The sequence below is a fragment of the Alosa alosa genome, chromosome 18 (genome assembly GCF_017589495.1).
Source record: "Alosa alosa isolate M-15738 ecotype Scorff River chromosome 18, AALO_Geno_1.1, whole genome shotgun sequence".
In the NCBI taxonomy this organism is placed as follows: Eukaryota; Metazoa; Chordata; class Actinopteri; order Clupeiformes; family Clupeidae; genus Alosa; species Alosa alosa.
In genome coordinates this window covers 28115783-28259961 of record NC_063206.1, presented here as the reverse complement: position 1 = coordinate 28259961, position 144179 = coordinate 28115783, and the positions used below count along the sequence as shown (strand labels likewise).

Genomic DNA, 144179 nt, shown 5'->3' with positions numbered 1-144179 from the left:
GATTGAAAGAGACTTCATAGGCTTACCTGTTTGATATAGTAGACTATTTCAACTGTTTTTTGATTACATATTTAGGGGAAAATGCAGGGACAGGCAACGTCCAGTGGCCATAATAGTTTTGATTGTATGCTTAGGCTATGTGATTTTGTCTGGTCTTACCAGTGTACAACACAAATGAATGCATTGTGTGCATATGTTTTTGCAAACAAGTTGTTAACAAACAATAAAAAAACAACTTGAATTAAGGGACATGAAGTGTTACATTGTAATCTATTAAATTACTGTGACCATTATTATATACATTAACTAACTACAGGTTTCAGCTCTAATTATAGACCCTTTCAACAAGAAAAACAAAAACAATGCTTGAACATTCTATTTTGTTACCAATCTACTTCCTCTTCATTAAGATAACATATGGAATGTTAAAACGGAAGCCTTTTTTTTATTTTTTATTTTTTAGCTAAGTGGTCCGTCCGTTTTTTTTTTTTTTTATTGGTTTAGTGGTCCTTCGTCTGAAAAAGTCTGAGAAACACTGAGCTAAAGGCAAGTTGCAATACTCGCTAACTCACATCCTTGAAATGAAGACTCCTTTCAGAAAGCTTTTCTTGACCACTGAGTTTTTTTTTTTAAGCCAGCATACTGTTGCAAAAGTAACCATAGCAACAGAGAATCATGTAACATCTATACTCATTGTGTTAATCTTTGGTCATCACTTAAATGGTAGACTGCAGCCAAGGCACACAATATCCATGTACAGGGTTCTTGGGGCTTATACAGGATTTTTGAGACTGTCTTGTTTGGTTTCCCAAAAGAGTATGAATGACAGTTTCACACACCTGCTTGGCATAAGCACTTCATCGCAGCCATGTCTGCCAATTAGGCTGGCGTGTCTTGCCTTGTTCTTTTTTTTATCTCTTTTGGGAATTTTTTCAAGAACAGTGGACATTTCCACAGGAGAATTACAGAAACTGAACATATTATCATAAGTTATGACATCACTCTGTGGAGCCTGACAAATGAGAGTGATTTCTCTGATACAGCTGCCTGGGATGCAGCCTACCTACTGAGATGTGACCTTTATCTGTGTGGAGCACAAATTCACAGTATCACCAGCACAGCTTTGTCTAGCATTAGTAGCTTAGCTTATTTTGGCACAAAATATCAATTCAGGTGGTTATTTCCACCATTTCAATTAGAATTGTGGTTGACTTATCACATATAATTGTAAGATACTTTGGACAAAAAAATAAATGAATACGGGTGAATGTAAGCATGACACATTGATGTTTGATTTTTTTTGATGTTTCTATTGTAAAGGGAGACGCCATGGGCTAGGTCAGCTTAAATTTGCTGATGGCACCTGCTATAAGGGACAGTTTGAAAATGGCTTATTCCATGGATGTGGTGTTCTTGTGTTCCCTGATGGATCCAGGTATTACTTACCTTTATTTAGCATTCTCCTGTGATCATTTGGTAGTTTGTATCATTGTTTATGTGAAAATAACCACGTTTTTTTTTTGCCAAAGGTACGAGGGAGATTTTGTACAAGGTAAATTTCAGGGTGTGGGAATCTTCAATCGTTTTGACGGGATGAAATTTGAGGGAGAATATAAAAGTGGACGTGTGGAAGGATACGGTAATTGTTCATTACAGCTGAAAACATCAATTTAGTCCTCCTGCAAAGATTATTTTCCTCTGATTAAATCACATAATCTAATTATCATCTGTCAATCTTGTGTCACTGCCGGTTGGTTGTAGGTCTGCTGACATTCCCCGACGGAACACACGGAGTGCCACGGAATGAGGGCCTGTTCGAGAACAACAAGCTGCTGAAGCGGGAGAAGTGTCAGGCGGTGGTCCAGAGAGCGCAGGGCTCGGCCACCAAGGCCCGCGGCCTCTCAGTATGACCAAAGGAGCCACAGTGCCCGCAGGCCTGGCTGGCCCTCAGGGATGGGTGACAGGGTTCACATCGCCTCCCTCTTACCCACGTGGGTTCTGTTTCACATTTGCCTTTGCCTCATCACTGATGCTGAACCTGAGTGGCCCACTCCACCCACTCTTGCCTTTCGTCGGGCAACACTGTCCCATCTTTGCTGCTCGGTCTTGGCTCGACCCATTGCTGCTGTATTCCATTTTAGGACTGGATCACCAAAATACTTAATTTCCATGTAGTTATTATTACAAAGAGTGATCAGGCTAACAACTAGTTATCAGCCCAATTGGGCATCAGACGTTCAAAGTCATGGCATGGTAATCATTCTCCTTAACTGTATTGGTCTACACCTATGATGGGAGTACATTTCACCCCATAGCTCCGTAATGTAGAGCGTAATTTAAACAATCTATTTGGAACAACAAATGTAGTCCAAAAAATCTATTTGGAGCAACAATTTGAGAAACTTTGCCACTCACCTATGCAGACTGACTGACTGCTTAGAACATCTTACAATGAGCCACCTCTATAACCTCACATGCAAACTGCAAAAATCTTTTATCTGAACTTGACACCTTATCCATCTCCTGTTACAACAACAGACACTTGCAAGTTGCAGTGGGGTGAAGAATGAGAATGTTTTAACCTTTGAACTTATTTCAGGGTGAAAAGGTGTGACCTTGGCTTATACACCCGAGGCTCTGTGGACAAGTTTGTATTTGATCACTTTTGTTATCTATCTTTGCCTTCACTTTGCCTTTCAGAATGGAATCAGTGACTGATGTACGGTATTGTACATTACACTATCACAGTGTTGTAACAGTTGTGTGGGTGAAAATGGATGAAAAGACAAGATTGTTTTTTTCTTCTTCACAACAAAGGCAAGCATTTTTACAGCTGCTCAGTACACACAACTAAATGTACATTTTTTTAATATTCAGTATCATATGGCTTTCTCTTAAATGACTAATTTCATTCTCATGTCATTTTGTTTCACTCATGTCTAAGATCTGTGTGATTATAGCTTACTGTTAAGGGTACCACACAACTAATAGGGGTGGGAGTAGTCACAAGCATTGAAGTATCCTAATCATAAAATGCATTCAGTTCAGAAGCAAGTCATTTTACTATAAATGTGTGTATTGTTATAGAGTAGCATCTCACAAAAAGCTGTTCTTAATATATCATCTTTTTCAAAGCAGTTCACATAATATTGCATATACATTAGATAAACATATACATAATACCCACAGATTCATATGTGTGTGTTTCAGGTGCAAACAGCTGGTCCACTTGCTCTTGAAATTCTGAAATGAGTGGAGTAGTTTGAAATATAGAAAAGGGAAACTATTACATGTTCAGATAGACTAATATTGTTGTCCTGGTGATCGGGGGAATAAAACATTCTATGTCCTCTTGCTTAATTAACTCTGAGAGAGGGACATTTATACAATCTTATCCCTGCGAACAGTATTAAAATAGCTCGATCACCTGTCACTATTATGCCCATCCAATCAAGGAAATACTCTGTGTGTCAATCATGTATCTTCTCCAGAGCGGCTCTGGGAAGACCACAAAGAGGATGGGGTATACTTTCAGATTGGCTAGTCCCTAGGGACAGCAGACTATGGCTTTGATATTTCTTAAAGCAGAGTTTCTGTGTGCAGAATAGTCAATTCAATCGTGAGTTTCATCAGTTTTGGAACAGATTAGGAGCTTTGTAGCTGATTTAAAATCAGTTGGTTTAAATAGTAATATACATATTTTCACTATATCACAATTCAAAATCACCTTACTGATTCTCTGGTGAAATAGTAAGTGATATTTCCAGTGATGAGACTGATGGTTGCAATTTACCTCTTTTACCGAGCAGGGTCACATGTAAGCCTATTTATGATTCAGTTACCAGATACTTAAAACCAAGACCACAACATGCATAAATGAAATCATTTTTTCATTATATGTCTTCATATCCCTGTTCTCTGAGTGTCAATCCATTCACTCAGAAATGAACGCCTGCATGCTGTCACCTGAAAACCATTGACACAGTATGAAATAGGTGACCTCTTACAATTTACGTTGATTTCAAGTGAACCGTGTTTTTGATAGCGTAAGGGAATTTAGAGTATTTGGCTGTGTGTTTCTCTGTGTGTGTGAGTGTATTTGTTTACAATGTCAATCTTTTGTTGTTTGTAATGTGGTTATGCTGGAAGTTGAACATCTTGTGTGCATCTCACATCAGACCATATCAATTCTGTCAATTGCTCGAGCGTGGTGTGTCAACTGAAATTTCATTTTAACAGTGAAATAGATTATGCACTTGAAAGGCAGCCAAAGGTCTTGTGAAGTGCTGGCAATATTAAACCGTGGAGTGTTTCTGAAAGTGCTATTAATCCTCCTTTATTCCAGTATGTTAATGAATACCTATCCACAAATACTTTCAAGAAGTATACACTCAAATGTACTGAACTCTCCATTGTGAGACGGGCTTATTAAATAAACTTTCATTGCATACATTTTGCGTGTTATGGACTTTACTGGAAGAAGTACCAGAAATAAAACCTCAGGTGCAACTGTCAGACATAGCATCCAAGGAGATTTCATCCATTAAACACTTACCCTTTGCCTGTTGTTTACATTTCCCAATAAATCCTGGCACGCAATCAAATCATTTACATAGGTGCCACACTAAACCCCAAGGCCAATTAACAACCATTTCTTGATTGGCATCATCTTTAAGTGGACACAGAGGCAAACCAAGCTAGATTCAGACCAGCAAGGAAATGTGAACGGCTATTCATTCTGCTGAATAAATGACATAGTTCACAACACAGTTGACAATAAAAATCCTTTTAGCTATATTGAATTCCTTTTGTCTTTATAGCAGTGTAGGTGCACATACACAGGTTTGGAAGCCATAAAATAGTGTATGTGTGCTTCACATGTGTACATATAATTTTCTTCCATATCCTTTTTAGTCATATTGTATAAATAGCTTTTGTGGCATATGCCTGGACTTTCACCTTGAAAAAGAGGGAGGCTCGTTACCATGGCAACCACTTTCAGTTCTCTCAGTGAATTTACATGCAGGTTGATTATTCACAGCGAACTCCTATGGTTCTTTTCTGCTGTGGCAAAGGGTTGTCATTCACAAGCCTCATAGCAGTGATAGTGACAGAGTGATGAATAACTGCTTCTCCTTTGTATTTCGTAAGTGGAATGTGTTCAAGTGTTTCATAAAGAAGCTCTATTTTGTCGAACTAATTCTTATTTCATTCACTGTTCTACATCTGTTTGTGCTGACATAGATGGTACCCTATACTGTCTCCGTCATAAATTAATTTGAATTGAAGTAGCTGTGTAGTTGTGAATTGTGTAATTCCTTTTTGAAAAAGCTGTTTTCTATACAGCACACAATTTATTCAGATTTTATCTAGGGCTAAACAGCCTTTTAAACAGATTCAAATAAACATGTAATGAAATCATGTAGGCTACCGCACTGACAAAAGTTAAGAGACGCAGAAGGTATGATCAGCTACTATTTTTCAGATGTGGAAATAGCAGTGCCATTGTGTGGTCTGAATGTAGTACTGCAAGCACTGTTCTTCTGGCACTTTAAACATTCCTCCAGTACTTCATTATCAGATTCAGTGCATATGGCCTCAGCACAAGTCATCATGTTGTTGGTGCCTGATTGGTGTTGGTGGTAACTACTAGTAAATATCAGTATTCAGTTCAGCCCGAGGCACAATTATCTCTTTAAAAATAGATATATTTAGTTCAACATAGACTAATAAACACACATTAAAAAATACAGAAATATACATAAAAAACATTACATACAACTGACCACATGACACTGGAATATTCTTCCATCCATAAAAGAATGCATGCATCTGTGCATCTGCTTACTCTACTGGAATGCATGTAATGAGTTCTTTGACGGTCCTTTCAGAGTATCTAATATTTTCATGGTTGAAAAAATAAACGGCATGTTTGATCCAGTGTATAAATGTTGGGGATTTGCCGTCTTTTCCATTTTATCACAATAAGCCATCCAGTGATGAGACTAACAAAGGCAATACTATCAGATTGTGCTTATTACATGTCTTGAGTATGATGTAATGGCAAATCACCCAGTTATAGAGCATCTTCTTCTTCTAATCTTATTAAACTCTGAATAAGGGGAGTGGGCCAATGATAGGCAGGGATGCATCAACACCAACTTGACAACACTTAACAGCTCGAAGTGATAATACTCATGACAACAGCAGACCCTTGCCCTTATCTCGCAATGTTATAGAAAGCAAGACGAACAATTCTAGCATCCAAATCCAGGTGATCAAGCAGAATGACAGAGCCTCTACCTTGTTTGCATATTTGAAATCAATCAGACCTATGACACGTTTTGTGTGGGATATAGAGAAACTCCTAGTGCTGCATTGGTGTTTGTAGGCTTTTCAATTGTATAGGTTGTTCATTATTGGTCAATAGATTGGTCATTAGATAGCCAAAAATATGAATTACTTTTTAACCCACAAGACGCTCCAGGGACTGTTTTCTTATCTTCACAAACTCAAAAACAGTAAGTGTCACTGATGAACCAGGTCACTGATGAACCAGGTACATTAATTGTGGGTCATTTTCAGCTCTTAAATTACAAACAGTTTATGAGGGAGAATGGGAAATGAGACACAAATATATACTGTACATTTTCCAGGTAACAGCATACAATACGTAATGTAGAAAAAACACCTTTCATTACCTCTTATGGTACAAAACATCAGCAAATCCCTAAGATATATATAGGTACATATCTGACGCCACCTATCAGGCCCTATCAGACATCAACTTTTGGCGAGATGAGACGTTCAATCTTATCAGCCTTCTGGTTCAAGTTACACTTGCGGAGTGTTTGACAGAGGGTCTCACTGGCTTGGTCCAGACCTTGCAGTTCTATCCAGGCAATAAGAAGGCTTCTGGTCTGCTCCTCTGCAGTAGGATTGTCGTGCTTGTGTCGAACCACCTGGACATTATCCATCCCAGTCCTGTCGGCAACCTTCACCATGTCACTCCAAGACAGAAGGTCAACAATATCGCCTATGAATTGCTTCAAGTCGATGCCTGTAAACGGATACGATACATAACATATAAAACAAAAAATAAATCCCAAACCATTAGTTATGTTTCATCCACAAGAACCTGGGTATTGTAGCTAGAGTATGTTTTTTGGGCATTTTTGGCCTTTTGTCTACACACAAACTGAAAACTAATGAGAAACTCCTCCAAGTTTTTCAAACTTTGTCGAAGTATTTCTTTCTTCTATTTAGGAGGACTGCGTAACAACAATAGAACTGAATGACTTTTGGGAAAGCCCTCAGAGACCCGATTCAAATCTGACCCGTTGTCATTTCCCGATTCTATCTAATCCCATCTCTGTTTCTCCCACTCGATTCATGTCACTCTTCACTGTCCCATACATTTACTGTAAAAAAAAAACTGAATGACTTTTACACATTACAGTCTTGCAATCATAAACAGTACAGAAAGTAAGGGGAAACAGTGAGGGAATTAATTCACCTACCTTTTAGCGGTATTTTCTGCTAAAAATAAAAAGATTTTGGGTAGAAGTTAGTAATGGCCATATCACACTCAGCAAACAAATATGCATGTAACATAAGAATATATTTTACACATATGAAAGAATTTCCCTTATCTTACACTACAGAATGTGTATACATTTTCACCAAAAAGTAGTTGTACTAGTGTGCACATCCCCACCGGTGAGGTGCAGGGCAAATGGAACTAGAACTCAAAAAGGATGAAATGCCCACACTCTGCTAAAAACTCCCATACATTTATTGTGTGCTGCAACGTTTCGACCCGTCTGGGTCTTCCTCAGGCAAAAATCTTCTTTTTTTTTGCCTGAGGAATACATTTTCACCAAATACATTATAAGACATACATCGATGCACACCTTTTCAGCAGTAATATGTGGACACTATTTTTTCATGCATGCTTCACTTCCACCACAAAACCACAAGATGGCCATGAAAGGCCAACTTCTCATGGACTCACCTCTGGATGATCTGCAGCTGCCAGCCTCTGGGCTATAAAATGGGAAATTACATGAGTTGATTAATGTGAGTTGATTAACAGAGATTGTTGGCAAAATGTACCATTTACAATTGGGTCTATTCCACTACACTGGTCAAATCCATCCACTGTTCCCAGACAGGCCATCAAGAAAATTCAGATTTTTGCAGAAACACAAACTGTTAACTAGTCAAATAACTGTCTAGATATTCAAGGCTATAAGATGTATATCTAGAATTACATGAAAAAACCCATGTTGTGTAAGCCAAAGATTTTAGTGCTCTAGTATCTTTAGTGTAAACCTGACTCCCTGATTTTGACAACTGATGTTGTCATAGCAACACAGACTTAAATTCTCACTTCCTCCCATAGGAAACAACAAATCTTTTGGCTTAATAGCTTTGCCCCACCACTTTACATTTGTACAAATTACAAATGTGGTTCTTATGCGTGTCTGCAATGCTGTGGTTGTTATTCAAATGGTAATATGGACATAAATTACTTGACAAGGGATATTCCAGACATTGCAGGCAATCTAAATTTCTTTCTGTGGCTACTATGAGATCTACTGTATGTTTTTATCCCAAAATGTTAACTGTCTGCAATATGGTACTCACCAAAACAAAACTTCTTTTTCCACCAAAGGGCACCACAAATCAGAGCAACAACAACAACAACAGCAACAGCAGCACCAATAGCAATACCAGCTGTGTCTGAAAAATACACAGTACACCTTATCAATATAGTCACTAGTAATATGAATATGAATTCTACTTAGTGTGGATATCTTGTTGTGAGCTTTAGTTTATAAACGACCCTTAGCACCAGAATGTTTCTTGCAGACAGTGTTGTTCCTGGGTGTGCATGGTTCCTCCTCTCCCAACTCACATCTGCAATGAGAAACAGAATCAGTTACTGCATCTCGTAACAATGAGAAACAGAATCAGTTCCTGCATCACAATGAGAAACAGAATCAGTTACTGCATCTCGTAACAATGAGAAACAGAATCAGTTACTGCATCACAATGAGAAACAGAATCCGTTACTGCATCACAATGAGAAACAGAATCAGTTACTGCATCTCGTAACAATGAGAAACAGAATCAGTTACTGCATCTCGTAACAAGGGAATAGTGCTCTACCATCCTATTCCAAATCACTGGGTTTGCACAATAGGGTTGGGCGATTTGGACTTAAAATCATACCGAGATATTTTATGGTAATGCTATAATGACATGAAAATAGTATTCCCATTCAACACATCTTTTTGCCACAAGTCACATCAACATACACAGTCCTGACTGCCAGGCAAACACAAACAATAACCATCATGAAAGGCTAAACTATAGCAAACTAGATGTACTGCATAGTGGTACAAAATATGACCGCCACTCAGTCCTGCACATTTCCTCCGCTTGTCAATTTGTCTCCATCTCCTACTCCATCCCCTACTCTTGCAACCTTTGTGTATACACTACTCAGAAAAAGTAAGGGATATTTGGCTTTCGGGTGAATTTCAGGATGAACCTAAAATCCACTATAATTTTTACAGGGGAACTTAATGTGACCTTCTCTAAACTTTTGAACGTGCATGTCCAACAGTTCAATGTATCAGTACCTTCTGTATTGAAACATTCAATTTCACCCAAAAGCCAGATATCCCTATGGGGTAATGGGGTGTGTCGTGTGTGTCTGTGTTTATGTTTGTGTGTGTGTTTATGTGTGTGTAAGTTTATGTGTGTGTGTGTGTGCGTCCATGCGTGCATGTGTATATGTGAGTGTGTGTGTGCATGTGCCTCAGGTCTCGCAGCACCCGCCAAGCACCAATGGCAAGTAGATTTTTGCATTGCCGGCTGAATTATAGCAGGTACTGTGCCACAGGATTTATTTTCCGATAATGGGGGACAATACATTTTATTAGGCTATACGGCTACTTGCCAATATGAGAAAAGTAAACTTCACAAGTCTTACAGTTATTTGGTTACCCTTTCATGCATGAGAAAACAAATAGATCACCACACAAATAGACTAGAACTTGAAAGCTAAGCTAAGCGAACGGAATGATATGAAAGACGTGGTTCACAGCTCAAAACCTGTTGCCACTGTCATTATATTTTTGCTGCAGTCATTATAGCAAAGATCCTTGATTACTGACCAAGATAGAGTAAAGTAATTCATTCGCTCCGCTTCAACACTGTCTGATTATAGGCTACAAAATTATTGGACCTCTGAACATTGGGAAGGCCATTTGAATGGAACTTGTAGCGGAACTTGCAAACTTCGGCAGCGTTCTAAAAAGCTGTAAAATAGGCTAATGATAGGCAACTTTCAAAATAATTCTAAAAATCATTGTTTAGCTTTGGCCTGGTCATTTTTTTTCATCTACCAGCCACTTTGGCTAGTAGGCCAAAAAGTTAATTTCGACCCCTGGTGTGCCTGTTTGCCTGCATGCACCTTTTTGTGTGAGTATGTGTGGATGTGTTTGTGTGTGTGTGTGTTTGTGTGTGTGTGTGTGTGTGTGTGTCTGTGCATGCGTGCATGCCTGCTGGTGTGTTTATGTGTGCGTGTGTGCATTCGTTCATGTGTTTATGTGTGTGTGTCTGCGTGCGTGTGTGCACGTGCCTGTGTGTGCATAAGCGTGCATGTACTGATATGATATATAATGATACGACACAGAAACGCCCTATTGTGCTAATCTTATATTTATGATTACCAGTATTTAGTACCAATGTCAATATTTTCATTCAATGTTTCCAAATTCTCAGAAATGATTTTTGAGTTTAGTTTATGTGGAAATGACCAATTAAGCATAATACTCACTCTTCACACTGATGACATGCTTTACAATGCTCCCCTTCGCAGAAGTAACCCTTCTTGCATGTACATATAACGTCAGATGTGGTTGTACAATGTCTTTCCTCCTCTAGATTGGCTAACAAAGACAACAACCAATATCATTAGAGTTTGAAGCAAACACAACACAGCTCACAAATTCATCAACACAAATATTCAGCAGTGGATATTAACTGAAGATGGATTTTATTTTATTTTACTTTGTGGAGTAATAATAATAAAAAAAAAACATCCACACCATCTTGACGGCCGAAACTTTCTCTGCAACAATAGAAAAAAAACAGTCCCAACAACATACTTGGTGCTTCTTACGGTTCAAGCCATAAAAAAAAAAAATAGTGGTCCATTCCTGAACAACATGGAAGAAACTGTTGATACTATTTCTAATGTATTCACTGTGGTGCATTCAGAGTAGACTAAAGAGAGAGGGAGAGAGATGGAGAGAGAAAAAGAGCACATGATGATGCCAGTTGGGCAGGAATGGAAGGTAGCATATGAGTGAGGAAAGAAACATTGAGGAAATAAGGACTTATCCAGTTAAAAACACAGACACGTGCAGAGAAGGGGGGCTACAGGGGCTCTAGCACCTGCCCTTTTGCCCCTTTGATGTCCATGTGCCCTTTTGACAACACCCGTTTTTTACTTTTTAAAATTTGTAAAAAGTTCCAAGGTGCACGCAGGCACAGTGCTGCAGGCATGGAGGTATTATATATATATAAACTTTATTATAAACTTTATTACAGGCTCAAGGCCCACAGAAGACAATACTGTACACAGATCAATAAAACATCACACATTCATATATACACATTCTATACAGCAACAACAGAAGAATAGAGCTAATGAAGGCACAGATACCAGTGTTCCCATATTTTTTGACATGTACCTCACAGAGCTCTGACTTGGATCTACTATCTGAACAATAAGCTCATTCATGGATCGGTCCAGCCTGTTCATAAACTTGAAAGTGAGATTTCTCACCAAAGCCATGAAAGTAGTTAAACCCAGCCTACAGAACAGCTGGCTTGCCCTGGTACTTCTTGGTTTCTTCAAGAGAATCCTGAGACAGTCATTATAGGCTACTTTTAGCTTAAGCAGGCTCTCCTTCTTATATCTAACCCAGAGAGGAGCTGTGTAAAGAGGGGAGCAGTAAGTTCGAAACAGGTTGATTTTAACATCTGTAGTGCAGTGATGGAATTTTCTAGCCAGCATGTTGGCTTGGACATATAGCACTCTCCTTTGTCTGCTCATGTCAGCATCATCCTCCAGTGTATCTGTTAGGATGTGCCCCAGATATTTTGTGGTATTAGCTACTCCCAGCTCTTCTCCAGATAGATAGAAAGAAGGGAATTTAATGTTTAAATCATCTTTTGTTCTACATATCATAACCACACTTTTCTTTGCATTATATTTAATATCAAATTCTACCCCATAATCAGAACAGATATTAAGTAGCTGTTAGAACCCACTGCTGCTTGGTGATAGAATGGTTAGGTCGTCTGCATATAAAAAATGATTAATCAACATTTCTCCAACCATACAGCCGGTTTGGCATGTCCCCAACTGCCTGGACAGGTCATCCATGTAGGCATTAAATAAGGCTGGTGTTAAAATCCCCCCCTGCCTTACCCCATTACTAACATAAAAAGATGTAGATAGAGTGTTCCCCCATTTAACCCGCACACTTTGGTTAGAGTACCAAAAAAGGCTAAGATTAGGTACCAGGCTGCTGGGGACATCCCTGTGCATGAGTTTATTAAACAATTTAAAATGATTAATGCGGTCAAACGCCTTGGACGCATCAATAAAACCTAAAAGCGTAGTAGAGCCCTGACTTCTATATGCCTCAACAACCTCTTTCAGTGCATAGATACATTGGTCAGTGCTATGTTTGGGCTTAAAGCCAAACTGATTATCAGTGGTGGATATACAGTCACTTATTTTGTCAAGAATTAGACTTTCAAGAACTTTTGAGATAATGCTGGCAAGGGCTATCGGTCTATAATTATCAATACTACCAACCTTACCAGCTTTGTCCTTGATTACTGGAACCAGAATGACTGACATCATGGAATCAGGCAATATTCCATGGCACACCAGCCCAGAGAAACAAATAGACAGTAGCACTGCTAACCTGGGGCCAGCTAGCTTTAGGTGCTCAGATGTAATGTTATCCATGCCACAAGCTTTTCTGTCGGCAAGTTGCCCTATGGCCTTAACAACTTCATTTGGATGAAAATAGATATATTTGTCCTCTATCACACCAACATCATAAGGCTCACTCTTTATACAGTTGAATAACGCTGAATAATGCTGCCTCCAGAGGTCAACAATGTCCTCTGGTGCAGTCACCCCCTCAATGTTACATGGGAGAGCGGTCTTGGTTCTATTAAGGGTTTTCACCTCATTCCAGAAATTAATTATGTTATTTTTAAGCAAGTAGTCAGCCATTGAGGAAGCACTTAGCGCCTGCTCATGCTTAGTTATATACCGCAATGCATATTTATATTTGGCATTCATTTTCTTTTTATGCTCAAGCTCAGGTCCCTGTCTGGGCCGCCCAGCTAAAACCCAGGCTTTATAAGCCATATTGGCTTCAGTATGATGGTTTGCAACAAAATTATTCCACCCAGGCTTTATATTCCTGGTTTTCCTGGTCTGCGTGAATAAGGACCCACTAGCCTCAATTAAGGCTTTCGATATGTCATTATACATATCACATAAACCATTCCTGTGAGAAGTGTCCCCACAATTCATATCGGTGCACCAAATGGCAGTCATAGGTAGCTGCAATTTACTCATAACAGCATCAGAATTAAAACAGTATTTAAGAACATCACCCTCAGCTAGTTTTCCCCAATTTATTTTGGCCTCATAAGCCTCTTCATTTTTAACTACCTTGGGGACATTTTGCACATTCAACACCATAGCTATAGGAATGTGGTCAGTGGTAGCTAATCCATAACAAATCTCAATGCTTTGTAAGGAGGCATGAGCATCAGCAGTAGATAAAACATGGTCTAGCCATGAAGTGGTATTCCAAGCTTCACTAATGTATGTATAACTAGTGTCAGGCAGGAAGGTTTTACTGGAGATGACAAGGTTACTATCTTTGGAAAATCTCAACATATATTTATAAAACAAAGACTTGCTATCTGCCAAGTCAGCATTAAAATCACCTAAGACATAAATACATGTTGAGCTGTTGTCTTCGATGAAAGACTGAATACAAGCAAGCCTGCTAACATACTCATCCACATGATCATATGATTGATAGGGTGTATATACATTAAGAATAATAAAAATCTTTCCATTGAAATTAAATTCTAAGCCAATGGCCCAGTCCCCGTTGAAACGCACAACTTTCACCATAGAGTCATATTTTACATTCCACAAGATCGCCACACCTCCAGCAATCCTACCTTTTACGATCTTGGTGCTGAGGTCAGTAGTTGATTCACCAGCACCATGGAAGTCGGGGTGCAAGTCATTTAGTTTGTCCAAGTCTTGTTTGGCCAGCCAGCTCTCCTGAATGCACAGCACATCACTGTCACCCAGCAAAGCATCAACAACAAGGCGCCTGGCCTTGTCAGCTGCCGTGTGACCAACTCGGAGACCACGAGAATTGTAGGACACCACACGCATTTATGCACTTTTGTCAATCCCAGCGGAGCCGCTGGTTCGCGCAATCGGTGAAGGGACCGACGGACCCGTGTGTGCTCCATGGGAGAGCACCTGCTCTCCGGTTGACTTGGGTAGATTCGCCCCGCCTACCCCTTTGGCACGTCGGGGCTCGAAGTAACGTCGGATGACTGACCCAGCAGACCAAAACACAGGGTTGTACATTTCCTTCCACTCGTTCCATTCTGCTGTAACACAGAAGGAGCTGAATCTGCTGTTAGGGATGTCTATTTTCCTACACTTCACCTCACGCTTCATCTGCTCTTGAAGAAAAAGACGCAGAGTATCAGCTTCAAGGTTCGCGTTCAATTTAGTGGCAAAGACACTGACCATCTTCGTGCCCACAGTTGACAGATCATCGTTGTTAATCACCGCGGTCCCAGTGATGCCAGTCATCTTTCGTGTATACCGTTTCCCTTCATAAGTTTTTACAGACCGTTTGCGGCCCTTTTTCACCATTTCACCAGAGTACTCCAACTATTTTTCTTAGCCGTTTCCTGGGCAGTTTCCCCCTCGCATGCAGAGGCCAACAAGGCTGATGCTCCTCTAGTTGGTCCCTCCCGCTGTGGGGTTTTGTCCATAGGAAAAATATCCTCTGGCATATCCGTCTCCGTCTGAGCCACAGGCCTACTTGGTCGTGGATCTTTATTACGCCGTGGATCCTCGTCGTCAGGCCAACGAGGAGTAGACACTGCCGGCTGACCTGCAGTGGGGAAGTCAGCACTCCCACTGCTCACCACCCCACTGATTTTAGGGTTTTCCACCGCCGCCAGTCGTTGGGTGAGGGAGTCTGGTATCCCCAGCAGTTTTTCACAAGCAGTCGCCTGCGAGGTGATTGACATCCGCAAAAGTTCAATGTCGCCGTTTAGTTGCATAATCCGCCCCAGTAGCGCAGAAACATCCACATGCTTGAATGAGACGGGAGGCAGTTCGTCAATGTAGTGCGAGACAAATCTTGGCAACTCCACGTTCTCTTTGAAGACAGCCAGGCACATTTTGATGTACAGTTCATCTTTCTTCTCTCCCCTGTGGGAGGACCAGCGTTTGTTGTCAGGAAACAACTCTGCCATCACAGCCTTCGAGTCTTCAATGCGTTGTTGACTGAAGCTAGATTTAACCAACTTAATGATGTTATCTTGGTCAAGAGTTCTCGACTTAATCAGGAGAAAGTTTAACAGTTCATCTTCCACGATTGTTAGACCATCGGAAGTTTGATAAATCACAGGTTTAGTGCGCACAAACGCACCTGGATCTGCCCGACGCTGCCGACCGTCGGTCGGCTGCAGGAGACGTTTGGGAGCACGGTAAGGTCACTTGGCAGTTAGCCTATCTGAACATGCAATAGTATTCAGCTTAGAGATAGAGAATAAAATGTTTAAAGTTGTTTAATGTTTAATGAAGTAGGCTATCAAACCCGTTTTAACCATGTCATGGTCCATCCATTTCAATAACCTGGCAGCTTCGAAAATCTAAGGCTGAACGTTCATAACATATTCTGTTTAGGTTACTATGTTATAGTAGCTTAGGTTAGTAGACCTAGGGCCTGTACTACGAAGGGAGCTTAACCTACCCAGATGTAACCCAGGGTTACTTTGTTAAACCAGGGTTGACAAAACCTGGTTATCTTAAGTGGTGTTAATCGGTACTACGACGCTGATTATGAAGTTGATTTGTTGAGCCGGGGTTAACCTGTGCGCATTCACATAAAAGGGGCGGGTTGCAGCGCAAGTCACCACTTTCAATGATGACGCGATCACCTTATTTTACGGATGAGGAATGCACAATTATTATGACAAGTTATGAGGAATTAAAACCCACTCTACGACAAAAATCAAATACGTCGGCAGTGAGCAAAGCAAGGCTGTTGGCAACGTATTACAGATCGGGTAGGCTAAATGCCTAAAAGTAAAGTTTTATTCCCACATGTTCTTCAAATATGTGTTACGGAGGATTAGTAGCTTGCGGAATGTCTGAAATGAGTTGAAATAATTAAATAGCCTAATTTGAGTTCATAGAAAGGCCTACAGATGCAACCCAATTCAGAAGTGGGCATATAGATTACAGTAATAAGGATAATTGAATGTTTAAGTAGCCCCCATTGACTGATTTGGTGTATGCCTAATCCTGTGAACATTTCAGATGCAACACCATTGCCAAACGCACATGGCAGCAGGTGAAAATGAAACACAAAAACATTATTCAGAATAGTAGGTTTATATAGTTATAGCTTGCATTAATATTTCTTAATTATGAAATCATGTAGGCCTAGCTTATAGCCTTCACTTGGCCTCTGTTTTACAGCTAACAAGAAACAGGTGTCTTGAACACTACTGTAGGAGGAAAGGCACCAGAGTGTTTTACAGTAGCAGAGGAGTTGGCCATACATCGCAAATAATAGTGGAAGGCCGATTATGGAGGGTTGAGGGAGGCATTCGGTTGGATTCTGGTGCTGTGTAAATGTGTAGCCTTTATGTGCAGGGTACAGTAATATGACATTCAATTCAACAAGTTTGTTAAAATGGTGATTTTTATTTATTAGGCCTACTGTAGGCTATGTCCTATTTATTTTAGGCTATTCTTGCTCAGATGTTCAGCATACTGTAGGCCTATGTCCGATTTATTTTAGGACATACAGTATTCTTGCATCACCGATTGAATACATGAATGTCCACGTCACGGGCATTGCTATGAGGCGTCTTCCTAGATCATCTGACAAAGATAACGAATTCCCTCGGCTGACAATCTATATCTTCATAGAGAATATCGTCGGGTAGGCTATATATATTTTCTGGCGGTCTCTAAAACCCTAAGCCCTGCGAAGAGAGTCCCTCACGATTTGCGGCTCCAATGTCGTATGGATCATCCAGATGCGCCCGACATGTCTCGGGAGAAATTGTTAGTGGAGGGGTGGTACTTATAAAGGGTGTGGTCAACGGAAACCTTGGGTTAACCAAGAACATAACCTGGTCGGAGCAGGTTTGAGATGCAGCGTAAATTGCCATGGCAGTAGCCTAGAAATCTAGACGCGCCCCTAGCGGCAGCGAATTACATTTGCTGCCAGGGCTAGTCTAGCAACTCTCCGTTGGCTTGTGAGCTCCAGAAATCGAAACTTAATCAGGCCAATGAAATCGTGTATAGAGTCGTTAGGTGGGTTTAACATAATGATTGATGGCAGAGTTGCATCGGTTTGGCTTGAATTCCCTGCTACTTGAAAACAAATAAGATGGATGTTGCTGCTGGCGAACAGTGTGACACGAGTTAAGCTTTTATTAAGTTGGCAAACGTTTGAACTAGCCAACTAGCTCCGCTGGTGGGAAACGCATGGGACTCATAGCGCTGCCGCTGTCCTATTGCGTGCAGAGGGAATTTGAAAGACAACTGATTATCCCGCCCCTCGGACTGAGCGCTGCGAACGGTGAGTGTCCAGACCCTACATTTTAATAAGCCAGATAAGCCAGAAACCCCGCTTCGTAGTACAGGCCCCTAGTTCATAAAACAGAGTAGGCAAACCTTTTCTAAATCGTCATAAGCCGACAACATAGGCTAATGTAGTTGTTTAACTAACCCAACTCCACACGTCGTTCTCTGTTTACAGTGGGATACATTACGCGTCATTTCACTCAGTGGCCACACGCACAGCACGTGAATCTGCAAGACACCAGGGGCCTGTACTACGAAGCGGGGTTACTGGCTTATCTGGGTAACTTCGAGAGCAACTTGATCACGTGTGGCGTAACTTCCCGATTAACCCATACTACAAAAGGTGGATAGGTTTTAACCGAGGTATGCTGCCATGGCAATTTACGCTGCATCTCAAACCTGCTCCGAGCAGGTTATGTTCTTGGTTAACCCGAGGTTTCCATTAACCACACCCTTTATAAGTTCCACCCCTCCACTAACAATTCAAGACAATGTCGGCATACCTGGATGATCCATAGCCTACGACATTGGAGCGCAAATCGTGAGGGGCTCTCTTCGCAGGGCGAGGGGTTTTAGAGACCGCAATATATTCTCTATGAAGATATAGATTGTCAGCCGAGGGAATTCGTTATCTTTGTCAGATGATCTAGGCAGAAGTCTGTAATGTCACCAGTCATAGCAATGCCCTTACGTGGACATTCATGTATTCCATCTAATCGGTGATGCTGAACATCTGAGCAAGAATACTGTATGTCCGAAAATAAATCGGACATAGGCCTAGCCTACAGTATGCTGGACATCTGAGCAAGAATAGCCTAAAATAAATCGGACATAGGCCTAGCCTAGGCTACAGTAGGCCTAATAAATTAAAATCACCATTTTAACAAACTTGTTGAATTGAATGTCATATTACTGTACCCTGCACATAAAGGCTACACATTTCCACAGCACCAGAATCCGACCGAATGCCTCCCTCAACCCCGTCCATAATCAGCCTTCCACTATTATTTGCGATGGCCAACTCCTCTGCTACTGTAAAACACTCTGGTGCTTTACAGTAGTGTTCAAAGACACCTTTTTCTTGTTAGCTGTAAAACAGAGGCCAAGTGAAGGCTATAAGCATAGGCCTACATGATTTCATAATTAAGAAATATTAATGCAAGCTATAACTATAAACCTACTATTCTGAATAATGTGTTTGTGTTTCACTTTCACCTGCTGCCATGTGCGTTTAGCAATGGTGTTGCATCTGAAATGTTCACAGGATTAGGCATACACTAAATCAGTCAATGGGGGCTACTTAAACATTCAATTATCCTATTACTGTAATCTATATGCCCACTTCTGAATTGTGTTGGCATCTGTAGGCATTTCTCTGTACTCAAAATAGGCAATTTAATTATTTCAACTCATTTCAGACATTCCGCAAGCTATTAATCCTCCGTTACACATATTTGAAGAACATGTGGAAATAAAACTTTACTTAGGCATTTAGGCTACCCGATCTGCAATACGTTGCCAACAGCCTTGCCTTGCTTTGTTCACTGCCGACGTATTTGATTTTTGTCGTAGAGTGGGTTTTAATTCCTCATAACTTGTCATAATAATTGTGCATTCCTCATCCGTAAAATAAGGTGAACGCTGTCATCACTGAAAGTGGTGACCTGCTTCAACCAACCCTTTTATGTGAACGCAGACAAACTCCAATTAGGTTAACCCCGGCTCAACAAATCAACTTCATAATCAGCGTCGTATTACCGATTAACACCACTTAAGATAACCAGGTTTTGTCAACCCTGGTTTAACAAAGTAACCCTGGGTTACATCTGGGTAGGTTAAGCTCCCTTCGTAGTACAGGCCCCAGCTTGCTAATGGTGGTAGTTCACTCATGTAGCCTATGTTAGGCATTAATTTTGATAGAGAATACATAATCAAAATTGTAATCAAAATTAAGTTTTAAAATAAAGTTAACACGTTTTCTGAAAATTTTCTTCTATGTGCCCTTTTCAAAAATTTGAGCCCCTGTCCCTTCAAAGGTCTCTGCAACCATGGTAATCTGGCCACACAACCCAAAAGGGACTGTGCAGCATCTTTCTCTGCTAGATTGGCTAACAAAGACAACAACCAATATCATAGAGTTTGAAACAAACACAAAACAAGCCACATGTTCATTTCATACAAATGTTCAGCAGTGGATATGGATTGTTATTGTATTTTATTTCAGTTTGTGGGATAAAGGTTTGTAAAAGCTTATACAATCTAATTGATCTACTGGACTAAAATGGAAATTAAACATTTCAGTCTTGATGTATATTGTCTCTCCTACAATGCTGGTTAAACTTTACTATACCACCCGTGACGGACTGGACGTTCTGGCATTTGGGCAGATGCCAGAAGGGCCGCGGCTCCTCGTGGGCCGGCATATCACGGAGCGGCATGCTTGTCGGGTTTGCGCGGCCCATTTATCGTAAAGACGGTTTTACAATATCTCTCGGCCCACTATCAAGCATCAATAGTGTTGCATGACTTCGAATAAGCCATTTATCTCCAACTCCCTTTTCCTCCTACATCGTGGGAAACTGATCAGTATTTATACCAGACATGAGTCTCTACAGTACAGTCATGGTGACCCTCAATATTTACATCAGTCTACATTCTTTTGTTACCTTATTCAATCAAATGATTTAAAGGTGCATTGTTTGAAATTGGAATACAATAAATATGCTGCCTGTATCTTTTATTTTATTATTGGTTTACAAAAGTTAGGCTACATGAAGCAATGACTTCTGGGAATTTCAAAACCGAATGCGTCTACTTCCTTTAGCACGGGGAATTGCCGATCTAGCATGCCTTGATCCTCGGAATTTTCCCCTTATAAAAGCTAATAAACTGCCCCCAAATGCACTTCGAAACATAAGAGAATGTCTGCTTAAATTCAGTGAAGGTGCTACGGTTGAAAATCTACAGTCGGAATTTACACATCTCGCCACACACTGGGACAGCCTGAAAAAGTCTCCTCTAAACGAGTATACAGTCAAAGCGTCGGACTTTGATGATGCCGCGGAGATACAGAAATAAACCTGGTGAGCAAGAAATGTGCTACCTGCAAGAATTGTGCAATCTGTTGCTATTTCCTTCTCCAGCATTTAAACCTCTTTACCTGTGCCTACAACTATATATGGTTAGCAAATGAATTCCTACTAACACTGTCATGTACTCAAGTGGCATGCACTCCTAAATTCACCAAAAATCGCCTAAGGACACGATTGTCACAGGATAATTTGGAGGCCTTTATGCTGATGGCGACAGAGAAAGAGGTCCTATAATGAACTTGGATGCTGATGACGTGATAGACAGGGTTGCGGAGAAGAGCAAGCTCCTTCGCACCTTGTTAACTGCATGACGTTAATTAAGACACGTTTGTGGAGCGGCTGCTCTGATGGGTTTCCCGTTTACCAACAAAACTAGGCCTACATTCGCGCGCAGCCGTGGGGCAGAAGACGCTTGGTGCCACAACGTTATAAACTTGACTTAAATAGTCGGCTGCTGTAAGCTACAATCGGAATGTTTTATATACCCTTGGTCCCCTGTTGTCTCACTGATAATAACATCTCATTTCAGGCTATATTTCAGAGTTTGCTGTTCATTTGCATTAACATCGTATTTTGTCATTTTTGGCAAAGACATGCATTCCTTTAGGGATATTGAACATATTGAACATTCTCTAGCCATCGTTATTTCGAATTGGTGCAGTTTTCAGCACAAAAACTAATTTTGTTCTTTTCATGGAGAGCACTGCTCTATGCTGTTCTATGGTGCTTTCTGCCTCTTGCGCACGCATGTTTTTGTGACGTTGCATAGAAATCGATGTAGCCTATTCTAGGCTATTCTTCTTTCATTTTCATATTTCATATTGCATTCATTTTTTTGGAGTTGTGCATTGATATATCCATGTTCCTGGTTCAGTCTTTATGCATATTAAAGTTAGAGTTCATCACCAATGGTGCTACAAATGTGTGATGTCCGTGCATGTGAAGTTATATCTGTGTGTTGCGGGCACATGCGCGTGCATGTGCGTCCCCATGTGGGCCGCTGGTTGGTGAAAATACCAGGGCCGTTTTTTAATCCCAGTCCGTCACTGTATATCACACTACACTATACGATTTCTATACCCAGATTATCTAGCATCAACCATCTGAAGGCCAACTATTGTTACCTAGCGTCACATATACCGGTATTTGCTTTATCTGTATGGATTTAATGAAATGAATGTTGGCAGAAATAACTACAGAAATAACTATGTAGGCTCTAAAACATCCATTATCACTGTAAAACCACATGTGCTCTTCACCACTGTTCACAAAACATAACATATAACAAAACATATAACTGATGTGAGGAGGAGTGTCATTAGCATTTGCATTTACATCTATTCATTTAGAAGACGCTTTTATCCAAAGCGAGTGAAAATGAGGATTAACCCTTTAGCCGCCAGGGTTTAAAAAAAATAAATTGGATTTTTTCATCAAAATTTCAAAAGGCCATGGCTTGCAAGTGGTCAGAGATAAAGTCCTACTGTAAATGTGAAAATCATTGAGTATGAACAGAAGTTTATGAAGGGGGTAAATTTACTCATCTAATTAGCATATTATGACGTCACTGGATGGGAACCACCATGAATTATGCACATTTCAGTAAATACTGGATGTTGAACATATTTGAGCACTTTTACTTTCTTTTTTTTCATTTCACCCACATAACAAATGAACAGGAAAACAGTCACATGTAAACCAACAATAGTAAACTATTACTATAATCACAAACCCTATGCTACTATACAATAAAGTAGCCTGGTCAAAACAGTTCCTATCGCGGGTGACTAGTTTTTCAGAGCCCTATTTTTACAATGCTGTCTGCTGTCTATACCACGCCCATTACGGACACTATCATCACTATTGCCACTGGCACCTCCAGCTATGTTGGGCAGAGGGTCGAAATAAGCATGGTATGCTTAGTGGACACTGTCGCAAAGATGCACCTCCATTCACAGACGCTCCGTGACTATCAGTCAATAGACGATCGATCATATTCTCCAAAAGGCAGATATTCTCCTTCAGAATCAGAATAGGTGAATAACAGATCCAAGACTTCATCACACGTGATTTTTTTTTCAACATTTGGTGTATTTCTGCTTCAATTTGTGCAAAACTATGGCCCGACCGCTTCCGCGTTATGGAGGAAATGCACGTCTGGTGGTAACATTTGTGCTGGTTGATTGAAAAGCAGACTTGTTTTTGACCATGTGTCATGGTTTCACCGCACTAGCCGGGAGGTCCGTTAGGAGAGTGATGCAAACCATGATGCAACCCAGTTTTTTGTGACCTTAAGTAGCAAGAGATAAGGAGTCAAATTTGATGTTGATGATGTGATGTATACTTTGTTTGGCTGGGAAACCTGGTAGCTCGGTCTTTGAGAGGTTTAGCTGGAGGTGATGGGCCTTCATCCATTTGGCTATGTCAGAGAGACAATCTGAGGTCCGTGTCAAGACCGTTGGGTCGCCAGGTGGGAATGACATAAAGAGTTGGGTATCATTTGCGTAGCAGTGATGTGAGAAGCCATGAGAAGTGATGAGAAGCCATGAAAAGCGGGGATAATCTGACTGAGAGGTGGTGTAAGAGAAGGGGCCCCAGCACCGAGCCTATAGGCACCCCGTCAAGATGGTAACATGCAGACGTCTGTCCTAGCCATGATACACTGAACGATGGCCCAGTGAGGTAGGAGGTAGGATTCAAACCAAGAGTGTGCTTTGGCTGTGATGCCCATGTTTGAGTTTATGGATAGTGGGATGCATTGGTTGACCATGCCTAAAGCAGCTGCAAATCGAGCAAGATGAGTATCAAGCTGTTTCAGTGGAGTGGCCAATTTTAGGGTTGGATTGATTATCCTAAATACCTTTAGAGTTGCATACAGTGCACTGCTCACACTTTTCCTGTGAATTTGCCTCTGCAGTATATGATGATCCTGTTTGGCAATGGTCACATTTAGGCTGGGGGTTGGCTGTGTCGCAGTGGCTGTAAACAAAATAACCTGACATGCACACAAACACAAATTAGAAAAATTTCAACAGTTTCATTGACAAGATAGATTCGAGGGTGGTCTTGATTTATTTTACCCTTGGGACATAGGCAGCATGTCTTCCCGTCGTGACTGTAATTCCCAGATAGACAGCTGAGTGATTGTCCCAATGGCAGACCGAAGACCACCTGCACATACAGTAGTGAAATGCACATTCAAGTTGCGCCTCACATTGCTCTAAGTGCCGGGCGAAAGTAGCGGAGAAGCGGACGAAAGTGCAGACCATGTCATATATGTTCGATTTCTATCAAATGTAATGCATATTATACTACATGTGACTACTAAGAAAAACCTCATCGACCAACCACTTTTACTAACACAAAAGCACAGTTCAACGTAGGTACTTCCTGGGAATGAAATCGAAAGTATTTTTGACAGACCATTGCAAACGAGTTTTGTTTTATCTATGTCTTAATGTCATTTGTTGTAATAAAATGTTGCTGAAGTTGGTTTAAAAACACATTAAATACAGACAAGTCTGCGAAGCCTGTTCACAAAAGTAGGCTAAGTTAAATGACAGAAAGTGCCATGGTAAAACTTCCCCAAATCACATAAACATTAGCCTACGCTAACGTTAGCCCAGGCTTTCAGACATGGCATGGCTGTAAGAAACAATCTGTTGAGATTGACTCACCAGTACGCAGACTATCACACTTTTAAACATGGTTACAAAGCCACAATTTAGTGGTCAGAATTCCTCAGCCGTCGAAGAAGGTAAAGTGTTTCTCAATTCTAACTCAAGACACCGCCTCGCTCGGCGCCTCCTTCCGAAATGACAGCCAAGCAGAGATGTGATGTATTAGGCTAGTCGATGGCCCCACATTTTTGAGATACCCCTACCGGAGGTAGAACTAAACCCAACAATGTTTTTCCTCATCTCTAAGGTCTCCCATATATGAAATGGATTCTTGGCTAAAAATATTTTACTGCTAAGATTGTTAAATTAACAGATATTGTTATACACCCCAAAACCAAAAAGACTTAAGGCATATAAACTAGTGCAGATCAATGAGAACAATGAGTCAGAGGTTCTGATCTCTGAGAACTTTGAAACGTGGCATGTGTAGGCTATAGTCAGGAAGTTGCTTTACCTATTAGAAAAGACTGGATGTAAATATCTTGATGTATGGAATAAATAGAGACATGTAAACATACACCTAAAATAAGCGGACATGCAAAAAAATGAATATCTACGCAGAATGTTTTCATTTACTTTAGCTGCTTTACCAGGGATTATCATAGAAACACATATGATGGCTTGTTGTAAAGGTGGGGTTGTACTGAATCCAATAATACCAAATATGTACATATAGTAGCCTATGACAAGTTAGGGTGTTCTGTCACTTAATGTATGAGGTGTCCAAAATGAAACACTGGCAAAATACAGTCTCAAGTCCAAATCACATTATCAGTGGTGAGAACAATGTTGACAAATTCATTATTACTGCAAGTAAGTGCTGCTCTATATTTACATTTAATAATGATACATTTAATATGAAACACAGATCCAACTGAATCAGGTTAAAATTGGAATGGAACACCTTTATTAAAATATTTACATTCACACTTGAATTTTGTTTTGGTCAAGTCATTACTGAATAATGGAAAATAATATTGTTAGCTTTTGTCTGTCCAGACCAGCAGTGGACATTAGAGCCTACACTGCTTACTTCACCCCTAAGTAGCTCTGAAATGTTTCCTCAAAATTCTGAAATGTTTCCTTTTCACTAGTCTCTTGAATTGTAGAGAATGTCTTACAGACATTGGATTCAAAGCTTGTGGGAAACATTTTGAAAAGGGCAAGAAAAAAGATCCCTATGTATGTCCAAAACCCCACAGTAGAAGGCCTCCAACGCATACTTACCCTTGCTCAGCAGAGAGAGAGATGGTGATGTCCATAAAACTGGCTCCATATACAGATGATATTTCCTCCAAAATCAAAGTTTCATATCATGTACCATGTAGAGCGAACTACTGCAGTAAGACAAAAATCAGTGAGCAGCAGCAAGTTTCAAAATGTTGAGAGTGAGAGCACATCTGCACCAAGAAGGCTGAGTAGGGCTGATACAACATCATTTCCAATACATAGAGATTGTTTCATTTGTGGGAAGACCAGCTCTAAACCAGAACCTCGGACAGCAATTTCAACTGGAACTGGTCGCAAGTACCAGAGACAAGGTCCTTCGGGCAGCTTCTGAAAGGCTTGATGAAGATGTACATCTTCAAATTCTTTCATGCCCAGATCTCTTTGCATGATACCAAATACCATAAAATGCCTTGCACACTACATCTCTAAATGAAATACAGCAGAAGCCATAGAAAATAATAAAGAAGCAGACCAATGTCTATAACAAAGCCTTTTTTTAAGCTCACTGAAGACATTGATAAAACAGTATTGTTCAAAGGTAGGAAAGTGAGGACTCTCAACTCTTTGACTGATATGAGAACATACTAAAGACCATTGCTGAGCATGAAGGTGTGTCAACACAAGAAATATCGATCAAGGACAGTGGTGTCTACATCCCAACTGTTCTCACTTAAGTTGCTGAACATGGAATTGTTGATGCAGCCATCGACAACTTTTACTAAAATGAAGACACCCTGGATGGGAAGTGTACAACTCATGCTATGATGTCTGTTGTGTTCTGAAGAGGCCAAGTCTCCACAGCAGATAAATGCCTAGCACAGGTTCCCACAGGTTCAGAGGTCCCTCACCACCTTAAACATGATTGATATGAATAGATGGAGATAAACTTGTATACAGGTACATTTTGTCCATTCTTTTACGCTTCACATCCAGGGTGTCTTCATTTTGGTCAAAGTTGCTGATGGCTGCATCACAAATTCCATGTTCAGCAACTCCAGTGGGGCCAGTTGGGATGTAGACACCACTCTCTGTCCTTGATATCTGGTCTGCTGCAAAAGATGTGAGAAGTGCCTATAACATCTGTATAGGAAACACAGTGTCCCATTGCACTGAGCTCATTGATGACTGTCTTACTACCAAACTTATGATGTATCAAAATGGGAAGTCCCAGTGTGATTGGCGTATGGATGTGACAGCTCTGTTCAATGAGATCATGACAAATTCTATAACACACAGATTCTCCTTTGAAGCTGGGTCATCATCACATGTTTGGTAATTTCTGTGGGCATGTTAATCAACACAACAGTTCACAAAGTCATACAGGATGTTGGGTACATACTTGCTGCATTGGAAACATAATAGACAGTCACTGCTGTGCTGGCATATTACTCACTGTCATGCTCTACCTGATCCATGCTTTTCCTCAATATGTCTGCAGCCCTGTGTAATATTTTGATTTCAGAAAGACTCTGACTTGTCTGTGGAAGTGTAGTCTCAGTCTACTGTTATTTATGTGAGTTTAGCAGCTTCCCTCAGTGCACAACATGGTCATACTATCTGAGCAGATCAGATCTGACTGTCTTGGACGTGGAACAAATGCAAGCCTGTCTTTGTAATGCTGTATCAGCTTTTCCTTTAGTTTCCAGGATCTATATCTCTTGTGTTGAACTATAGACACACCTTCTTGCTCAGCAATGGTCTTTAGTATGTTGTCATATCAGTCAAAGAATTGAGTCCTCACTTTTATATCTTTGGACAATACTGTTTCAATGTCTTCAGTGAGCTTAATAAAGGCTTTGTTATAGATATTGGTCTGCTTTTTTGATTCTTTTCTATGGCTGCTGTTTAGAGATATAGTGCACAAGGCACATTTTATGGTATTTGCCATCATATGCAAAGAGATCTGGGCATGAAAGAATTTGAATGTACATTCAGAAGCTGCCCGAAGGACCTTGTCTCTGGTACTGGGGACAGCCGTGGCCCACTGGTTAGAGGTTCGGGCTAACCGAAGAGTTACCTGTTCGATCCCCGACCCAGAAAGGAAAAAAGGCGGGGTAAGTGGTTGAGCACTGCTCTCCCATGGCCATATCCACGGTGCCCTTGAGCAAGACACCCAACCCCTCACTGCTGCCCGAGCGCCGCTGTAATAAGGCAGCTCACTGCTCCAGGTTAGTGTGTGCTTCACCTCATTGTGTTCACTGTGTGCTCTGTGTGTTCACTAATTCACGGATGGGATAAATGCAGAGACCAAATTCCTTGTATACGCAAGTATACTTGGCCTATAATTTACATTGCCCCTGTACCAGTCGAATTGGCTGTCAGAGGTTCTGATCTAGAGCTGGCCTTCCCATAAATGAAACCATCTCTCAGTATTTGAAATTTTGTTGTTTCAACCCTACTCAGCCTTCTTGGTGCAGATGTGCTCTCACTCTCAACATTTGCAACTTGCTGCTGCTCACTGATTTTTGTCTTACTGCAGTAGTTCACTCTACATGATATGAAACTTTGATTTTGGAGGAAATATCATCTGTATTTGGAGCCAGAGTTTTATGGACATCACCATCTCTCTCTCTGCTGAGCAAGGGTAAGTATGCGTTGGAGGCCTTCTACTGTAGGGTTTTGGACATACATAGGGATCTTTTTTCTTGCCCTTTTCAAAATGTTTCCCACAAATGATACAAAGCTTTGGATCCAATGCCTGTAAGACATTCTCCATAATTCAAAAGACTAGTGAAAAGGAAAAATGATATACATTTCAGAATTTTCACTGAAATGCAAATCAAGTTGAATTACACGTGCAACATTGGTCAGAGGGCTAATTACTTTCTTAGCTAGGGAAAGTAGTTTCTACAACTATCTGTTTAGCTACTTAGGGGTGAAGTAAGCAGTGTAGGCTGTACTGTCCACTGCTGGTCTGGACAGACAAAAGCTAACAATATTATTTTCCATTATTCAGTAATGACCTGACCAAAACAAAATTCAAGTATGAATATAAATATTTTAATAAAGGTGTTCCATTCCAATGTTAACCTCATTCATTAAATGTAAATATAGAGCAGCACTTACCTTGCAGTAACAATGAATTTGTCAACATTCTTCTCACCACTGTTAATGTTATTTGGACTTGAGACTGTATTTTGCTAGTGTTCCATTTTCTTTCATTTTGGACACCTCATACATCGTCATACTATATTTACATATTTGGTATTGTTGGATGCAGAACCCCACCTTTCCAACAAGCCATCATATGTGTTTCTATGATAATTCCTGGTAAAGCAGCTACAAAGTAAATGAAAACATTCTGCATAGATATTCATTTTTTGCATGTCCGCTTATTTTAGGTGTATGTTTACATGTCTCTATTCATTCCATACATCAAGATATTCACATCCAGTCTAGTAGGTAAAGCAACTTCCTGACTATAAACATGCCAAGTTTCAAAGCTCTCAGAGCTTGTGTGATTGATCTGCACTAATTTATATGCCTTAACTCCAATATGGAAAGGCTATATTTTAGTCAAAATCAACAATGTATTTCATATCCTGCATTATAATCAGATTAAATTGTTGCAATTACTTATAGTGATATAGACAACATCAATATTACTGTTGTCTTTAACACCAGGATTTATTTTCTCAGACTAGGCTACTATTGATATTTAGAATGTCAAATATGTAACTTTTGCATCCAAGGCTGTAGTGTGAGTGAGTGTGTGTGGGGGTGATTTCTGTTTGATGTGATTCACCATACAGTACAGTACATCTTAAATGATAAATGTTAAAAAATATTAATTATGTAAAAATATACAGTACACTTAACTATTAGTTAAACTGTATGAAAAAAACATTATTTATGTGGGAAAATGCAGTTTATATCATAGGCTACTATCAGTTGCAGTTTATGTAGGCTCACACCATATCGATTTTTGGGACAAAATCTTTTTGTTCAGGGCTGGTTCAAAATATTATGCCTGGACTTTTAAAACAGCAGACTTACAAGTAGACATCTGTGGTGTTATGTACATAAATAAGGGGAAATATGTTCATTGTATTGGTTTTATTAAAAAAAAACTTGAAATAGGCTTGGGACGGTCACACCATATGAGCTTTTCCTGGTTTGGCTGAAAATTGTGAAAAACAGGAATATGACTAGCAAGAATGGTCTATATGTTAATATAAAACAACTTTTTCTGAACAATATAACCACATTTATTTGCAGATTAGACATTTCTTTACTTATGTTTGACACTCAGGACCACAAAAAGGCCATGCCACGTCAACCACCCATCAACGGATGTTCAGTCTTTGATAGTTTAGGGCTACCTAAAGGGGACCTACCTTAGGGGAGCATGAGCTTAAGCTATGTTAAAACATAGCTCCATTATTATTTTCTTTTTATTCACCACATGTGACGTTTCGGGACACGTGGTGAATAAAAAGAAAAAAATAATGGAGCTCTAGTGTGCGGACTTCTTTGTAATTTTTATTGTCACTTTTTGAGTCCAGCACCTACTTTTTTAACATTTAGATGTGCGCACCTTTTTCTACATTATTAAATGCTGTTTAAAAACAACAACAAAAAAAGTTCTGAGAGGATAAAATGGGTATTTCATCAGCCTTGTCGTGTAGCCTATACTATTTGTTCGCACAAAAATAAGTGGCATTTTCTCAATGCATGTTAATAATCTCTTTGGGATACACATAGTATTGTTTTTAATGATCCAGGGAAGGGAGTAGGATGTTGATTGCAGTACTAGACATGACCAACAGATGTCTATGTAGCCTATATCTGTTCCAGGCCATAGCCGCACATAAGACTTAACCTACAGTAGGCCAGCCTGAGCCAGCTACATTCGCCTTAATGTCTAGAAAAAAATCACACACACCGAAGTCAAAACTGCTATACTTTACAGCATTAATGTGTAACAATTGTGTGTTGTCATCGAGCATCTGTGATTAACTGGGTCTCTGTGAGCAAATCACATAATTATGCCAATTATCCCAGATAAAGCTGAGCCTGAGTAGGTTAGGCCTACATTTTTATACACTCTCTGATTAGCTGCTAATGCTATTCAGCTTCATCATAGGGCATACGATAACATTTGTCAAGCCTAAAAGTATCCGTAAATTGTTCTTAAAATATTAGTTGAGTAAGGCATTTGCCAGGGTCACAGGGTGAAAGGTAATACCACATGTAACACACATGTGGGTCTGTATCTTTTCCACATGAGTGCAGACTTGGGCTGAAGACTTCGGTTTGTTCGATCTTGCCAAGTGGACTCAATGAGCACTGTAACTCTGACCTTGTTAGGTCTCCCCCTTTTTTTCCAAGTAGTCCTACAACATTCTTGGCCAGAGAATCCAAACTTCCTTGAGGGACGGTCCATTGGGATCCATATTAAATTTCCAGCTCTTTGTACTCTGTGGGATTCCTGGAAGAGTGAAGTCCGCTGTGTGTTTGTTGTCTTGGTTCATCGCAAGAGGACATCATAGGTCATAGAGAGGGAACTGTCCTGAGTTGCAAATGTGACATAATAGCTGAGCGGTATCATCACCAACACAGTTGGGTGTAATATGGGTCAAAGGTCACTGAGGAATTTCGTCAGAAGAGTGTTTTTATTCGGACTGATACGTGGGTGGCACACATGCAGGCCCTGTGTTCTCAATGACATGTCACTTTCAGTTTATTTCTGTTCAAGTCCTCATTTCTTAGCAAGATTTCTCACAAATCTTATATACCTTGCATTCCTCACAAGAGAACAAGATTGATCAAATGAATGGCAATTTCCATTACAAATCAGATTATTTGATATTTGGTGCTATTTGGACATAATGTCAAACTGGTATTATGCTTTTGTGTTTTGTGCATTGTGTATCCACTGACTAGAGTCTGGCCAATGAACCTCAGAAAAGGTTTCATTGTCCTTTTCTCTGTCATGATGCTCATGGGAGACTGAGCCACTTGCATGAGGCAAGGGAGTTCAGTTTCCTTGACTGAAGTCAGAGTTCATGGAGTTGAGGACTGTGGACTTCAGCACACACAGATTCAGTTTTCACATGCTTACATCCTATGACTGATGTGAAGATTAAGCCAGCATGGATCTCTTCATTGGACAGTTCTTGGGTATAGTAAAAGACATACTGCACAGTTAATACATGCTAGATAAGCAGGATTCAAGGCCTGTCCTTAAAGGGGTAAACTGTTGTGCATTACAGTTAGTCACAAAATCTCTGTTATATTAGGCCTACTGTTCGTGACTACCAATCATGAAACACTGGAACATGTCGGCCTTACAGCATGCTTAGGTAAGCTACACTGAATTTAGAGCTAAATAATGGATTAGTCGTGTTATAATCTGCCTGTTTCTCTACTTGCCTTCAGAATTCACAGAAATTGATTATATTTTGATGGCCATGGGGAACACTAATGCATATGGGGCTGCATTGTTATTATGAACATATCGAAACAGAAGCATGTTAACAATCCATGCAAAATCAATGGAACTGTGGCAACAAAGAGCATACAAGAGCATTTTCACAGTCTGTATCTCTGGTGTTTTATCCACAAAATGTAAGTCTAAATTGAAAAATTGACAAGTTAGTGTTGTCTCTATGCCCTCTGCCTCCTTGCTGATGTGGGGATCTTGTCCCAAACCCTTCATACAACTGTAGAATGAGATTTGAATACTTTATCAAATGGCTAACAATGTTATGATAATGTGATAGCTCACTGAAGTTAGCTGGCATATCTTGCAAAGCTAAATGTGCAGATGCGTCAACTGAAAACTAGATATTGGAAAACTCCATCTAACCCAGGGGTGTCAAACTCATATTAGGCAATGGGCCAGATTTGTTGGAATGATTCCTCATGGGGGCTGTCATTGTCATGGTCATTATCATTTCTCTGCATTGGTATCAGAGTGTTGTTTGATGATATACTCCTTAACTATACCCACTCATGAGCAAACAAGTACAAATCATTTACTAATCATATCCTGCTTTCTCTCTTGAAACACCCTACTTCCATGTCAGTTTTTTGACCTCTTCCTTCCTGAGCATGGTTTGTAGTGCTAGGTTTAATCAATTTATCACAGATATTTCTTATTTGAAATTGTTGACGACAGCTGGATGTGAATATCTTTCTTTCTAATTTTCCCTTCCTACCCAAAACATCTTGGGGCCTGCATGAAACCTGCTGGTGGGCCTGATCTGGCCCCCGGGCCTTATGTTTGACACCCCTGACCTAACCCAACTCCACTCATAAACTTAAGCTAAGCAAGGCTAATGGTGGGGGTGTCAGACTGGGTTATTAGATGCTCAGAGGAGAGAAGGGTATCCTATCTTATTCTGGGGTAGATGGCAAATTTGCTTATTTCCCAAAAAGTGTGTGTGCTCTATTAATATTGTGTGACAGGGCAAGGAAGGTCTTAAGTATAAGTATATATACTTTTTTGATCCCATTTAACCCAATCGGTGAATTAGTGAAACACAAACAGCACACAGTGAGGTGAAGTACACACTAATCCCGGCGCAGTGAGCTGCCTGCTACAACGGCGGCGCTCGGGGAGCAGTGAGGGGTTAGGTGCCTTGCTCAAGGGCACTTCAGCCGAGGCCCACTGGTCGGGGCTCGAACCGGCAACCCTCCGGTTACAAGTCCAGAGTGCTAACCAGTGGGCCACAGCTGCCCCCCGTGGGCCACAGCTGCCCAGGTCTTGTTCCTCCAAGCAGTGCCTACCTAGGCTACTCTCCCTTCACTACATCAAGGCTATAGTGGTGCCCTCCACCTGATCCTTATCCAGCGAACAATATATCAGATGTTTTTCAGAACTCTGTGCACATTTTATCCGTCCAAGTCATATAAGGAGGGGAGTTTTGAATTTGATCAATGAAACAATTCCATGTCAATAAAATTGGCACTATTGTTAAGGATCTGCATCAGTAGTTCAGTAATAGCAGACACCACAGCATTGGTGGTAGAGTAGCCTCATTAGATTTGCTGCTAACTAGATGGCACAATTTTATTTCATTCATGATGGCGAGTAACTTGCAAAGCCAAAACTGACTAAGCCAAGTCAAAGTGGCACACCGATGGGGTCACTGGCCCTTGTGAAGCGTGCCCTAGAGGGGGCAACTGGAGCAGCAATTGCCCCTGCATCGATTCAGCACCACAGCAGGGGAGGCTCTTTTGCCCCTTATGTTTATAACTTGTCTGAGTAGCTTGCTACCAGCTATCCCACGCATGTACAAGTATAGTACGCCTCTACACAGATACAGGCCTATTGCACAGTATTCCCTGAGATTTACATAGTAGGTAATGTAAATGAAGTGCTAAAATGCAATATAGATTATTTGAAGGGTATTTGATCATTTAAATTCATTCCCAAGTGTTTCCAATAACTGGAAAACTAGTCTAAAAAATGTCAGCATGGGAACCCTGCACACTTACCTAGGCAAGCCCTCATTGACTTGTACTTTTTATTTCACCAATCAACTCATTACTCAACCAAAAAACTTTGGTATGACTATTCTCTCTCTCTCTCTCTCTCTCTCTCTGTCACACACACACACACACATATATATATATATATATATATATGATGTTCATAATACATAATGCACAATCTGTCCAACATGACTCACTTGCTAACCATTAACTACTAATAAAATTATGTAGTTCTTTTGATGTATGTAATCATATATTATTCACAAGATGTGGTTATATTCAGGCTTTATCAATAATGTATGTGAAGACACTAACCCACTTGCCGTTGAACCAATAATCCAGTCTGATGCACATGCACCAATGCACACACAGTCTAATATATCGGTGTTTGGGGGGTGTTTGTGTCTGCTTGGGTGCACGCTAACTTGCTGTTTTTTGGTTTCCTTTCCACCCTTTTTTTTTTTTCTATATGTGAGTGTGTGTATGTGGTTGCAGTATTACCACTCAGTTACATCAGCTAGGATTCTAGGCTTTGATGCACATGTGTGCCTGCGCATGCGTGTAAGCACACACACACACACACACACACACACACACATATACACATACACACACAAAGCTGATGTGTATTCAACTCGCAACTCGGTACCTGACCGAATTGATTGAGATGGACTCGTGGAAAATCAAGCCAGTGTCACTTTCCTCCTACATCTTTAAAACAAGCAATATTTTAACAATTTATGTCCTATTACAGACACGACACAGTTCAACAGTGATTGTTGTATGTTTGATTCAAAATCAGATTTAGTTTGTTAAATATCTCATGGCAATTGGATATACTAATTTAACCTAGGACTTTTTGCAATTGTCTCAAATGATCACAAACACACACACACACACACACGTGCGCACGCACACACGGCCACACACACACAAAGACTAACTCAGCTGTGGTGTTGGCATCACACAAAGAGACTATATCAACGCACAGCATATGCACACACGCACTGCCACACACACACGCTTGTGCGCGCACACACACACACTTACACAGCTGCTCGGTTGTCTGACCTAGTTTCTATGGTTGTGCTGATTGGGTGAGCTGCTGCTGTGCATTGTGAGGCTTCTGATTTGCATGTCTGCACAGTCACTGCCAGATGGCACCAGAGGTTGGGCAGATAACAGTGTGCCCAAAACAATGTGTGTGTGTGTGTGTGTGTGTATGTGCAAAAAGGCTGAATACATTTTTTAAACGGCCACTTAAACAAACATTTCACAAGTGAAGGTCTTGATATGAAGACTCAAACCTCTTTACTGGTTCTTTCTTTCTTCCTAACCATCTCTGATGGGACTAATGTAGAGAGAATGCCCCCCCCCCTGATCTGATCACACAGGGCAGCACTGTGAGCTACTGTAGGTTCCTCTGTGGTCACACTATTCGTGCTGGGCAGGAAGGAAGTGACGCCTGTGACGGTTAGTCCAGTTCTGCCTGTAAATGAATCCCCACAACCTCTTTGTTGCACACGGGAATCAGAGCTTCGGACCCATTCAAAAACATATGGGGAAATAGATAACCACAATTATTATGAAATAACATTGAAATGGTTTGTGTTCAAATGAATGAATATATTTTGAGAAGCGAGCTCCACCAAGACTGCCACTGTGTGGGTCCCACACACACACACACAGACAAACACACCTCACCCTCAGACGCTTCTCCAGGAAGAGAGAGGATGTCAGGTCAACCTGTCTGGTATTGACATTTGTCAAGTTAACCTGCTTTTCAATGATCCCTGTTGTTGTATATTCTGTGTATGTGTGTGTGTGTGTGTGTGTGTGTGTGTGTGCATTATGTGATCCTTATGCTCTTGTACACATGCTTAATGTGTACACAAGAATATTACAGATTAGAAACCATCACCAATCTCTTTCTACATCCACACATCCACTCTCTAGGCTCTGCCTGTCTTTGACCTTTTATCATCCATTCCTAAGCCATAAAATCTGAACATCCTTGCCCTAGTCTCTCCCAAGGATCATTTAGTCATTATTTTGCGAACCTCAATGCACCACTCTCTTAACGTCACCCTCTTGATCTCTGGGTGAAGATTTTCTCTGAACTGCCAATCTGATGAGCACTTGTAAGACCCAATCTGACAGTGGCCATTGATGCTATATCAAGTGTACCTTGCTGTTGATGCTATATCAAGTGTACCTTCTGTTGTTCGGTAATCACTTCCTGTTTTCAGTTTTGCCTGCAAATCTACTTTTCAATGCCTATTTTAAAGTAAACAGTGGTTGAACTTGAACCTCTATTTAGTCTTTTCCCCTACATTGACATTTCAGCCATATGTGCCTTAGATGTCTCTAGACTCACAAACCTAAATGGTGCTCGTATTTATGTTTATCAGGGTCAGATAATGTGTGTGTGTGTGTGTGTAGGATAATGATAGATGAGCTAAATCTCTGTGTGCATTTGTTTGTGTATGTGTGTTTGTGTCAGCTGGAGTTAATGTGGGTCAAATAAGCGCTGAGATTGAGAGCGGTTTGAGAGGAGCAGTAATCTGGGGGTCGGCTTTGTGCCTCTGATTGAAATGATTTTAAACCTTTCCTCGGCACATCCCTATGTCTGTCTGTGTGGGTGTGTGTGTGTGAGAGAGAGAGAAACAGACAGAAAGACACCATGAGTGAATTTGTGTGAGTGAGAGACAGACAGAGAGAGCGAGCGTGTGTGTGTGTGTGTGTGTGTGTGTGTGTGTGTGTGTGTGCGTGTGCGTGCGTGCGCACACTTGCAAGCTGGGTTCAGGAAGAGGACACCTTCCACAGTATTGATATGGGGAGCACAGAGTGTGTTATCAGAGACAGCTCCTCTATTCATTTGCTGGTGACAGATCATAGCTCGCCGTAGCGGATCTGGCTCCAGGGGAAACGCTCGGTAATCCTAATCCTTTTTACCCCACAGGATTCCTTCCAATCAGCAGTCTGTCGCGAATGAAAGGATACACATGTTTGAATGAACACACACACACACACACACTTCATCAGCATCGTCATTGCTTCTCCACTGATACAGATGGAAGTGTGAGACTGCCTCTCCTACATGCACAGAGAAAAAAAAATCCAAGATTTGACTTGTGAACACAGATGACACTTTCTTGGTGGATGTATATAGGGTTGAGCCTGTGATAATGTGTGCTTATCAAAAAAAAGAGGTTGCAAAGTTTTTGTGATGAAAGTACACCATACTCTTCCCCAGCTTTCACTCCCCGTGTTCAGGTTTCAAACCTCAAGGGTGGAAGTCAAACAGCATCCATGTTCACAAATAAACAGTACCTATGTATTAGTGGACTCGAACCTTCACGTTACTGTTTATTTCAACTCACTACTTCTGTCACATAGAACTATTAACAATGCCATCATCTCAAGGCACTTAACACAACGCTAGGCCTATTCTATGTGATATGACTGACTCATAAATGTGAAAAACATGGCCTGCTCAGAAGATGACATGGAAACTAACTCTGGATGTACCGTCATGGTTGAAAAGAAACATCTCCCCTAACTACAAAACCTTTGCAGTTGAGAGTAACATTAGTTTAACACAGTGGTTCTTAAACTTTTTGTCAGGCGACCCCGCCAAAAACATGGGCCAAGTCTCACGACCCCCCTTCTCTCTAACCAGTGGAATTTGGTTTAGAAAAGTTGTGAGATGGGCATTGGAAGCAGACGCAGAAAATGTCTTCTCTCATAGGTAGGCTATGTCAACATCAAAGGCATTATGTCAATGGCAGCCTTTGACTAAAAACCTTTACAAAAATGTCTTTAATCCAGACTGCAAATCATTTCGCGACCCCTCCAATATTTTTGCCAACCCCCAGTTTCAGAACCACTGGTTTAACAGAAGTGAACAGAACACGCTAAGTTGGTCAGCAGTACTTTACAGAGTTGCATGCAGAAATACGTCCAGACTGCAATCCTCTGCTACAATATAGCCTACAGTACAGTAATCAGAAATCTTTTGCAATGAAAGAATGTAGGCTCCACAAAAGACATTTGCACGAATGTGCATGGTCTTGCGTTGCTGGATTTCTTCAGGAATGTGTGAGGTCTGAATACATAAGAAACAACCAATTTATTTCAAAGAATAGTCCGATTATTCACCCTAGATGGTCATAGCTTATTGAATGTGGAAGTATTTTTTTCAAATAGGCAGCCTCGGACCTATTCAGAATTTGCGATTGGCCATATAGTTACAATACCGCCCCTGCAATGGGAACGCACACAGAATCTGAAGCAGAATGCCTGAGTTAAGAAATAAAGTTAGCTGCTAACAAAACATGGTAATAACCTCTGATGAGCCAAGTTATTTCTAGGCTCATTAGAGGTTATTACCATGTTAACCTAGTTATTTCTAACTTGCTTCGTAGGATATTCCACTTGAGTTTCAGCCTGGCAGTATTGTATGTTTGTAGCCTCATCAGAATCAGTGTAAAATCCTGTCTGACTGAGCGTGCGCAAGTAGACAAGCTTGCATGCTGGCGTAGGCCGTGTACGAGTTGATGGCTTTTAGTCAGTGCGTCTGTGTACAAAACCTTTGATAGCTCTTGGTGAGTGTTTCCCTTTAGCTTGTGTTTAATTTCCACTTCCTGTTTCATACTGGGCCTAATCCAAACACAGCTGTGCTCTCCCAAAGAGGGGATTGGGGTGGGAGATGGTGGTTGCCAGGTTGAGATTGTGGACAAACTTTGAAAAGCACAGTTGCCATATTGGACAGACTCAATGTTTCTGCTCAACCAACATTTTCACTACTGCATTTTTCCCCGAGGTTATGGGGGTTACCTAGGCCGTTCTCTAGGAAACAGCATCTGAAAATGCAGATTACACTGTTCTGATTGGTTTTAAAAATCAGATTGAATGTATATTGTGGTGCAATATATTTCATTCCTTCCATCATGATATGCGATAGCAGATTATATATCGCCGTCTTCCTTTCATTATGATGCGATTATTATACGCCTCCTCTCCCTGCGACATGCTCGCTAATCCCATTATGGAGTACGGCCGGCAGACAACACACAAGAACCCAGCCAACCACACAGACAGACTCACACGCGCACTCACACTGAACTAAACGCACAACCAACTGCAAACACACACACACACAAGGTCCGGTCTGGTAAATGACAAAGCAAGTTTGTGAGCTTGTGTTAGTGTTTGTTAAGATGTCCTATTATATATGTATCCATGTAATGTACTGGGTCAGCATTTCAGTGGGATGTACCTGAGCTAGATGGTTTAATACTCATCATCTCTAGTTTATCCCCTAACCCGATTTGGGCTTGGTTGGGGTGGGATGCTTCAACCTTTTGTGTCAATCTAAAAACCTCAGGACAGTTCTGTTACTCTCAACTGCAATGGTTTTGTAGTTAGGGGAGATGTTTCTTTTCAACCATGACACATTTTTCACATTTGAGTCAGTCACATAGAATGGCCTAGCGTTGTGTAAGTGCCTAGAGATGGTCATTGTTTATAGTTCTATGTGACAGAAGTAGTGAGTTGAACTGTTAACACACACATGGTCCAACACCCTGCAAACACCAAACAAGTGTCCAAACTTAGTGCATCTTCTTTACAAAACGGCTCAACCAAAACCTGCCGTACAGTTTGTTTTGTCCACAGCCAATGTAATAATAAGATTTGATTTCTTAAAATGCATGCATCATGTTTTAGTTAATCTCAGATTCCCCATACATGGCTTCATCTTAGTCCTAGACTAAATGAGACTTTCTTTGGAATAGTCTAGGACTTTAATCAATCCATGTACAGAAAACCGTCCCAGAGAGCATCAAGACCATTTTCAACATGCCTTCCATATATTCCATCAGGGCTAAGTTTTGGTTGACAAGCATTTTGCACCAGAAGAAAAACACTGTACCCAAGCCAATAATTACAACTAGTGAGATACGATTCTGTGCATTCAGAGGCAGGTTAATGATGCCTAAAAGCAGCCAATAGCACACTAAAACCTGATGACATTGACATTAGATCACCTACCAACTCCTTAAACTGCAACTCAACTGCTTTTCCATCTAAACCTCATCATATACCAAGCATATTTTACCAGAACTAAGTGTGAAACTGTTTATTACATTATTTGGTCAGAGGTTTAATCTTACGAATTGTATTCATCTAACTTCATGTAGATCAATAACCACTGCCATTTTTTAGTGTCAGAGTGATGGCCATAACAAAAAACCCTTAGGTGTTTTATAATATTTTCCATTTTCTCTTTTCTAACCGCTCATGAAAACATCTGTATATTTATTAAAACATGGACACTAAATGCAAATAGCATGCACATCAGTTTGTCCTTTAAATGATGTGTTAATATTATTGCAAACACTGTTTACCTGCTGTTTCGTGTATTAGATTTTTTATTATCTTAGGATAAAAAAACATTGACAATTACATGGGATGCCTTTTTTTCTTTTCTTTTTTTTCTGCATAATTTAACGTTATACACAGTGGGGGAGGGGGGTGGGGGTGGGGAGGATGGCGTTGCCAACACACCTTAGCCTCCTTAACGCAGGCTGACCTAAGCTGAATCAATTTGCACTTGGTTCAGAGGGGGCAGCCTGCAGACAGCACAAGAAGCATTCACAGTAAAGAGGGAGGGAACGAGAGAGGAGGAGGAGGAGGAAGAGGAGGAGATAAGGAGAGGAAAAGGGAGGAGGGAGAGAGAGAGAGAAAGAAAAAAGTGATTGCAGCACTGGCCTTGGTGTGGACAGGAGAAAGAGAGGGTCCTGTGTCCATCCCTCCTCTCCTTCCCTCTCCTGATTGCCTTGATTTTTCAACGCATTTTGTTGTCTTCGACACAAAAAGGGATTTTCTTTTGTTTTTTATGTACACAGAATAGCTACAGGACCTTCTCCCCTTCCCCAGCAGGCAACTGTGTCAATATCCGCACATAAAATAATAATAATAATTATAGTAATAATAAAATAAAACAATATATTGGTCAGGATATTTGTTTTTTTTTTTTCTATAACTGATGGCGTGTTTTCTTTTGAAGCGACACAAATGTTCTATTGCCGTTTGGGAGAGGGCTGAAAGGTACTTTCTTCAGTTCAGTTTTCAAGTTTTCTCCTTTTTTTCTCTGGTTGTGGGTATTTTGTCTTCTTGTTGTGTTTTCTTGTTTTTTTTTTTTTTTGTTTGTTTCGTTATGAGTTCACACTTTTGTGATCTGTGTGTGCTGCTCCTCGTCGAATGGCTCGTTCTCGGGGTCCGAGTCAGTGGTGTCGGAATACCGGTAGTGATCCGGCTCGTTGTCGCTCACGTCCGGGGTGACAGAGGTGGACGTGCTGGCCTCGGAGTTTGAGGGCTCCTCCGCTGTCCTTGTGAAATACAACTTCACCTAGACGAGAGAGAACCCGTGGCTTGAAAAACAGGCAAAACTTGAGGTCCTACACAATACTAAATATAAGAATTTCTGATGTATATACACAACACAGAATGATAAATATATAACAAATAGAGATGCACCGATATGGAATTTTAGGGCCGATAACGATAACCGATATTTATTGGTTTGTTGTGGCCGATACCGATACGATAACCGATAATATTACTCTTGAAAAAAAAAGGTGAAAAGTGATTTGGGGAAAACATTTAATAAGCATAATTTTATTACAGTAATTTTACCTACCACCAAATGATGGACAGAACTCATAATAGTCCTAAATAGTACAGCAGTCAACATAACCGTAGCCTAGCCCTACAGTATGTGTGGCTCCTTTAAGTGAACCTGACATCAGTGAATTGCGAGTGAGTGGCTAGAGAGTTTGAATCGTTTTCATTTAGGACTAAACGCTCATAAACGGCTCAGCTTGGAATAAGCTACAGTATAGTGACCAAATCAGAGTTTGTGAGGGAAACTTTCAAGGTTTAGTTTCAACTGCGGGTCACTGAATAAAGCTGCAACTCCTCAGACTGTATCTTATGTCTGTCTACTCTGTTGCGCACAACCTGCTGCAGCAGAAATGAAAGGCGTTAGCCCCGAAGGTTTTAATAACTTATTATGATGACCTGTCGGGAACTGAAGCACGAATGGTTAGCATATTTGTAGGTAATAATACAAAACCCAAGCTAAAGTAATGCAAATATAAAACTAAAACACAACTTAGAACTAGGCCTACTTATGTACTCGTCCCACTAACGAGTTTGTTTATTAGTTTCCCCGACCAGCACGGTAAAGTGCAAACACACCAGCACAAGACGGCTCTAGATAGGGCTGAGCTCCGCTCTGGTAAAGTTAAATGGCGGATCATTCACGAGAGGATTTTGAGATGCACAGATTCCCAAATGAACGCATATCCACAGATTTTGTTAGAGTGGTGAAATACATTCACACCGCTGACATTAAATTGAGGAAAAAGTATAGCCAACCAAGCTCAAGTAGCTCAGTGTAGCCAGACGGACCTTAAGTAGGCCTAAATTAGGACTTTAAAAAATATCGGCGCAAATTATCGGCCAGAATTCTGTTATCGGACCGATAATAATATTTTCATTTTTTCACTTATCGGCTAATAATATATAGGCCGCCGATATATCGTGCATCCCTAATAACAAACCTTTCTCTGTACTTAATGGCACAACAATTACATTTCCATAATATGATCGGGACCATATCTTTATATAACATTCCTACAGATTTGACATAAAAACCATTTTTTGAAAAAGTCACCTTAAAGTTTGGTGAGAAATATCTGTTGGCTTTATCTTTATTGGCTTTGTCCAAGTCATTCTTGGAGAGGGACAAGATCAGGTAGTCCCGGTCTCCATCGGCCGCACCCCCTCCGCCTCCGGCTCGGTCCACTGGGGCACTCGGGGTTTGTGCCGGAAGCTCCCCGATATCGTTCACCACTGACCCGTTCTCCACACGCTCCTCGCTCTCCTCCGGTCCCGGAATGAAGAAGGTGTTTACCCAAAAGTGAAACATTTTGTCCTGAAATGAAGGAGGGAAGAAACGATTTAAAGGACCAGTATGTAAGAAATGGAAAATAAATTGCAACCATTCCAAAAATGATCACCATATGTCGTCAGAGAGTAAGGAAACACGATGAACTGAAGTAATGGCTTATTTTACAACATTACTATTACCTGTAAAACCCCGTAAAAAAAAATTAGTTACGGGCCGGAATCTCTTGGAATTTCCGTTTATGTTTTGAACGATTTAATTCTAGAATAGCGTAATAATGGGCTGGCGCTTTCTCCTATTTGGGTTGCCAGATTAGCAAAGGCCAACTGTCAATAGTTGTAGAATGAGTACCTTACGAGAGGCAGGCAAATTTCCAAAGCCTTCCTGAGATGGCGACGTCTTCGTCAAACAGAGAATATCAAGTCTGACGCAGAGGTGGCCATAACTCCACGACAGGTAGCCTAGGCTAAACTTTAATTGCATTGCTAACTTCAGCTAAATATGTTACGTTGATTAGAGAGGTACTGTATATTTTGTTTTCACTGTTTCCTTAATGTGTAGCTGGGTCATGGTTGGAGAAACGTTAAAGCAGCTGAGTTAGCTAAGTCTTCATTACATCTTGCAACCCAGAAGAGGCTTGCGTCTAGGTAGTCTTGAGAACGTTCACCAGTGTTTTGATTTTGGCCTACAGAACGTTCGGTAACAATCCTACAAACCGCTCCTTTAATACTGGAGCAGATGAGAGCGTATCAGTATATATTGTTTTACAGTGCAGTGATGTCGGGATTTACAAGAACGCATTCATACTCAATGAGGACTAGGGCTGGGATAAACGATTATTTTTTAAACGATTAATCTAGCGATTATTTTTTCGATGCATCGATTAATCTAACGATTCATTTTTTCAATTCGATTATCGATTATCTCCACATTAATTCACTAATAGCAACTTATACATGTTTATTTACATATCTGAATGAAAAAACATGAATTCTTTAACATCGCAATATACGTTTATTGCTTTTAAGATTCCAAAATAAAAGACTATACAAGTGCAAATGGAGTGCCTGTCATTTTAAGACGTTTGTGTGGGAATCCTTGCAATTAACATTAAACATTAACACAGTTAAAAGGCTGCTGATGTATGGATGCAATTCATAAGTAGTTAGTTCAAATAACGGTTCGTACTTCTCTTTTGAACAAGCACTTTTGAGTCTTGGAAAACACTTTTCCATTTACATCGGGATTTTGCAAACATTCAGAGTCAATAAAATGAGCCCTGCATGAGTAACGAATACAAGCTGCTGAAAGTAAGCATGCTAAACTTGACATACAAACAGTATTCTAACGTTAGCTTTGAGATACTGCTTGATTGCATACTGTAACTTAACTTAGTCGTCTCCTCAATGTACTATGTTGCGATAAGACCTTAGCAGAGTTTACTTTAACTTCAATGCAGTAGACTGACCTTTTTCATCATTTTGTTTTGCTTGTGGAAGAATTCCACCTTGATGTCGCCACACACAGGCAGAGGCTGTGGGAACTCGAAGAACATGTGCTTCTCCTCCCGTCGGGTGTGGGCCGGGTTGGAAGTGTGTATTTTAACCTTTAACTGGTACACGACAAACTGAGGGTCTGGTTGGAGGATGGGAGGAGAACGAGGAGGGAGAGGGGAGAATGGGAGAGAGATGTTTGAGGAGAGATGAAAGATGTTTGAGGAGAAATGAGAGAGAAAAAGAGAGAGAGAGAAAGAGAGAGAGAGAGAGAGAGAAACAGAGAGAGAGAGAGAGAGAGAGAAACAGAGAGAGAGAGAAAGAGAGAGAGAGAGAGAGAGAGAGAGAGAGAGAGAGAGAGAGAGAGAGAGAGAGAGAGAGAGAGAGAGTAGGCCAGATATAAATATGAAAGAGCAGTGAAAGAGGACGTGAGGAAAGAGGAATTGAGCAAAGACAACCACACAAAAAAGGTGTTAAAAATCACCTAATCTCTCCATCACGTCCATAGCTTTGCACAGAATAGCATTATCAAACCCTTTCTCCCATCCCCCCACCCACCATCAAATATTTTAAATAGGAAAAAACAAGCAGAAAAAACAAGAACAAAAAACAGATATAAAAATAGTTAGACAAGAGTCAGGATAGAGACACAGAGGAAAGGACTGACCCAAGCACCAGATCACACAAAAAGCCCTATTCTGAGGACAGCCAGTGAGGTGCCACATATGAAATAAAACCTACACAGAGGTCTAGGGGTGGGCGTGAATTTGTGTTCAGCCAATTTTGTATGAATCTAACATCACCTAAAGCCAGAGATGACGGCATGCGTTTCGCAAGAGGGAGCCATGTGGGAAATGAACTCGTGACCTAGTGCCAGCGAGCACCACCTTCTAGCAGTGACCTCTGCCTCACTTCAGCTCGCGTGTCGGCAGAGCATTGAGGCGCGCCTCTCAGCAGACAGGAAGTGATGACTGCATTAGTGCACTGTGCATCTGCTGCACGACGGTTAGTGCCAGGCGACAAAGTGCAAAAAAAAAAAGCCATGTGCATCAATTCAGCTAGCTGGTTACCATAGCAGCACGGCAAAGACGCTAAGTCTACCACTGTGGCGCCATAACATTCAGGCTTTACCGGTTAGAGCATACTGGATCTACCCACACATTCCACTTTGCAAAGCAGGTTTTGCTAGTGATGTGCAAAATAAAAATTTGCCTGAACTGAGCTCTGTCTGTGAGATGTAGGATTGGGTACTGAACTCAGCACTTTTAATGGTACCGTTTGAAGATCAGTACTACCAAATACTTTTTTTTGGCTCAACTGTGCTCACTTCCGGTGCCGGAGAAGAACGCATCTGGGTGAGACCAGTGCAAAACCACTACAGCACCATTTTGATTTTCTTTTTGGATTTTCTTTTTTTGGATTCAGTGTCTGAAAGGGGCAAATAAATAAGAGATTTACAGACAAAAGTGAAATGTTTCCATAAACTTGCTATACTTTTTACTGTTCCCTGTTCTTTGTAAATGAGAACTGATTGGCTTTTCTCTAAGGCCCGTTTGGTAATTATGTGTTAAAGAATGATACTTGTGAGCTTCTCATGTTGTTACATGATACTATCTTGGCAATGCAGAGTGGGCTGATGCTACCCTGTTTAAAAAAAAAAAAAAAAAAAAAACAGTAAGCCTGCTTAGTCAAAAATAAAAATGGTGGATTGTGGTGAAATGGTGCATAACTAATGAATAAATATGTTGTTTTTTTTCAGTATATACTCATATGTAGGCTATAGTTTAGGCAACAGGTCCTGACATTAAACATCTTGACAGTTCCTTGTGTGTGCGCACTGAGTTTTTGAAGAAAGAAGTATGTGCAGACTGTAGTTGGCTTCCTTCACATAAGCATAATTGTAGGCCAGTTGTCCAATTCAGCTCTCTGTCGGAGTTCACCATATTAATAAATGGCAGTTTGCTTCAGCAGTGGAGTTCTAGTTTGGATGTCCTGGGTGATATTTGACATGACTTAATGGTGACCCCGCATTGACAATAAGCCAGAACTCAACATTCTGTTGAACAGCACTTTTGCATATGTGCAGCAAGTAGGCCTATTGCAAAATATAACATTTTATTGGACTAAACTTAGTAGTGCCACCAATTTCTATAGTCACCAGCCACCCCACTACTGTTACAGGTTCAGACAGAGTAAATACCGCTGGGTACTGGTACTGAACACCAAGTATCGATATTGGTATCAAGATGGGTTAAAATTTTAAAGGTACCCAACCCTAAGTGCTTTCAATTCTTTTATCTTATTTCATTTTTTTCCCCGCTGATTGCTAGAGGACTAGTGCCTTGTGTTGCCATGGCTGGTGAGGTGGGTGCTCAGTGAAGTTGCTCAGTCTCAGTTAATGATGTAGTAAATTAAGGCTGAATTACCCCAGTGCCAGCTCCCTTTCTTGAAGCCCTGGGAGTTGGGTTCGCTCCTGTTTTTTACTGTACTGTCCCCTTAGAGAGAGAGAAGGAAGTTAACACACACACCCTGCTGATCCACCGGAGAAGGGGGGGTGGGGGTGGGGACGGCCTAGCTGTCTCAACATACAAACGGCTCCGTTAGGGGTGCAACAGTCTCGCGCTCGCACTCGCAGCAACACAGTTCAAGTGCAAAGCTTTGAGTCACAGGTCCCACGGGAGTGGTAGTTTGAGTATTTCCTGGAGCTGCTCTTCAGGTAGCTGCTTGTGTGATTTGTTATGCAGGCCAGATTGTATGAACTCCACTCCCTACTGTATTCAATGTAAATGACTGTTTCTCAGAGTGAGCTTAAGAATGATCTAAATTCACAGAAGATTTAGATTTGATTTCTATCCGATTAGATAAACCAAATATATAACGGTCAACTTTTCTGTGGCTGAAGGTATTGCAATACTTGACTTTAGTCCTGTGCCAATCTTTTTTTTTTTTAGTCAACTTGGTCTGCAATCCCTCTTCATCTAGGCCCTCCTCATCACAGTAGACCAGTTGTATTCCTGTTTGTGTAATACATTGCCATTAGCAAAGTGTTAAATGTTATATTACACATGGCCGCTATCACACAAATACAAGAGTATTACTGACTAGACACAGATGAAGCTAGAAAATGTTTGCTTTGAAGTAGATAGCTAAACCAAAGGGTAATTTCAAAGCATTTGAAAGGAACATTCACTAGATTTGCAAAATTTGTAATTCAGCATACTCCATCAACTAGTACTTTCCTGCGTGTCTGTTTTCCATGCAAAGCATCTCCCAATGTTCTATCAATACATGTTCAGTCTGAAAATGCTGAATAAAGCACACCACAATACAATGGTGTAGTCTTCTGACTGAATCATGTCTATCTCCATGTTAATTTTTGCATGACTAGGGACATTATGAAATATGCACAGTGCAAACCTACTGTAACATCAATTCCTTCTAGAGCCTGCTTGACATAGCAAAACTCTTCATTTCACTCAATTCAATTTGTTCACTGCTATTGGATAATTTAATTTCCAGGGTCCAATTAGACACAACAAACTCAACTTTGACCTGAAAACTGCTGTCAAACCTCACCCATGTGTATGTCTGTGTATATGTATTTATGCTTGTATCCATGTATGTGTGTTGAACCATTGCACCCCTAACATTTGCAAATAAACTTAACAGATATTCAGATATCATATACCTAGATACACACACACACACACACAAACTTACAGTGATAAACTGTATTCTTCTACAGTTGCTCCTTTCTTGCAATGTCACTTCCTGTTTCTCACAAACTAATTGATGGTCTTATTTTTCCTACGTCATTCATGCTACCTTACTTTCAATGTATTGATAAGTGTCCAAATCAGAATAGAGCCCTCATATTAGGGTGAAGAGAAGAGAGAAATTTAGAGAATGAGTGAAGGAGAGATGTGGGAGAAACAAAGGGGTTTGTGACGCCTCCCAGGTAGAGCAGACAACAGACGCTAGCTGCACCCCAAATTTCACTATCTGTAGGTCCCAACAACCAGGGAAACAGTGCAAGGAGGAACACAGGTGTACATTAGAAGTCATAAGGAGCATGCATGTTAATTGAGAAACTCATTCACAAATGTCAATTTTCACCACAGCTAGTTCATTTGCAGGAGTCTGTTGCATTTGGCAGTCAGAACTACATACTGTATATGAAGGGTTCAGATGCAAAAGCCTCTAAATGCCACCTATGTCAAAAATGATATAAAGATGGTGAGGGGATGCTCTTCACACATAGTATACGCTAATCAAATAATTTAACTTCTAAACCTCCTAAATACCACTATCTTCCTGGTCTGAAATATCAATTTATAGGCAAAAACCTATAGGAGCCTGAATTTAAATGCTCATTTAAAAGAAAAGTGGTCAGACGGATTTAGAGGGTTTTGCATCTGAACTCTTCATATGTTCATAAAAGTGTGTGTGTGTATATGACCGTCAACTCATTCAAATGTCATTCAGCAACCGTAGGATGACATCAGACAAATGTGCAGTGGTCTCTTAATTTTTTACTAGAGCTGTATACAGTGAGGCTCATAAGTATTTGAACCCATGTGGGGCTGGGACAACGCGTCGACGTAATCGATGACGACGCAAAAAATACGTCGACGCAAAATATGAGCGCCGATTCGTCAAGCATAACGTATTTTTAATTTTAAACCTTCAGTGTTTTCCATACATTGACTAATCTGTGGCTAGGCACCACGAAATCAAAACCGGCCACCAGACATTGATGTTCTATGTTGTACTATTTAAATTAAAGATAAGATAAAATAATTTCATTGAGCTGCACTTTTTACTCACACAGCCTTTCCTCGCCCCGCCCGCTCTCTCTCTCTCGTAACGAGCCCGCTGGTCCTCCTCTGCATGTGCATTTAACAAAATATTCATGATTGTTGAAGGATTGTTTTTTGCCACATAGAAGCACTGCATAGAACACAGTAGGCTAAATTGCTATTAAATCCGCTTAGCATCGTGACCATGCTGCGCAAATGTGTTCAAAACTGCTGCATTAAAGTTAAAGTAAACTCTGCTGAGGTCTTATCACAACATAGTACATTGAGGAGACTAAACTAAGTTAAGTTACAGTATGCAATCAAGCAGTATCTCAAAGCTAACGTTAGAATACTGTTTGGATGTCAAGTTTAGCATGCTTACTTGCAGCTGCTTGTATTCGTTACTCATGCAGGGCTCATTTTATTGACTCTAAATGTTTGCCAAATCCCGATGTAAATGGAAAAGTGTTTTCCAAGACTCAAAAGTGCTTGTCCCAAGGAGAAGTACGAACCGTTATTTGAACTAACTATGTTGTGAATTGCATCCACACATCAGCAGCCTTTTAACTGCGTTAATGTTAATTGCAAGGATTTCCTCACACAACGTCTTAAAGTGACAGGCACTCAATTAGACATACACTACTGAACTTTATTGAATGCTACCTCTGACTAAGAATGAATTACTTTGCACTTGTATAGTCTTTTATTTTGGAATCATGTATAAGTTGCTATTAGTCAATTAATGGGGAGATAATCGATAATCGAATCAAAATCGAATCGGACTGAAAAAATGAATTGTTAGATTTATCGATGCATCGAAAAAATAATCGCTAGATTAATCGTTTAAAAAATAATCGTTTATCCCAGCCCTAAACCCATGCTAAAGTTGACTTAGCATGGGTTTAGGGCTGGGATAAACGATGTGATGATGTGGGGCTATTTTAATTCCAAAGGCTAAGGGAACTTTATCAGAATGCAAAGTATCCTGGATCCATGATATAACTAGCCTTTAAAAATAAAAATCTGCCTGCCTCTATTGGAATTTAACAGGGGTTTAAATACTTATGGCCCCTGTATGTTAAGGAAGAACATTTATTTATGTATGATACATTATTCATTCACAAAGAAAATTGGTGACCTTAAAAAGGTTGGATATGTCCTATTTTTTTTTACTTAAGGCATTAAGATCAATTTCCAAAAGATGATTTTATATTCCACTTTTTAGTCAACTTTAGCATGGGTTCAAATACTTGAGCCTCACTGTATGTATGTATGTATGTATGTATGTATGTATGTATGTATGTATGTATGTATGTATGTATGTATGTATGTATGTATGTATGTATGTATGTATGTATGTATGTATGTATGTATGTATGTATGTATGTATGTATGTATGTATGTATGTATATATATATATATATATATATATATATATATATATATATATATACACATATATATACAAACACACACACGTATATGTGTGTGTATATATATATATATATGTAAAAGACATCTTCAGTCTGGAGAAGTAAACAACCTATACATGTTTTCTAAGAGTCCGCAAATGAGTCATGGGCAAAATTGACTTCAGAGAATTTCTTTTGGTCTTAAAGAGTGGTTAAACAAACAAAATACATGCACACACAAACCGCAGTGTAAGCAGTGTGTGTGTGTTCTATGAAACTTACTGCTGGTTCCTCCACCAAACATGGGCACAGTTTCGAACACCATCTTGTGAAAGAGTAAGGCGACGGGCCGGTACTCCAGCTGTTTCTTGAGCAGGTAGCTGTAATAGTATACGTAGCGCCGCTGGCTAGGGATGGTGACCCCCTGTGAGGCAAACAAGGACACAAGGACACATTCACCGCAGGGAGAAGTGATGCAACTTCAATAGATGCAGCAGAGGTAGTGTGGAGACAGTAGCAACACAGTCTTTGTTTGAGTGTGCATTACTTAAATGCCTTTTGAACAGCGTTTTTGTTTTGTTGTGATGATGAGCCCAACACTAGTTGAATACTTGCTTGCTATTCATACAGCAGTGGCCCAAGTGTTAAATTGTTCACTGATTTTAACCATGGAGGATCAGAGCAGAGATTGCCTGGATGCTGTGCAATGGAATGTAGGAATTTCCGAGCGAGTCACCCACCTTTTTGTCCCTGGTCCTGACTTCTCCGTAGAAGTCCAGGGCTTCCTGGGCCTCCTGGAACTTCCTGCGATGCAGCAGATAGGCACAGATCATGACCCCCGTGCGACCTTTGCCTGCCTTGCAGTGGATGGCGGCCACATGATTGTCATCCTCACTCAACCACTGGTCAAGGTCCTCACAGAACGGCTTGATCAACTCCAGCTGAGGGGGGTTGTGGTCTTCGAAGGGGTATTGTGCAACTGGAGGGAAAAAAGCAAGACTTTAACACTCCTGTACTCAGCAACTCCTGTAAATAGGGCGGGAAACATGGGCAACTGAGCCAGACACCACAGTCTACCCTGTATGTTAAATTAATATTGCCGCATCTCTACCCCCTTTGTTAGGATGGCACTACGTCAATGCATTAGGTGAAATAGTCTAAAGATGGGTTTTAGAAGCAATGAGATTGTGGCTCGAAAACACAACATAGCTAGGCATTAGATCATCATCATCATCTCACCTCTGCAGTTGAATTTGGCAGTATCATAGTGTCGTTCTGCACATCTGAAAGACAGATATACACTCCATTTCAGATTTCATATATTTTTCTCTTCTCAAACAAATGAAAATTAGAGATGCACCGATATGGAATTTTAGGGCCGATAACGATAACCGATATTTATTGGTTTGTTGTGGCCGATACCGATACGATAACCGATAATATTACTCTTGAAAAAAAATTGTGAAAAGTGATTTGGGGAAAGCATTTAATAAGCATAATATTATTGCAGTAATTTTACCTACCACCAAATGATGGACAGAACTCATAGTAGTCCTCAATAGTACAGCAGTCAACATAACAGTAGCCTAGCCCTACAGTATGTGTGGCTCCTTTAAGTGAACCTGACGTCAGTGAATTGCGAGTGAGTGGCTAGAGAGTATGAATAGTTTTCATTTAGGACTAAACACTCATAAACGGCTTAGCTGGGAATAAGCTACAGTATAGCGACCAAATCAGAGTTTGTGAGGGTTTAGTTTCAACTGCGGGTAACTGAATAAAGCTGCAACTCCTCAGACTGTATCTTATGTCCGTCTACTCTGTTGCTTATGTAACCTGCTGCAGCAGAAATGAAAGGGGTTAGCCCCGAAGGTTTTAATAACTTATTATGATGACCTGTCTGGAACTGAAGCAGGAATGGTTAGCATATTTCTAGGTAATACAAAACCCAAGCTAAAGTAATGCAAATATAATACTAAAACACAACTTAGAACTAGGCCTACTTATGTACTCGTCCCACTAACAAGTTTGTTTATTCGTTTCCCCGACCAGCGCGGTAAAGTGCAAACACATCAGCACAAGACGACTCTAGATAGGGCTGAGCTCCGCTCTGGTAAGGTTAAATGGAGGATCATTCACGAGAGGATTTTGAGATGCACAGATTCCCAAATGAACACATATCCACAGATTTTGTTAGAGTGGTGAAATACATTCACACCGCTGACATTATATTGAGGAAAAGTATAGCCAACCAAGCTCAAGTAGCTCAGTGTAGCGAGACGGACCTTACGTAGGCCTAAATTAGGACTTTAAAAAATATCGGCGCAAATTTTCGGCCAGAATTCTGTTATCGGACCGATAATAATATTTTCATTTTTTCACTTATCGGCCAATAATGTATCGGCCGCCGATATATCGTGCATCCCTAATGAAAATACGTAGCACAGATTGCATTCAAGTTGACAAGACATAGGTTCAAAAGTTTACTTACAGATTATATATTTTGTAATGGTTTTTGTGTTTTGAATCCAAAACCTAAAAAAAAAAGTGAGAGGAAAAAAAGTTAAACATCTGAGAGGATTGATGAAACCGCTGTGGTCAGCAGTGTTCCACTTCTGCTATAAATATACATTACACATCCACATTCCAACATGTCCTCAGACTCCGAACAGACATTCAAATGTTTTTTTCGTTGTTCTAGGTCTGAACACTTCTGTAAAGCACAGATGCAGCTGTATGCATTTCCATATGTCATTCAAGACCATTCGTTTCTATGCACCACAGCTCCACTTGCCATCCAATACCTCCCAGCATTGGGAATATACATGCTGAATTAGTCATATGACTACATGAGTATGATTAAGCCATGACGACATGTTCTGTGCATCGTATGCATGTGTCTGCATGCTTACCTGACTACATCATCTATATTATTTCTGTAGACTCCCTCCAACCTTTCTGCTGGAAAACCCATGGCGATGATATTCGGATATATGTCTGAGACCTTGAGTTAAGGAAAGGTAAACACGTAATAGGCCAGTGCTGTGCAGAGTACTGCATGGCAAAGTCAAACAAAATATTTACATTGATGAAATATTTGAAGCTATGCACATGCGCAGTGAGCACTTAGCCTACAAAAGAAATCACAACAAAACAGGAAGAAAAGGCAGTTCCTTGTCTATTCATTTCATGACATAAAACCTAGAATAGACTTTATCATCTTGATTTCGCCCACTCAACAAGTCATAGTCTAGAAAGCAGTGTAGACAAACCACACTTTCACACAAGGTCTTTTCAGTCAGCAGGGCCCGTTTCAACCACACTGGCAAATGTTATTAAGAGCCATTTACTGGTGTGTGGGGAAATGTTTGGTGCTCCTACCCAACACCAGCCATGTCATCCTATAGTGCTCCTACCCAACACCACCAGCCATGTCATCCTATAGTGCTCCTACCCAACACCACCAGCCATGTCATCCTATAGTGCTCCTACCCAACACCACCAGCCATGTCATCCTATAGTGCCATTTCAACTATGCGTTGAAGCCACAAGTGGATCTGCTATGACATCACACAAACTCACAAATAAAACCAAGGAAAGTGTGCACTCACACAGACAGACACTTGATTTTAATCCTTTCACCATGCCTCTCTGTCCCCCTTTTCTCCTCTCTCCATCCATCCCTCTCTCTCAGCTCTGCACAAGCTCTAGGAGTGCAATGCTTCACTCATTTGCAGAAGTGCCCCTTTCTGAGAATATCCTTTCAAAATGGAAACCCTGAATGTTTTTAATTGGATGAGTCAGGTCATATTTTTAGCAGCAGTACATTTCAAGTGCTGGAGTGCAATTTCTTTTGTTTCTCAAAGGCAAATAAAAAGGTGGACAGTGGAATGGGTTAGTGGCACTTTCCGCATCCAGGTCCTCAGAGATGAGAGAAACAAAGAGGTGACACTCAAGCTAGTAGCTACCAGATTACAAGGGTTTTGGGTTGGTTTTGCTCCCTGACTGATTTGCAGTGATTTTCTGTAACATCATGCATACTTTTAACATATTAAACAACAAACTCCTCTTTTTCTGGGATAATGTGTCATCCTCTGCTTGGAGCTAGCAGGTCTTAACTACAGAGTAAAGCAAAACGGCAGACCAACGCAGTAAGGGACAACGAAGGAAAAGTGCTTATGTCCCATCACTATAACTTTGAAATTCCCCCTTTTTGCTCTGCACTCAGCTGTCATTCGCTTTTGATGCCAAAATATAAAGAACTAAAATAAACCTCATTCAACCACTCTTTGCTACTCCACTAATGCTATGAAGAATAACGTAAGGAACTATGGAGAAAAGTCTATAAATCCACGGGTTAGGTAAAATATTAACTGCAACATTTAAATCTGATCACACATGAAACTCTCTAAGGGACAGACTGACCTTACAGATGGTGCAAGTGATAAATATTTGTAATACGCAAGATAAACTGTCTCTAAAGTTCAGCAGCCGTCTCCTAAAGTGACATAAGTTTCAACACTGTCCTGCTGCATTAGCAAACTAGGAAATATCCGTAGAGACGGGCATCCCATCCTACATAATATTTTGCATTAGCACGGTACACTGGCAGCAGGGAGACTGTTCCTCTGTTAGAGTAGTGTAGAAGTTCTCAAGACATCATTCACAGGACTTGTAATTAGAAAGCTTTGCATGAAAAAAAAAAAAAAGCACGGCCACTGTACACATTAATCACTAATCCATGTCCACCCTGCGTCCGTACTAGTTTGGTACAGGATGTGTCCAGCATGAGTAAAGACAAACTAAACAGAATGTAAATTTCACTAGATGTGTGTGTTTGTGTGTGTTGGGAGTGGGTGTGCATTTAATGTATTATGTGTAAATGAGTGTGTGTATATTGGACAGGCAGACTGTGTGTAGATGTGTATGAGTGTGTTAGGCCTAGGCGTCCCTTCTGTGGGCTCTCCCCTCCTCCCCCTCACCCGATAGCAGCTCAGCAGTGCTCTATTTTAAGGTCCATTCCCAGAACTCAGATACTGTGTTACATAAGGGCACAGGGCCATATTGTTTTAGATACCATGGCAGAGAGAGAGAGAGAGAATGTTGGTGTATACTAAGCCACCACACCATTTAACCACATACATGAGTGCTGGGTGTGAGTGGGGTGGGGCAGGGCGGGGGGTGTACTGGGGTGCTCTACCACATGTCAGCCACACTTTGCTCGTGTGCTAGAAATGCAGCTTGTGTCAACACCTTTATGTGGCCTCTCGTCACACACGCACCAAGTTAACAAATTATCAATCTGATGTGACACCCTCAGTTCCCACCCAAACACACACACACGCGTGCTGAGACACTGAAAAGCTGACACTGATTCTACCAATTCATTGAGCCACCCCATTTCATTCATCCACAACTTTCCAAAACTGTGTCCCGCAGCTTGCCTCTGCCAAGATCCACATCATCACAACATGCATTTCAGCAGCCAGATTAATGTTGCTGTGCACAATTAAGCTATACAACTCAATCTTCAGTCATGACAGCTTGCATGACCTCCAACCTTTTCTTGAGCAAGGTTGACAGGCTTGCTGGATCACCTTACAGATGTGGGAGTGGGCCGTTGCCAATGGATACAAGCTAGGGCTGCACAATTTTTGGGGGGATAAAATCTAATTGTGATTTTCCCCACAAATATTACAATTGGATTTAATATTCAATTTTCCAGATATTGCTTCAAGTTGGGCCACTTATGCTTGGTGAGCATGCCTTGAACATGAGAAGCACAGCACTCTGTCGGGTGAGCTTCACACAAGGAGGACTACATGAATATAAAAAGATTAACCATTGGGACGGATTTGTGAGCTGCACGATTACTTGCAGCCTTTGCAATTACCTAACTGCATTAATTCAATTTATCAAAATTGATCAATTGTGCAGCCACAATACAAGCTATTTTATGTTTCTGCAGCAGAAGAAACAAAGGTTAGCATCTCCATTCAGTGGCGCCAATACGCACCATTGCCAAGACATACCAAAACACACCATTAAATGCAAATAGTAAAAAAAACTTAATCTAAACAGATCTAATGCTGAGCAATTTACTGCTAATAGCAATAGATGAGAGCATGACCTAATCTAACTGACCATTGCACTACTGGAATGCATGTCTGTTCCTTATTTTGTTTTAACTTTAGAGAAACTATACTTGAGGTAGTACATGGATGCACACTTATATGACCTGAAGGCTTGTCATTTCTAACAGACAGTATACCTGAATACATCCCCACCACCAAACCCTCTTTCAATTATAGTATAGATCTGGCATTATATCTAACTAGTTTGTGTACTCGTTACTTTCCAATGCAGGTTGCAAATGTAGTTATGCAAAGCAGTATCAGCAACAAATTCAAGAGCAGAACACCATGTCTTATTTATCAGCCAAACTGAACACTAGATCGTCCCAAAACCAAGTGCACACCCTTGCATCCGAGGGGCTCATCACACTACCTCTGTACATCTTCCATATGATTTCAAGAGAGACATGACTTAGCAAGGAGTGCAATGCAGTCATTTTTCCAAAGTGCAACTTCCACCTAAACGTACAATATCTGGTGATAGGAAGCCAACATATTTTCAAAATAAAACTATTTGCCTATTGTTTTATTCTGACAACAGCTGTGGTAGTATGTATTTCAACGCAATATTTTAGTCGGAATCTGACGAAAAAAGCAGCTGTACTGGATGACCCAAGGCATGATCCCTTCCAACCTGGATGAGTACCTAGCGATGAGAACGACATTCAGGGAGCTAACAGCATGCCACCTTATATGAAAAGTAAAATATATGAATATATCACATCAAACTAGTAAAATTGTCCATCCATTACATTAGGCTTGCATTGTCTTAAGCAACGAGTAATCACAATCAGTAATCATAAGTCATGGTGACCCTTTTGAGAGCACGTATGATATAATCTATCTATTAAGAGATGATGGGACGCTTACTGAGTTGAGTGTGTGGAAACGAACCCTAATTAACAAGCTATGGGGCTAGCCAACTAGGTAGGGACGTTACACGTTATAATGCTAGCCAGCATGCTGTGTGTATCGGTCAATTGACGCCTACATAACTTGCCTCATTTTTCAGAAATAACGGCAAATATAACATGGCCACACACATTACTAACAAGTCCTACAGTATTCGCTTAGTTCCGTTGTTTCGTAGGCTTGCCATAAATCGTTGTGAGATCTCCAATATCCCCGTCCACACTGATTTTTAAATTAGCAAGCTAACGTTAGCCAACATCTCAGTAACTAGCAAGGCAAATGGCTACGGAAAAAAGACTTTCAGGACAAGCTAGCATTAGCTAGCTCAAGATATTTCTGCTGACAATCAATATAACGTTACTGTTCGGACAAACCAACTACGGTTTAAGGATGCAATAGGTAAAATGTATTCTACTGTCAATGCACTTGGGGGAAAGGGACCACTTTCTAAATAACGTTAATGTTAACTGTTAGACAAGGATACATGTCAAGTCCAAATCGAATCCATCCTCTTGATACCTTCGTTTGTTTCGACTTACAATTTCCTTGATTATTGCAGCCATTGCAAAGTCCTTAAGCTTCTATCAGTTATGTCAATGTATATTTGCTTCCTCTGCAATGGCTTTGTCCCACGATCACCCTTGCTTCTCCTGGTTTTGCAGCTCCTTCCTTTGCGGTGACAGGGCTAGCAGGCTAGCACAGTGGTTGTCGTTGTGAATAGGATTAGAATGGCCTCTGGATCATAAAGACGGGCCTTGCTCGGTTCCACCACAGCAGGCCCGACTTTCCCAATCCTGGAATTTGTCGTGCGACCCACCAAGTGAGAAGATATCCAAAAATCGAGAACCCGGATCGGAACGCATTAGACACGGCCAAAGTCTTTGAGTCCGCTACAGCCGCCGTGATTAGGTCCACCGAGAGGAGAGAACCCTCTCCATTGCTGCTAACGTATAAATTCAGACAACCCTTTCCCAGGCAACTCACGACGTAGCTAGCTAGCTGGCTAGCATTTCTAGCTAGCAACAATGGCTAGCTAGCAGCCCCTTTCTTCCCCAAAATCCTCCTAGCGACGGATCATCGTAGTCCTTAGATTGAACAAATAAACAGAGGAAGTGACAGGCTCCACCGTAAATTTAAATAAAGTGTATACCGGTGATTATTCAGAGGGATGGTATTTAATGGTTTCGTCCGAGGGAATCATTTTCTTTTCGCGATTCTCTCCCAGCTGAACTCTCAAACTTCCATCATGGCTTCCAACAGAGGAAAAAAGAAGGTAGACCAGGCAGTTTCACAAAATATCCTACCGCTGTGAATAAATAGATCTAGAATGTCCCACTGATGCTAAAGCCCACTATACATTCAGCTAACACACATATAAATGCATTGGAATAAATTGAGATGTGAAAATCAAGTAAACGCAATACGTTGATAAAAGCAATAACGGCGATCTCCTTTGTTAGACGCGGAAGGACACACGACTCCAGTACGGGCAGCAATCCTCCCTGTCAAAGTGGTCACGTGTTTTGATAATTGGGGAAGTTTCCAATACACCGCGCAAACTGATGATGTATTGTTTCGTCGTGATCGAAACTGTGTTTTACCACCGAATGCATCAAGATGCGTACGACCAAGTACAGTCATGTATAGCTTCTTTGAAAAAGGTCAGGTAGTAGCTTGACGATAGGCATGCTTCACAAAAAGAGTGTTGTCCAGCGCAACATTTAATACATTAGATAGTTTACATTACATAGTTCACACACGTTAACCTACTTGGTTAAAAACTTGGTTAATGCAAAGCAGTGAACTGTGGACGTGAGAACAATCTTTTGCATCCACCAAGGTAACATTACTAACATTACAGAAACTTCGGGTCAATAAATCAGTGCTCTCTGGACGACGCACTTTGCGCCCTCTGGCTGAAAGAAACGGTAGTGACAGCTTTTTCTTAATTTTGTAAATGTCTATCAATGGTAGACAATTCATGAATGTTAAGGGCTTATTGAGGCCTATCGATTTATTACTACGCCTAATCCTAAAAAATAATAGATATGTTTAATAGGTATAGGTACGTTTAATATACTATTTAAAATCAATTTTAAGTGACTTACAAATAATGCAAAAAAAAAAAATATATTGTCTAAAATGTCTATAGCCTATAAGTCTGTTTTGCTTTGTGTGCAGGGCCCATGGTGGATTTGGCATCATTTATGCAATATCGTTATCCACATTTGTTGTATCTATATGGCACAGGCCCCATAGTGGGCTCTCAACTGTGGGCCAGACAGTAATCATTTAATTGTGGTAATGGGTAAACTCTCAGAATCCTTAGGCTATTACTCATGTGTGGACAAGACCTGGAGTTAAAGCTGACATGAGCTTTGTACTTACCATGGCATTAACGAAAAACTTATTAGACTTGTGGCGTAACATGAACACCAAGATAACAATACCATCAATACTTGTACAAAAGTCCTACAGGTTTGTCAATCGAAAAACAAACTCATGGTTAGTTCATACCAGAATGGACCATGGCGACCAACCACACACACACATCTGTCACTTTTGTATCAAACAGTTCTAGGGGCCATCTACTGGGGAGCTCCTCTATGCAATACAAATCTTTTTTTTGCATACACCATAGGGTTGCTGAAGAATGCAGAGTGAACACATACAGAAAAGGAGGTACTTACTCCAACAGTTCTAAGAACAATGTCTCTCCGGTGCAAAAACCCCTATTATCAGCCTACAGCAATGTCCATGATTGTGCAGGCAGTAGATAGGCAAAGGTCTTCAAGCACACCCCTTTCTTATAAGATAAGTATATCAGTTATCTTCAGTGAGCTTAACCCTTTAGTACTCTCCACATATACCACTAGTAAAGACGAGTAAAAAAAAAATCTTATCATTTTATCTTTTATAGAGAAAATAGAACCGCAAGCGGTAATTATCGGGGTCCAAGTAGATGTAAGTTGTGCACTTAAAGGGACACCAGGCAATGATTTCGTGTTAATTAATCATCTACGTAAGTTGGGATATGGTTAAATGACTCATTACAGGGCGAATGAAGACTCTCTCGCCCGCCCCATACTGCATGTAGGAAGAATATCCCGCTTGCAAGAACTTGCAAGCGGTCATCGCGAGAAGCAGGATAAGTTTACATCCTGCATCCACAGCACAGAGGCAGGCTAACGAAACGCTAGCGATTGTTGCAAACGTGTGTATAATGGCAAAGCCGGCGAAGAAGCAGCGAAAACCCTTGAAGGAAGATGCAAAGAAAAGGAAAAGAGCTTCAGACCGAGCGAGGGCTTGCACACGTATCGAAATGTACAGACGCTAGGGTAGTTTCGTAGAGAAAAAGCATCAGGCTTGCCTGGTGTCACTTTAAAGGAGAATTCCAGCAAATTTAAACATAGATTTCCATTTCTTGAGGTCACCGAGTACTGTCAGTACGAAGAAAAATGAAAACAATTGGTTTTACCTAGCTCTAGTTGCTGAAGTCAACAGTTAAAGGCCCTGTGTTCATGGCCCCAGAATGTAGTGCTGTAGCTGCCTGCTGTAGCAACTCGAGTTAGGTAGAACCGATTTTTTTCCCATACCAACATAAATCGGTGACTTTGCGAAACAGAGATCTATGTGAAAATCGCTGGAATTCTCCATTAAACATGAAAAGGTTGAAGGTCACTGAGTAAACGGGACAAGTGTAAGCACATCAAATTTCCCATTTCTATGTTGCAGGATTGATTATCTGCTCCCCTGTGTTTTGGTTTCCCCTGCACCTCTACCTATTGGTTTAGTCCAATTAACCTGCCCTTAGTGCAGAGGTGCAAATCTTCACCGGACGATTTTCAAAATGTAATGTGGCCCTTGAGCCAAAAAGTTTGCCCACCCCTGTTTTAGTGGCTACAAAAAGGGTAGATCAAAGTCAAAGTCAAAGTCAGCTTTATTGTCAATTTCTTCACATGTTCCAGACATACAAAGAGATCGAAATTACGTTTCTCACTATCCCACGGTGAAGACAAGACATATTTTACCAATTTAGGTCCACAGACAAACATAACATTCAAGTAAACAAAAAAAGTAAGTAAATAAGTAAATAAGAGGGCACATATAATAATGAAAAAATAAGAGCAGCAAAATTTGGTTGAAATTGTGCATAGACAGTCAATAAAATACTAGTGCAAAGTCAGGCCAATAAAAGGCTTGGGTAGTTCTGTTTGACCTAAGTAAGAAAGAAAGTGGCATAGTGGTGCAAGTTATGTAAGAGCAGCAGAAGTGTTGTGTTTTCAGGACAACAACACCAAGTTGTAAAGTGTACAAGTGTGCAAGTGTGCAAGTGTGCAAGTGGAGTAGTGCAGGCGGCCATTGTGGGTCCAATGTCCAGGATGTTATGTAGCTGAGGGTGGAGGGGGAGAGGGAGGGAGAGTTCAGCATCCTTACAGCTTGGTGTATGAAGCTGTTGGTGAGTCTGGTAGTCTTGGGAGCACAGGCTTCTGTACCTCTTCCCAGAGGGCAGTAGATCAAACAGATTGTGGCGGGGGTGACTTCCATCACTCACAATTTTGGTCATAACTTGGGTGAGGTGGGTGGTGTAAATGTCCTTCAGGGAGGGGAGTGAAGCACCATAGATTGATGCTACCTGGCAGAGGGTCCTTGACTGCTTCCCCACCTGGCCTCCCTTCCTCCTGAGCTCCAAGGTCGAAAGTTGTTTGTTTGGCTGTCATGGTTGTGAAGGTATGTTTTATGTAGTTTGATTTTTACAATGTTTAATGATGTGGAATGAGTGAATGGTGTAGAGCCTGTGCTGTTGTTGCGTAGGACTGTGGATCCTTTGATCCACTCCGGGTTGCCTCCTGGACAGTGTTTAGCGTTAGCCACTCTGCTATCTCATTGCTGGGATCGTTGGGTACAACGTGTGTGTGTGTGTGTCTGTGTCTGTGTCTGTGTCTGTCAGTCATGGTGCTGGCTATGTGCTCTATGGTCATAGAGGGTTGATTGAGCTTGATAGTGTGATTTTATTTTGTTTTAGCCTTGCCATTTCAACCACCTCCAGCCAATGTCCTCCGCCGCTGGACCATGTGGTTGATGTCAGAACGGACACTGCTATTTTGCTTTGTTGTGTCTTGCTTCTGTGTTGGGGCCTATTGCACAAAAGCAGAATTAAGACATCCGGGATAAGTTACTGAGCTGCGCTCAATGAATCCAAAACACGATCGTACAGGCTTAATTGGTTGCACAACGAGCAAGCCAGGATGAGCAGACACGGATTCATCAAGCCAGGTGAAACCTATCCTGGATAAGTGCGCGCTCACGGCTCCCTCAAATAGACCCCGCCACCGATCACAGATTCACTGATTCACCATGGCAACTAGAGCGGCTTCATTGCTTCTTCTACGGTGTGAAGTAGGTAGATGGCTTCTCACAACAGCAACAAACAGCAACACCTCTGTTAAGGAGAATATTGCAACTAGTTCCGCGACCACCACGCGTGAAATGGTTAGGCACTCCCGTGACGTCACATTGTCGCATATGCAGGTCGGGAATGGCGAGTATGTAAAAGTTATTTAATGATCACAAACGTTTAAATAATGACAGTGGGTCTAGGTATATGTGATAACAATGTGTAGTGGGCAGTGGAAAAATTATTGGTTTCCGTTTGTGGTGACTGCTGACTGAGATAAGGGATGAGATTAAATAGATCCTGGAATTTAGCCTGGTCTGGAGCAGGCTTGCTCCACAGAATAAATCGCCATGGTAACTTATACCATAACATATCCTGCTGCCCCCTATCCCACGTTTGTGCAACTGGATCACGGATAAATTGAGCCAGGATAACCAAGATATCCCGGCTTAATCCCTTATCCTAGTTTTGTGCAACGGGCCCCTGGTTGCAATTTTATGTCTGTCCTTATTTGTTTTGATTTATGTTATTCTTTGTAATTGTCTACTGCAGACATGTGGACTCGAGTCACATGACTTGGACTCGAGTCAGACTCGAGTCATGATTTTAATGACTTCAGACTTGACTTGATAAAATTCGGCATGACTTGCGACTCGACTTGGACTTGAATACTATTCACTCGAGACTTGACTCGGACTTTGCCTCTTTGACTTGTGACGACTTGACATGAGTCAAAAACTAAATTTCCTGATCATGGACCAGTCACCCCAGAGATGCTTTCCCTCCGCGACTAAAAAAAATTAAAAAATAGCGGAGACAAGCGGCCAGTCCAGAGCACAGTTCAGTGCTGCCGCTACCCCCACATGCGTTACGCACTGTGTGTAGGGCACCAAGAGACAGAGAAACGACCAACATTTAGCCAATAACTAGTAGCTTTACTGCAAACTGATTTGCACTCTTGTTCCAAGATCCAACTTGAACTTATGCTAGCCTACTGCATTTAATTGAGAACCCCATCTAAGCACGCACGAGAGGGAGAGAAAACGAGTGGCAGGTTCCAGCTGGCTTGTCATTGTTGATGGTGATTGATATTTTCTTTTAAATATAAGAAACGTATAAAAGGAAATCATGAAGGCAACAAATACGAGATTAGGGGAAATTGCGGATTTATCCGGTTCTCACTACTGTCATAAACTATGAGATCTAGGTCACTATGACATAGGCTGCACTCACTGTGATTTGGAAAGTGGACAAGAATATGAAAAGTTGTCTTTGCCTTTGTGTAATGGAAATGGTGAGTCTTGAAGTAGGCCTATTCAATAATTTGTTTACATGAAGCACATTGATATGCCACGCATAATGATTCCACTCAGCTAGCTAGGTGGCTACTGGCTACCAGGCTCATAATTCACATTTAATTGCAAACAGAAAATGTCAAGCACGCATCATGTCATACATGCATCTATTTCCAAAGGAATGAAAGCTGTTTGTGCCAACTTAATATCATGCTTATCATTGTTAATATTGTGCTATACATGTGGCACAAACAATGTTTGAGTTTGTGGACTAGCCATATGAATGGAGCTGGGAAAAAAAAGATCATTATGAGAATGTGTGGACAGTGGCACACAATGGGCTTAAAGTGACAGTGCACCATTTACAAATGAGATAAACAGCATCAAATGTGTAGTATTTCTTAAGAAATGAATACTTTAAAACAAAATTACTGTGTCATTATTATCATTTAAATAATATAAAAGTGTTGACCTTGGCTTCCCTTATGAGTCGCCACTGGCAGACAGCCTAATAAATTGTTTGCAGGCAAATCTGTGGCCTAGCGCAGTGAAATGCCATCAGTCAAATTATTACTCATACTTACAGTGTGCTCCGCAATTTGGAAAAAGAATATATATATTTGTCATGTAGCTATCCGTTTTGTACAGATTACTCAGGTATGCACATGTGTATATTGTATGTGCATGCATATATCGTAAAAGATTTCAAGACAGAAACATTGAACATATTTTAATCTGTATTTATAAAAAAAAATCTGTGGATTAGAAGTGTTAAAATTATGATCGATAGTCTAATAATGCCATTATTAAGTGAAGAGTACCTGATGACTTGTTCAGGACTTGAAAAAGATTGGGACTTGGACTTGGACTCGACTTGGCTTTGATGAGACTTGGACTTGGACTCGACTTGCCCTTCTCTGTATTTACTTGGGACTTGACTTGGACTTGAGTGCTAAGACTTGGGACTTACTTGTGACTTGCCAAACAGTGACTTGGTCCCACCTCTGGTCTACTGATTGGATGGACTAGGCCAAGAGTTATTGTAAGGAGATTGAATCACCTTTTTGGTGTTGTGTAGTGTTTCACTGTGTCAGCTTAATACAGTCAATCCCATATGTGAGATGCACTTGTGTTCTTGTGACTCGCTTCTAGTAACTCCTGCCTCAGTAACTCCCAGAAGGAGGCCTATTCCTGGATTACAGCCTTTCCCTGTCCATCTATAGGGCCAAACCTTATGTCACTGTTGTCTGTACCTGTGTCCCTAATAAATTATTGGATGTTTCAATGTACACACGTCTCTGTTTTTTCAAGTATAACGAACCTCTGACCTATAGGTTGGGTTAAGTGGGTGTTCCCTGGGTCCCTGTAACTCCTGGGGTGGCGTAGTAGTCAACAACCAATTTTCCGCCATGCTACATCTACATGAAGTGGATCTTGATATTGACATGTGGCAGCTATGGATGGAATGGAAAGTTGGGAAGTTTGGATAAGATAGCACTTTTACCAGAGAAGACATAAGCAATAGAATCACAGGGCCTGAAATTAGATTAAAGGAGAATTCCGGTGTAATATTGACCTAAAGTGTATTGAAACATGATACCGAGTGTGAACGTATGTCTCATAGCCCATCTCGGCTTGTCCCCTGCACTCCAAAATCTGCATGGATTCCAGTCGCTGCTACTGGAAGAAACTGGAATCCATGCATTTCCACTGAATTATTTTTGGAATAGCTCAATGGGGGCGCCAAAGCGATGGTAAAAAAATAAAATAATATATTTTGTATTTTCTATATGTAGCTACTGCTGTCCGTTTCTAAATCATTTCAACATTTTCTCAATGTTCTATAGACCCTTTCAAGAGTTCCATTATCAGCATCATAGTTGGCCCCACAAGACTTCCTTTTTAACATTCCATATGTTATCTTAATGTAGAGGAAGTAGATTGGGGCCCAAATAGAACGTTCAAGCATTGTTTTTGTTTTTATTGACTGACAGGGCGCCTACTCTAGCCTATCTCATAAGATTCCATCATAGAATTTTGACATAGAAGAGGGAGTGGGGGCGCCATGACTGCAGGCGAGCAGATAGGCCTACGAGTAGTGAGTTGCCGCCTATGGAAAAAGATGGATACAGTAAAAAAAAAGCTGTTGACGACTAAAAATAGAAAAAGAAAGAGGGAAAAGGAGATGGCATGTCAAGGGATGCAACCGCAGTTAAATAAGTGGACGGTGAAAGGCAACAGGTAGGATTTAAAGGGATGACGTCTGTACTTGCGTTTGTTAAGCATAATGCCGATTGAAACAGCCTATTCCATTCAGATAGCTGGGTGGCTACCATGCTCATACTGCACTTTTAATGGCCAACTGCAAACAGAAATGTCATGCTAGCAGCAACTCATTACATGTTTCCATATCCTAACAATGAAGGCTCCTTGTAATAACTTAATAGTGTTGTCTATGTGGTGCAAACAAACAAGGCTAGTGTGCCTATCAGCCTTATCCATTGTGAGCAATAGCTGGCAAAAGGACGTTATGAGAACCGTTTAGACTCTCTTAAAGTGGCAATGCACCATTTATCAATACTTATCAAGTATAACATCAAGTTAAACATCAAATTGGCAGCATTTCTTTAAAAACATAAAACATATTCAATAGACACTAATGCACAGTAATAGTGTAAATTATTGGCCTTTTGTTTTGTTTAGTTGTTTGTGTTTTTTTTTTTTTTTTTTTTTGGGGGCATACCCCTCAAAAATGGGTAGCTGCGCCCCTGCGTTCAGACTGTGATTGACAGTCAGATCTTACACAGCCCTCTTCTAATTGGACCAGAAGAACCGGGAGCTGTGGATTTTTGCAAAACAAATAGCAGGCTCTAGGTGGAGGTGGAAGTGCAAGTTTTTTTTTAAAAACCAGCTGATTTATGTTATGTCGGAGCATAGTGTCGGTTTTAGTGAATATAACCAAAAAGAATCTTGGAAATCTTGCCAACTGCAGCTTTAAAACAGCCCCAGAATGTTACAGACCCTCCACCGTACTTAGGCATGGGGTTCTGTTACGTAGTCATTCTTACCTCAAATCCACCTTGAATGTGTGTTGGCAAAAAGCTCATCACGGATGTTAAATGTGTGAAGATAATGTCCATGCATGCACAAACATGTACTGCCATTTTTATGTAATTCTTGCCATGTCCCTCTTTATCAGGGTGACCACAAGGCTGCTTTTCTTGATCCGTTAACCCAATCAATTTTGGTTGGTATAAGCACAGAGGGTACAGCTGGCCAATTTACACAGGGTTGCCTGCAACGTGACACATCAAACAATTTTATCTGCACTTTTGCTACCAGGGAATTCCCTTTCAGGTATAGGAGAACGGTCATCTCATTTCTCATTCAATCGGCTTAGCGCCACCTGTAATCAGTCAATCCACTAGAACTCTGGGGCACAATTTTTAGGGTTAATTGGTTATTATTACAGCTATTGTACCCATGGGACATTTTCTTATCCAAAGATTGATGATTGTGTACAGTTCACTACAGATGAAAACCTTCTCATTTATGGAACACCTGTCAGTGCTACATTTTGAGACACACACACACACACACACAAGTGTATATATATTCTTCCAGACTCAGTGCTGTGTTTGATCCAAGTTTTGCAAGTCAGCATCTACATAAATCTTCAGATGTCCTCTTTCTAAGTTTTGCATTCTGGTCTGTGCATGCAATACTAACCGACAAAAGATCTTGTGCAAGTAGGCCACAGATGCTATCTTTGAAAGTGTACAGCTAGCAATATACAGTTCTAGAAAGACCTGCAATTTTCACAGCAGTCTTAAATACATTCACAGTACCTTATAGCTATAATAGACTCATGAGGCCCAAAAGTGCTTTGAGGATGAACATATGACTTGTGATACTTGTGTACCCACTATTTATGTCCATTTCACTCTTTATGGCGTATTATACAAGAAAATTTGCTTAACTTTTTAAATATGTGCATAGACATGTACAATGAATGAATGAGACATGGCTTGAGCCTGCATAATCGTTTGTCCCAGCAGATGGGGGTGTTGTATTCAGATTTATTTCCACTATGACACTAGCCATGTCAGATTCAGACACCCCACCTTCAAGGATGTGTGTTCATTTTGATGTGGATGTGAATTTTTCATCTTTAGTATATACCATCACATCAAGGTAACACAAGCTCTTCCTCAGACATAAATGTTTTCCATTAATTCAAAATGTTTAATTATTGGTCCAGAAGGCAAACAATAAATACAAAATTGCAGAGGATTCCTTCAACGAAACCATGAGATCTTTCCCAGTTGTATTATTTAAAATGTTTCCAGATAAGAAGTGTATTCTATCCTGGTACATTCATGGTGCAATTCAAACATATATTGGTCACAAAACAAATGTAATTAAATCCTTATACAAATATACATGTACAACATTATGTGAAGATCCCTCTCCAGTTCTCATCAACTATTTAAAAAGAGCACTATTCTCACTATAAAACGTAAAAATGTATGAGGATGTATGAATTATTTGATTGTCATAATCACTTCTGGCATTTATTAATGCCCTGGTCCATGTCCATACAGTAATCACCTGGAAATATTAATTCACAGCTAAAAGTCTAGGGACACTGATTTACACTTCTTTACATTAAATGCAATTTAAATGGTCCCTTGTGCACATAACATTTAGACAGATATACAGGTACACAAAACCGTAATGATCTTGACATAGACACAGAGTTGACCTCTTTGTTGCCAGGAAATCTGTGGCAAGCCCTTTGAGTTACATGAGAACTTTAAGACAACAACTATTGTTGTCTGCTCCACAGAATCTTACAGTTTGCCATGTATGCCATGTATGTACAGTATGGGTTGAATATTAAGAATGAAAAGATTTATCTGCTGTGTGGTATGAGGTGGTGTGTTTGTGTAATGCCATCTGGTTTGTGGATACCCGTATTTCAATAGTTAAACTAGAAAATGTAATGCCAGAGGAATTACAATAGTGGATGGAAAGCTGCTGGCTTAATGTTGGTAGGGAGATTCCTGGAATAAAACATTGAATCACTTAATCTTTGAGTTCATACAAACCCTCGTACCAAAAAACCTTGTGTGTCAAAGCGTTCTGGAGATATAACACTCAAGGTGTTTTTCACATTGACATTTGACCTCCAACATCAATTCACTTCATCTTTGATACAAACACTTGTACCAAATTTGAAGCATATGCGTCAAGCCGTTCTGGAGATATAATGCGCTAAGAATGAGCTATGGCTGTGACTTTTTTTATTTTGACAGTTGGGAAACACTTAAACAAGAACTGTAGTTTTAGAGCGCGCCAGATCGTATGCATTAGAAGCTGAGACAGTTTGATTCACAGGTGACACCTGTGGCAGTGTTCTAATTAGCCTGGGAACTTCTCTGGGAGCTTAAAGAGTGCAGCTGGCTTTAGGCCATTATGACATCACAGCCATACAAGTCTATGGGGGGGAAATTAGCTTTTTGACATTTTTAATCCACTATTTCTCAAAAAGTATAAACTTTTAAGAAAATCTGAAAAAGTAACTCTCTTGTCCAGACCTACAAAACGGTTATTTCAACATGTCTGTACGTTAAGCGGTTAGATTCGCATTCATTCTTGAAAAGGTATAAAGGTAATAATAATAATAAGAAGAAGAAGAAGAAGAAGAAGCCAGGAGATTTCAAGATAGTGGATTCCATCCACTATAACTACAGTAGTACATATACACTGGCATTTTGAAGGAGCCATTTTGTATTCTCAGTTTGCCAGGCTGTGCTGTGTACAGCAGCTACTGGTCTTTCTGCAAGGATTGGTAGTACTCAGTCAAGACCTTCCAAGCTCTGGGAGCCATGAAGCCAACAGGGGGATTCTCTCTGCTCCGAGCCAATTTCCTCATCTGTGTTCCAGAGATGAAGTCAAATTCAGTATGTCTGAGGAAGACACAGAGACACACACATAGAACATGAGGTGTGAGCGGGGGTGAGTGAATGTCTCTATCTCTAAGATTTCAGAGCAATCAATCACTAGGTAAAGCTCTATAAAGTTGTCTAGTGTTATACTGTAATATTTTGTATGTTGACACACACACACACACAGTATGTATGTATGCGTATGTGTGTGTGAGTTAGTGAGTGGTAGTGTGTGTGGTTAAGGAGCTGGGCTAGCGTGCAGTAGCCTGGATGTTGTCGGTTCAGTTCCTGGCTTCCACCGCTGTGCCCTTGAGCAAGACACTTAACCCCAAGTTGCTCCGGGGACAATGTGATCCCTTGTAATATAGCTGACATATTTAAGTCACTTTGGTCAAGAAGTGTCTGCTAAATGTAATGTAATGTAATGTAATGTAATGTAATGAGTGAGTAAGTGAGCGAGAGGGAGAAAAAGGGATATCTACTTGGTCTAACCTCTCTTTGTCATAGAAATCCATGGCTTTTTTGGTCTTGTTATAAGCTGCCACTCTAAATGGGATGATTTCCACGGACGTGAGCCCAGGGGCCATGGAGAGGACCTTCCCCCCGTGGGTGGGCTCGTACAGGTCCTGCCCTGACTCGGGATGGGGCATCCCTGCTGGGTCTCTCCCCACAATGTAGAAATTGGCTCCCGTCACCATTCTTGAACGACAGTGCCACTGCACCTACGTCAACACAGGAGGAATTGTAAAGGTACATCCGGAAAGAAAGGAGCAGCTTCATTTGTTTAAAACCAGTTTGGTTCCTGCCAGTATATCAACAAAGATATGTGCAAAGTTCAATCCTGATCTTTTTACATTGAATACAGCTACCATATTTCCCTTTGGCTAAAGCACTGGCGAAAAACTTGGGTGTTCTCTTTCCATTAGATAGATATGTATGTATAGTCTTTATTGTCCTATAAGGATATTCTTTTTCACACACATCATTATTACATTCCATGCAAGATATACACAGCCTCATACATATAACATATAACATCACACCCCACACAGCTTCATACACCAAGCTGTAAGGATGCTGAACTCTCTCCCTCCTCTCCCCCCTCCACCCTCAGCTACATAACATCCTGGACATTGGACCCACAATGGCCGTATGCACTACTCCACCTGCACACTTGAACACTTGCACCTTGTACACTTTACAACTTGGTGTTGTTGTCCTGAAAACACAACACTTCTGCTGCTCTTACATAACTTGCACCACTATGCCACTTTCTTTATTACTTAGGTCAAAACAGTATTTTATAGTATTTTTACAGTATTTGCACTAGTATTTTATTGACTGTCTATGCACAATTTCAACAAAATTTTGCTGCTCTTATTTTTTCATTATTATTATATGTGCCCTCTTATTTACTTATTTACTTACTTTTTTGTTTTTACTTGAATGTTATGTTTGTCTGTGGACTTAAAATTGGTCAAATATGTCTTGTCTTCACCGTGGGATAGTGAGAAAGCGTAATTTCGATCTCTTTGTATGTCTGGAACATGTGAAGAAATTGACAATAAAGCTGACTTTGACTTTGACTTTGACTTTGATACCCCCCCTCCCCCCCAGTTCCCTCCCTCCTTAACACCATACAAGCAAAAAGGTGGACAGTGCAGACAACATAAAACACAAAAGAATAGGGGGGATGGATGATTGTCACAGGTTGATTGTTTGTTTAGTGCAGTGATTGCTGAGGCTACAAAACTTTTCTTATAGTGCGCTTTAGATCTGCCCCTCTCCTGGAGAGGAGTATGGCCATTTGGCTAGAGTTGCGATCCAGCCTCATTGATTGGGACAAATAAGTTGGAGGCTTTTCTCCAGACACATGGGTTTACCCCATAGTGAAAATGTACCACACGTGTCATCTGCACTGGTCATTCAGTTTGTTCAGTAGGCAGACACTGTATAGTTCTGAAATGTTTTCCATAACTGCCTTTTTGATAAAACATTTCTCCGGAATACTTTTGATTTAACTTTTGAGTTAAATGCTTTGACTTGCTATTCCTCTGTCACTGTCTTTTATATCATGGATATGACAGCAAAATGACCTAATGACCGAACGTAATGATACAACGACTTTATCCTCACTTCATTCTCAGACATGATGAAGGAGCCTTCTCCAGTCTGGCGTTCCTCGCACCTTACCTCAGTGGGGCCAGCGTACATCATAGGGGAGGGGAAGATGGCAACGATGGTCGAAGAGGGGTCAAGTACGCCCTCCTCCAACACGGCCGCGTGCTGCTTCATGCGCCAGGGTAGTGGCACGTCATCGTCTTTGGTCCAGCCCCCCAGCGGGTGGAGGAGCAGCACGGGCCGCTGGTATCCGCGTTCCTCCAGCCGCCGCCTGGTGTCCTGCATAAGCAGGGCGTGGCCATTGTGCACAGGGTTCCGCAGTTGGAAGGCAAAGACAGCGTCTAAGAAAAAAACAGGGCACAAGAGGTTTTAAAATGCCAGCTATGTGGACTGTACATGTAACCATTTATTTATTACTCAAGGTTAATTTGGGACAGAATAAAAGAAAACGTTTCCTTTAAAGTTATACCACTGCTTGGTTGGTTTCCTATTGTGATGCACTCTTTAGAACGTCAGTTATTTTTCATATAATTGCACAGAACATCTATGAAGTGGTTCCAATTTTTTGTCTGCATTGCGCTTCGCCAAACTCCTTGAGAAGTTTAAATGAACTAATATCACATTGCAACAGAGCTACAAATTAGCGATCTGGCAGACGTTCAAAGCATAGCAACTTTGTAACATATGACTGAGGTGGCATTTAGCTCAGTTGCACTGCAGTAGGCTAAGTAAAACAGTGTTTTTACAAAGCTAAGGCTCAACAGAATCCTGGGATATGCCCGATTGACAACAAGAGAGTTGGAACTAATGACTGGCCTTTGACCAAATCAACCATCCATTTAGAACTGGCAGTTTGTCCTGTAAGCTGAGAAATGAGTCGATGTGTGGTGGAAAGAAGTAGTTCTATAAACAAGCAACTTGCATTTGAACGTGCGTCATTTTTACTGATACCTGAACGCTGTGTTGTCTATTACCCCTTACATAATGAATGATACAACAATTATCACTATTACTGACCATAATTAATATCATAAACTTATTTATGTTATTTCTATGCTGCACATTTTGTATGTTATATTATTCTACCAACAAGACAAGTGTTCTCACCTGCTTTCATCTCTTTGAACCTCTGCTTCAGTTCCTTAGGAGTGAGTCTATATTGATCCAGACCATCTTCCCATCTAATTCTCTTCAGCACTTCAAGGTCACCACCGACTAGCCAATCACCACTCTCCAGCACCATCTATCCAAGACAAGGTGCATGATCTTGAATTAAATGGTGTTATCAGGAATCTTGGAGTTATTAGGAATCTTGAATTTGTTTATTTTTATCTTTAATTTGCCCTTTAAATCCTTTATTTCACAGTAAACACAAACAACAGGAACTGACCCACTGGCTTGGGTCAATTTCTGACGTTTTTAAATGCGCTGTAAAAATAAAGTGACTTGACTTGCTTAGATTCCTGTGGGTTTTCAAGTTACTAAAGCAGGACCAAAAGAATGACTGTGTACACTAAAGAATAACCGTTGGTTAAGATGAAGATTATGTTGCATGACACTGACTGCAAGTGAAGTGAAGTGAAGTGAAGTGAAATGCCTGTTGCACAGTGTAACTGATTAACACTCATGAGCACACGACCCTCAGTGTCCCTTATAAATGATGAAGCCTGATGCATGGCAGATGTATCTAGGCAACCAGCACCTTTATGTAAGGGTGTTTGGGACAGGTTGTTCCCCACTGTCTTGCACAACGTTCCTCCTTGCGGTGATGGTAGAACTCTGGGTTCCGCAGGATCGCCACCCTGACACCCTGGAACTCCAAAGCCACGGCAGCAGATCCATTCAACTGCTCTTTTGTCTCCGTGGATACAGGCAGGACAATGGGAATGGATAAGTTGATTGCCCCACCTGAGGAGAGATCACATGCAGTTTACTTCATCACAGCCTTTGCCTTATGACACTGCACTATGCACATACTGCTACAATTTGAAGGGTATTATACTGAATATGATTGCATCAATAGGTTTGCATGCAACCAAAATCCTGTGCAAACCTATATTGCACACATACTATGTGTTCTGAGGGTGGTATGTTTTCTTTGTCCATATTTGCTGTGTATAACCCCTCGCAAATCCCTATTGTTCTATGGCCCATAGGTAGACAACTAAAAGGTTCTTCCATGACTGTTGCTCATTAAAACCATGTCAGATGCCATGCTGTTGCAATAAGTTCTGTCATAAGTTGTTTGTGCTCATGTTGCTGGCTCAGGTTTATGTGCTTTGGTTGTGTGTCCATCTAATATCCTAGTGCAAATTAACTGGTAATGTAAACATGCTTAATCCTGCTCAGCTTCCTCTTTGAAAATAAATAAAACTAAATTTATGTTTCACTAAAGAACACTATAAAAATGTGAATGTGTCCTGTATTTGGCCTCCATTTGGCCTACAGTACTTCTTAATCACCCACCGATTGTGACAGACTGACTGTGCTTCAGAGGAAGAATGAGGGTTATTTACCATCTAGCAGGTTATTGAAGTGGAGAACCTGTAGATATTCTCTCTCTCTCATGAAGCCCTTCAGGGGGCTCGCCCAACCCTCTGAGAGCACCTGCACCCACTGGAGGTCGAGCTGAAGAAATGTACAAAGCAGCCGTGATGAAAGAGTGTTGTTAAATCATTCTAATGATCTTCTGCTATATTTGCAGCAAGGATAATTTCTACAGAGCATATGACATTGAATTTGAGAGATGGTCCCCAATACTGTTTAACAGTTTTTGACATTCCAATGAAGTTGAATTAAGTACAACAAAGAGTCAAATGAATAATCACAAGATAAATGATAAAGCCATATCCATCTGTGAAATCTGACACTCTACCTGAACACAATCTGTACTTAATGCAACAAACACACTATAATGTGCCCAGGAATATCATAAACTCATAACTAACCAAACATAAAATCCTGTCAAATATTGACCACTGTTTACTAGTGTGATAATAAAGGCTTGAAATTGGCTCAGACTGACATAGGGAGGTATTTAAGTGCAGCTACAGGAGTGGGTCTCTATGGAGACGAGGTTGTTACCTTGTTGATGGTGATTGTGGGCAGTATGTTAGCATCAGCCTTGGCCAGCTCCAACATGCTCTCTGGCACAAAGAGTTCAATTACCTCTTCCACAACCCCACTGGGAACGATACTCTATTTACAGAAAGAGGGATGACATGGATTATTACAGAATTTGCTGCATTTTACAAATAATTTCTTCTAATATCCACCTTTACAGGACATAGCAGGTCTTTTTTCCACCTCCGGTATCTGTTAGATATACAGTCAGATACTTGAAGTATGTGTATTTGACCCACAATTATTTTATTTATAAATTTATTTTATTTTTCTTTCTGTTTTGAAAGAAGCATGTTGATCAGTGTAAGCTGTATAAATGTGCTATATTTTTTTTACTTACTTACACAGATAAACAAACAAAATCAGTAACAAACCGATGAATGAAAAGAAAAAAAAGAAACATTTTATGGACTTTTATGGATATTTTAGGGCACCACTAACATCTATACAGTATGTAGCCTATGAGTTATTGATCCTAAATAGAGTTTCTATGAGTTAAAGATCCTAAAAAGCAAAATCAGAGATCAGAGTAGTACTGAATTGTGGAGTTTTGCGCTCTATTTTTCTGTTCCGTGCTCCAGTATATTTATGGGCCGGTCAGAAACAGGGGACTGATGAAGAAGTGAAACCCTGATTTAGTATTGCTCCTCCTCTACACAGTAACTATATCAGAGGTTTCCTAAGAGCTATGTAACAGTTAATGTTGCTAGTACAGAGCCAGCTATAACAGGGTATATAACAGAGCCAGCTATGACAGGGTATATAACATTTTGTTGTTCAGTCCATACTGACCTGTGCTTTCAAGAGGTCCACCACCTCTTGTATGCACTCATTCACTGTAAGCTCTCCTGTCTTTAGAACCAACTCGGGTGCATCTGGGCTTTCATAGTCAGAATCAATGCCAGTAAAACCTGTCAAGACAAACAAATAAAAAGTGAATTAAAGCAATGAGCTCAACTGTGTGTACCATATAATTAAAGGCACAATCCATAATTCTGGCAAAAGGTTGTTGATATTTTAATTCAACAGCCAACATATTACGCCCCTTCTCTTTGACCGTGTACGACTTGCAGAACAGATAGGACTGATAGGACTAGTAGGACCAGATAGGACTAGTAGGACAAGCTCTAATTTTGAACATCATATGAATTCCAAAACTACAACAAGCAAGCAGTGTGTTTGTTTGTCATTACCTTTAATCTCTCCAGCACGTGCCTTTTTGTAGAGACCTTTGACATCGCGACTTTCACACACCTCCAGAGATGCATTGACAAACACCTCAAAGAAAGGAAGGCCTGCTTTCTCATGAATGCTACGTGCCTCAGCACGGTCCTACACAAGGGAGTGAGGGTGAAGGAGATAAAGGAGATTTAGATTCAAGATTAATTTGTTGTTACACCTCAGTATTATATAAAGAGAGCAATAATCTTGGGCTGCAACGCAAGATTATTGCTCTCTTTATATAATTATATATGATTATTATGAGGTAGGATTTCAAACCTACTAATGTCAGGATTCCACTGACGTATTATACAATATATACACACACATTTCTACAGGGGAGGATATCTATGTACAATCTATTGACAGCAGATAGAGGAAATGACTGTGGTGCATGCTTTTCCCCTGGTGATTGAAGTGTGTCACTGACCTTAGTAAATGGTGAGATAAAGCTGGTGATGCAAACCAGTCCTGCGTCAGCAAACAGTTTGGCCACCTCAGCAATGCGTCGAATGTTCTCCTCGCGGTCCTCAGCGCTGAAGCCCAAGTTCTTGTTCATCCCATGGCGAATGTTGTCTCCATCGAGAGAGTAACACGGAATACGGTGGGACACCAAATACTCCTCCAGTGCAAAGCCAACAGTGGTTTTACCGGCACCAGACAGACCTGGGAATCATAATGTTTACTGCTATCTTAAACCATCCAGTTGAAAAACAAACATATAAACAAAACAAAAAAACAATAAGATCAAATTCACTGGGTACTTGGGCCTAGGTGTGGTCCTTTGACACAAATGATACTTTGTTTTGTGTGAGTGACCAGACCATTTTGTTTTACAGCAACACAATTCTACAATAACTGTAAATAATCAACCTGAATTCAAAATGAAATGGCCAAACGCTTTGGGAAGCCGTGGTCTACAGGTTAGAAAATCAGACTGGTGACTGAAGGGTGGCTGGTTCGATGCCTGACTGGGGAAAAAGTGGGCGAGGGAAGTGACTGAGCAGCATGCTACCATGTCCACATTCACCACTAAGGTGCCCTTGAGCAAGGCACCTAACCCCCTACTGCTCCTGGGCAGCAATGGTTGTCCACTGTTCTGGGTGTTCACGGGTCCTAATGTTTGAGTTTATCTTCACTAACCATGGACATCTTTATGTGTTCACGGTTCTTAATGTTTGTGTGTATGTTCACTAACCACGGACTGGGTGTTCACGGCTCCTAATGTTTGTGTGTATGTTCACTAACCACGGACTGGTTAAATGCAGTGGAAGAATTTCCCTCAGGATGAATAATAGTATGTATGTCCATCTATCATATCATTGCCATAACCTTTAAGCAACACGGCACTTACCAACCTTGACAGGGGAAGCCATTATGAGCATTTATATTTTCACCTAATGCTACCCGTACATCAAGATTTGGGAAAGATTCTTGAACGATTGGAGTCTTTTAACTAATGCGCCCCCCATTCAAGCTTTACTCAAAAGACTACAATCTTTCAAGAATCTTTCCCAAATCTTCTGGTGTACGGATGGCTTTAGATATCTCAAGAACTTTAAACTACCTCAACAACTGTCTGTTAGAATTTGCGCACTCCGCCAGTTAGCACACAGTGCACATAGGGTGCTGCACGAAAGTGTACTCATGAAAGGGTGGTGAGGTCAGCAGAAAGTACCACCCAGGAGAACACTACCCAACCTTCAGGACATTTATACCAGAAGATGTCAGTCCAGAGCCAAAAAATTCATCAGAGAGTGTAGTCATCCCAACAGTAGTCTCTTCTCTGTGCTACGGTCATAGAAACGTTAACACTGCCTGAGCTGAGACTGAGGAAAGGTTTATATCCGCAATCTATCCACATCTTGAATGAGGACTATAGGCCTAAATGGACCACATAGCACGATACTTGTACATATTGGGAGAAAGTGGAGTAGAGCATTAGGTCCAATATTCCAGTATGTGGTTTAATGTTCTGCATTACTGGTATGTCCAATAGTAGTATAGTAGTCCAATAGTAGGTCACTTTGACACTAAAAGTATGCTCCTACTTCATGACCCTTTATGATATCTGTCCCAATCATGGATAATGTAAGGCGTCAGGGTTGATATAATTTCTTCTTGTTTGTTTTACATCAAAAGCCATCTGCATCATTGATTAGGGTAGCCTGGATGTCTCCTGACTCTGCCACTGTATGATTATCCTTTACTCTTGTGTACTTAAAGCCGGGATAATTCTGTGTCAAATCAGAGACGCATATTCTGGAGTGCATTGTGCTTCGTGTGTGCCTCTCTCCTACTGCCAAATTAAACTCTGTATCTTGATTGTACTCCTCCGTGACTGGATCTTGACTGGACCTCACTTTGCACAATATACATATCTTCTATTTATTTATTTTATTTTATACATATCTTTGTATTAATGCACACACAGTCATTGGAGTCAGAGGACTAAACATTTCACTGAATACTGTACCTTGTATAACCTTATGTAACCAATAAAATGTGTTTGAACTCATAATTTGCTCAGGCTTTATCTGCTACATCTGTTTGTATACCCAGTCTGGTGTATGATATGGAATTAAGTAGCATTCAGTGAGTGCTAGAATGGGATGCATAATTACTTGAAAGTACTAAATGGAGTAAGTGACGAAAGCTAAACATCTAACTAGATCTGCTAGACTAGAGGCACATTCTAGGGATACATGTCATATAGTTATGACATTTCTTTTTATTTTTGCCTTTTGTGATAGCAGAATGTACAGTATGTCACTGTCAAATATGGTATTTATTTATGTACCTGTCAGCCACACAGTGCAGCCTCTGAATCCACCTCTGGTTCCCACAACCTGACCTCTTTTGATGCGGCTTACATGGTGGGCCTGGTACACCACATTTGTGGACCTTTGTAGATCCTAGAGAAAACACAATAATGTATCAGTGTTATTAATTGATTACTTATAATTTGCTAAAAAAATACAGTATTTAATAATAATAATAACAATATAATAATAATAAAAATAATAAAATAATTATATATTAGGGATGTAATGATTACCGGTATAATGGTAAACCGAGATAAAAATGTTGACGATAACAATTACCGTTTTCTTTTCAAATATCATGATTATCAAGGTTGATTACCGCGGTGTGGAAACCGTGTGTTTAATCCTTCCCACCTACATCCGACCCTGCTTTTGACATACAGTAGGCCTGGTACAATGAAATAAAACTGGTACCCTACTGATTCTGTTGTCTAATTGATGGTTTTAACTACGATTCGGATTAGGCTACACCTGATTTTAAAAGGCGGAACATTTTCACCGCAAAATGTGCACTATCATGTAGCCACTCTGCGTCTTTTTATGTTCGTGTCCACATTAAATCCCCCAGTAGAATACAGTAGCCTAAAGTTTTATTTTGAACACTTACTTTGGTCTTACTCATTAGATCCAAATAACAGAAATAGCAAACTGCAAGTTATGGTAGGGTAAGTTAAGCTATAAGCAAATAGCCAATTAAACATGAAGAAAAAAGTGAACAGGACACTTTTTGAAACTATTTCAGCTTGTGTAGGCCTATCAGTGCTTTCTGAACATATTAAAGACACTTTTAGAAATACCGTGATAATACCGAAAACCGTGATCATTTTGGTCACTATAACCGTGAGGTTAAATTTTCACACCGTTACATCCCTATTATATATATATATATATATATATATATATATATATATATATATATATGTGTGTGTGTGTGTGTGTGTCTGTACTTATGTATTTCGTAGGATAGAACCTTTCAACATCTTTGACTTAACCAAAATTAAATACTTTATCACTATTGTACATGGGAATTGCCAATACAGATAAACCTTATTTGCAGTACACTTTCAGTAATATGGTTTGTAGAATAAACCTTTCTTATCCTTTATCCCATTTTCAATCTTTTAAGTAAATACAATAAGAGTCTTTGCAGTTGCCACCCATGTTTGAAAAAGCATCTATTGTTTTTGTGATAGAACTTAATGACTGCAATGACAAAAGAAAGTCATGTGCATGCACATATGCACACATTTTGTATGCAAGTATATTTCAGAAATGCCACACCAAAATCATCTCTGTGTGTCTGCTTAAGAGTATCACACCCAGTGCTTGGCTGGCTGGCAGGCAGAGCTTTGGATAGGGTGACTGTGTGAAGGCATACTATTTGGACCATGACGTTGGTCAGTGGTTACTCTGAGAGAGTCGAATGGACAATGTGGTCAGTGTGCTGCAGCTGAGCAGCGATGATGTGGCAGATTCAGTGCCTGCTTGCTTCGGAGCCTCCCAGATGCTTTTGAAAACACACACACACACAGACACACAAGCACCAGACCTAACCGTGCTGCCTACCCCACCCAAGCTGATGATACAATGCCAGCTCTTGACATCTGTCAGTTTGCTCTGACCTACACCTCCAGACACATGTTTAAGTGCTAAGGCTTCTTTAAACTAATATATCCCAGTGGCGCATATGAAAAGTCGGACTAATGAGAGTGAACAAAACCCTCATACATAAGACTGCATTCCCATATACCTGAGTTTGAAAAACTGCATTTATCTCAGTGGTGAATAATGTCCTTTCCATGTGTGTAAACCCACACTGTGACGGCCCCAATGGGCGTACAGCACACACTCCAGCTAGTATTCGGAGGGTAGATGTTGGAGGTAAACAAATAAGCCTATTCATTCATTCAGATAGCACGTCTGGTTGTGAGCTGAAGCTCAAGCACAATCTGTACTACTCTACAACAAGCAAGCCACTACTCCACCGAAGTTTCTAGGCTATTACATTTCCCACCGAGTAGGCCTATCACATTTGATATGCCTTTCTGAAATATGAATGATATGATAAGATCCTTTCTGAAATATGAAATTCACCATCATATCAAACTTTTCCACCCTGTAAAAGACAATATTACAAAAAAGTTTTTCACTTGCATCTATTGGAAGGACAATTATAGGTAAACGGAAAGCTTGTATCACTACACTGGTGTAATATCTTGAATATATAGGCCTATAAGTACGGACATGCTTTGCTTAATGTCTGTCAGGCTCATTAAAATATATATGGTGACAGTTTTATTACTCAAGTTAGCCACAGGATACTGATTACACTTATTCAAAGAAACACTTGAAAGACTGAAGAGTCACTCGACACACCTCTCAAACGATATATAAATAGAGCCATAATAGGCTAACAAAAGTTTTTATTAGGCTTTTTTTAAATGTAGCCTACCATAGAACACAAAATGATTTACAATAATCGATAATCGAACAAGAAACAATACTTTACCCATCAACTCAAAACGAATTGCATGAGGCAAGTTGTGCATTCAATTGGTCAGTCTAAATCTCGATATTTTGTTTATTGATTATTAGGCTACAGCCAATCATAATGGCAACATAAGCGCGGAAGAGTCGTTTTAAACTGTAGCCTACACTGCTCCAACAGCATCAATTTCTTAGCCTACACAGGTCCAGACATTGGCTAGGTGGTTACATAAGAACTCAAAAAGTTTACAGCCAATTTAAGTTGTCAAAGAAAAATAACAAGCCCGTACAAAAGAGCACAGTCCTCGCTTCTCAAATTGTGTTCATGCTTTTGTCTGAAGCATGGTGCCTCTTTTAACGACTATACAAAGCACGAAAAGAACGCTCATTTGCCTTACCGTCCGCTGCTTTTTATTTCCGGACATCGTGATTTCGAGACTGAACTGTGGACTCTGGACGGGTGTCTCCTGGGCCGGTAGAGGCAAAGCGATCGGGGCGGGGAGTAGCAGAAGCAGTGTAAGTAATAGAAGGGTCCGGGGGTTTTAAGAGTTCCTTAAGACACGTAGCGTTTCTCTGCCCTGCCTCTTTCCGTGTAGAATCTGCATATTACCAATGGTTATGGTCCCAAAAATTACTGCGGGGTTGGATAACACTGCGTGGGTGGAGGATAGCCTATGTGGAGAGGGGTAGAAAGAGGAATATAGTCTGTGTACTTTTTTTCTTAGAGACACAGGCCTCCACACAAGCTAACTTGGCAGAGAAAGATGGTGATTTGTTGGTCAGATTTGCACATTTTGTAAATAGATCAGTTCCACTAACGTCTTCCTGAAACAGTTTGCCAAAACGCTTAGGCTACTTGGTAAATTATACTGTGACGCTCGTCCGTCGTTCCGCACATTTATTATACTTGCACAGGTGATTTCTAAAGATTGCTACCAGAAATGCCTAATGTGCAGGTTCCCATAAGGTACAATTACTTATGTCTTGTATTTCCGTTTATTGTCTGATGAACATACATTCACGTTTCACTAATAGTCAATGGAATAAGCAACAAAAGAGGCGTATTTTCATTATATCTTTTATTGGCATTAAAAAAGCAAACCCTTATTATACCCTTGAATTATTTGGAATGCTGAAATGATCACAATTTCACGCTTTAACTTTGGTAATTGTGATAGCCTACTTGGGAATGACTATTTATGACGAACATCAGGTGCTTTGACAAATGGGGGAAATTGCTAAAAGGCATAACTTTAAAAATCTTCATCAGGGTACTTCAGTGCAATTGCATTTTGCTAATTGTATCAAATCACATGGCCCAGAGTTTAGTTTTGCATTCATTTGACATTCATTCATAACATGGAAATGCTTAATTTTAAAAGGAAATTATATTGCATACGGTAATCTTTGATAACATCAGCAGCAGCAGATAATCATGTGTGCATTGTTTTCTCTATGTGCATATTATTATGCTTATTGTTGCATGTTAATATGAGGTCATATTTGAATATAGTGGTTTGATCTGTGGTTGAAAAAACATAGAAGGTTTTCAATATATTCCTTGCAAAGCACCACTCCATTTCTCAATGATGTGATCAATCCATTGTACGTGGCTGAACATTCACCAGTTCACACTCAGTTTTTGGGTTACATCCCTGTAGAAGCTCAGCATAGTTACGCTTGACGTCATCAAACAGTGGCAAATCAGTGTTCATTTTGGGAAGCACCAAGGGCTGCTCATTTAGCCGAGCCTCAAGCCTAAATCCATCAGCACAATTATACAGGACCACGACTAGGTTGCCAGCATAGGGCACTATATGCCCTGAGCGGAAGACTCTCTCGGTTTGGGTAGCAAAGTTAGTGGAGGTCAAGGGTTCATTGTCTTTGAACAGCCCCAAAAGGGTGAGCAGAGGGAGCAACGTCTCGGCATGCCCAACCTGGATTGTCACAGCCTCCGACACATGACCAGACCTTAGACATCAGAAAGAGTGTGTGTGTGAGTTTGAGTGTGTGTGAGTGAGTGAGTGAGTGAGTGAGAGAGAGAGAGAGAGAGAGAGAGAGAGAGGTAACATGGTTTAGCACTTCTAAAAGATAAATTAAAAGATAAAGGCAGATTTTAGGCAGAGAACTGAGACATTAATACTTGAAAATAAGAATGTGTTGATCTCGAGACGTAAGCTAGAACAATATCACTCAGCTAGAAACCTGTATGGGGAATTCCACGCAAAACTGTCACGTCCATAACGCCAACTAAATACAATGGCATTGTGTTGGCGTTATGGATGTGACAGTTTTGCGTGCAATTGCCCATATCCAGTTATTTATGATAGTCCTGTCTCCAATATGCAACATTTCAATAAAATTATATTTAAATAAATGATTACACAAATATAACATAGTTGTAATGAATTATGACAATTACACAGTAGGTCTGAAATTGAAACTGTGTCTCTTACAACACAGATGACACCCAATCATACTTACTCACTGTGAGTTTATATAAAAAAGTGAAAGTCACTCTGACACAGTATTCACCTCCACCTCCTTTAAGTCAAGATAGGTGTGGGTGTGGGTGTATACAGAACTTTAGAACTGCATTATCCCCTATTGCCCCTAATTTTGATGACCATTGTTTCTTTGAGAGACTGTTTAACTCTATCCCCAATCTTGACAATCACCACCTCATATTATCAGGTGATTACAATCTAGTAATGGACCCAGGATTCATGACTTTAACGCAATTAATATTACATGATGCTGACTGACGCTGGCTATAAGCTACCGTTTTAACGTCTGCTGAGTCTACTGCCTACCAAAACCTGTCGCTGTTCAGTTGAAGTTAAATATATATATAACAAATAATGTTTAATTTTGTGTCAACTTTCAGAGGGAAGACATATTTCAAGACAAATTTCACAGCTTCTAAGAAAGTCTATCGTCTTCCTGTAAACCTAGTTTTGAACAGAGAAAAAAAGTTGGGCTACCATTAGGCTAAATGCAGGTTCTCCCATAACGTTATCGATGCACCAAATCAGGGCGATTTTAGCGAAATAACGTTCCTGTGACAGGCTATCAAATATTGAACAATGGGATAATGTTTCATCATCACCTTTATTGATGCCTGAAATGTTGACATTGCTGAAATACAGAGATGTAGCCTACTGAGAGGCAGCTGCAGAAAACGATGTTCAATAGGTTCAACTTGTCCCTTGCCTACCAGGTGGATGTAAACAAAGCTATAGAACCTAGAATACGTCACATGAAAAATGTTAATAGTTTAAAAAGTATAAAAGTTAAAAAGATGAAAAATACAAAGCCCCCACGCAGTAAGACCTACGCAACATAGTTTGAATGAAGTTTCTACGTTAAACGGTTGAAGCTGCATTAACTGCGTTAAAAGAAGAAGAATAATCAGAAGAAAAAGAAGAAGAACTAGAAAAGCATGTCCTGAAGGAAATACAGTGCATGAAAATGCATAGTGGATAGTTTAAATGGTTAAATTATTTAGGTAGATAGTTGACGATAACTGACAGTTGGAATGGCTCTAATGTTTGCTAGCAGTTATGCTAACTATGTTAACAAAGATAATAATGCTAACCAAGTTACTTAACTTAGTTAATTTAGCTAATGTTTTCTAGCAGTTTTTTTTTAAATGTTAATAATGTTAATGCTGTTAACTATGTTAACAATCCTAACTATGTGACTTAGCTAACTTAGCTAATAATTTATAGCAGTTATGCTAAACTACTAAAAATGCTAACATGCTAACCATGTGACTTAGCTAACTTAGCTATTCATTTTTAACAGTTATGCTAACAATGTTAACTATGCTAACCATGTTACTTAGCTAATGTTTTCTAATAGTTTTGACAAAACAAAAATTATAACTATGCTAACAATGCTAACTAACATGCTAACAATGTGAACCATGTTACTTAGCTAATTATTTTTAACAGTTATGCTAACAATGCTAACTAGCATTATAGCAATGCTAACATGCTAACTATGCTAACCATGTTACTTAGCTAACTTAGCTAATAATTTTTAGCAGTTTTGCTAAAAATGCTAACAATGCTAACTAGCTACAGTGGGTAGGAGTCATAGTTGATGACAAGTAACAGTTACAATGGCTGAACAGTTAAAAAGTTCAGTAGTTTAAGGGGTTAAATTGTTTAACAGTGAAATATTGTAATGAGGACTTTTATTTTGAAACAGTTTTTGGCAGAGGAAGCAGTTGAACAGGATGTGTAGTCTTAATAGGGCCAGTGTGTATGCTTAAAGCCTGAGACTGGCAGTTGATCCAGGTGGCCGGAACACCTGGTCTAGGATTCTAATTGCTTAACGGCTCTATTGCGATGTCATCAGCCCATGTTAAGTCTATGGGGAAATTTTGAGTAGTTTTTAATTAATAGTTTAAAAAGTATAAAAGTTACAAAGTTGAAAAAGACAAAGCCCACATGTCCTAAGTAAGACCTACGTAACATAGTTTGAATAAAGTTTCTACGTTAAACGGTTGAAGCTGCATTAACTGCGTTAGAAGAAGAATAAGAAGCAGAACTAGAAAAGCATTTCCTGAAGGAAATATAGTGCATGAAAATGCAAAAATAGCATGCTAACTATACTAACCATGTGACTTAGATAACCTAGCTAATAATTTTTAGTAGTTATGCTAACTAGCATGCTAACATGCTAACTATGCTAACCATGTGACTTAGTTAACTTAGCTAATCATTTTTAGTAGTTTTGCTAACTATACTATCTAGCATGCTAACTATGCTAACCATGTGACTTAGCTAACTTAGCTAATCATTTTTAACAGTTATGCTAACTATGCTAATTAACATGCTAACATGCTAAGTATGCTAACCATGTTACTTAGCTAACTTAGCTAATCATTTTTAGCAGTTTTGCTAAAAATGCTAACAATGTTAGCGATGCTAACATGCTAACTATGTCAACCATGCTAACTAGCTACAGTGAGTAGGAATCATAGTTGATGACAAGTAACAGTTACAATGGCCAGTTTGTATGGGCCAGTTTGTATGCTTAAATAGGGCCAGTTTGTATGCTTAAAGCCTGAGACTGGCAGTTGATCCAGGTGGCCTGAACACCTGCCATAGGATTCTAATTGCTTAACGGCCGTATTATGATGTCACAATCAGCAATGTTAAGTCTATGGGGATTTTTAAAAAGTTTTTCTTTAATAGTTTAAAAAGTATAAAAGTTTCAAAGTTGAAAAGACATAGCAGCTTGGTCCGTTTGAATACCTATGTTACAAAGTTTGAACGAAGTTTCTAAGTTAAACTGTTCAAGAGAAATTGCGTACGGAAAAAGTGGTAAGCGGAATAATAATAAGAAGTTGTTGTTGTTGCCTTGGAAGAACAGTACAGTGCATTTTCATGCACTGTAATAATAAGAAGTTGCCTAGGAAGAACAGTACAGTGCATTTTCATGCACTGTAAAAAGCCTTGGAATAACAGTACAGTGCATTTTCATGCACTGTATTAAAAAGCCTAGGAAGAACAGTACATGAAAATGCACTATACTGTTCTTCCAAGTCTTCTTATTACAGTGCATGAAAATGCACTGTACTGTTCTTCCAAGTCTTCTTATTCTTACGATTATTACAGTGCATGAAAATCAGAAAATCAGAAAAGCTAGATAAATAATAATAAGTCACTAACTTTTATATTAGCATATAGTTTGTAAATAAACATTTAACATTTAAATGATGTAAGAAATAACGGTTAATTAGTGCCAAAAATATATTTAGTTAACTATTAACATATATTAATACAGTATTAGTTAATAGATTTGTTAAAACATTAACATACAGATTTTATGCAAACAACTAATATTTAATTAATGATGAAAAAAATATTAACTTGTGCCAAATAGATATTTTAGTAACAATTAACAAATATTAAGGGTTAGGTAATTACTAGTTTGCTATTTATTATGGCACTATTATGGAGTGTTACCGAAAAAGGAATAGTTGAAAACCAAAAAATGGGTGCAGATTTTGTTATAGACAATGGGAATAGAACATGGTTCAGCTACTAGTGTTTAATCTTGTCAGTACAAAAATACGGCATAGATATAACCTAATCAGTATCTGATTTAGTTATACAAGAAAATATGTAAGAAATATCCTTGTGCTCTTGGTGGGTGATTTCCCCTTCTGGCCAAACCTCTCACTGTCACATGCAAATGCTCATACTCACCCAACAACCTAGCCTAAAATGTAAACAGCAAACTTGACATAGGTATGAGTGACACGTATGCAAATTCACTTAAACCTGCGTCATTTCTGACATCATGTGACGTAACAAAATGGGAGGCAGATTTATTTTTCTGTGTGTGTGTAATATTAATTACACCTCACTTATGCCCTAAAATTAGAACTGATGTGTAAACATGCTTGTGTTTAACCCTAAAACTGGCTAAAGTACTAAAAAACACTCAAAAAGACAAAAGTTTGCAGTACAACCTTCATACTGAAACTTAATCTTAATCTTAATAATAGAAAAACAACAAAGTGACCCACATCCAATGGTGTACTGCATGGTTCCCCAGGCCCACCTAATCCATAACTACTATGGGACAGGGCCCGTATTCACAAAGAATTTTAAGGCTAAAAGTAACTCCTAACTGACAAATTTATGAGAAACTCCTAAAAATATTGGGCGTGTCACTTGTAACTTTAGGACTTTAAGGACTTTAGAACTTTAAAAGAAATCGAGACCCAGTCAGACCAATAGTATGAAAAATCAGGAACAGAGTTTATTTACAATGATGCGCATCAAGGGAGAGACAGCATGACTTCACCTAAAGATTCATCAGCTGCTCTAACAAGACAAGGAAATAGTTAGGGTTTAAGTATCATTCCAGACTGACGGGAAATGTCGTTGGTCATCCCATCTCAAGTGGACTACACTGAATCAGACCCTGATTAGTGGCAACCTGGCAATCCGGAGCAGATAGCTACTGACACAGCCATGCAGAACAGTGAAACACTGCAAAGTCATAATATTCCCGCTTATCTTTAAATACAGTCACACACAGGGACATTAATGAGAAATGCAGAACATTAAACCACATATTAGAAGACCTATTCACAAATAATCCTAAGGCGCTTTTTGTGGCATTTCATGTTGCGATGCCGATGTTTTGAAATGCGATTACAGGAGCTCTCAATCGCGAGGGAATAATTGTGCATTGTAATTAAGGGATGCAATAACGCCACCGCCGAACAACAACCAAAACCATTCATTGCATGTAAACTAAATGTAACGTTTCATTGTAAATCAAATTGTTTCTCCTCTTTGGGAATGTAGGCCTACTTTCATTTAAAACCTGTTGCAAAGATACTGCTTCAAACTGCAAAGATAGGCCTCCTGTATTTCATTATGCTACTATAGGCTATTTGCTTTGTCTTACTCTTTATTCATTTAGGCTATTTATTCATCATTGTCCATCCTTCACAGTACTTGTGTAGCGCACGCATTCTCAGTAGCAAAGAGCCGTCACCTGCCACTCATCATCATAGGGGAGGGTTCCATCATTCCCGAGTTATAAGTAAGTAAGTATATATACTCTTTTGATCCCGTGAGGGAATTTTGGTCTCTGCATTTATCCCAATCCGTGAATTAGTGAAACACACTCAACACACAGTGAACACACAGTGAGGTGAAGCACACACTAATCCCGGCACAGTGAGCTGCCTGCAACAACAGCTTCGGGGGAGCAGTGAGGGGTTAGGTGCCTTGCTCAAGGGCACTTCAGCCGTGCCTACTGGTCGGGGTTCGAACCGGCAACCCTCCGGTTACAAGTCTGAAGCGCTAACCAGTAGGCCACGGCTGCCCCATTGGCTGATAATCATCAGCCAATCAAGATGGTCACTTCAATCAAGCTCGTGCATGAGTAATGACGTCAACCATAGCAACAGAGCTCTTATCTTACCTTAGGAGTTGTCACTTTTCCTTACTAAGAGTAAGTCTTAAAGCCTTTGTGAGAAAACTCTGAGGTAAAGGTTTTTAGTGCGATTTAGGAGTACTCCTAGCGGTAAGATAAAATGCTTTGTGAATACGGGCCCAGATGTCCATATCAGAGTTACCACTGAGGAATTTTGCTGGGGCTCACCTGTGGTCATTGGCAGCTTGGTCAAGACGCCTGAACAGGTCATGAAAGAGAGCACAGCTGGACTTGCTGTTGATATCATGGCCGTAGCTCCTCTTCCAATACTGCTTCAAGTCAGTTGCATACTCCATCACCTGCAAAATTGATAATGATGTTTGACAGAAAACATCATTGGACACCACACACAAATATAGCATCAGTAAGGCCAAGAAAAGCAAGCATGCAAATGAATTACATTTGTTTAGTCACAAAAAACATTGACATAAAGAGACATGCGTGAAACTATTATTGCTAATTCAATGCAATTGATTTTTTTTTTTTTAATTGTTTTACCCAAATCTCAGAGGGGGTGAAGGGGCAGTACCCCTCCCCCAAAATATATACCCTTATATTGTTTTTTTTTTTGTAATCAAGGGCTCCTAACCTATTTCCCCACTTCCTAAAAGTGAACCCAAGAGCCACCTGCAGGTAGAAGGAAAATCCTATTCCGTCAGACTAAGCTCAGCAGCACTCCTGGTGGACACAAAACTAATTTACTTGGGCTATGACAGTACCTTTGCATCCACCTCATCAAACAGTTGACACCAAGGAGTGTTGATAGATTTTATGGCAAACTCATAAGCACAGAAGTACAATGCAGCTTCCACCGAATCTGCAACAAAGTAAGAACAACAGTGTTTTAAAACAATGTAAAGAAAGCACACTCAGCTTAATTGTTTCCACATTGGAGTGTAAATTTAACAAGCAGCGCCACCTGCTGTTCAACAAAGCATATCTGATCCAAATGGGTGTCCTTAAGCTTGCATCATACTGCAGGTTTCATAAGAGCTTTCCAGGAAAATTCAAAGTTGAATCTTCTCATTCCTGATAACAATATCCCTCGGCTACTCCAAATACTAATGTAAGCAACACTCTCTAACAGAGGTGTAGGTGTGTGTTTATGTGTGTGTGGGTGTGTGGTATGTGTTTGTATGTGTGTGTGTGTGTGCATGTATATAGTATATATACTCTTTTGATGCCATGAGGGAAATTTGGTCTCTGCATTTATCCCAATCTGTGAATTAGTGAAACACACTTAGCACACAGTGAGCACACAGTGAGGTGAAGCACACACTAAGTGTCCGAAGCGCTAACCAGTAGGCCACGGCTGCCCCTGTCTGTGTGTGTGTGTGTGTGTGTGTATGTTGAGGGGTTCCAGACCTGCTGTAACTTGGCTGTAGGGAACTTGCAGCCGATCTGCCATCTTCTCAGCTGTCCTCTTCATTTCTGGCCTGTCATTAAACAGATCCACTTCCACCAGGGCATGCTTGTTGTTCTCCACCTCTGCAACAAACCTGGCGCACTCGGCGAAGAACCGCATGAGTGCGTCATTCACCTCATGGTCAAACTCCTCACCTGTAAAACAAAAAAAGAGCACTCAGTTTCTTAGCATAGGCCATATTGAAATTAAACCGCAGGGAATCCTAAACTGGCCTGGTATCCTGCGTCTGTGTCTCCCGTGCACGCGGTGTGTCACGAGAATTGCGCCATCAACGCAGCATGCAGAGGTGTTGTCTGCCTTCCAACAATTGTGACCGTGCATCAATGATGTACACAGAGGAGCATACCACCTTCTTAAGACTGCAAAACATCAAGATGGACTATATCTGGTGCCATAGAATATCTACTTGGAGATCAAGTGATGTTGGAGAGAGAGATAGCTACCTTGCCAATCACTGTCCCTAAATTAGGCTCAGATAGACACAGACCTAGCCTAGAAATCTAGACGCGCCCCTAGCGGCCGCAAATTACATTTGCTGCCAGGGCTAGTCTAGCAACTCTCTGTTGGCTTGTGAGCTCCAGAAATCGAAACTTAATCAGGCCAATGAAATCGTGTATAGAGTCGTTAGGTGGGCTTAACATAATGATTGATGACAGAGTTGCAACGGTTTGGCTTGAATTCCCTGCTACTTGAAAACAAATAAGATGGATGTTGCTGCTGGCAAACAGTGTGACACGAGTTAAGCTTTTATTAAGTAGGCAAACGTTTGAACTAGCCAACTAGCTCCGCTGGTGGGAAACGCATGGGACTCATAGCGCTGCCGCGGTCCTATTGCGTGCAGAGGGAATTTGAAAGAACTGATTATCCCGCCCCTCGGACTGAGCACTGCGAACGGTGAGTGTCCAGACCCTACATTTTAATGTGGGTCTGGCTCGTCAGGCTAACACAGACCTATCTACGCCCAACCAATCACCTGGCCCAGATCCGCCAAACAGACCAAATACACGAACGCTCAAAAGAAGCGAAATTCATCCGATTCGACTTCGGACAGGGACTGGTCCAGCTCTGTGCAAATACGTTCCAATGCAGCGGCACAGATGTAGGCCTAGGCTACGCTAAAGAGATCGCAGCCAGCTCGAGCCAATGTTTCTCCAAAAGTTGTACATAGCCTACCTTCAATACCAAAATATTCAATCAGGCCTGTCTTGAAAGAGATGGTGCTGTTGACACATCTATGCTTGGAGCTTGTGATGAATTTCACTCTCCCATTTCTTAGATTATCTTCCGTTATCAAAGTTGGGAAATATTTTGCAAGTCGTTTTGCTAAGTTTGTATGGTCCTCCCGTCCTTTTTCAACAAGACGACCGTCCATGTCCTCTGTATACCACATCTTCCATTGAGATAGGTCCAGTTTATGACTCCAATCTGAAGCATTGGATTGAACTAGATTGTAGAAGTCCTTCATCTTCTTGACATTTTTGGTGGTGGGGTACCGAGTACCGTGACGTATAACAGCTGTTAGATGAACTGCACTACACGTTGAAGAGGCCCCACGAATTAACGTTTCATTTACTGCGAGTTTGTCATTGATCAAGTATGTATTGACTTCTTCGTAGCGACCTTTCGTGCCAAAATATGTGGCTATCGAGGGAATATCACAGCAGGGTACACAAAGTAGGCCTAAACTAAAACTCAGGTATGCTGAGAAAATCACTCTCAGAACTTTACGAATCATCGCTGCTCTCTCCAGGCAGCCTTCACGAGTGAAAGCAGAGAATGCCTAATAAGGGGAGAACCTTCACTCTCGGAACGCTTCCGGTGTGGTACTGCATCTAGGGGCGCTCGCGGGCGAGTCCAGAATGAATGGAGGTCTATGGAGCTGTACCCCTCAAAATCGACTTTTCTCGGGATATAATTTTTTTTCCAAGTAATTTGAATATTGTATTCGAAAGGGGAGGCAAAGACAATACACTTGGTTGAGTATTATATTTTTTAAAGTCACTTAATTGTTCTAAAAAGCCTTTCAAACGTGTCAATGACGTCATTCATTAGCATGATTATAGCATAGCATAGCATCAATGCTAGCGTGTTATGGGCAACAACGACCCAACCTGTAAGAAAACGAAAGGACATGACTCCCAGATTATTTCACTTTTGATTGATAATCCATATCCATTTTGCGAAAAATAAAATAAAATCTGAGGGTTTCAGTTGTTAAATAGGTGAAAACAATAAATGTAGCCATGTAGCTCCATAGGACCCCATGTATTTTGGACTCGCCCGCGATCGCCATCTAGGTGAACTCTGGTGAACTGCAGCCAAATTCGGTTTGTATGGGATTAATAGAGAGTGGGGAGGCTCTCCGTATACGGGCTCTGGGCTCTGGTGCAAGTGATGAGATTATTCTTTTTTTTCTTCTTCTTGTTTTTATGGCAGTTGGCAAACAACATCTGGCTGCATTACCGCCACCTTCTGAAACGGAGTGTGGGTCTGAATAATATATTTCCCTACACTTAAATTATCTTTAATAAACCAGTTCTTCTAAAAACGAAAAGAAAAACTTAAAACTAAAATCTCCAGAATATATAATTCCAGAAAATATAATTGAATTTCAAAGATATCTCTTCATCTTCTAGCTGATGGATTAACTGTTGCATGACGCGGAAGCGATGCAATAGTTTTGCACAAATTGAAGCAGACATAGCAGGCCTACACTGCCCTACAAAGGCAAAAGACCTTAACTCGCCAGAGTGTGAAACTGAGAAAAATGACTTTAAAGTTTTTTTGTTGTCCAGCCAATTGTATGATAGGTAGGACTGAAAATGTGCCAAGTAATTGTCATAATGAATACATGTATCTACATGAAAAAAAAAATCAGCTCAAACTTGACCTTTGACCCTTATTTGGAAGTTACTGTATTCTGCCTTTGCATTATCTGCAAAACAATAATGGGTCATACAAAGGCAAAATACCTTAACTTCTAATTTACTGACCATTTGGACTTTTATCACTCTATAGAAACATTTATATGATAACAATGATAGCCTTAAGATAACATTTAGTGAGTTTTGTCTAGTAAGGCTTAATATTAGGCCTCCATCAACAGAATATTACAAAATACAAAATAATGAGAAGGCTACACTGGAACATTTTAAAACTTTATCGTTGTACTTAATTTAAGTAAAATAACACTTTAAGAGCCAGAAAACCAAAAAACAGCCACAACATGATCCAAGCCAATGCCATTGGAAACGTATGCAATTACAGGAATTTTGCTACTCATGGACACATAATAATTTACTGTCTGTGTCGTGCGGGCGGCGGAGTCACACATTGATTGGATTTCTTTCTTGACAAATTAAAGGGACATCGACTTAAGGACATGCTGTGTAGTTTTGTTCGTATGGGAGTCAAATATTTTGCAACCAACGCTGTCTAGCTTTAGCTAATAGCTTACTCATAGCGATACTTAAAATTGAATTACAACATCCGAACAACGTTGCACTTTGATAGATTATAGGCTAGCTAGCCTGCACATAATTATATTGCGAATGGGGTTGCTGAAAACTTGTGATGGATTTAAACAATGGATTTGTCTTCTCAGTGGATGTTGTTTTCCATGGATTTTTTTAAAGGTAAGCTGCGATCTAAGTTCTATCTGCTGGGTTAGTTTGTGTGCGACATGTTCTCCTCGCCGGGGAGGGACGGGGAGGTGTATCTTGAGGTGTCCCCAACCCACTCGCTTTGTTTTCTGCCAGTGAGTGGACTTGCAGATTGGCAGGCAGCTAGCCACCCTGTATGGCACGAGAAAACGTGTACTAGGCAACTAGTTAATAGTATCCAGGCTTTGAGACATTTATGGTGTCTTACAGTTGCCTGGCACAACATCTATCATGTAGGCTATTTGTGGATCAGGAACAGTTAACTAGCTAACTAGGCTACATCCTAGCTGAATTTCACAAAATCTGAAGTAGTTAATGCTAGATAGTAAAACAACCACTGCAACATTTTCTTTTCACTTTATTGAAGTGTGGCTGAAGTGCTTCAATTAGGCCTACATACAATACATAGGCATAAGACACTCTGCCTTTGTTTTACCCACCACCAATGTTAATATGGTTTGCTGCTGAAATTACGGTGCACTGTAACTTAATTGCAGCGTTCTATAGAAACATGAAACAAAGCTAAAGAACCACAACTGATGTTACGGGCTATGCCTTGGCTTACCCTCTGCTTTTGAAGTTACGGCAAAACAGCATCTTATTTTGATAAGAAAACAACAAAATTGACTCAAGATATTTGTCCACATGATAAAATTGATGCCCATTGTTACAAAAAGGACAAAAACTCATTTTTGATAAAATTGAAGTTACGGCCTTTTGCCTTTGCACGGCAGTACACCAAATGGTGAAAAACGTTCACGTGTGATGAAGTCTTGGGTAGTCTATGTTATTCACCTATTCTGATTTTGAAGGAGAATATCCTGTTGGAGATTATGATCGATCGTCTATTGACAGTGATGGTCACGGTGTGAATGGAGGTGCGTCTTTTCGTGTAGGCTATACCACGGTGTCCACTAAGCATACCATGCTTATTTCGACCCTCTGCCCAACATAGCTTGGAGGTTGCAGTGGTAATCAGGGTGCGATTTGTAGGGGGGGATGGTGAGGATTCCCCCTCTGGTTTTCCTATCCCTACCTCTGCTAAATTATTTTTATCCCCGGTGGGGACAACATTTATCAGAACAGTCTAGTAGGCTAGCCTACATAATAATCTGACATCAGAAACGAACCGTCACCGTCAGCACTCATGCTGCTGACACAGTGGCTGTGTGATAACTTAATTTGGCCTTGATCGTGCAGGACATTTCAGAATGTCGAGTGTGTAATCCATCATAAATGGCTAGTTTCAATGGAAAAGTTAGCTGGACAAATGAAAGAAAACGAGAAGGATTCAGCGAAGCATAATAATGTTTTAGAAACTTCAAAATTAGAAAATTGATGCAACTGACATGGAGGACAACTGCACGTAGAGTAGAACGTAGGCCTATTGTCCGAAGGAACTTACATTAAATAAGGAGATATTTGCTGAATGTCACAAAAAGTGTTACAGAAATTGGTTGGCATTGCTTATTCAATGGCTCTCTACCGAAACACCTGTAGTTTGCGGAAGACGAACGAGAAAGCACGTTTGATAAATCAGCCAGTAAGGCCTTGTAGACAAATAACTTTTAGAAATAATCTGTACTGCAAAAACGAATGTTGGTGGGTATTTAAACTATCTAGCGGGTGTTTTAACAGCTGCAAGAAATAGAAGCTTCATGGTCTTTATGTTCTGGTTCGTAAATTATTTTCATAAAACTTCAAGTTGCCCTATAACTTTACTCTCCAAACTCTTCACTGCACTGTAGGCAATTAACTGACAGTATGATAGGCTATTTATTTTCTGTAGGCTACAATAAACACATTTATTTTTTCAACTTTTGCAATATTACGCACTTAGCTACTGAATGCAAATCAGCAGGAGAGAGAATGCACGTAGCCTACACAGTTCTTCAGAGCCCTATTTCTACAATCCCTGCTGTCTGTACCACGTTCATTACGGACACTATCATCATGATTACCACCAGGGTGCGATTTGTGTAAAAACCAGAGGGGGGGATGATTTTGAATAAGTTTGTAACCCCCATTTTAGTTTTAGTTTACCGTGGTGTATGACTTTAAACAGCGAGTGTGCTTGGTATGATGATCAGGTACTCTAATGCAGGGTAGGACTACGTTTTGACAAGCATACAAATTCACCTTGTTCTTGCCCCATCTGAAATGAGTCCTCTACTTTCGCTGCCTCCATCCTTTCTGTATTTGTTGTGTAAAAAACGTTGTATATGATGCCACTGAAGTCTTAAGTTAGTGAATTGGCTAACAGTGTTAGTTGGTAACCAAATAGCCTACACATTGCGCTACACACCGAGGTGAAGTTAGTTTGATATTTGATATTCGGATATTCGACAGATATTCAAAAAAAATAATTATGCGGCCGGTTTCACCCCATGTTTGCAGACAATGTACAAACAGATGACCTGTCTACTTGCTCTGAGCCGACCTTAGGGACCGTCTAAAAAGTACCTTCTGAATTACCTTCTTTTGTCAATAGCTTTGACATCATGTGACCTAGTGACTCCAAACCAATTCAAAATAGTTATCCTATACGGGACTCATCAGACACACCTCTTTTTATAGAAACTATATGCACACAGTATTTTATATGAATATTTTAAAGAAAATACATTATTTACCATAAGAAACGGTCTCCTTTTTTTCAATACCTCCCAAGCCATGTGACCTAGTCACCTAGTGACTCCAAACCAATGCAGAATAGTTATCCTATATAGGACTTATCGGGCATTCATATAAAATACAGTGTGCATACAGTGACTATAAAAAGAGGTGTGCCCGATGAGTCCAATATAGGATAACTATTCTGCATTGGTTTGGAGTCACAAGGTCACATGACCTGGGAGGTATTGAAAAAAAGGAGACTGTTTCTTATATGAAATAATGTATTTTCTTTAAAATATTTATATAAAATACAGTGTGCATACAGTGATCATAAAAAGAGGTGTGCCCGATGAGTCCCGTACAGGATAACAATTCTGCATTGGATTGGAGTCACTAGGTCACATGACCTGGGAGATATTGAAAAAAAAGGAGACTGTTTCTTATATGAAATAATGTATTTTCTTTAAAATATTAATGTAAAATACAGTGTGCATGCAGTGACAATAAAAAGAGGTGTGCCCGATGAGTCCCATAAAGGATAGCTATTCTGCATTGGTTTGGAGTCACTAGGTCACATGGCCTGGGAGGTATTGAAAAAAAGGAGACTGTTTCTTATGGTAAATAATGTATTTTCTTTAAAATATTCATATAAAATACTGTGTGCATACAGTGACTATAAAAATAGGTATGTCTGATGAGTCCCATATAGGATAACTATTTTTAATTGGTTTGGAGTCACTAGGTCACATGATGTCAAAGCTATTGACAAAAAAGACTATGAAGGTAATTCAGAAGGTACTTTTTAGACGGTCCCTAAGGTCGGCTGGGAGCAAGTAGACAGGTCATCTGTTTATACATTGTCTGCAAACACGGGGTGAAACCAGCCGCATACATTTTTTTTTGAATATCTGTCGAATATCCGAATATCAAATATCAAACTAACTTCACCTCGGTGTGTAGCGCAATGTGTAGGCTATTTGGTTACCAACTAACACTGTTAGCCAATTCACTAACTTAAGACTTCAGTGGCATCATATACAACGTTTTTTACACAACAAATACAGAAAGGATGGAGGCAGCGAAAGTAGAGGACTCATTTCAGATGGGGCAAGAACAAGGTGAATTTGTATGCTTGTCAAAACGTAGTCCTACCCTGCATTAGAGTACCTGATCATCATACCAAGCACACTCGCTGTTTAAAGTCATACACCACGGTAAACTAAAACTAAAATGGGGGTTACAAACTTAATCAAAATCATCCCCCCCTCTGGTTTTTACACAAATCGCACCCTGGTGGTAATCATGATGATAGTGTCCGTAATGAACGTGGTACAGACAGCAGGGATTGTAGAAATAGGGCTCTGAAGAACTACAAAGTCACCCGCGATATAGGAACTGATTTGACCAGGATACTTTATTGTAGGCCTTGTGGTTATAGGCTAGTAATAGTTTACTATTGTTGGTATACATCTTAGGTGTTTTCCTGTTAATTTGTTATGTGGGCAATATGACAAAAAAGAAAGTAGTCTAAATCTGCTCAAATATGTTCATCCAGTATTTACTGTAAGGTACATAATTTGCTTGCCATCCAGTGGCAAATTAGATGGGTAAATGTACACCCTTCATAAACTTTTGTTTCACATTTACAGTTATCTCTGGCCACTTTCAAGCCATGGCCTTTTGAAATTTTGATATAAAAATCCAATGGTTGCTTTCTTAACCCTGACGCCTAGTTTGCCAGTTTTAAAACAGTTATGAGAAGAAAATATTTTTATTTGGTGTGAAACACACACATAGGCCTACCTGTTTTTTTATGCTTTTTTGTTTGTTTTTATCATTTGTATTCATATTTATTTAATCATTATTTTATTTGTAAGCTAAGGATGCTAGCACAGGTGTCTAAAAATAGATAAATAGTCTTGCACTTTCTGTTTGTAGTTTTGTGTTTGAAAAAAACATTGCATTTTAGGAAATAGCCGTTATTTTTTTGTATTATTCTTTAACACTGACGTGGCCCTCCAACGAGATGACATTGGCAGAAGTGGCCCCCGGCTCATTTGAGTTTGAGACCCCTGTCTTAAAGTGATGAGATGAGCGTGTTTACCATTTACCACATAGCGCTACAAACATGTAAGCAAGGGGACCAACCACACTTTATACCAGAGTTTTTAAAGGAAAATGTCACTGTAACATACCGCTGTTTTGCCATTTCTAACATTTGACCCAGTCTAGCATTGGCATAATATGCATCGGCTGTTGGTTTGTGTTTGTCCATAGCCTAGGCATACTCTTTACTGTTGATTATGACGGGTAGGCTATAATAAGACAGTCTAGGTATATTTCAACACATTAAAAATAATTTTGAATGTTGTTGTATAGTTATTTCTGGAGTTGAAGGCCTAAAACTTCCCCTCACCTGAGCTATTACTTCGTAGCCTAGACAATCAGGAATAGTTATTCCTCCAACAGAATGATCACCAACAAGTGATAATCTTTACAAAGCAACAAAACCCATGAAAATATTTATATATTCATTTGCTAGTAGCCTATCAGGGATGTAGTGGAGGCTAAACGCAACGCAGTTTATCCACCTCTAAAATTTCAGAAATAGCATACACCTCTTATTATATCCACTTCTCAAAAGAGTTTATCACCAATCGGAACTTTTCACATGAAAAAAAGCACACTGTATTATCCACATTCACAATATTAGAAACATTGGACAATAACCTCCACCATCATCAAACATGCTCTGAATGCCTTTTTAAAAATCTGATGGCGAAAAAACTGCAAAAACTGCATGGCGAAGTCCACCTTACCATGATCACAGAAGTCATAGTTTACCCGCCTCTTACCACTACACCTCTGGCTAGTATAAATCATGGCAGATCTGACATGTTAAAATTAGCAAATGATTCTCTGCTGTGGATCTTCAAATTCATTGTGGTGTATCCTGTGTTTTATGTTCTGTCTATTCACATCTACATTTTTAAATTGTATTACTTGACTTAAAAGTAGCAAGCCTAATTTAGTCTCTAAATTTTTAACGCTTTACCAATTATTTTCACCTTTCCACTGAAACGTTTGAGGTGATACATGCACGCATGCTTGAGGAAGCCCTATCAGGCCTATAACACATTCAGTTTAATAAAAAAAACAATTCGATTTTACACACTAGACATGAAATTGAAGTTGGAGGTGATGGGGTTTCAACATTAATCTTCCGCAAATCCAGTGTTTTATGATTACTACACCTGGACACATCCACATTTCACTGCATGCTAGGCTATCTGTCCGCATTCAAAGACCATCTAGCCCTGAAGCCCGAAATTCCGTGTAACGTACTGGTTGGACAGTTTGGTTGCAGTACTTCGCGGAGTGCGTAATTGATCGCTGTGGATTATGGGTAAAGAAGTGACTCCCTCCTTCCCTGTGCCTTAACTGACAACATTTCAGCAGGCTACTCGTTGCTAACGGAATAGGGAATCTGTCCTGTTAAATGCAAAATGCATACTCTCTGGTAGAGAACCCGAAGGTGATCACAAATGGAGCGTCGCGAAAAGCGGTCTCTGCGCCCTGCTGATATTCTATGAGAAACCAAAGACGGTAGCTTATTTTGAAATACTTGGCTATATTCCGTCCACTATTTATACGCCACATACAGTGCTAGCAGTTACAAGTCATCAGATGTAACGATATGCGGTAAGTGATATACAAACAGCACGCCTCCCTACACACTGTTCACAGTCCAATCTAGTTCTATCCAAATAATTCCTAACAATGTGTTCCTGCGGTAGGCTATTTTATTTCTTACTAACGGGCCAACCTTTGCACTGTAGCGTTAATCCATAGCTTAACGCAACTATCCAGCAAGCTGGTTACAGCGACGACGTCATGGTTGGAAAACAACAGTGGGATAGGATTTTAAGCAACTTGAGTCTCGTTCAGGCTACGCTGCGTACAGATATCCTGTATTTAACGCAAAGTTGTTACTTTAGCCCTGCAGGCGACCAAAAGGTAAGCTGTGCTCATGTCTCTTTCTGGTATAGTTTTCAAGGTTACCATCGTTTTTAGGGCCGTGTGACAGCTACCGCTTTCAACTTCTTCGAGTGTTACATTGAATCCTCCCAGTTGTCAATGGAATTATTGTGCGCGGCGGTAACGAGACTATATTTAACTGACGTTAGTGGTAACAAAACGGTCACAATGTTGTGCTTTTGATTATTTGATTATTAGGCTACTCTTTGTAGCAGACTACTGAAATTCTTTATTTGGAGTGAGCACATCAATAGTGGTTTAAATGTATGTGCTGACGGATTTGTTAGGCACCTCTGAACACTAATGCCGGAGCTATACCTTGGGCCTAAAATCAGGTGGCTTTAACATTTGTCTTCAACAGATCCCTTGAGGCCAATATAGTGTTGCCTGTCAGTCGACAAACGTTAGGATGGCGCCATAGTGCAGCACAGGCGCTCTGTAGATATAGGCATGATCAGACAGGGAGGAGTGTGACAGTGTTTCACAAGAACGTTCTGACACATTCACTTTTTCAAATGTTCTTTATGTAGTAACTAAGATAGTTTAAATTCATGTTTAGAAACTTTTACAACTTTAGGTAAAGCGAAAAAACATATTAATACACAAAGTATCCACACTTGCACTACTCCACTTGCACACTTTGCAACTTGTTGTTGTCCTGAAAACACTTCTGAACACACTTCTGCTGCTCTTACATAACTTCCACCACTATGCCACTTGCATACTTAGGTCAAACAGAACTACCTCAGCCATTTATTGGCCTGACTTTTGCACTATTATATTGACTGTCTACTGTATGCACAATTGCACAATTTCAACCCAAATTTTGCTGCTCTTATTTCTTCATTGTATATGCCTTCTTATTTACTTTTTATATTGTTTACTTGAATGTTATGTTTGTCTGTGGACCTAATTGGTAAAATATGTCTTGTCTCCACCGTGGGATAGTGGGAAACGTAATTTCGATCTCTTTGTATGTCTTGACATGTGAAGAAATTGACAATAAAGCAGACTTTGAACTTGAACTTTGAAGTATCCCATCAAGATAGTTGCGCACTCTTGTTTTTTAGTTACTGTTGCCTTTTACCATAACAAAACCATTTCTAAAAATTGATACAGGAAGTGCACAGTCAACCTAGGCAGCTTATCTGAGAGAAATAGGCAACCTTCGAAACCAATCAGAACTGTCTGTCTCCTTCTTTCTCCTTCTCGCTCCCATACACACTTTCTCCTCTCTGTTGTGTTCTGGGGGTAATTTGATCACGTTTCCTCATGCTGCATGAATGAAAGCAAAAGACTGAGAGCGGCGTTTGACCTGATTCTCTCTTGTGTTTCCACGGAGCTTAAATGGACCTGTACCTATGGGAAATGAGGGTAGACCTCGACACGGATCTCCTAACTGCTGCCTTGGAGGAGGGGAGGAGGTTAAACACTGAACCTCTGGTGTGTATGGGGGGTGGGCGGCTGAACAACCATGTGTAGTGTTCCTCTTGTCTTTTTAACGAAAGCCTTGGAATGGCCAATGTCCACTTGCTCAGATGGTGGGTGAGGGAATTAGTTGGTGCTGATGGAGGCACAATGAATCAGTTTTACTGTCCCTATCCGCACAGGCCACTTCTCAGCATCCCCTCTGTTAGCTTGTGGGCAGAGAGAGCAAATAGGGTAAATATGTGTTTTCCATGCAGCTCAGCTCTTTTAGCTATATTAAGAGGTTTGCTTTGGATAGGATAGTTGTAAAGAGCAGCGCAGCTACTATACGCAGGTGTTTGGTTTGGGAAGGATAGCCTCGTTCTGGTTGATAATCATCATCACCTCAGTATGTGTCTGTCAGACTCGTGTGTGTGTGTACACACTGAGTGGACACACACAGGCTGAACATGTAGCTGCCACAGCTCTCTTTAGCAGGCTCCCAAGATGCGTTCTAAATTAGAAATGCATGAACTTTCATTACGTCTCACATGATGTGTCCCAGTTTCTCAGTTGTAGGAGAGATAACCGGAGCCTCGGCCTGATATTGTGCTAGCACCCCCCCACTGGTGAGGTTGAGGGAGGAAACAGTTTCACATTGTCTGTGTCAGTGAGTGAGCCTGGAGAGAGTTTTGATAAACAAGGGGAGGTCTCCCCCCCCCCCCAACCCCTGCTTCCTGTTTTACTCCTTTCCCCTTCTTCATCCTCCTTGTTCTTCTGCTCCGTGTGTGTGTGTGTGTGGTTAGGGGAATGGAAGTAAGTGCAATCTGCTGAACAGACAGGTTTTGACACAAGCCTTTCCGTCGCCACACTTTTGTAACTGTCTGCCACATCAAAGGAGAAGGAATTGCGAGATTACCCTTGGTCTTTCCACCCGACCTCATTGCACTTTGCCACTTCTCTATGGGTTGTGTGCCCGTCCGCAGTATGTGCTTTGGTTTGTGTCTGTTTTATGTGAGAAAGACCGCATGAATTCCAGAGTGTGCACATAGACTTGTCCATGAATGCAACTGATCGTGTGTCATGTGATCGTGTAATGTGAAACCTGTGTAAGCATAACACATGGTAAAGTGTGGGAAGTCATAGGTGGTACTACTAGTTATTTTCCTACTAGTGTGAAGAGAAAGTCATTTAACACTGTGTGAAGTGTAGATGTTGCTCCCATCATAATGTCAGAGAAGTGTCAGTAGAATACACAGAGCCTCTGACCTACACACAGCCACATACCAATAGAAAGCTTTTTCATTGGAATGGTAAGCCAGATTCTTTTAAGACATGGAAAATCTATCAACACCAAATGAAATACAGGAAGTGTGTGTGTGTGTGTGTGTGTGTGTCTGTCTGTCTGTCTGTCTGTCTGTCTGTCTGTCTGTCTGTCTGTCTGTCTGCCCTTCTGTCTGTGTTTGTTCTGTCTGTCATTTTGTTGAAGATGGAAATGGAGATTTATTTGAGAGAGAGAGAGAGAGAGAGATCACCTTGAAAAGTGCATGCTCATTAAGTGGCACACCTGCTAGGGGGGGAAGATAATGACGCCGTAAGCATGGGGCCCTGTGGAGCTGTAGCACACTCTTCCCAGCGACCCTCTCCCTCATGGGGTTATTACTGTAGTCCTCCATAATCAGCCCAAAGCTTTGCATGAGTAACATACAGGAGCTCTGATGAACTTGGTGATCTTGCATACAGCAGCACTTGCTAGTGTGTCTGCTGCAAGGCTTTTAGGCTTCTGCTGAACAGAAGTTCATTGTTTGGCTAAGTGAGTGAAGGAGCAGTGGATGAAGTTTTATGCTACCATCATGACCCCAGGTAAGAGTAGTGCATACTCCCTTATAATTCAAACTGAGAAAAGCTATCTTTCAATTCTTTAATTCTTAATTCGTTACCTTTTATTCTGCCATCAGTGGTGACCAAAGTAAAATAAATGTTGGTTACCAGATTATTTCACCTTATTGATATGCGCTCTTGCAGCCCTATCCCCTTGTAAACAGGAGATGCGATTCCATGTACTCGGATGCTGTTCGCTGAGTGAATGTGCTGCGTGGCTCATTATCACACAGAATGTGTGGTGTTGGAACCGTCCTGTGTGTGGGTGTAATGCTGGTGTGAACTGCCTTACAGAGGGTGTCAGAGAGTGTTGTATTTAATCTAGACCACAGAGGAGTTATTAGCAATTGGGCTTGAAGTGTGAAAGTTAAATGTTGATCAATCAGCACAGTCAGTGTGAAATCGCAAGTTTAACTGTTGTGATAACTGCGTTGACATAGTAGGTTTTTCAATAGTACATTTAAAAGGGCTTTCTACTAGGCCTATAGGTATTTTAGTGTGCAAACACACTAGTTTGATTCTGACATTCACTCATGATCTCACAGTTCTGAATTATCAAACTTGTTATGAAAGACAGATGCAAGTTTACTTTGTATCTACTGATATCTGTCCCTGATTATGTAATGCAAATTCAGACATGTTTCACACCGTTCTTGCTAACGTCTGAATTCTGTCACTTATTGCAAGAGTACACATGTTTACCTTTTCATTTGATTCTCTTGATGCTGTAAGCAATATATTTTGGACAATGTGAAATAGACCTAGCTGATTTTATATTCTGATGGCCCAATTAAAGTCTGTGGAAACATGTCTGTGATTCATTCTTTGGCAACTTTCAGGTATATCAAAAAGTTAAGAAGGAGGCAATCCTTCAACAATTAGGCCAACTGTATCCCTTGTGAGGGATGTAGCCTACCTTAAAAAGTCTGCCTACTGGTAGAATGCAGTCATTGTTTACGGTGTCTCAAAGGGCCACTTTTTTGTTGATTACATTTTGGGTCCATTTTGGCACAACTAGTGGATGGACCATCCCAAAAGTCAACTGTTAACAGTAAAGACCAGGTTTAACCATCATATCAACCATTGGAAATGTACTGGCAGATGGCCAATTTCTACACTTGAATGTTCTGAAGCCACCCTGATGCACTGCGGTGCAACAGCTCAAAGGCTCCGGAAGTCCATTAGTAACACTTAGTGAGACAGGAATCCTCAAAGATGGCCCCTGATGGAAGGCTTGGAGCAAACCGACGAGATGCACCAACCATCTCCCTTTTCCCCCACTCGCCACACAATCACAGGATTGATGTCCGCTCACCATCTCTTTTACCTCGGCAGCATCGAAAGGGTAACTTCCTGTCAGTGAATACAGAGATAGATTTTCAGTTCATGCAGATAACCCTCAGACAGACTGTGAAACGTGAAAGCAGAGACAGAAAGTGCAGGCCTTCTGTGGACCTGTGATTGGCCTGAATAGCCAATTTCCCCCCATTGAAATTGACTTAAATGGAGTCACTTGAAAACAGGATATCCATCCAGTGGACGTAGATCGGATTTGACCACGGCTCAAGGCCAATGTGCCCCACAGAGAGGAGTAATCAAAACCAAGACGAAGAAGTCCAGCATTGATTGGTAACACGTCAGTAGAACTCTGCACATACATAATCACAAACACACACTCTCTCCCACTCTTATCCATGTGGACAGGGTCACTGGTGAAGGTCTATCTTGATTATGGTGGTTTGTTCATACTGACACACACATATATCACCTGACATTTGGAATCATGGAGCTAATGGATATAGAGGTCATCTGTAGACTGTTTGAGACCGAGTGGAGCAAACCTCCTCCCGCCGCCCGCCACACTCTTTTTCTCTCTAAACAACGCTGCTCTTTGAAGCCCCTGCTCTTTGACAAGCTTTCTTTCACATAATGGAGGTTCTCTGCTGAGGTCAGACACAGCACTTCCTGTCTCATGGCTCACTCTCCCACAATGCATCACTACTCTAAGGACTGCTTGCTTTGAGATGAGAAGGATGAAGAAGCTGCTATGGAAACCTGTCGATCAGATTTGTTTTTAGATGGCAGGACTTTTTCACATTGTGGGGTTTATTATGAAAGCTCTAAAGTAAGCAATGTCTCCTATTATCAAGTTGTGGTGAGTCACCAGTGTAATAAATTAAATTAGACTCCCCTTTAGTCCTTTTGTAGATAAGAAAACACTGGATTAACAATATCAAACAATTATGAAAACAGATGATGGATGAACAAGTACAGAATCGCCAGCAGAAAGCTCTCAATGTTATCTCTGGTGCAGCCAGGTCAAACTGATACATTCTACCTCAGTCAGAGCCTAGGGCTACCTTGTGCCACTTAAAATGTAAAGATGATTCCAAATGGTGATGTTGCAGAGTTCTACTTGTAATGATTTAAAGAAAGATCCTTTTAAGCAAAGTCTCATTAGACCTAGCTTCACACCTCGTTTAGTGCAGCTGTTTTGTAGTAGGCCTACGAATTCTTGCTCTCAGCAGAGGGATAGCAACAGAAAGACGAATGTTGATATTTCCCTGTATTTTGGGTGAGTAACCTGGAAAATCTTCCTTATTTTCGTTGCTCAATGTTGACAGCTATGGTCAGAAAACGAGAAGTGAATGAGACTAGAAGTATTCAGCGCAGGAGAGACTTGTGGCTACCAAAGATTCTAGAGTCTTTGGTGGCTACATAGGATAGCCTAGGCTAAACTTACAGCCAACTCCTCACATCCATCGCCATTATTATATTTGTATTATTAATACTATATTATATTGTGGGCTTAAGTTAAATAAGTTTTTAGACAGTGCAGACAGCTGCCCCTATGCGATGCGGAGACATCAGTAGTAGCCTAATGTAGTCGTCCGTAGATTACCTTTGGACATATTGCATTCGCATAGATAGCATTGAGGCAATGTTAGCCAACGGCTAATATATTTATTCATAATGCGCCCTTCTCAGCTCGTCTTAGTGGCACGGCAAGTGGCAAATAGTAGGAACAAACTCAGCGGAGAAAGATATCAGTAGATAGGCCTAGCCTACTTCTGATTTGTATAGTATTTGGTTCACTTGGATTTTGGAAATGTTACAGAGAAATATGTTGGCCCTTTCTGCCTCCAGATCATATAGTTGCATCATAGATCCTCCTGTAGAAGTTATCAGACAAAAATGATCACTAGCTAACCCACTTTAAACTGCCATATTTTCCGCTGTTATACGGGAACTGGCTTTCATGTTAACTGGCTGGACTGCCACCAATTAAATAAAACTAAATAAACTCCACGTGGGTCTCGAACTACTACTAAATTAAACTACTTGCATGATAACCTGAAATTAACCTGCTTGCGCCACTAACCAGGCTGACACTTCCCAGCGAAATTGGCCATATTTAGTACAAGGCCTACAAGTAGAAGAGGTCACCTAGTATGTTATTGTGTTTGTAGCAGGTTAACACAGTGGATCATGGTAACTGCTACTGTGTTATCTTGCTACATTGCCCAAGCCATTTAGACCTTCAAAGTATAGCCTAGGCTTAATGGTTTTTACGTTTCACTGACTGCTGGTCTAGCCTGACGAGCCAGACCCACATTAAAATTAATGTAGGGTCTGGGCACTCACCGTTCGCAGTGCTCATTCCGAGGGGCGGGATAATGAGTTGTCTTTCAAATTCCCTCTGCACGCAATAGGACAGCGGCAGCGCTATACTTACAACCGGACCCGCGTCACACAGAGCAGGTTGTTTGCGCCATGCCCCTTTTGAGGGGAAACATTCCCTCAGAACAAGCCAGAGTGAACCGGTAGACATGTACCAACCACACAGCTAAGAACCCCTCCCTGAGTTTCTTTTGCCTACCATGTCCTCAAAAAAAATCCTGACAGAAGAAAATTATGGCTACAAGCCATAAGAAGAGAAGACCGTATGACACTTCTGGTCACTGAGTGGGGTTGTTGCACCACTTCGTAGGCTACTTGGGATACTGAAGAGACGTGTTTTTATATTAATTGAATTAAGCTTTTGTAGGTATCTTTCACGGTCAACGACCGGCAAAGTGGTTATGTATTGAGTGGTCATATTGATTTGTGGTATTTTTTTGTTATTATTTATTCCTCACGATTTCTGTACAATTACGTTTATTGACCCTAATTTGCGTTGGAGTTAATGAGAGGGGTTGTTTGTTTTCCCCCCGAAAGGGGCGGGAACGTTTGTCACGAGTCAAGTTCCCGGATGTGCCGGTCTAACGTATGAGTCCCATGCGTTTACCACCAGCGGAGCTAGTTGGCTAGTTCAAACGTTTGCCAACTTAATAAAAGCTTAACTCGTGTCACACTGTTCGCCAACAGCAACATCCATCTTATTTGTTTTCAAGTAGCAGGGAATTCAAGCCAAACCGTTGCAACTCTGCCATCAATCATTATGTTAAGCCCACCTAACGACTCTATACACGATTTCATTGGCCTGATTGAGTTTCGATTTCTGGAGCTCACAAGCCAACAGAGAGTTGCTAGACTAGCCCTGGCAGCCGCTAGGGGCGCGTCTAGATTTCTAGGCTACTGCTGGTCAGGCTGCCTGCAGCCACCTAGTCTATCTTCAGCCTAAATTGAGGAAGCATTGCTGGTCTAAAAATGTATAAATTTAAAAAACTGTGAATGGCGAGGATTGAACCCGTAGGCTAGTCTAAAAAAACATTGTCAACACATCAACCTGTTGAGCCACATGCAACTTATCACTTGATAAGAAATAAATTATTAAAATATATATAAATCCAATACATCTCAAACCTCTGTTAACATGTCAAAACATGAACGTAAATAGCCTAGGCCTACGTGTATCTTGTGATATTTGATATTACATATCTTTTGTGATATGTAAAATTTTGTGTAAAATGAAGACATAGACTTATCCTGCACATTGTGCGTTTCAATGCGTGTTTCACGTTCGTTGTGATATGCATCAGGTTAATATGCAGATTATAGTTCTAGTTTTGTCATTCGAGGTCGAATCTCATAGTTGAACTTTTTTATTTTATTTATTTGCTGGCGTTCATAATAAGACACTTCAAGTAGAGGTGGCCACAGCCTGGTAGCAATCAGTGAAACGTTTGTAAACTGAATCATGATGGGCTACTTTGGGCAACATTGCAAGATAACACACCCAGTCACCATAATCCACTGTGTTAACATACTCGGTGACCTTATTTACTAGTAGGCCTAGTATTATCAATTTCACTGGGAAGTGTCAACTGGTTAGTGGTGCAAGCATGTTGGTGTCAGGTTTTCATGCAAACAGTTTAATTTAGTGGTGGTTCGAGACCCACATGGAGTTTATTTAGTTTTATTTATTTGGTAGCATATTCATGGTCCAGTGCATGTGGCCTACTACAGACAACCTGACACTTCCAATGCCGACACATCGTGTTGTAAAGCTTTATTAAACAACAAAGAGCAGCATCACAAACATTTCTATTTGAACTTCAGTTAAACAGACGAATCGGAGGCCAGGTATCGGAGGCTACATCATCAGCTGAACACATCTGCAAAAGAAGGGGGGCGGTTATATTAACTCCAGAGGCAAAGTAAACAGTTCAGCCAGTTAACATGAAAGCCAGTTACCGTATAACACCGGACTATAAGTCGCATCAGTCAAAAAATGCATCATGAACAAGAAAAAAACATATAAGTCGCACCGGACTATAAGTCGCATTTATTTAGAAATGTATTTAACAAAATCCAAAACCAAAAACAGAGACTATAACTAGATTATTGAGGCCAAAAAGATTAATCTTAATGAAGACGAAGGAGTGAAGGCAGCCAAGAGGAGGACAGGAAGGTAATTGCAAAGTAAAAGATTTACTGAAAGAAAATGCCATGTGGTACACCAAAATATATCTAAAATGTGGAGAATACAATGCAATCAAGCATTTTGGGCGATGTGGAGTCACAAGCTGGCAGCAGTTTAAATGCTCACGAGAGATAAAAAGATGCAGTTTTAGACGTGACTGAAGCAAGCCAGTCGATAGGCCTAGGCCCGACGGTAATTGTAAAGCAATTTACAAAAGATTCAATGAACAAAAATGCTGATGTGGACAGGAAAATTTAGCTAAAAATGTGGAGAATGCAATGCAATCAAGCATTTTGGACGATGTGGAGAGACAAGCCGGCAGCAGATTAAATGCTCGAGAGAGAAAAAGATGCGGTTTTAAAAGGACGTGCAGACCGAAGCTGCAGCAAGCAGGTGATATTTAGAAATTTATTTCACAAAATCCAAGACTAAGAACAGACAGACTATGTAACTGGACACATTGAGGCCAAAAATATTGAGAATTCTACAGGGAATGTTGAATACAAAGGAGTGAATAGTGGCAGGAGGCAAGCCGGAGGCTGCTGACAAGGACCCGACGCTATTGTAAAGCAATTTACAAAAGATTCACTGAACAAAAATGCTGATGTGGTAAATTAAAATTTAGCTAAAAATGTGGAGAATGCAATGCAATCAAGCATTTTGGACGATATATTGGCACAAACTGGCAGCAGAACATGCTGCTATTTACTTGGAGTAAATATTTACTCCAAACTCACCAGTAGATGTTTTGTCGGGCAGGTGGAACAGAACCTAATGTTTGTCTTTTATGTGGAAGCGGTCCTCAGCTGTTGCTCACTGTAGCCCTCCACAAAGGTGTTTACACAGCTCTGCAACTGTCACATTTTATCTTCTGTGTGTGTTTATGATGTTCATCATAATAGAAGTTTTGTGTCATTTCATGTCACAATAACAAATGATGTTTTTAACCCCCCCCTCTTTTTTTTCTTCCTCATTTATGGCCTTGTTCCATGTGCTGTCACCACATGTGACAGCAGTCAACACGTGTCATAAGGAAGTGAAGCGTGTTCAACATCTGTCATTGGAGGGGTCTTCACAGGCAGGTGTGGCTAAGATCTTTGTCTTCAAACTGATAAGAAGTCAGAAGTGACCACCTCCTACAAAGCTAAGATTCAGCTGCCGGGGGGCTGTAGGGAGGGAGAGAGGGAGAGAGGAGGGATGAAGGCATGTGAGAGCCGCGCTTGGAGTAGTTCATTCTCTCTCCACGAATGAAGGCGTCTCAGAGTGCAGCGGTTGGAGGAGGGTGAAGTGGAACTCGGCGACTCTGAGTAAGGTTCCTTTCTCTAGTGTGTCTCCTCATTCAATCCAGGGTGAGACTGGGCACAGTGGGTTCCCCTCGCACCTTCAGTTTGGACTGTCATGGTTTGAACTGGCTCACTGCTTTCTCTCTCTTTCTCTCTCTCTCTCTCTCACTCTCTCTTTCTATTACAGGAAATGTTACCACCATCTTTTCTGAGGGTTATTTCAAGTTAGCCACGTTAGCTTCCGTTTTTTTAACATGTCAAGTTGGTCTCACTTTCCTGACTTTCACATGCAGAGGGATGAATGGAAAAGAAAGTCAGTGAGAGAATGATTGGTGCGCTCTGACGTAGTGACTAATTCTGTCCGGGACTGGCTCTGCTAATGTGTACCCAGGGATATGTACTGTTTGTCCTTAACAAACTGAGGAAGCAGATATTCTGAGAGGTTGTTGGTGACTGCCACTGTAAAGAAAATTATGTATTTAATCTTCATGTATTTGAGACTTTGTTTATATGTGTGTGTCTGTGTACAGTAGTGTGTATTAACATAGGTTGTGTGTGTGTGTGTGTTTTTTTGACTTTATTATAAATACTGCATATACTGGGAATGTCAAACTGGTTAACATTTGTCACTTACCAGCAGAGAGCCCTTTCAGAGACACTATTATGGAAGAAATGACCATGTAGGCGCACATGGCTGGGTGTGTGTGTGGGGGGTGTGCAGACATACTGCTTTGGTTGTCATAGCACAAAATACTGTTTTTGTTTCATGCTGCTTTTAATTCAAGCATATTTTTGTAGCTACAGTTGCCTACATTTGGTTTTTGTTTAACTGTTAATTTTTTGTATGTTATTGAGTCCACAATGATTTCTTGCCAGTGTTTATGGTTAAAAGTGCCACTTAGAAATTTAACTGAAACGTACAGGTTTGCGTCACAATAAGTCCTCGGGGTTATTTCTGTGTCATTGTGACCATACCGCATGGGACTTGCTTTTCCCCAGAGCTCTTCCCTTGTTTGTTGCGAAACGTAATGTCTAAAGTGTTTTAGGAAGGACAATAGGGATCTTTTGTAGGTCCCATGGACCTCATCTCTTTAACCACTGTTTAATTCATATGTCCGTTTAGGTTAGACAAACACACACACTCACATGAAGATTTTTCTTTCTCTCTTTCTGAAATAAATTGAAAGCACAATATTTCTTTTCATTTAAACAACTCTATGAGAATGATGGTTCTTCTTGTGGTTTTCAGGCTTCCTCTTTCACCTTCCTCTAATTGCCCACCCTTCCTGTTTTTTCCATATTACAAATAGGATGGTTTTGCCTGACTGGTTGTTCGAAGGTCCAGCAATGCATTAATATTAAATTATAAAATGCAGTCAATTTAGGGATGATGGCACTCTCCCATTTTACTCTCATATCAGTGTTGTGGGCTTGACCAGTTGACAGGACGTTTCTTTCATCACTTGCGTTGGGGCTTTGCTATCGCTGGGATTGCCTCATAGCCCATGCAGTGTCCAAAGGTCTCTGACTCATGGCTGACTCAGAAGTCATTTGTCCACCTTGGCAGTCAGCACTTCTCCTCTGTCCTCTCGGCCTCTCCCAGGCTGCCCTGCCTTGTGTCATGTGGATTGCTTGGTTGTTGTAAATGTAGATATGAGTCAGAATCACTATATGAATCTCAACTGTTGTTTCCTACGCTTACCAAGAAACCAAATAAGCTAAATGTTTTATTGAGACAGGGAGATGTTGGTGTAAAAGGGAGAAAACAATGAATACTGTGTGCTTGACTAGGCAGCTACTTGGGTGGATGGATGTTCAGATAGATGAATGATGTCTGACATGGTGATTTGTCGTCCTGTTTATCACATGGCTAGCTAGTTACCTTCCAAGCTTCTAATCCAATCAACAATTTGACCAATCATTGCTTGCCAGCCTTCTGCTGTATAGTCTGAATACTCCATAGATGGCAGTGCAACAAACACCGACTCCCTGTTGCAACTAAGTGACTCCATTCCATGAGTTTACTATTGAAATATTGTGAATTCCTCAAATGGAATTGACTGAGTGGAATATTCCACAATGAAACTGAGATGTCTTGCAGTTGAAAGAATCTGTTTTCATAAGATTCTGACCCAAATTCCACACACAGACCATCACTGCTAGTGAGACATTTTGCTGTTGAATTGTGGAATATTGCTTGCGACTTCTCAGTCCGCTTCACTTGAGGTATGGTTCATTTCTCTTTTTTTTTTGGTTGGGGTGCCCTTGGTGATTTCCCAGCTGGACCCCACTGGTCAGGGCCGTTGGCCTGCCGCACGCATGTGCGCTGAATTAATAAATGAAGGGTTCAGATGCAAAAGCCTCTAAATGCCACCTACGTCAAAAATGAGATATAGATGGAGAGTGGATGCTCTCCACACATAGTATACGTTAATCAAATAATTTTACTTCAAAACCCACAAAATACCACTATCTTCCTGGTATGAAATAATGATTTATAGGCAAAAACCTATAGGAGCCAGATTTTAAATGCTCATTTAAAAGAAAAGTGGTCAGACGGATTTGGTGGGTTTTGCATCTGAACTCTTCAAATGTACATTTATAAATGTAGTATCACTGACAGAGGGTGAGAGCCAATGTTTCCTCTAAGCTGCGCGCGGCCGCGCAGGCCAGTCGAAGTGGTCGCGCAATAGATTTTTCAGACCGCGCACATTTTTCAGACCGCACAAATGTTTTTTTTCCAGGGGTTAAAAATCTGAGCATCAACGGCGATGTAGGCTAGGTAATAAACATTTAAAATACTGACATGTCTGAGAGCTATATGCAGCACTTAAATGTGGCTGTTCTGAGGCTGTCGGTACAACAGCTCTGCATTCAGTTTACTGTTTCTCACAGTTTCGTTGATGTCCAAATGTTTATTGTGTGCTTGTGTTTGTGGGTGGAGATGGTTAGCTTTGTGTATTTAAGGATGTGTGGTCAGATTGTATAGTACTAGGCTAGTTTTTTTTTTTTGCTTTCTCCTGGCTGGTTGTTGGTTGTTGATACAGTTTGTGATGAAGTGGCTGCCTGACCAAGCCTTGACCTTTGTCACGGAAACACACACACACACACACACACACACACACACGTATATCAAGTACAGGAAATCACCCCTGGCTTCAGCCCCAAGGCCATCAGCTTGACGAAGGACACACACAAACACACACACACACACACACACACACAGCCCCATAAAAGCTTAATGTTTGCTTGGGCATATTATGACTTACCTTACTTTATTCCAGTTATGTGTCCTTGTTGCAGCTATCACTTTCAGAATGAAAGCTTTGCGTCCAGTATGCTCATTGAGGAAGTGATGTGGCGACAGCCTGTATCTCCTGTTTCTCTCACTCTCTCATTCACACTCTCACTCACTCTTTCTCTCTCTCACACACACAGACACACACACCAACACACACCACTGCATCCTGTGGTTTAGCAAACCCTGGTACTTATCAGGTATGTTTTTATTTATTTATTTTTCTCAGATTGACCCATTAAAAGCTACACACACACCACAAATCAGTTCAGAGATCTCAACTGATAATCATCTAAACTCTGATTGGATAATCATGTCAGATTTAATTTTAAAACTTAAAAGTTTAACTATCAACTGTTCTACCGAAAAGGAAAGGCACTCTAGGGTGGAGTCAGTCAAACGGAAGAAAGGAGGAACTCTCCACAGACCCCACCCCATGCATGTTGGGCTTTGTTTCCTCTTCCAGCCTTTCCCACTTGCCTGTGCTCCTGACTCTGCAGCAGTGTGCTTGAAAGCTCTCCTGATTACTGCGTGTCACTGGTTGTGTGTTGTGTTTGTCTTTCAGTTCAGTTCAACTCAATTCATTGTTGCTTTATTAGCATGACTGTAGGTACAGTGTTGCCAAAGCACAAAACCAAAACAGCATAACCATTTTTACAGTAGCATTGTAACATTGAGGGGAAAAAAGGCATAGGATGATTAGTAACAGTAACATAAAACATTGTGTGTGCACACATTCCCCCATTCAATTAATTACATTTTGCTTAACTAGGATGACTAGGTATTGTTGCCAAACCATAACAGTAAAACAGTCTCTCTCTCTCTCTCTCTCTCTCTCTCTCTCTCTCTCTCTCTCTCTCTCTCTCTCTCTCTCTCTCTCTCTCTCTCTCTCTCTCTCTCTCTCTCTCTCTCTCTGCAGGGTGGACGTGTCCATGTGGAGTGAGCCTGACTCCTGCTGAGGACCGCAGCAGACTTCCTCCCTCATCTGAGGCAGAGTCCCAGGGAGAGGCTGTGATCGAACACAGACCCCCTCTGCCCCGCCCCGCCCCTCCTCGTCGTCCTCCTCCTCTAATGTCCCAGAGGAAGAGCGTGCCTAGCCTCGCGAGGAGACTGCTTACCGTCGCCTCAAGCGTCCCGCACGCCAGCCGCCCTCTAGTAGCGCCCCTCGGTCACTTCTTGCTCTGACCCAGTCAACCCCCCCACTCTCAGGTCTGCTGACCATGAAGGAGGTGGGCCAGTGGTCGGAGGAGGATGTACTAGACTGGCTGACAGAGGAGGGCATGCAAGAGTACTTGGAATCCTTCCAGCAGCTGGACGGCCCGGGCCTCCTGCGGCTCTCTGAACAGGACTTCCGTGGCCCACCGCTTTCGCTGGTCTCGGGCGACGGCGGCCGGCAGCTGCTGGAGCGCCTGGAGACGCTGCGTGTGGCCCACCTCATGGAGGTCAACAAAGGTCACCACCACCATGCCAACGGCCACGTGCTCGCCAATGGCACCGCCAAGCCGCACCACAACGGCTTGCTCAAGAAGAACGGCTTCCACCGCTCGGAGCAGGTGCACGTCCAGATCCCCGTGCCGCCGCCGGAGCCCGAGCGTTTCCCGGCCGAGTGGGGCAAGACGGGCGCCGCCTTCCTGTACGCCGTCTGCTGCTTCCTGACGACCAGCGTGGTCATCTCGGTAGTGCACGAGCGCGTGCCACCCAAGGAGGAGACGCCGCCACTGCCCGACAAGTTCTTCGATCTGTTTGACCGCGTGGAGTGGGCCTTCTCCATCTGCGAGGTGAATGGCATGCTGCTCGTGGCTCTCTGGCTTATGCAGTGGGTCCTGCTCAAACACAGGTGAGACACACACACACACACACACACACACACACACACTCTAGGGGTGTCATGATTCTCAAAATCCTCGATTCAATTTAGTTTTTCGATTTTAAAATTCACAGTTCGATTTTCTTTCTTTTCTTTAAATTATTATATAATCCTAATATTAGGATTAGGCCCTAATATTACTGTTAATAGATTTCTTCTGTTTAGCTATTTTGCCTTATTTCCAGTTCCAGTGTGTTTTTTTTTTTTGGCATGCATGCTGGACGTGACAAAACCGACTTTTCAAAAACCACTACTACACACACACACACGTCTTCAGTCACCCAAGTTTCTTTAGTCACACACCTTACTCAAACACAGACCTTTGGCATGATCTTTAAACGCGAACAAACATGACTCACTGATAAGTGATTTACTGCGGGTGTTACTCAATCACACTGAATGACAAAATCACTTTGATGACTTTAGAAATGGATAAGTTATTAAAGTTGAATCTACAGAGTGAAGAATGCTAGATCACGCACAGACACAGCCTTTAAGACATAAATTCACAAAGAATGTAACTGGTATTGCGTCACAAGGGGCTTTTTGACCTCAGAGTGGCTGTTGGCTTCTGTCACTTACTAACATCTAAAAGCCACTTTATTTTCTGTGTGTGTGTGTTTGTCTGTGTGTGTGTTCTCCCTACCTCCAGGTCCATCGTGGGCCGGCGGTTCTTCTTCATTGTGGGCACGCTGTACCTGTACAGGTGTGTCACCATGTACATCACCACCCTTCCGGTGCCTGGCATGCACTTCCGCTGCTCGCCCAAGGTAAGCATGCTCTCCTCCTTCTCCTCCTCCTCCTGCCCAGCTTTGCAAACAGGACATGAGCCCATCCGAAGCCTACATGCTCAGTGGGCTTTTTGCTGACAACAGACCTGTGAACACACAGAGGGCCAGAGGCCCAGAAAAGCCAGTGCTAATGTAGGCTAAATCAGCTCATTTACGCTACACTAATCCGCTCCTATTGGCTGGCCCAAGCCTCCACTTCTGGGGTTACATCTCTCTCTCTCTCTCTCTGTCTCTCTCTCTCTGTCTCGCTCTCTCTCTCTGTCTCTCTCTCTCTCTGTCTGTCTCTTTTTCTGTCTGTGTCTCTCTCTCTCTCTCTCTCTCTCTCTCTCTCTCTCTCTCTCTCTCTCTCTCTCTCTCTCTTTGCACACGGTCAATCAGCTTTGCACGCATCAAGCGCCATTACGTAATAGTGACGTCAATCTACTTCAGGCTTTGTAAACATGTTTGTTTTTGGGATGGCTGTTTTTTTTTTTTTTTTTTCTCAATATACATGTGTTTGATGTGAAATTGAAACTGTGCTCTATGATGTACAATCTGTGGTTAGATAGTTCTGGCTGCCTGGGCTTTTGGCTGTCCGGAGTGATGGGAAATGAGCCATGTGACCGGGTCTGGATCTCTGCTGGGTCCCATTGACCTTTCAGAGGGAGTCTGGTTGAGATGAGTAGGAGGTCTGTCGCTGTTAGCAGCTGCTGATGTCCAGAAAGCATCAATAGAAAGAGGATACTGATGAGAGAGCAACATTTGGAGGATGATTGTGTGCACGTCTCACCTATTTTGAGGCCAGGTGCAGGACAAAGGTGCATGGTAGGATAGAAAAAAGAATGAATGCGAACATAGTGTCATAGACATTTAGTCTTTTTTTCATTTTAGGATGAACGTTTTACAATTGCCCATTAAAAACAAGAACTCTTGTTTTTTGTACTCTTTGGAGGTCTTGTTTTTGTTACAGGAAGTTGCATGAGTTACAGGAAAAGTCACACCTACTTGGTGTTGAGAAGAGGCTTAAGCTGAGTGGGAGTCACGCTTATGAGCACAGAGGACTTAGATGAAGTCGGGTTATGCCCCGTCCTGACGCTGAATCTGATTGCTTGGAGCCAGGAACATGAGTAAAAAGAAGTGCACGATGACATAATGTTTCACTCAACTAGGGCTACATCCACACTGTTCTGTCTTCGTTTGAATCAGAAAGTCTTTGGATACTTTTGTGCCTTTCATCTACTTTACTCTGCTATTTGGGAGAGGGGGGAACTGTCCCCTCAGTAGGTTATATGGGTAATGTTGCATAGCATTCGTCAACATCCTTTGTGGCTTGTTTCATTTACAATAGGTGGGAAAGCACCTTTTTTGATTTCGCATCAAATGTTACTTTAGATTTGCGATGAATCATGGCCGATTTACCTTGTTTACATTACATTCACAGTAATAACTGGCTTGTACACATGTTGCCTGCATCTGTGGAATATGCACATTGTTGGCAATCAATATAATAATATAATTTATATTATAACTAACCTAATTATCTAGGTCTCGGCACTGTGGACCGTTAATGTTTTTCTAATTTAACGTGTCTGTGTGTTTCAGCTCTCTGGCAGGTGGGAGGCTCAGCTCCACAGGATAATGAAGATGATTGCTGGTGGAGGGCTCACAATCACCGGATCCCACACCATGTGTGGAGATTACCTGTACAGCGGCCACACTGTGATGCTCACACTGACTTATCTCTTCATTAAAGAGTGTAAGACACACACACACACACACTTTTATGCTGTTGACGTGTTCTCCATCTGTCACTGTCACACTGAGGTATGACTTTTATCTCATCACTCCTGGTCCATGAAGTGTATCACCAGTAATTAATCAGAAATTCCAGATGGTTAACTCTGAGCACTGCAGTGGGACTTTTCCTTTAATCAAGTTCTGTTCATTGCCCAAATGGCATTTGACAAAAATGTATTCAGACACATAGGGCTCTATCTTGGCGATCTAAAACGCAGTGCAAAGCATATTCTTATTACAACGCAAAGCTTATTCCTATCTTACACTCAATCTTATCGCCCTGCGCTTCACTTCGCCATGCGCTTTATTAAACAATGTGCCCTGGGGTGTGGCCATTAACGACATGATCTTGCACCATCTAAAAGCATTACGCCACCCTGACCGAGAAAAAAATGGTCTATAGTGAAAGGTGCATATGAAGCACAGCTGAAGATGCACTGTCGCTAGATGTAAGCAGCAACTCCGCTGCATAAATGTCCTTAGGTTTTTTATTCAGTCATTCGAACATTATTGGGGTAAGTGTGGCTTTTTTCAGGCTATGTTTTCGATGGTAACCCATTGTCAGTCAATAGTGAGTGTAATGAACTGTGTATAACTGTTTTGTCATTGAATATGACACCACAGTGAAGTTAGTTTCATTTTGCCTATGAGTCCAAATAATAGACAAGTGTAGTTGCGTGTAGCCTATACTCTTCTAGTCACAAATAGGTTTTAATTAAGCATGGTTTAGTGGAACATTCGTGTGCAAGCAGATTCCTTCAAATGCGCCGGTGACCATCAAAATACAAATGTGCTGTTTGAAGTCGCGCTGCTTGCTGTTAAAGGAAATGACAGATGCCATTCTCATTGATTTAAAGGATGTTACGCCCAAAACACACCCATGACTGATTAAGAAACACAAGACCAACCTTTTTGCGCCAAGTGCCCGACGTTTGATAACAAAACCAACCCGAATGTGGACTGGACACACCCCTAAATGTATTTAAGCTTTTTGCTACTGACCCTGCGTTTTAGATCGCCAAGATAGGGCCCAATATCTGTCAGGTTTGTTTGTTGTGTATTTGTTTTTGATCTCGACTCACTTCCTGACAGACTCTCCAAAGAGGTTCTGGGTGTATCACTGGGTCTGCTGGACCCTAAGTGTGGTGGGGGTCTTTTGCATCCTGCTGGCCCATGACCACTACACCGTGGACGTGGTGGTGGCCTACTTCATCACCACACGCCTCTTCTGGTGGTATCACACACTAGCCAATCAGCCGGTGAGTTTGTGTTGCCTGCCAAACAGGCTTAAACAATCTGACCTCTGTAGTGATTTTTGTCATGTATTCTACTGACTCAGCAGGAGATTGTTGAATGTTATACTGGTGTGTGGTGTGTAAGTCATTTGGAATTAAATACAATTATGCCCCATTTACATATTCAGCGATTCATCTGTCACCCATAGCTCTCTTGTCGCTAGTTACATGTGCTGTTTATGAAGAAGATGCATAAACGTACACTGGCTTCCACACATGCCAGGCAGAGTTGTGGTGCATTGTTTACTGGATTAAATGACTCCTGTTCTGTTGCACTGCTGCAGGTCCTGAAAGAGAGCTCCCAAGGAAACCTCTTCTCCCAGGTCTGGTGGTACCGCTTGTTCCAGTATTTTGAGCACAACGTCCAGGGGCCCGTCCCGAAGAGCTATCAGCTACCGCTGTCTTGGCGCATGTTACCATGGACACGGGTGAAATACAGCAGACTGGACTCGCAGTGACCCTGGCTGAGTGATGAGAGTGGAACTGTGTGGGACTCAACAGTGCGGGAGGCCATAGAAAAATTCTCATCATCAGACTATGTGCAGAATGGCTCAGCACTGTGACCCATTGTTATTTTTACAGACGACTGTACTTTGTATTTGAATTATTGAAAGACACTGTAATTTACTGGACTGACATGGATATCGTAAACAGTACATAAGATGACTGGAGTTGAAAAGCCTCAACCTGCTCTGCTTCAGAGTGTAGCTTTAGCATTTCAGTTTTATTTTTTATTTTTTGGCTGATAAAACTTAAACATTTCATGAGTATATCCTTCAAACTTTGATTCTGTGTTTAGAATCATGGTTGTATCCATTAAAGTAAAGGAGAGTAGAATTATATAACTTGTAAAGTTGAGTTCCAGAAACTGTTAAACAGTATCAAGCTCTTATAGAAGCAGATTGTTTTGTTTTTATACATCAGTAGAAATCTCCTCTTTTGTACATACAAATGTGGCAAGGGTGCAAAACAGTAGTTTCTCTATATTTCACAGGTCTATTTTTCAAAACAATGTTTTAGAAAATCTTTTTTTAGATTTTTACCTTTTAATAATGCGTGCTGAATGCTGGATAATCTTAAACATATGTGTTTAGTGTTCAATCAGTGCCTTTATAATCATGATTGTAACGTGCGTGCGTGCGTGCACGCGCCTGTGTGTTTCAAGGAGGTTTTTTGTGTGCACATGTGTGTCATTACTTTACGTTTAACTTTAACAAATCGCAAAGTGACCATAATTTTGCCAGCCCTCTTGCCAAACTAGCATAGTGTGTAGTTTAGTATCCATGAAAGGTAGCATTAATAGGGCTCTCTCATGTTGATCACACACACACACACACACACACACACACACACACACACACACACAAAAACCAAAACAAATTGCCTGAAAAATAATGGGAGACTACATAGAATGTCCTAACCGCTGCATTGATTTGCACTTGCACCCACCAAGCCCATGGGCATGTCCATTTGTTTGGCTGGACATCCAGTTAACATGCTGAGAGCTCTGCGATTAACCTTCCCCTTATAGAAGTGACTGCCAACATCAGCATTTGAATCCAAACATTGTGGATTCAGTGGCTCTTAGAGACTTTGGACTTTGGATTGTTGTTTGCATTACACTAACCAACACAGCACAACACTCCTGCTTGTGAAGACTGTTGGGCCTAGTTACAGCCAGTGTTTTACCAGCCTAGCCACCCCTCCTGCTAGTATACAGTTTTTTTCCCCCCGTAGGATATAGAGCATGGTTCAAATTGTGTCTGGTTTGTTCGTTGTGGATGTTCTTTGTCCCTAATTTATCAAGTGGTTATGGAGCCAGACTGAAATAATTTATTTCATTGTTTTGTTTTCTGTTATTCTTTTCATCATGTTTCCCCTTAAAAAAAAAAAAAAAAAAAAAGATGAATGACAAACACTGACTGAACTGGACTTGTGCAGACCTGTGACTGCAAGTATGCTGTTTCTCCATGAATGTAACTGCTTGGGCTTTGGCAGATGTGCAGTAGTCATCGGAGCATAGTAATGTTCTGATGGGACCTCTTCTTGGAAAATGAAACACATCTAACTTGGTGACTGACAAAATATCCCTGCCTTGTGTTCTTAAATGGGCCATATTTTGAAGGATGTAACTATGATCTAATGATTGTCTGAATTCAACTGAACCCTCAACTTGAAGTGGACTGTCATCATGACCTGATCCACATTAATATCTGAAGTCTGGAAATTCATTTTTTAATGAATGAGCGCACGCTAGCTGACAATGGCTTTGATATAAGAAAACTCAAATAGGCTTGGTCAATATAGCCACATTTATATCATGTTACCAGTCCTCAAAATAAGGATCTAGAAAGTACTGTTTGGTAGTCAACATCTGTTTTGAATTGTGTTGTTATTGTTTATTTGAATAACAGCTCCAATATTGGATGTAGTCAGGCTGCAGACAGAACAAGACAATATGGTGAACATCTTTTTTTCTCCTTCCAGTCACCTGTGCTGACGAAAAATGTAGTAAAGGGAAAACAAATATTTCCTATTTATTATAATATGCAAGTTGTCACAAAGCTTGCATACCCAAGTAGTTTTAAATGTATGAAAAAAGCACTATGTACCTCCAAAGAAAGTCTGATTAATTGTTTCACACAGTCCTGGATGTCTGTGCTGTATGTATGAATGAATTGTACTGATGAATTTGATGGTTTATCATAGGCCACTTGGTCCCAAGCTCAGATTTTATTTGTAAAGAATTGTTGGGAGAGTTTGACTTAAGACTGTTTACCATCGCAAAAAATATCTTTCATGTTCATAAGCTTATGTGGCCATATAAAAAAATCAAGCATTAGGGGTTTATAGCGCCTCAATTTTATGTTGTCATGGTTGAGCCATTTCAGTTGTTTCATGTATAATATGCTGTTAGCTGTTTATAATTTTTACTTCACATGTGCTGTCACAGCAAACCTTTTAGGGGGTAATGCAGTCAACTTGGTTGCCAATCATGATTTCTCTGTCTTTTAGTAGCTGTTAAGTAATTTTATGTGTTTTTATTACAGGCGAATCAACAGTCTGATCAAATGCATAGTGTCCATTTCTCTATGTGTCTGTATGGCTGTGATGTTTCTATAATGTGGTGGTGATGAGAGAAGAATGGAAATAAATGGTTGTACTCTGTCTGTTAAATGCCGTTCTTCTTTCCTTTCTTTGAGTCTGCCAGTTATTTCAGAGAACATATCAGATGGTTATTCGTTTTTCTTTTGGCTGTTCCCAAGGGAATGCAGTAGTCCAGTACCAGAATTACTCATTCCAACAAATCTACTTACATAATTTTTGTTTTTGTTTTGTTTTGTTATTTTATAAATGCGAAATAAAATATGATATTGCATACAATATTTCTAAAGTATTCTAAATAGTGAAGTGGTTAAACTTGTGGTGTGACCGATTGTGTTAGTGGAATACAGAACTATGTTTGTAGTATATAAGTATATATACTTTTTTGATCCCGTGAGGGAAATTTGGTCTCTGCATTTAACCCAATCGGTGAATTAGTGAAACACAAACAGCACACAGTGAACACACAGTGAGGTGAGCAACACACTAATCCCGGCGCAGTGAGCTGCCTGCTACAACGGCGGCGCTCAGGGAGCAGTGAGGGGTTAGGTGCCTTGCTCAAGGGCACTTCAGCCATGGCCCACTGGTTACAAGTCCAGAGTGCTAACCAGTGGGCCACGGCTGCCCATTGTATCGTGTTCTATCACAGAATGGTGGTTTTCCTGCAGTGTTACTGCCTGGAGGATTTTTGTGATATTTTATGGTTCATGTTTTCATATTCACATTCTCATAAGTTATTGAGAGCTCACAGGTTAGCCTGGCATAGCCACACTCGATTTCTTATCCAAACTTGGTAACACTTATCAAGGTGTTGATTATGGGGCCTGTTTAAACCACTACAAAGAAAACTGCCTTTACACACAATTGGATAGACCTAACCAATCAAAACAACGAAATATCTAAATCCCATAGGGACAGCTGCAAGAACATCCTTCTGGAAAGGATGGCATACATTCGGGCTGGCTTCCAGGCTACTACTCACAGACTACTGAGACCTATACCAATATACTACCACTAGATGGCGATGCATATCTATCCAAACATTTCATTGCCTGAAAATTGTCATTGAGAGTCATTACATGTGAAATTTCCTCCAATTTTCCTACGAGTATTCATTATGCTTTTCTTATACATTCTGATAAGGAAGGTGAGGACTTTTGTTTGTATAGAAGTCAACAAGAAAATAAAGTTATAACCTTGGATTACAACAGTACATGAAGAGTTTGTCACCTTGAACCTTTTGAACCATCAATTAAAACACACGTTAGTATGTATGTGTGTATGTGGGTCCTTCAGCTCCCTTGGCAGCAAAATATATATAATTTTGCCATAACCTGAGGGACAGTGTAATGCAAATATCATTTTTTGACATGGACACATGCAGCCATTAACAATGTTTATATTTTTTTTAGTCTACATGTACAGTAGGCCTAGGTGCATTCCATATTACTGAATTACTTTTGACCAAAAAAAAAAACGTTTATTTCGTCTACGACAGTGAATAGTGCATTCAGCATTATGTCCACGAAAGGAAAAGGCCACCAGTCAATTTGACCACCAGTGAGCCTATAATCACACATTTGCAGCAACTGTAGCCTACTGGAGGCTGTAGGCGAATTCATAAAAAAGTGGGATTCGGACCGTCCACTTCTACTCCCTATAAAAGTCCCCTGCTGTTTAGGGACCGTTAGGTATTTATGGAATGGACCACCGGAGGAAAATAGGGGAGGGTCATGCCTTTTTATTCTTTGTTGAGGGGAGGGTCAACCATTTTTTTTTTATTCTAGGAGGGAGGGTCACCCAACTTTTGTATTCATGAAAACAGCAATATCTGGGCCGTCACCCATGGCCTCGCTTCTGATGGGCCTCGCACAAGATTACATTAAGCGTTTATTCTTCATTAACGCCTGTAGCCTAAGCAAAAAGCTTCACATGGCTTAATGTCCTAAAACAACAATCAGTGATCACCACATTTCTCTGTTCCTCATAATCACTAAGAACCTTTAGGTTACCTGACGTGCCAGCATGTTTCTTCAATCTCTTTCAGTGACACATTTGGAAAAGGCTTAACGTCCCAAAACAATGATCAATGATCATCAAATGATCATCTCATATTGCTCCTCATAACCATCTATAAAAATCTATCCTGAAGTTTTTTTTCTTTTGGAGCACGTCCAAATGCCAGGACATAACGCACTGTAGCTACCTCATAATAGGCTCGAAATATAATTCAAAAGGGGACAGATATGCCTAGGCTACTGCACTTAAAACTTAAAAAGATGAACCTTCCCGAACTTTTAAATTGCGATTACCCAACAAACACGGGACGTCCCCCGGACCTTATGCCGACATTCACGACGTCCCCGATTGGTCCCGAACGTCATGTTCTCTAGCGGACGTTCCGGTGACCTTATTGACGTCTGGACCAAGTTATCGTTTGGTTATTGCGTGACGTCCGGTGCAGGACTTTCTGGGGACGTCACCGTCAGGTCCCTCGGATGACATTTGCATTTGGTCATTTCAAATACGTCCTAAGGACCCGACAATAACGTTATACCGGGGACATGGGGGGGACGTTTGTTTATTCACACATGGCAGCGGAGTTGAGAGCGCTCTAGCTACCGCCTGCAGGACGGAGACATCACATCCATGCATGACTTCACGTTACACGTCTGGGGATGACTAAAGTATCTATCTATCTAGTCTCTAGCAGTAGCTGCATTAGCCTACCGTAGTCTAAGGTAACATATCATACAGTTTATGAAGTTGTGCGTCTATGAGCAAAGTAGAACCATATGTCTACTTTGCTCATAGACGCACAACTTCATAAAGGGTTTGAAAAGGGTTGTTAACTTTAAACTCAAAATGTATGTGCTACATAATTCAGCATGTCTGCAATTATGTAGCACATACATTTTGAGTTTAACGTTACAAACTAGGGAAGGGATTTTATCAAATTCATGTTCGCTTGGTGTAGTTAGCAAAGTCGCTGTTCTTAGCTTGTAGCTTAGCCTACAATGCGCATTTCTTCAGATAACTGTCATTACCTGATGCATGTAACATGCTCTAAATAGGCAGTGGTTTATTTGACGTAGTCACGTACTTATTATCTGTTTTATTTTTAGAAACACACACACGGCCGAATTGGGACTGAACTGACCTTTGGAGCTGAATACGATGCAATAAAACTAGAGAAATGTTAAAAACAGACCACGTAGCATTTGTTTAGGGTTGTCTAGCAACAGAAGTGACTACTTAAGTTGTAAAGCAAAACGATCTAGCTCTACATTGCAGAAGAATTAAGGATACTGCTTCTGCATGACTTGTTTAAATGCCATTGTACAGGGGCGGTGGTAGTGTAGTGGTTAAGGAGCTGGGCTAGCGTGCAGTAGCCTGAAAGTTGTCGGTTCAATTCCCGGCTTCAACCGTTGTGCCCTTGAGCAAGGCACTTAACCCCAAGTTGCTCTGGGGACAATGTGATCCCTTGTGATATAGCTGACATATGTAAGTCACTTTGGTCAAGAAGTGTCTGCGAAATGTAATGTAATAAATAATGGACAAAACATGGCATGCTCACGTTTAAAAGTGTCACGCATAGCTGTCCCCCGATGTTACAAATTGCGATTGCGATTCTGTCTCTGTTTGATCACATGGGTTTGATCAAAACGAGTGGATATAACGTCAATGCATTTTAGTTATGTTTCATGTACCCCATAGATATATATACTGTCAGTATATATATCTATGCATGTACCCTACTTTATTTCATGTTGAGTTCTGCTTCCCAGCATGCATTGCGTATTTTTAGTATTTTTGGCTATTATTAGTTTTTAATATTTTGAAACAATATGGTTTGAACAATTTATCTTAGGCTAGCCTAGGCCTACTCTGATGATGTTTTGAACAATATGCTACGGGATATGCCCATTAAAACGTCGTATTAGTTTATTAAGAAAATGACACCGTAGATGTGAAAGCAGCACATCCCGGTATAAATGTCCATGTCTAGCCTACTCATCATTAATGTAATGCACTTAGAGGACCAGAGTGTGAATAACCCCACCATAATTGGGGGGTACTGCTCTTTCACTTCTATGAGTATCATGGTCCACTACCATATCATTCTCCATCGTGATCGTGAAGTGCAACATGTGTTGTGCAATACACATACAAGGTCTAATCATGCGACAACCTGATAATCAATAGGCTACAGAATATCTCATTGTTATATCCAAAAGAGAACTGTTTTGATCAACTCTCAAAGTTAAGTGCACTGAAATACCATGCTAATTACTAAGTAATACCTTTACAAGAAGCCTATTGCCTATTTCATGAAATATTGATTTGGTTTATTTTTAGATTTCATGAGACCTGGAGGTAAGACCCAACCTTCTCATATACTGTATTCAGAAACCAATTTTCTATTATAGTCTATGGTAGTCAGTGTCAAATCAACATAATTGCTTAGAGATATGAGAAACCTGAGCAATCTTTAATGTGATTAAGGAGCATACTATGAAAAACCATACTACCACAGAAGAACTACAGAGCGGTAGGCCTAACCTACAAGAATCCGATAACCAGAACAAGCTGGGTATCATCAACACTACAGTATCCTACTGTACAAATGAGTCACATATACACATGCACATACACTTTTCCTTTTCCTCATAGTGTCTCTGTGAATAAAATCAAATCCTAGTTTCATTAAGATAGTATCAGGGTTCTCAGATGAAACTACATTTATTGAACTAAAATATGAAATAATAGAATGTAAAAACAATACTAACCAATTAAAAACCAAATTCAAATACTAGCATGTGCTATTCAGCCTAGGCTACTTGGCTCTTTTTATGTTTCCACAGGTTTCACTGATGTTATGTAGGCTTAGCTACATCAGACCCTCTTGTGCATAATATACTGCTCAAAAAAATTAAGGGAACACTTACAGTTTTCCACAATTGTTAAAACACATTTTTTGAAACCTTCCACCCTTTTCTCCATTCTCAAACTACATTCACAGAATGTCTGACAGTTCTTGCAAAATAAAACACTCGCCTCAAAAGTTTTACTTGTGCTCAGAACCAAACAGTGTCAGAGTAGGCCTACCGATCCAGTGAATGAAGTTCAATTTTTTTAAACAGTATATAAAAACAACACAGGATCTGTACCAAACTAATTTCAAAAGGGCACAATAATGTATTCAAGATAAAATTAGAATGGACACCTAGGCTATGGACTGGAGTTCATCTCCTTGGAAATGACAATCGATTTTACCTCACCACAATGTAAAATAATAATAATAAATTATTTAAATAGAGAATTATCTTGCTAACTAACCTTGGTATCTAACCAAGGTCCACTTTACTAGCCTCAGTGGGTAAGTAGCAGGTACAGTAAGTAGCCGGTAATTAAATGTATGAAGACGTGACATGAGCTATTAAAGAACAAAGAACGTTAATACATGAAGGTTGTAAAATAGCACATTTTCAACAAGCTAGACGTCTGCTAGCAACTTACATTTACCCATGCACATCAGCAGCAAACCGAATTTAGGCTACTGGAGGAATCTACCTAGCGTTTTTGTCATTCAACGTTGACACTTGCTTGAGAAGTTGAAGTCGTTCTCTATCTCCGTTGCTTCTAGCGCCACGGTGGTTAAAATTGGTACAGTCCATAATAGGGGTGTCTGAAATCGCTTTACCTCAATTTTTTTCTAGTAAAAATAGGAGTTGTAGCCTACTGTAATGATATTTTTTCACAAAATCAGAAAATTATCTGACCCCCCAAAACTGATATTTCTGTCTCTTTGGGGGGTACTGGGTCTTCATTGGAGGTATAGTACCCCCCAGTACCCCCTGTAATTCGAACTATGCGGAGGATGTGATTTCATACATGCGTGAAAATATGAGGTGAGTAAAGTTGATTGCTAGTTGTAGAACAAGTTATTAATGCGTGTTCATGTTCCTCTCAAAGTCTCGTGGACGTCTTTTAGACCTCCCGAACAGAGGTCCGCGGGACGTAAAGGGAACCCTATACAATGTCGAGGAGGTGACGTTCACCAAGGGACCTTTAGGGGACGTCGCCAGGACTTTATTTTGTTTACTGGGTAGTGACTGGCATCGGGTGAACGAAGCTTTGCGCACCTCCATGTCACAGGAGAGACTATAGGCTCGCCCTTCTATGAATTCAAAAAGGCCTATGATTTCATGGCTGAGTTTGCGGCAAAGTAAGCAAGAAAACGTTTTTTTTTATTCTGAGTCAGGCAGTGGTGGAGGAAGTACTGAAACTCAGTAGGCTACTTAAGTAAAAGTACAAATACACAGAGAAATATTTACTTTAGTAAAAGTAAAAGTACCACAATGACAACCCTACTTAAGTAAAAAAGTAAAAGTACCTGCTTTTAAATGTACTTTAAGTATTAAAAGTAAAAGTATTTGCATAATGATTTATTCTCTTAATATCTATATTCTAAAAGGAAAAATCAGTATGGGCTGTGGCATTTTAATTAAGCTAGTTTTAGGTTATACTCAACTAGATTTGTTAACTAGATTTAGTTTTAAGCTAATGCAATTGTGCTTGCCATCTGTGGCCCAGTTTACATTCTGACCTACAAGACTGTAATTCTGGTTACTAGGGTGATCTGCTGAGTAATATCATTCAGCAAAACACGAGAGCCTGAAGTTTAACAAGACAAGGGAAACGTCGGGTGGATCGTAATGGCAATTATGCTGATTGAACAGAAAAAGTTGCTGAGAAAGGTGTCTTTATGATTAGGTTCAGTTTCACTTGCGCAGGCGCATAGACATTGAATGGCTCACATTACTACCCCCAATTGTAGGCTATGCATCTTTATTTGATCAATTAAGGAATATTTCCTAATCTGGAAAATTTTACGTTTTTTCCGCCACGGTTCATTAATAGTCTAGGCTACCATTCATTTTGTGCGCCAAAAAATGATCAGGCGTGTGACAGAAGCATGGGCATAGACTGTAACCCGGCTGATCCGCGGATGGCAATCTCATCGGAGAGGAGGCCCTAACGCTGCAGATAACAGACAGAGAAAGGCACAGAACACAGTTGCATGTACAGTGTAGCCATGGGTCTGGTGAATATAGCCTACTGAATGCAGATGGCTACAAGCTCACGCTTTGCCTGGTCTAGACTAAAAGCTTATGTTTCTAAGAATGCGTGGCTCCAGAATCTTTGGTAGCAACCCCGCCCCTGGTAAAACAAACGTGTTTGTCAGAGAGAAAAAAAAACTGATCATAAAATGTATCATAAAAAGGAACGATGGTGTTGTAGAAATGTAGCAGAGTAAAAGTACAGATAATTGCTGTAAAATGTAACGAAGTAAAAGTCAAAAGTATGCACTATACATTTTACTTAAGTAAAGTACAAATACGTGGAAAATTTACTTAAGTACAGTAACGAAGTATTTGCACTTCGTTACATTCCACCACTGGAGTCAGGATATGGCGAGTCAATGTAATTTATTTGTCCAATGTTAGCCTACAGACCAGTTTCCATAGTGCACATCTTATCAATAGTTTGAAAGTCGAGTGTGTTTCTGCTCATTGACACAGTGTTCAGCACAATGATTAATGCCCAATTAATTCCCCCTGTTAAAGTGCTTTGTTACACTAGTTTGGTTTCATAATGTAGCCTATGATAAACGGCTTACTGGCCAAATAGCCTGTGACTCAGCTAATGGTATAGGCCATACAATCCCCCCTCTTAGACAAGCTGGTGTAGGTACCGACAGGTACGTGTAAACAGGTACGACAGGTACGTGTAAAGTAGGCTATCGCATGATTTCATGCACGTAGGCTAAGTGAAAAGGGCCAGCTCGCACCTGTCAAGTTCGCGACGGCCCTGCAGCTCCCCCTAAATTTCGGCCCTTAAATTTCGGTCGACTCAAAGACGCGACGCATGTCTTAAAAATGTCGCAATTCTCGTCACGCGCTCACCAGTGCCGCGTGCGCGGGACGCAGACGCGGGAGCGTACCATAGGCTTAAGACAGCGAGATAAAAGTTCAAATACATGATAAACCCGGAAAAAGTTGACAGGTTGGTATGTTTCGGTCCCGGTGATTATTTTGAAATTGTGCAAACGACAGCCTTTTCAAGGAATTTCAAGGAAGGAGTGGTAGCAAGCTCCCAATTGACCCAGTAGGCCAAGGCATCAATAAATTGTTGGGGAGGGTCATGCGTTTTTTCTCAATCACTTTGGAGGAGGGTCATAGAAAAAATTCTTGCTGGCGAGGGAGGGTCACGTCTTTTTTGACTAACGCTCCCAAAACTCCTCCGGCCCCTTAAATAAATAACGAACAGTCCCTTAGTTTTACGAGTCATTGATTTAAGCACGATGTGGTTCAGCAAAACGAATGATAAAAGGCCTAGGCTATTCTAAATGTGTCTGCCATGCACTGTTTCGTCTAATACTTTCTTCGTTTCGATGAAGCACACCGTAATATTATTACGGCAATAGGCTACAGCCCCCATCTTCGTTTGGATGAAGCACACCGTAGGCTAATATTATTACGGTGGGCTTCATCTAAATGAAGATAAAAGTATATTAGACGAAACAGTGCATGGCAGATACATTTAGAATGACAGCAAAGTGCATACAGGGGGTAGTTTTTAGGCTACCCAAACAAAATACATGGCAAACTACATAAAAGTTAGTCAACTTTGCAGCATGAGGATCTGTGCTGAATTGTATCGTCTGTTTTGGCGAAAGCAGTTCAAATTTAGTGACTGTGGGAGGGGCCAAGGGAGGAGAAATGATCATATGAGGAAAACACCGTCTTTGACGCCGCTTGTGCACACAAATACGGCGTAAAAGACGGCGTAATGAGTGCACACAACGGCGTATTATTTATACGGCACTCTTGAATAGCTTCAGAACGGTGTATAAAGCGGCGCATTTTCACACATTTTACGGCGCATTTCACGGCGCATAAAAGCTGTAAAAACGACGTTATTAACGCCGTTTGTGTCTTAAAACGTGCAAGAACCAGACGTAATTGTGGCACTCTTGGCAAGCCAAATGTGCCAGAATTATTTCTAACCCAGCAGTTTTTAGTGTAAATACGTATTTAAAATACATATAATTAAAATACTGCCCAAGTCTGTGTGTGTGTGTGTGTGCGTGCGTGTGTGTGGGGTATCTGCAGTGGCTGAGGACAGGTTGTTATTTTTTTCATCGACAGTGTCCATCCCATTTAGAATTCAGGAGGGAGTGTCCTCTATGGCAAGGTCGTCCAGCGGCAACACTCGCCGCCATCCTCGTTTGCCTTGGGGTGAGCACAGAAATTTCCAGTCTCTCATTATGACTGAAGCTTGTCCAGCAAACACAAACACACACCCCAACACACACACACACACACACACACACCCTCACAGGCTACAGCATGAAATAAGTGCCCCCCACCCCCACCCCATCGGTCACAGAGGTGACTGCTGAAATAGAGTGAACTCAACCACAACATGAGACCCACGGAGACCATCTCCACCCAACCACAGTATCACAGGGTAATGTCACCTGAAGGATGGTTATGGATCCACCATAGCAGCTGCGGTCTGTCCTACAACTCACATGCACTTTGACCATCACTACAACAGACTGTGGAAAATGTTTTTGTGATTGCATCCCGCTTATCTCTGGTGAGTTGTAACATCTGCATGTGAGTAATGTTTGTGAGTAAGTCATTTGGTTCAGTCTGCAAAGGAGAGCAACGGGGCTTTTCCATCAGAGACAGCAGGGTGAGTAATTGAGGAAGTTCTGCCTAAATCGTGTTTGTAGCTCATAGGGCACCATGTAACACTCACACTGGCTTTTGAAATCGCAGGGTTAGGGGGTGAATTATGTTATCCTTCCCCCCTCCCCCATAAGAAGGCTGATATCTTTATGGTTAGTTTAACAGCTGAGTATGATTTAAGCATTCAGGGCATTCTCAGTGCCAGGAAATGTAAAGCCGGTCCTCTTCCACTTATTTTGTAATTTCCGTGGAGTTAGCCACGAGAACACAAACCCACAGTCAGACACAAGTTATACTTCGCTCTTAGTCAGCTTTTAACATTCACTCTCAGTTCTCTTTTGAGGTGTCATATAAGGCCCATCTCATCATGATTCAGGTTTAATTTGCTGTGACCAGCATCTTCTAGACCTATAGGTCCAGAAATACCCATATGTAGAAATGAGAGTGGAAGGGGCAGGGCATTCTTTATTCATTCATTGCAGGGAAATTACTATTTGGTAGCATTCATAATAGTAATCTTGATGTGTAAGCAGAAGAATCGCAAGTTGCGACCACAGAGCAGTAAAACCCCCAGACCCTAGAGAAAGATAGTTCTACTTTTTGATTCAGAGCATCTCATCACCACACAGCCACGCTGCCGCCCCTGCTGTGGTTGATTAGATTAAATTGCACTTGCTGAAATGGCTTTCACACAATCACAACGATCATGTTCATATGCAGTTTCCAGCATTTTTCTTTTTGTGTTGCAAGGTGATTTAGAAGAAAACCTATGCTTTATTAATGAGTAAAACATATTATATAAGAAGTTTAATTAGCTCAAGATAAATAAAGCATAGTTATGGATGTACTGTACACTCAAAGGAGGAGAATAGCCCTTGTGTTTACCTACATAAATCTTTCAGCAACTCCATGTCATATTGTGCCTTTCCTAGCAAACAGCTTAAGTGTTATTGTTTGTCATTCTTACCCTTTCACAGTCAAGATTTTATTGTTTGCAATTCTAGCCCAGTCAAGATATGTGTTATTGCACTCGTCCTTTTCTATCATTTTGGATTAACTGGGAAATATGGAGTAGCCATTTAAATCCTGATAAGGTGCATTTCATGTGATTGCACCAGAAAGGCAGAATATATCATATGTTGGTGTCCTTGTCAGGGGGATTGTGCCAATTCCCAGATGACACAAGGGTCTTTCTCAAGGGTCACAATGTGCAGTTTGACGCCAGCTAAAATATTTGTGACGAATAGCCTGCCCAGGGCATTCACCAAGAGTAATGCTATGTTGCAATTACTAGGCATCCGATGGGTGACAATGGAAGCTTGACCTCAATCTGTCAGTGAGCTTTAGACAGTGGTGCAAGTTAGCAATGGGAATGGAGGAAATTATCAGGGGCACGGTGAGTGCATCCAGGTCTTATTTCACCCAAAGCTAGTTTATAAATGTCTGCCAACAGTCACCATCACAAGATAAAGACCCTGCTGCATTGTTACGGTGTCACTATCATTCATGGTTATATCTGGTGTTTGCATATACACACACAGATACAGTAGATAGACATTCACAGGGACACATATAGACACATATGCACACACACAAGTACGCACACACACACACGAGAATTAATTTAGAAAAGCAAGAGTTGCTTTATTGTGTACCTACTGTGTGTACTGTGGATATTCTATGCTGTTGGTAACCTCTCTGTGCCCCCACTGTTGCAGTTATGGTGAAGAGGAAGTTTGACGTAGGGCTGCACATCGCCAGTTTTCTGTAAATGGACTTTAAATTCGCTAAATCAGCAGCATTACCTTGACAGAATGGAATGAGAGCTCACTCTGATCATTTGAGATGGAGCTTCAGTGGGATTACAGTGTGTGTGTGTGTGTGTGTGGGGGGGGGGTTACAATGTTTAGTATCACATGGACCTTCCAAAAAAGAGGAATAGATATCTGATTATTATTTGTTTTCTTAACAGAAACTCTATTTAAACTGAACAAGTGAGTGCATGAATTTATATTCAGCATTTTTCCATCAGTATGTAGGGCATTTTTCACTTCCTTCTGGAACCAAAGTCACATGGAAAGGCAGTTTTGTAACACAGCAGTCAGTAATGATTTGCAGCAGTGCCTTGTGAAACCAGTGGAGGTCAGGGTTAAAGTTGAGCTCAGATTTTTCTATCTGCAGCTTATTCCAATTATGATGACCATTGCTAACGCTGCTAGCACAGTCATACAGTTGTTTTTTTCTTTTTTCCCCACAGACTTTTAGTTGACGATTCCCGAGACACTGAAACACCCGGGACACACGAAACTTGGAGGACACGCAACCCCACCAGGCTGATGAAGTAGTTTTTGGTGCCATGGGGACCAAATGTTTATGGTATATTGGTCTCAAGGAGGCGCATCAACCCAGCCCATATAACTCCTCATTCGTGGTCTAGTGCCATTGCCCCCTAAGTCATAAATAAAAAAAAAATCAGGCACTTCCCCAATATCTTGTGACAAGGTGTGAACAGACCCGGCGGCAGACACAAATTCACGGACGGGCATGGTAACTTAAATTGATCACGGTAGTTTAAACTGACACTTGACAAAACATTCTAATATGAAAATGTAGATGCAATTGTTGTAAAATGGTGCAGCTTCCGTGCGCAGGGATGGAGAGAGAGAAAGCGAGAGGGGATATCTGTTAGAGAACTGAGACGCGTGTGGAAAAAGTGCAAAAATAAATCCGCAGATAAAACCTAAAATCCTCGTTCATTTGCTAACAACTTTCAGATAAAGTTAGGAAGTTAGCCCCGAAGTTACGGATAACTTCGGCGCTGAAGCGGTAACAAGCTCCCTATGTTCTCCAACTAGGCCAGAAGAAAAAAACAGTAAAGGTTAACGCTATCAAACAAACCCAGAAACTACTAGGCCTACTTCTTCTAACTACGATACGAGACATAGCCTACCTGCGAGCGATAAGCCATATTTGTCATCGGATGACGGGTCGTGCAGAAGTGAAGTAGACTGCGCCACTAAAACCTCCTCTCCATTTATGTGATAGCTGGGCTTACCTAATGTTCCTGATTGATTAGCTACGGAGTAATACAGAAGTTTTGTTTGCTACTTGCTATATTCCATGGGACTGTCCTAGCTTCATTTTCATGCACTCGTAATTCCCTGGAATTACATTCTCTAGTTCTTCTTCTAACGCAATTAATGCAGCTTCAACCATTTAACGTAGAAACTTCATTCAAACTATGTTACGTAGGTCTTACTTAGGACATGTAGGCTTTGTATTTTTCATCTTTGTAACTTTTATACTTTTAAAACTATTTATTAAAAACTACTCAAAATTTCCCCATAGACTTAACATTAGGCTGATGACATCACAATGGACTAATTAACTTGATTTGCAGCTGTATCAACTTCCAGCTGCTCATCTAGGCCCCATCAAAGAATCAGTTCAAGTGATTGCACCTGTATCAACTGCTTTCTGCTGAACTAGGCCAACTCTCTCTGTGTCTCTCCATTCTACAAGGATATAAGGCACATTTCATCCAACTTTCTATCCATTCATCCTTTTCAAACCATTCACTCATCCACCCATTAAACTATCCATCAACATCCATTAAACAATCTGCCTATCAACATCCATTCAACTTTCTGTCGATCAACATCCATTACACTATCTACATTTTTTAAACTATATACTCTGTCTCAGGCTTTAAGCATACAAGATGGCTCTATTAAGACTGCCGTTAAGCAATTAGAATCCTAGGCCAGGTGGCCAGGCTATATCAAACCTCATCTACCTAGTTCAGTCATTCCAACTATTAAACCTCATCTACCTAGCAAATAATTTAACCTTTTAAACGATCCACCTTTTTAACTGTTCAGTCATTCCAACTATATTAAACCTTATCTACCTAGTTCAGTCATTCCAACTATATTAAACCTCATCTACCTAGCAAATAATTTAACCTTTTACACTATCCACCTATTTAACTGTTCAGTCATTCCAACTATATTAAACCTCATCTACGTAGTTCAGTCATTCCAACTATATTAAATCTCATCTACCTAGCAAATAATTTAACCATTTAAACTATCCACCTATTTAACTGTCCAGTCATTCCAACTATATTAAACCTCGTCTACCTAGCAAATAATTTAACCTTTTAAACTATCCACCTATTTAACTGTTCAGTCATTCCAACTATATTAAACCTTAACTACCTAGTTCAGTCATTCCAACTATATTAAACCTCATCTACCTAGCAAATAATTTAACCTTTTACACTATCCACCTATTTAACTGTTCAGTCATTCCAACTATATTAAACCTCATCTACGTAGTTCAGTCATTCCAACTATATTAAATCTCATCTACCTAGCAAATAATTTAACCATTTAAACTATCCACCTATTTAACTGTCCAGTCATTCCAACTACATTAAACCTCGTCTACCTAGCAAATAATTTAACCTTTTAAACTATCCACCTATCTGTTCAGTCATTTAAACTATATTAAACCTCATCTACCTAGTTCAGTCATTCCAACTATATTAAACCTCATTTACCTAGTTCAGTCATTTCAACTATATTAAACCTCATCATGTTGGTTGCCAATTAGCACATCATCTGTTTTAACAATATATTTCACACCATAAGTTTTGCATTTTCATGCACTGGTAATTCCCTGGAATTGCGTTTTCTAGTTATTCTTCCCACCAAATTTCTGCGTCTAATTCAGCTTCAACCGTTTAATGTAGAAACTTCATTCAAACTTTGTAACGTAGGTCTTGAAAAGGACACTTGAGGAATGTATTTTTCACTTTTGTAAACGTAAGCTTATTTTTCCCCATAGACTTTACATTAGCACTATGACATCACAATGGACTAATTAACTTGATTTGCACCTGTATCAACTTCCAGCTGCTCAACTAGGACCCATTAAAGGGCCAGTTAAACTGATTGCACCTGTATCAACTGCTTTCTGCTTAACTAGGCCAACTCTCTGTGTCTCTCCATTCTACAAGGATATAAGGCACATTCCATCCAACTTTCTATCCATTCATCCTCTTCAAACCATTCACTCATCCACCCATTAAACTATCCATCAACATCCATTAAACAATCTGCCTATCAACATCCATTCAACTTTCTGTCTATCAACATCCATTACACTATCTACATTCAACTTTTAAACTATATACTCAGGCTTTAAGCATACAATCTGGCTCTCTTAAGACTACTATTTCCTCTGCCCACAACTGTTTCAAAATACATGTCCTCACTACAATAATTTACTATTAAATAATTTAACTATTTAAACTACTCAACTATTTAACTGTTCAGCCATTTCAACTGTCAGTTGTTATCAACTATGACTCCTGCCAACTGTTTCCAAATAAAAGTTTGTTTGGCATTTTATTTTAATATACAGTATGTTTATCTTTTCATGCACTGGTAATTTCCTCGAAATTACATTTTCTAGTTTATTTTGAATCTCTCCAATCTCCAGACTCGTCTGCATCCTTTCTACGTGCTGTAATGGTGAGCATCATAAGGCAAACTCCTTGGCTCCCTCTTGCAGTCTATTTGTTTCAATGTTAAAAAGCATTGCTGGTGCGTAAAACACTATTTCGAAAACACAAAAAGATACAACCAACTCCTTTGAGGAGGATATGAATCCCGAGAGATAAAAAAAAAGGTACAAAAGAAAACAAGGCCTGTTGTAAGGACACTGAAAGAAATATTGCCCTTCTATATTAAAATGGAGATCAAAGCTGCAACCCGTGCGAAGCAGGAAGTAAAAACTCCCAGTGCAATTTAAGATGGGAAAACATTTAGGAGTGGTGCATTTTGTTTCTATCTACTATAAAAGGCCATACTCTTGATAAAACCCACCCAACACTGTTTGTATTTCTGGCCAAACAGCAGTGCAGTCAAGGCAGCACAATCTTCACTGTCTACACACAGCGGGGAGCTGAAAAAAAAAAGAGGTGGCCTAAATGGTCTTTTGATTGCACAATCAAATCCTGAGCGCCTGTGAAATGAACCTTTAACCCCTGTTCACTTAGGAGAACAATCACTATGTGACAAGACACAATGGCTGAACTCATAATCCACAAGTTTACCGTATTATAAAAACACAGAGCCGAGATTAAGAGAAGAAGGCAGAACCAGAGTTGGTTGATTTCCAAGCGGAACACTCTGTGATTTGCCCTTCCTGTCATGGGTCAAGGGAATGCTGGGATGTGTAAGAGGAAGTGTTGCCTGAGAAACGATTGCAGAGAGCTGACTGCATTGGCTATCAAGAGTGAGATAGAAATGAGATATCTGAGAGCCGGGGGTGGGAGTGTGAACATGTAGATAGATCTGTTCTGGTGCACAGGAGGCTGTGGACGAGTTTACTAATGCACTAATTAATATGTGAAGAAAATGATTTATGTTTCATGCTCACGGTACTGATAAGTGTGATATATGTGTGTACAACACTAGCATAGCAGCAGAAATTAAACTGAAAAGACATGGGAATTTTATTGGTATATAAATGATGACAAATGTGTTTTTGAAAATAGGATTTTCACACAGAATATCTTTGTACACTAAACTGCTAAACCTACTGACAAAACAATCAATCCAGTTTTCCATGAAGAGTCTTTTCCACATTCAAATGTTTCCTCTGTGGCAGTCGGCAGTACTGCCACTACGAAATGCCAAAACCATCTAATGTAATAAGGACTGAAACTAAACGGTAGCACAGGAAAAACCAACAATAAACAGACAAATTATATTATTAGCATTTCACTTGGTCTGAAAGGCCAACATAAATCTGAATCAGTGCTGAATCGGATATACACCAGGGTCTGGGCCTTCCTCTGGCATCCCTTCTGAAATCTGGACAAGGTCCCAGCCTGACTTGGGGGCTCCATTTGAATTTATTAGTGGAAGGAAACAAGACTTCCATGCTTGAGCGATGTATGCAGGAAAAACTGGGTTAAAATTAAACTGATGACAGGCAGGCCGTCTGGAGCCCACAGCCACCCACCCCCTACCCCCCACCCGACCCAACCCACCACCACATTTCCAGTGGCGATATCCTCAGTATCATTTCTCCACACATACTTATTGGGGATGGATATGTGCTGTGGTTTTAGGTTAGGTCAGGACTTTGGCTTTATGCCTGTGCGTTTTGATGGATGGAATGTGGTTGTTGACCAAGAAAGAGAATGTTTTTTTCATGTGTTTTTCCCCTTCTTTCTCCATGAGGGGAGGCAAATGTGAGCTAATCTGAGGTATGAAGGGGAGGTGGAGGAGGGAAGGGAGGAAGTTGCGAGGTCTCTTTATCCTCAACTCAACCCAGGCCTGAGAGTGAACTGGTGCTCTTTCACTTCTGTTAGAGAGCTCACGGCCTGACCTGCCTGTCATCGAGGAAAACAACTGGGAGTATTTTGCAGAGGACATTGAACTCTGACTTGCAGAACATTTTTGCCACAATGACACATTTCAGCCTTCACCTTCTCCAGTCGCATAGACTGAAAAATGGAAAAGGCTTCATGTTTTTTTTCTGGTTCTCTGTTTCTAGTAATAATTAGTGCAAGTAGTGTAGTGTTATTTAGTGCAAGATCAATCATTCATTCATGCAATGATCCAGTCCTTTCAGAATTTACATCTCACAATGTCCTCATTCTGTGGAAGAACTCTTCAACATTGAGGTGTTTCAGAAAAAGCCTCATTCCACATCACTGTCTGAAAGATTTGAGCATGATGAGTTTGATGTGGTGTCGGTACGCTCCTCTAAAATCTGCATTTCACAGAACACGCATTTTGCAAAATTGTGAGAGACAGATAGGGATGAAGATGATGCTGATAATGATGATGAGGGTAACAGACTGGTTTAGTACATACCCTGGAGATGCTACAGCATGACTATCTGAGAAGTAATCAGTGAGAGAGAGTGTGTGAGAGACAGGGAGAAGATAGAGAAGAAGAGGACAGGGGGAGTTCTCCAGGTCCCAGGGGAACAGCACAGTCTTTTTTTTAAGGTTTCTTTCCTGTACAGCAGGAAGATGAAGACACAGTCCTTGATAATCTGAATAGAAAATACTCAGTGTTACTTACTCCATATAACTAGTGGGACAGTTAAGCACAAAAATCAATCACTTTGTGATAAAAGCCTCACATTTGGTATAAAAACTTACAAAGGGGGTCTGATAATTCATTCTGTCTGACAATACTTCGGATTTGGCCCCTGGGGGCCGCAGTAGCCATTTTTAAAAATGCCCGACAAATATGGGTTTTGTTACGTGAAAAGGGATTGAAAGCAGGAACAACAATTAACTAAATATACAGTTACATATTTTACCATAAATCTTTGTCATTCTTCACACATACTCATAAACACAGCCCTTACATATTGAGATAATATATAATATATCATTTGGCTCCTGTGATATCAAATAGTTCCATATGCAAGTTCATGTAGTGTGATCAGAATTTGTGTAATCAGAATTAAGAATCATTCAAGAATTTACATTTAGTCACGGGCGGATTATGAACTTTTGGGCCCCTGGGCCCAGATGTATTAAGGCCCCCCCCAATAATTGTCGTATATGTCCCCCAGAATTTTTTTCATTTGTTTGATGTGATTTCCTGTATTCTGGTGCATTTTGAGGATTGCCAATACTAAATTCAATCAGATTCATAGCCTACATCCTGATTTGTTGATATTGAGGCAATGATTCCATGCAAAGGCTTGGGCTTCAGGGCCCCCTGACCCCTTGGGCCCCTGGGCCTGGGCCCGGTAGGCCTGTGCAGTAATCCATCCCTGCATTTAGTCATTTAGCTGACACTTTTATCCAAAGCGACTGACAGAGCTTTCAATTAACCACATTATAATCAATAGGCCAAAATCATATGTCTGTTTTTTTTTTAAATATTTGCGCCCGAGGTTCCTAATTTAAGTCCAGTGCAGAACTGAACAAGAGAATCATAAGGCTATGTATCTTGAAGTTCCAGTATGTGAGAAACTTGATGTGCTTACAATATCTAAATATCTTCAACCTCAAGTATGCAGCTAATAAGGAAATATAATTGTTATTTAGACAAGGTGAACTTCCCCCACAATTCAAACATTCAAATTCAAACTCACCCAACACCTTACCATCTATTGATGTCATTGTGGTCAGGGATAGGCAGTATTTATGATAAGTGTATCTAAAATACGTATTTCAAATACAAAATAGCATTTTGTCATTTGCATTTTATTGGGTTGAAAAAAAAGGGTGCGTATTTTGTATCAAAATACTTTAAAGGTGTGTATTTTTGTAGTTTAAAAATACTGCCAAATCTTCTTGGTGGAAATGAAGAGAGGAAAGTCTAGTGGAACGCCATCCCACCATGACATCCCACATGATCTTGACACAAGTATGACCAGCTGCATACTACAACATATTCACCATAATGCGAATGGAAGCCAGAGTATGGAAATGAACAGAGAGAGCCAGCTTGCATTACACCATCAGACATTCTTGTGGTTTTAAATCACTGTACCACAGCCGTTAAT

General features: G+C 40.6%; 6 protein-coding genes across 18 annotated transcripts in view; 2 read left to right on the top strand and 4 right to left on the bottom strand.

The window, feature by feature from the left end:
* The window catches only part of morn4 (MORN repeat containing 4), a 5848-nt gene extending 1396 nt beyond the window's left edge, over positions 1-4452 (top strand). Inside the window, exons 3-5 of the mRNA XM_048270624.1 lie at positions 1321-1435; positions 1530-1639; positions 1762-4452. Of these exons, the coding sequence (XP_048126581.1) occupies positions 1321-1435; positions 1530-1639; positions 1762-1910 (374 nt within the window). The 3' untranslated portion in view covers positions 1911-4452. The remainder of the gene's footprint in view (positions 1-1320; positions 1436-1529; positions 1640-1761) is intronic.
* Positions 4453-5687: 1235 nt separating this feature from the next.
* fas (Fas cell surface death receptor) lies at positions 5688-24933 on the bottom strand. 5 transcript variants are annotated; one of them, XM_048270421.1, is made up of 9 exons: positions 24756-24933; positions 24159-24249; positions 23939-24073; positions 10853-10964; positions 8849-8922; positions 8650-8745; positions 8015-8046; positions 7521-7536; positions 5688-7060 (listed from the first exon to the last, which is right to left on the bottom strand). In XM_048270421.1, the coding sequence occupies exons 1-9, from the start codon at positions 24783-24785 to the stop codon at positions 6777-6779; spliced, it is 870 nt and encodes a 289-aa protein (XP_048126378.1). In that variant the 5' UTR covers positions 24786-24933; the 3' UTR covers positions 5688-6776. The 5 variants fall into 5 exon arrangements, with proteins under 5 accessions (XP_048126378.1, XP_048126377.1, XP_048126380.1 ...); XM_048270420.1 differs by having other exon boundaries at positions 7521-7539; positions 24756-24931; XM_048270423.1 differs by having other exon boundaries at positions 8858-8922; positions 24756-24931.
* Positions 24934-40964: 16031 nt separating this feature from the next.
* LOC125311541 (phosphatidylinositol 3,4,5-trisphosphate 3-phosphatase and dual-specificity protein phosphatase PTEN-like) lies at positions 40965-59620 on the bottom strand. Of its 2 annotated transcripts, XM_048269711.1 has the most exons (10): positions 58639-59620; positions 54019-54105; positions 53600-53642; positions 52351-52394; positions 51852-52090; positions 51394-51535; positions 47327-47395; positions 44876-45042; positions 43174-43434; positions 40965-41844 (listed from the first exon to the last, which is right to left on the bottom strand). In XM_048269711.1, exons 1-10 carry the CDS (start codon positions 58715-58717, stop codon positions 41659-41661), a joined length of 1317 nt encoding a protein of 438 aa, XP_048125668.1. In that variant the 5' UTR covers positions 58718-59620; the 3' UTR covers positions 40965-41658. The 2 variants fall into 2 exon arrangements, with proteins under 2 accessions (XP_048125668.1, XP_048125669.1); XM_048269712.1 differs by lacking the exon at positions 47327-47395.
* Positions 59621-70522: 10902 nt separating this feature from the next.
* On the bottom strand, positions 70523-83168 carry papss2a (3'-phosphoadenosine 5'-phosphosulfate synthase 2a). Its single transcript, XM_048269757.1, has 12 exons — positions 82974-83168; positions 80064-80178; positions 77694-77929; positions 77236-77374; positions 76835-76953; positions 76004-76117; positions 75436-75547; positions 74622-74827; positions 74027-74162; positions 72992-73260; positions 71291-71520; positions 70523-70819 (listed from the first exon to the last, which is right to left on the bottom strand). Exons 1-12 carry the CDS (start codon positions 82998-83000, stop codon positions 70678-70680), a joined length of 1845 nt encoding a protein of 614 aa, XP_048125714.1. The 5' UTR covers positions 83001-83168; the 3' UTR covers positions 70523-70677.
* A 471-nt stretch (positions 83169-83639) lies between these two features.
* On the bottom strand, positions 83640-93738 carry minpp1a (multiple inositol-polyphosphate phosphatase 1a). The gene is made up of 5 exons (XM_048269740.1): positions 93149-93738; positions 91915-92109; positions 91269-91366; positions 90718-90848; positions 83640-84546 (listed from the first exon to the last, which is right to left on the bottom strand). The coding sequence occupies exons 1-5, from the start codon at positions 93708-93710 to the stop codon at positions 84171-84173; spliced, it is 1362 nt and encodes a 453-aa protein (XP_048125697.1). The 5' UTR covers positions 93711-93738; the 3' UTR covers positions 83640-84170.
* A 1853-nt stretch (positions 93739-95591) lies between these two features.
* Positions 95592-124932, top strand: sgms1a (sphingomyelin synthase 1a). Of its 8 annotated transcripts, none has more exons than XM_048269349.1 (7): positions 101690-101955; positions 112462-112527; positions 116946-117863; positions 118546-118663; positions 120266-120419; positions 121553-121719; positions 122040-124932. In XM_048269349.1, the coding sequence occupies exons 3-7, from the start codon at positions 117247-117249 to the stop codon at positions 122211-122213; spliced, it is 1230 nt and encodes a 409-aa protein (XP_048125306.1). In that variant the 5' UTR covers positions 101690-101955; positions 112462-112527; positions 116946-117246; the 3' UTR covers positions 122214-124932. The 8 variants fall into 8 exon arrangements, with proteins under 8 accessions (XP_048125311.1, XP_048125306.1, XP_048125307.1 ...); XM_048269350.1 differs by having other exon boundaries at positions 112459-112527; XM_048269354.1 differs by lacking the exons at positions 101690-101955; positions 112462-112527 and adding an exon at positions 95592-95610.
* The last annotated feature ends 19247 nt before the right edge of the window (positions 124933-144179 follow it).

What these genes read in the sequence shown, in the direction of transcription:
- fas (XM_048270420.1), bottom strand. Translation starts at nt 24,785, where the DNA reads ATGTTTAAAAGTGTGATAGTCTGCGTACTG. An exon ending in GTGTGATAGTCTGCGTACTG is followed by an intron (nt 24,250 to 24,755) that starts GTGAGTCAATCT and finishes CTGTATGTGCAG; the next exon opens with GTGGTCTTCGGTCTGCCATT. An exon ending in CACTGTATGCAACTCTAAAG is followed by an intron (nt 10,965 to 23,938) that starts GTATTTAGGATA and finishes TGTCTTTGTTAG; the next exon opens with CCAATCTAGAGGAGGAAAGA.
- LOC125311541 (XM_048269711.1), bottom strand. Translation starts at nt 58,717, where the DNA reads ATGGCTGCAATAATCAAGGAAATTGTAAGTCGAAACAAACGAAGGTAT. An exon ending in GAAAGGGAGCTGGCACTGGG is followed by an intron (nt 45,043 to 47,326) that starts GTAATTCAGCCT and finishes TCCTCCAACCAG; the next exon opens with ACCCTCAGTTTGTCGTGTAC. An exon ending in AAAACAAAATGATGAAAAAG is followed by an intron (nt 43,435 to 44,875) that starts GTCAGTCTACTG and finishes CCTTCATTTCAG; the next exon opens with GACAAAATGTTTCACTTTTG.
- papss2a (XM_048269757.1), bottom strand. Translation starts at nt 83,000, where the DNA reads ATGTCCGGAAATAAAAAGCAGCGGACG. An exon ending in CCACAATCACCATCAACAAG is followed by an intron (nt 75,548 to 76,003) that starts GTAACAACCTCG and finishes ACATTTCTTCAG; the next exon opens with CTCGACCTCCAGTGGGTGCA. An exon ending in GATTTCTATGACAAAGAGAG is followed by an intron (nt 70,820 to 71,290) that starts GTTAGACCAAGT and finishes TGTCTTCCTCAG; the next exon opens with ACATACTGAATTTGACTTCA.
- minpp1a (XM_048269740.1), bottom strand. Translation starts at nt 93,710, where the DNA reads ATGATTCGTAAAGTTCTGAGAGTGATTTTCTCAGCATACCTGAGTTTT. An exon ending in CTACAGCCAAGTTACAGCAG is followed by an intron (nt 91,367 to 91,914) that starts GTCTGGAACCCC and finishes ACTTTGTTGCAG; the next exon opens with ATTCGGTGGAAGCTGCATTG. An exon ending in TTGATGAGGTGGATGCAAAG is followed by an intron (nt 90,849 to 91,268) that starts GTACTGTCATAG and finishes TCAATTTTGCAG; the next exon opens with GTGATGGAGTATGCAACTGA.
- sgms1a (XM_048269354.1), top strand. Translation starts at nt 117,247, where the DNA reads ATGAAGGAGGTGGGCCAGTGGTCGGAGGAGGATGTACTAGACTGGCTG. An exon ending in ACTTCCGCTGCTCGCCCAAG is followed by an intron (nt 118,664 to 120,265) that starts GTAAGCATGCTC and finishes TGTGTGTTTCAG; the next exon opens with CTCTCTGGCAGGTGGGAGGC. An exon ending in ACACACTAGCCAATCAGCCG is followed by an intron (nt 121,720 to 122,039) that starts GTGAGTTTGTGT and finishes GCACTGCTGCAG; the next exon opens with GTCCTGAAAGAGAGCTCCCA.